This window comes from Monodelphis domestica, chromosome 2 (assembly GCF_027887165.1).
Source record: "Monodelphis domestica isolate mMonDom1 chromosome 2, mMonDom1.pri, whole genome shotgun sequence".
Classification (NCBI taxonomy): Eukaryota; Metazoa; Chordata; class Mammalia; order Didelphimorphia; family Didelphidae; genus Monodelphis; species Monodelphis domestica.
The window spans coordinates 372,530,031-372,674,209 of record NC_077228.1 but is presented as its reverse complement, the minus strand read 5'-3'; the positions used below and the strand labels follow the sequence as shown (position 1 = coordinate 372,674,209).

Below are 144,179 nucleotides of genomic sequence, written 5' to 3'. Positions count from 1 at the left end.
TTGCTTTATTTTTTTGCCCTTGTCTACAAAGAAATTGGGTGAACCATCAGGTTTCTGTGAGACCATTAAGGTATCTATGACTTCTACTATTTATGCAATACTTTACTGGAATCTGGTTAAAAGTACACTCATCAGCGTTTGCTTCTTGTATCAATGATCTCTGACAGTTTACCTTGCTTGACTTTATATTTAATTTATATTAAATTTATTTAGTAATTTCATTATTAATTAATTAATTGAATTGAATTGAATTAATTTATTGTTATTCATTAATTAAATTTATTTATTAATTTATATTAAATTTATATTTAATATATATGAAGTCCTTTCTTGTTAGAATAAGTATTTGACTAATATCTGTATTTGTTGCTTTTCAAAATAATAATTTCACATCCTTTTCCTCTGCTTCCATTTCGCACTTCTCTCTTTTTTACTCTATTCCTCTTTTTAAAGATGATGAAACTAGGACAGGTAGCAATAGAAGCTTGATTTGACTCCAAGTCCTCTACTAGCTAAGTCAGTATTCTTTCTACACTACCTGCATGATGTATGTGCCACTTAACCTCTGAACTTCATTTTCTTCAAAGTAAAGTGAGGTTAGGCTAGATGATCTCTGAAGTCCCTTGTAGGCTTAAATCTATGTTTCTACTCTTAAGAAATCCAATGTTAGTTTTAAGAATTAAAATTAAAAGTAGATAAAAAATATTTATCTTATTGATTATCTTCCCTTAAGAACTAATAGAAATTATTTTCCTTTCAGAGTATATGAATTATATATTATAATATATGTTACATATATTACATATGTAATGAAAATAAGTTATCAAAAAGTGTTTTCTTATGCTTGACTTGGGAAAATATGTAGAAATGATACATTTTTCCCTTTAAAGCAGCCATTTTAGTGATTCCAGATTCCTTCTCTAGCTCATTGTTCCTCATCTGAAGTACTCTAATAATAATTCCCATCAGCCTAACGATTAATTCTGCTGAATATGTATCATCATCAAGCTCTCCACCTCTGGATATCATTAGACTACATTGAAAATACTGACTTCAAGAGAATTTTCATATTCCTTCACCTTTCTAAATTCTGTTTTTTAACAAAAATGGACTTTTTTTTAGGGTATGTGAGTTGGGGGACCAGTCCTATTTCTTTTAAGATTTTATTTAAAAAATGAAAACATTTAAGTAATGGATGGACAGGCTAAGGCTTATTGTCTTCCAATTTACTACATGGAATATATTAAATGCATTACTTACATCATGTTTTTCAAAACCACTCACATTCTTGAGGCCTTTAGTACATTTTCTCTCATGCTCATAACCAGCTCACTTAGTCCAAACCTTCTCATTTTTAAGATGAGGAAGGCCTAAGGAAACTGTGATTTACCTAAGCAGCACAGCAGGGGATAAAACACATTTTTTGACTCCATCCATTTAACAATCAAATTCAGTTGCTCAAGCTTCAGTGAACCCAATGATATACAACACTTGAGGATGGATTTCCTATTTTACAAAAACTGGGAAAATTGGAAAAGTTTGGAAAAATAGGCTTAAATAAACTTTTTGCATCATATATTCTCTAGAATGAATGAATATAAAAGCAATAATTAAAGACCTTACAATGTGGAATTAGATAAGCAATACAGTCCCTATTCAAAAGGTGCTCACATTCTCATGGTGAAGACAGAACATTAAGAAGTTTGAGCTTCAAGTCAGATTAAAAGCTATACTAGTTCTTAGGATTCATTAGCAAAGGAGAGGGCAATGGATTTCCCTTGATGTCATTTTCATTGATAAAGCCTTATCCTATTCTGATGTTGAACAACTCAACTCTATGAAGGACTTAGCTTATAAGAACATCTTGTTTGTGTCTCCCAAAGCTGTGACTTCTAAGAAAGCAGAGGCTGTAGGAACTATAGAAGCAATAATCAGGCTGTACCTCTATATGCATTGCTTCCAAATAAATGCCAAAATAAAATACAATCCTCATGTAAAAATGGAAGAAAATGGCTGGAGGTCCTTTTCTAAATTGTGACTAAATAGAGATATATTAGCCAAATAATAGTGAGAGTAAATAATTAAAAATAGGTTGAGACCCATCAATTGTAAAATAAGTAAAGAAACTGTGGTCCTTGAATATAGTGGATAATTATTGAACTATTATGGTGTCCAATATTCCAAGGATTCCTACATCTCATGCATTGCTATCCATAGCCTCATACTAGGCAGCACTTCATTGCTTCATCCTGTTTACTACTTGTACTTCACTTTTTTCCCCAAGAATTAGAAACTATTTCAGAAAAAAAGAGAGGAAATTCACCCCTCTCCTTTCACTGCAGAGGTTGGGGACAAATAGGTATGGAATATTCTTTATACTGCTTTGTTTGAGTATTGTTGTTTTTTTCTTTTGACATGAGGAGGTTTTTTTTTCTTTTGACATGAGGAGGACTGATATATGTATACAATCATATATTTGGGAAGAATTTTTAAGAACTGTGGAAGACCGGAATTGGGAAGCATGCAAAAGGCAGAAGTGGAGGCTGATGACCTGTCAATCAAACGAAGGTTCCATTTGGAAGGTTACTGGGAGAAGCAGTTGAAAGAAGGAACTGACCAACTGGAGGATTATGTCTTTTAACCTTGAAAGACAGAAAGAAGAGGTGGTTCTCTTGATCTTGGAGATTGAAAAAGGAAGGACAATAGTCCAGAGACATCTCTTTGACTTGCTCTGTTTATGATAGTGACTGAACTGACAGACCTATCAATCATTCCTCTCAATTTGAACTCTATCCCAATATCTTCTAACCTAAGGCTTACTGTAGTGTTAGGGAAATCCCCAACCCTCTTACCTCCATTCTCTATCTTTTCCTGTCTTACCCAAATAAACCCCTTGCTTAAGATAAATAAGAGAAAAGTATTTTCATTTGAAGCATCATAGCTCACCCTGAGTGATTGAGAAAGAAGAAAAAGGAAGGGGGAGGGCAGCTGAAGAGGCTGAAGAAGAGGGAGGCTGGAAACAGGAGGAAAAGTGAGGAAAAAGGAGGTAGGCAAAAAATAAGATAACTGCCTGATCTGTTAGTTATCAATTACCCACCAAATATACCCCCTTATTATCATCTATTATAGAACATGAAGAAAAGCTCCTGAAGAATAAATCAACCAAAAGGCATTGGTCTAAAGCTATTAATTAGCTAGTTGAAGTTCCTTAATGGTTTTGTCAAGGACACAGGTCATAAGACATCTCAGCAAGGAGTGAGCATGAGACTTTAGAATATGGAGGTATTCATCTTTTGGCTATATCAAAAAAATAATCAAAAGTGAAAAATCTTGAGGAAAGCTAGTTAGCTCAGTGGATTGAGATGGCAGGTCCTGGGTTCAAACCTGGCCTCAGACACTTCCTAGCTGTGTGACCTTGGGCAAGACACTTTATCCCCATAGCCTCACCCTCACAACTCTTCCACTTCATAACTAATACACAGTATTGATTCTAATACAGAAGTTACAGGGAAATCTTTCTTAAGGGTCAGTAGCAGCTACAATAAATTTATAAGGAACTATGCCATTATTTCTATTTGGCAAAACAAGAAAAGAAGGAGTGCTACCAAATTCTTTTTTATGACACAAACAAGATGCTGGAACTTAAGACAGGAAGACCACACAGAGAGAGAGAGAGAGAGAGAGACAGACAGACAGACAGACAGACAGAGAGAGAGACGGACAGACAGAGAGAGACAGAGACAGAGACAGAGACAGAGACAGAGAGAGCCAGAGAGACAAAGAGAGACAGAGAGACAGAGAGACACAGAGAGAGACGGAGACAAAGAGAGAGAGAGAGAGAGAGAGAGAGAGAGAGAGAGAGAGAGAGAGAGAGAGAGAGAGAGAGAGAGAGAGAGAGAGAGAGAGAAAGAAAATTACAGACTGTGGAAGATGGAAATGACAAAAATGAATGAAAAAGACTGGATTTTGAAAAGCTATCTCAGAAAAAGATGAGATGGAACTCTGCTGCCATTGGGGGATGGGAATGGAACATTTCCAGCCAAGTTAAAAGGTGGAACAGTTGGAGAACTGCTGAGTTCTTCTCTCTTTAGCTTGAAGAGGGAAAGAACAAATTCCTTACTGAGAAGACAAAATATATACACTAAATCCTTTGCTGAGAAATAGAAGATCCAGATCATTCATCTGTTATATTATTAGGATACAGACTTCCCTTAGGGGAAGGCAATAGTCTATCCTGCAGAAGATTCACAAAACCATATATCTCTGAGAGAAGTACCAACATCTTGAGCTCACAAAGACATTAAAATAGTCTGGGACTTAGTTCCTGACTTGTGCTTCAAACCTCCTGAAACCAACTATAGGAGGGAAATAGTTAGGGATTTCCTGTTTCCTCTATCCTCATTTATACCTCAACCCTTTCCCCCAATAAATAGTTATTTTTGCTGTACTGAAGACTCAATCATCTTCAATGTACTAGAAGGGGAATTACAAAATACATCAACTAAAGAAGAAAAAGACTGAAGGGGATTCCCTTTTACCTTTCATCTCTAGTCAGATCTGACTCCGTTATCAACCAGCTCTACTTGGGGGGAGGGAGAAGTGGTGCTATCTTTTATCTGTTCCCTCTCTCTCTATCTCAAGTATCTGGCAACACTTTGGTTCCTTCTTGATATCCTCACTAGTACAATTTTGGCACCCAGTTTTAAAGACAGAATCCATCTTAGAGAACTGAAAGGGGGTTGACAGTTGGAATCCCTGAATAAGGGTAGCCATTTGGGGGGTTCAAGGATAGAGGAAAATTGAATAGGGAGACAAGATGTGGCAAATAATAATGTGGGCTTCTGTTATCATGATGCTTGGGATATACTGGATCTATTGCATTATTTACAATGCAGTGACATCAGTAATGATGGACATGATTGAATTGATCACTAATATGACCTCATTTGTAACAATTATACCATTTACTAACTCTGTGGTGTGGCAAGCAGTGATTCAGATTTATGTGATCCTCATGGCTACCATTCAGACTTTGACACACGTGAAATCTGTGTTAAGAATGATTTTGCCCCGAAAACAAGCACAAATCTTAATACTTGATAATAAGCTTGAAGACCTAGTAAAAAAGATTTGCATTGAATACCTAGCCAGCAAGAAAAATAATAAAGTTAGTGAGATGGGGACTGATAACACAAAACAGGAAGAAGTTAATAACAAAGATAAACCTGGCAATAATAATGATAAGGTTAAAGACACAAGGATTGTAGACAAGGTATCTGGCAGTTCTAAGACAGTTAGCAAACAAGACAAAACAATATCAGATGTCACAGGGGCTCACAAAATTATGCCTCTTCATGGCATGGCAAGGCTAACTGATGGGTTTGGAGTTTTACACATGAAGGTTCACGAATCTTTTACCACACAAGACCTGGGGTCTCTGAAGAAGAGATTTCCAAATTTCGTCTCTGAACCACACAAATGTGTAAAAGAGCTAAAAAGAGTGTTCAAGGATTATGAACCCGATTTTGAGGATGTGGAATTGATAATGAGGGAGGTATTTAGTCCTCATGAGCAGTGATTGTTTGTGGATAAGACCAGACAGGATGATAGTTTGACGGACTGGCCTAGGGCACATGAATGTGAAGACTTTGATTTTGCTAGACTGGCTAATTTCTCTTATCTAAAAAAGTTGCAAGGAAGACCTCCTACAAGCCATAATATTGTTCTGTGATAGACCTAACACACTGAGTAAGTTTGACAGGATGGTTCAGAACCAAAATGAACACCTGGCTAGTTTCATAGACAGACTGACAGAGAATATTGAATCCATACTGGGAATTAGCCAAGATTCACAAGAGTCTATTGCCCATGTCCATAGGCAGTTCCTTAAGGGATGTAACCATCAGATGAGAAATTTCTTTAGAAAATTTTTCCCCAAATATGATTCTATTACTATTTCTGAACTGAGAGACACTGACACACACCTTTGTGAAAATTTAAAAAAAAAAACAGGAAAAGGAGAAGGATGAATTAAAGCAGAAACTGCAAGAAACCACAGAGACATTAAAAAAGAAAGAAAGAAATTGAAGAAGTAAAGAATTTAAATACCATCAGGACATACTCTAGACCAAATTACCAAACTCAGCAAAGGGGTCAGAGAGAAACTAGAAAATGTTTCTTGTGCAATAAGATCAGGTACATAGTAAAGAATTGTTATATGAAACAAAGATATGAGCAGGGACACAACAGGAATACAAAATATCAGACAAACATACAAAGCAAAGGTTATTATAAGAGTTATGAAAAAAGTAACAAGAGCTGTTGTGACCATTGTAGATTGAGAGAATCAGAAATGCCAGATTTGAAATCGATGCAATCTGCAATCCAAAAAGGGGAAAACCCACACTATTCAGATGTTGTGGCTAAGGGGAGGTATACAGCATGAAGCCAGGACCCAGCATTATTTAAACAAGAGGCTGTGTATAGGGGAAAATGAATGGACTATATTTAAAAGGAAGAGACAAAAGGGATTGAAAATAAGATATAAAAAAGGGTGATGGTGTTATAAGGGTGGTACCTACAAATGAAATTATAGGTTCAATAAGAATTTTACCAGAAGGATTAGAACAAATCATTAGTAAAAAGCAGAAAGAAATTATGGAGATGGAAACAGAGATTCATGAGTTTATAGCAGAGATAAAAAAAGATATAGATGATTAAAGACCAATTTTCTTAATATTGATGCAAAAATCTTAATTAAAATACTAGCAAAGAGGGGGCAACTGGGTAGCTCAGTGGATTGAGAGCCAGGCCTAGAGATAGGAGGTCCTAGGTTCAAATCTGGCCTCAGACACTTCTCAGCTGCGTGACCCTGGGCAAGTCACTTCACCCCCATTGCCTAGCCCTTACCACTCTTCTGCCTTGGAGCCAATACACAGTATTGATTCCAAGACGGAAGGTAAGGGTTTAAAAAAAATACTAGCAAAGAGCCTGTAGCAAAATATCACAAGGATTATTCACTATGACCAAGTGGAATTTATACCAGGAATGCAAGGCTGGCTTAATATTAGGTAAACTATCAGCATAAGTGACCATATTGACAAACAAACTAACAGAAATCACATGATTATCTCAATAGATACAGAAAAAACACAACCCCCATTCCTGTTAAAAACCCTAGAAAGCATAAGAATAAAAGGGTTTTCCTTAAAATAATAAGTAGAATCTATCTGCAATCATCATCAGGTGTCATCTGACATAGGGATAAGTTAGAAGTCTTCCCAATAATATCAAGAGAGAAGCAAGGATGTCCATCATCACCCGTATAGTTTAATATTACACTAGAAATGTTAGCTTTAGCAATAAGAGAAGAAAAAGAAATTGAAGAAATTAAAATAGGTAATGAGAAACTAAATTATCATTCTTTGTGGATGATATGATGATATACTTAGAAAATCAACTAAAAAACTAGTGGAAATAATTAACAACTTTAACAAAGTTTCAGGATACAAAATAAATCCAAATACATCATTAGCATTTCTATGTTTCCACCAAAGTCCAGCAAAAAAGTTAGATAGAGAAATTCCATTTAAACTCATTCTAGACTATATAAAATACTTGAGAATCTATTTGTGAAGGCACACACACATAGGAATTATATGAACAAAATAACAAAACAATTTGTACACAAATAAATTTAGATCTAAACAATTAGAAAAAACATTAATTGCTCATGGGTAGAATGATTTAATATAATAAAAATGACAATCAGGGGCAGCTGGGTGGCTCAGTCGATTGAGATCCAGGTTTAGAGATGGGAGGTCCTGGATTAAAATCTGGCCTCAGACACTTCCTAGCTGTGTGACCCTGGGCAAGACACTTTATCCCCTATGGCCTAGCCCTTGCTGCTCTTCTGCCTTGGAACCAATACACAGTATTGATTCTAAGATGGGATGGAAGGGTTTAAAAAATGACAATCCTACCTAAATTAGTTTACTTATTCAGTGCCACACCAATCAAACTATCAAAAAACTATTTTATAGAACTAGAAAAAATAATAACAAAATTCATCTTGAAGAACAAAAGATCAAGAATATCAAGGGAACTAATGCAAAAAAAATGAAGTAGTAACCATTAAAACAATCTGGTATTGTTTAAGGAATAGAATGATGGATCAGTGGAATAGATTTGGGGTAAATGACCTCCTCAATCTAATGTTTAATAAACCCAAAGATCCCAGCTTTTGGGATAAGAACTCACTATGTGACAAAAATTGCTGGGAAAACTGGAAAACAGTATGGCAAAAATTAGGTATAGATCAACATTACACACCCTATATCAAGATAAGGTCAAAATGGGTATATGATTTAGACATAAAGGGTGATATAAGTAAATTAGGGGAACATAGAATAGTTTCCCTGTTAAATCTATGGATAAAGGAAGACTTTATAACTAAACAGAGAACATTATAAGATGTAAAATGAATAATTTTGATTATATGAAGTTCAAAAGCTTTTGTACAGGCTGCGCTCTTTGTGGTGGCCAAAAATTGGAAAATGAGGGGATGCCCTTCAATTGGGGAATGGCTGAACAAATTGTGGTATATGTTGGTGATGGAATACTATTGTGCTCAAAGGAATAATGAACTGGAGGAATTCCTTGGGAACTAGAATGACCTCTAGGAATTGATTCAGAGTGAGAGGAGCAGAACCAGGAGAATGCTATACACAGAGACTGATACACTGTGGTACAATAGAATATAATGGACTTCTCCATTAGTGGCAATGCAGTGATGCTGAACAACTTGGAGAGATCTATGAGGAAGAACACATCCAGAGGAAAAACTGTGGGAGCAGAAACATCAAAGAAAAAGCTTTTGAACAAACAAAACCAATGCAACCTGTGAATTTTAGATTTACTCCATCCTGCTTAGTCTTAAGATTTTTAGCATGGCAAAGTAGGGACATTAATTCATTGCTGGTGGAGTTGTGAACTGATCCAACCATTCTGGAGGGCAATTTGGAACTATGCCCAAAGGGCGATAAAAAAATGTCTACCCTTTGATCCAGCCATAGCACTGCTGGGTCTGGACCCCAAAGAGATAATGGACAAAAAGACTTGTACAAAAATATTCATAGCTGCACTCTTTGTGGTGGCCAAAAATTGGAAAACGAGGGGATGCCCATCAATTGGGGAATGGCTGAACAAATTGTGGTATATGTTGGTGATGGAATACTATTGTGCAAAAAGGAATAATAAAGTGGAGGAATTCCATGGAGACTGGAACGACCTCCAGGAAGTGATGCAGAGCAAAAGGAGCAGAACCAGGAGAACATTGTACACAGAGACTGATACACTGTGGTATAATCGAACGTAATGGACTTCTCCATTAGTGGCGGTGTAATGTCCCTGAACAATCTGCAGGGATCTAGGAGAAAAACACTATCCATAAGCAGAGGACAAACTGTGGGAGTAGAAACACCGAGGAAAAGCAACTGCCTGACCACAGCGGTTGAGGGGACATGTCAGAGGAGAGACTCTAAACGAACACTCTAATGCAAATACTAACAACATGGCAATGGGTTTGAATCAAGAACACATGTGATACCCAGTGGAATCACGTGTCGGCCATGGGGGGAAGGAAAAGAAAATGATCTTTGTCTCTAATGAATAATGCTTGGAAATGATCAAATAAAATATTATTTAAAAAAAAAAGATTTTTTGCAACCAGGAATGTATACACCCCCACTTAAGGATTAAGTGTGGGGGAGGATGGTCTGTGACGCATGTGTGCTAGCAAGTGACAAATCAAAAACAACTGACTGACCCCCTTGGCTGGCCTTAATCAAGTTTAAGCCACCATTGGTACATGTGAGACACAGAAGTGATGTAAAGAACTGCCTTTATATTTCACGTCATTTCCTGTGAGAGGAACTTTGGAAGCTTTTTGCGGTGGTTCTTGACTTGGAGGACTGGAGTGTGGAGACCTGAGACTGTGTCCTTTAGGCAACCACATGGTGAGTGTTAAGGCTGACTCCTCCTTCCCTTGACCCTTCTGAAGGTTCCAGCCTCCAAGGAAGCCCCTTATCTTGGAGGAGGCCTTCTAGCTGGAAGCCGAGCTATATTGAATCTCCTGGAAAGGCCCCTTGGCTAAGAGGCCTCTGAACTGGCCAGGCCGGAGTGAATCTTTACCCCTTTACCTATTTCTCCTTCTTCTTAATTTCTTCCTTCTATTGTAAATAAACCAGCATAAAATTCCATTCTGACTTGAGTATTTCATTGGGATTTATAATTTAAATCCCTGGTGACCACTAAATAATATATTCAGTCTCAACCCAAAATTTTACCCTCAACAAACCAAAATTAGAAGAGAAATAACAAAATGGTGCAAGTGTGCATCAGTTAGTCTAGATCTGGTTGGAGATTTCCGAGTTTTCATTCTGGAAAAAGTCTGTTCACAGACATAAGTGTTGCCAAAGATGGTTGTCATTTTGAGTGCATGGTTCCTGAGTTTTGAATATGTCTCAGTGGGGAGAGATGCATAGAAATTAGGCAAGCTGCTTGACTTGAATGTGTCTTTCAGAGAGTCACAAGTCTGTAGTTCAGCTAGTTCCATTTGGTAAATTATATCCACATTTTCAATGTCAATAGAAAATGGGTTACAGAAAAGCTGTATGTCCTGTTCATGGAGATGAAGCTCTTTAAATCTGAATTGGAACTCCTTTTGCAACTTTTCAGTGAATCCACACATGTTTCTTTTGGGAATGCAATCTCAAGGGTTTTTCCCCTAATAGATTTTGAGTTAAGGGGAGTGTGAATTTTAAAACTATTCCACCCTAATCAGACCATTCTTTAGAATATCTGATTTAGTTATTTCCTGATTAATATCAATAGAGATACTTGGAATAACAGAATCAGGTCTTGGAAACTCCACATTCTCCATCCTACTCAGTTTAACAAGATTTTGAAAGGTCTGCATTAAACTCAAGATTTAATTATCTGAGGAGATGGCCTTCAACAGACATGTGCAAAAAAAGGACAGACCTCTGGGCTGTCCTCAGTCAAGCTTGAGCCACCATTGGCACATGTGAGATGCAGGAAGTAAGGTAGAGAACAGCCTCTGGAGTTCTCGTGACTTCCTGTGGAGAGGGCTGGAGTTCAGTTCAATCCTGGAGCTTGAGCTTGGAGGAGTCAGTCCCACAGACAGCTTTCCTTCAGACCAGTCACATGAGTGATAAGGACTGACCCCTTTCTCTGCCTTGGCTCTCTAGGGCCTTAAACTCCCACTTTGGCTCAGCCTGAGCCAGAGTGATTTTTGAGTTAAACTCCTTTCCCTCTCTCTCTCTTCCTCTAATATTTTCTTCCTCCTATTGTAATTAAATCACCATAAAATTTGGCAGCTGACTTGGGTATTTTATTATTTGGGATTTCCCTTGGCAACCACTTAAATTTTGATTTTTTTCAGTCTCAACCATAATTTCACCCTTTACTGGAGATGGCAGAAATTTTTCTCCTTCAGTTGTTTGATAAGGAGGCTTAATTTTACTTCAAATGCTTTCACATGTGATTGCATATCACAGATGAGCTTCCCTTTTCCTTGAAGTCGCACATTAAAACTGTTGAGTAGCTCTGTTACATCTATCAGAAAGGCGAGGTGCCATTTCCATTCTGCATCATTGAGCTCTGGTACTTCTTTGGTTTTTGAAAGCATAAAAGCTGTAATCTGTGGAAGTAAGTCATAGAAATGTCGCAAAACTCTCCCTTGACTCAGCCAATGGACTTCTGTGTGGTACAGAACATTTTCATGGGCAACATTTAGCTCAGACAGAAATTCCTGAAATTGTCTGTGGTTTAGTGCATTAGCTCTAATGAAGTGAACACAAGATACCACAATTTTCATAACAGAGTCCCAGATTGACTACATAGTGCTTGTTGGTGGATGAGGCAGTGTATGGCTATTGGATGAGAATGGTTACATTTGTTCATCTCTTGGTTAATGTAAGCAATTAATCCTTTCTTAGACCCCACCATGCTAGGAGCACCATCAGTTGTCACACTGGCTAGTTTGGCCCAGTGCAGCTCCAAATCCTTCACAGTTTGGGAAATCTTTTCATAGATATCCTCTCCTATAATTGTTCCTTTGATGCTTTGCAGTGCAGCAAGCTCTTCTGTGACTTCAAAATTGTCATTTGTCCCATGAATAAAAATTAGAAGTTGTGCAGAATCATGAACATCATTGCTCTTGTCGAATGCCAAGTGTAGAATATCAGCTATATTAGCATCTTGAAAGTATGATTGGTGTATTGATATTGTATCTTATGTGTTCATATACCAGACTCATGGTCATGTTACTTATTGATTATTGCATTTCCAAATCTTCAGTCCAAAGGACAAAAAGAATTCCTGAGCAGGACATTATTTGCCACAGGGTCCTAGCTCACACTTTGTTAGACCACATTCCTTTCCAAGTCACATGTTTGATTAACCTCCTTCTCTTTTGATTACATGATTTGTCAATTGAGCCAATGTTAAAGCCTATGCCATATCACATGTTCATTAGTTACCTCTCACTCCACATTCCTAAACTCTCCAATAAAAGTTTGAGGGCACATGTGGATCACCCTCTAAATTCCATCAGAGGAGCATGGCAACATGTAGCCCATATTTTTTAACTCCTAGTCTCTGAATCTTTATTTCTATGTCTCTCTCTTTCTTTCCTCTATACATATTCCCTCAGTTTTCAATCTCCTTTTCAGGTGTCCACCCATGAGAATGTTAAGATGTAACTACAGGAGGTTACACCAAGGAAAAATAGGAAAGTTTTCTTGTGGAGTTTTGCAAATGCTGATGCAAATTGTCTCCCATTTCTTCAATCCTTTGTGTAATTGTAGATCTCAAAAGACTAACTGTACTATATAAGTCTGCCTTTTCTGGACACATTTCTTTGGCAACAGAAAGAAGGCACTCCTTAACAAATTCTCCCTCCATGAATGGTCTGCCAATGCAAGCTATTAGCTTGGCAACTTGAAAACTTGCTTGCAGGGATGAAATATTTAGCTGCTTCTGCTTCACAAAAGTATTTTGTTGAGTTGTCAATGTATTTTTCAGTTTTAATATTTTATCTTTTCTCACATTTCCAACCAAACAATCATATTTATCTTTATGTTGCGTTTGATAGTGTCGATGCAAATTGTAGTCTTTGAACACAGACACTATATTTTGGCATATCAAACACACAGCTCTTTCCTTGTACTGCATGAAAAAGTAATCATAAGTCCACTGTTCTTTGAATATCCTACACTCCGAGTCAATTTTTCTCTTTCTTAATGTCATTGTTTCCTAGGAATTCCAAATTGCTATTAGTAAAATACCTATATATATATATATATATATATATATGTATATGCATATACATATATATATATGTATGTATGCACACACACATACAGCCCTACAAAAACAATATACCAACAATAATTTTGCCCACACAGAGGCATACAGACTGTACTGCCCATCAATGCAATCTGATCTGTGCCCATCAATACAGCCTTCCCAGTCCACATCATTTCAGCCTCACCAGTGGCCATATTGGTAGAAGTCCATTTTTACTTCATGCTCACACTGGTGCAGTGCGGGAACCAGAATAATTACAGAGCTGGTTCCTCCACCACCTTTCCAGTTCACACTACCCTGTGTGAAGCACACTGCAATTTGTGAACTCACACAGGAAAAAAGAAGGCAGGACACTAGTGTGTGTCCTCTTGCAGTCTGTATTTATGGATCTGTAATTATAGACCATAATACAAAAAACACATGCCTCATTTCCCCCACGTAATGCAATGGCAACCATACTCCCCCAGATGCACAATGTAATGACCCCTATAACCTCCCTTTGCTCAAAAGTCTCTCCCCACATTACTACACAGTACAATGGCCCCCCATACTCCCCTAGATGCACAACATAATGGCCCCTATTATAGGGGCTACTTATTTTTCTACTGTTTCCCAAAAAATAAGACACTGTCTTATTTGACCCCCCAAAACAGGGGTTGTCTTATAAAACACCCAGTGGCAGTGATGGGCTTCTCACAGTAGAGGCCCACCGCTGATGTCACAGGCCAGATCATCGCTATCTGATGTCGGTATACAGTACTGGAGGCGGTGCCTGTGATACTGTATATTGCTGTCTGGGATAGTGGAGGCTGCAGCACTGGCTGTGATGGTCCTGTCACCCCTTGCACAGGCCCATCACTGCCACCACTCTATCGGGCAGCAGTATACACAGTGCGGAATCCCCACCTCCATATTGCTGCTCACCATGCTGATGTCTTCCATTGTGCAGCCACATGATCCTTTGCGCGGCACCTCATTCTCAGAACAAGGTGCTATGCAAAGGGTTATGTCACCGGAAGTAGTACTGTACATGAGAGACGCTGCACTTTGCAGTGTCGCCACATACAAAGATCCTCAGAGGTGCCCCTTCAGGAAGTGAGGTGGAGGCTGGATAAATGGCCTCAGGGGACTGCATGTGGCCCGTGGGCCATAGTTTGGGGACCCCTGGCTTAGAAGCATTTTTATACTGGAATAGTAATGAGCACCAGAATCTAGAACCAAAGCTAGGACAATAGGACTAGGATTTTATTTCAAGGTGACAACATTTGGGGAATGGGGACCTACTTCTCATGCTTTGCTATCCATAGCCTCATATTCTCCAGCTCTGTCCCTTGTGGATGCTGGATTTCTTTTAGGCTTTGTCTTTTTCCATTGATTCATCCTGTACTTCACCTCCTTCTAGCAATTAGAGGTTGGGTGTTCATCTTTCATAGTCTGGATCTGAACTCTCTAGGAGATGGGTCACTCCTCTTTCAACATGACTACATCTGACTAAACTACCTTTCCCCTGACCTCCCACCCCTGCTCATCTGAATTTGACTTGGAGGCCCAAATTTCCTAGTTATTCCACTAGAATTCCATAATATTTGCAATAGAGAATTCACTGATAGCACAATCTGTATGTAGACCTTTCTATGGACTGGTGTTCTTGACATTAAAATGGACTTTTAAATAATAAGTGGACTTTAAAGTAGGCTATTATTATTTTACAGGCCAAGATCATAGGCATGGAGCACATTTCCAAGAGAGGTAATATGCTCACATATTCTGATCAACTCTACATTGTATACTAATAGCCAGAGATATGTAGTGATGTTATGTATGTTAGCCATGATAATATTCAAAGAGGAAATGAAGTAGTGTTATGATAGAAAGGGAACTGGGAGGCTCATATAAGAAAGTGCAGCTGAAAGTCTAGGACTTTGGGGAACATACCATTGGTGGAAGTAAATTTTGAAGCATTGAACCAATCCTCTTTGCCCCCATTATGTTTATGTGTTTTGTAGCAAAAAGTAGCTACATGATAAAGCTCTATAAGAACTTGTTTTAAAATGTTTTATCTTACAAAGTTGGAGACAGATTATTAACTTTGAAAGGTCAGGAGATTTGAGTTATGGGAGTCCATAAGTTGAATTCATGTTAGATTTTGTAGCTGGTCTCACATGAAATGTCCAGAGAGAAACCATCTCCCAGATTCAACCTAGCAAAATGTTCAGAGAAGACTTATTCGGGAGCAGTCGTCCATTTGGGCATGTGAATTTGTTCAACTTGTATAGCCCTTCATAATCAAGCCTCTTTCTACCTTTTCAGTTTTCTCACGTCTTTTTCTAATATCTTCCAGTATTTGTATACCTTCTCATCCTCTTACTTCTTATTCTCTTCTACCACTTATTTCTGAAATTCAGTGATACTGACTTCCTTGCTGTTCCTCTAATGAGACACTCCTCTGCACATTTTCACTGGCTGATTGCCATGCCCGCAATGATTTTTTCCTTGTCTCTTGCTCCTGGTTTCCCTAACTTCCTTCAGTTTCCAGCTAAGATCCTACCTTCTGTAAGAAGCCTTTCCCAACCCCCCTCAATATCTTCTTTCTATTGATCATCTCCAATTTACATTGTCCACACTTTGTTCATATATAGTTTGCATGTTGTCTCCCCCATTAGATTGTGAATTCTTTGAGAAGAGGAACTATTTTTTGCCTTTCTTTGTATTCCCTGGTAAATTAAAAAAAATTCCACACCTTCTGTCTTAGAATCAAAACTTTGTATTGGTGCCAAGGCAGAAGAACAAGGTCTAGGCAATGGGTGTTTAGTGACTTGCCCAGGGTCACACAGTTCAGGACCTCCCATCTCTAGACCTGGTTCTCAATCCACTGAGCCACCTAGCTACACCCCCCCCCCCATCCCCTGTAAATGTTTAACAACCAAGTTTCTGAAAATGCAGGACTAAATTAAACTTTTAAGTTTAATCTATATTGTTACTATTTTCACTATCATTTTCTTAAATTCAAAGAATCTATAAATCAATAGATCAAGTACTGATTTGTATCATTTGCTGATTTCCAAGGTATAAATGCTCCTGATGAAAATTTAACAACTGATTCTCAGAGATGGCTATTACAAACCCAAGAGTGATAGAATGCACTTCATAGATGCTTGTTGACTTGAACTGACATATCTAGGAGAATGGAATGCATGGGAAATATTACCTTTTCTTCTAGTGACATGGAAACCTATGGAACTTTGTGCCTTTATGTGAATGGGGAGATTTCTCATGTTTTTCTGTCCTAATTAAAATCTTTGTTTTATATTCTCTGATACCCTCAATTGTTACTATTTTCTCTACATAAATCACTTCATGTTCTCTTTCCTAGGAATATATTCTTTTCTCCTAGTAGATGTAAGATCTTTCAGGGCAGGGAATGTTTTTGTTCTTGACTTTGTATTTCAGGACCTAGAACAGCAATGAGAAACTTTTTGGAGACTGGAGTGCCAAACTGCAGCACCCTCACTCTGCATATAAGCCCCCCCCAACACACACACACACATACCCTTAGCCCAGACAGGGGAGGAAGGAAGCACTACCACTGGGTTGCTAGGCAGAGGGGTGGGTGATATGAGAAATGTCCTCAGGAATAAATGGAGGGGTGGAGGGAGCATCCCCTTCTGGTATTCATGCCATAGGTTTGCCTGCATGGACCTAGAACAATTCTGGGCACCTAGGAAACATTTAATATATAGTTGTTGTTTTTGATACTTTTTTTACTACTATAATTTTTTTAAAGCTTTGTTATTTAACTTATGGTTTTTGATTTGGTGGAGAGTGTAGTTGAGGAACTCAAACTATATTTGCATAACTATGCTTAACAAAAACAACATACTGAGCCTTTTATGAAATCATTTTAATATATGAATTAATAGTAAGGTAATACATGCATTTGCAGTACAAGTTTTATGACATTCAATAATTCAATACGTTTTTATTAAGCATCTATTATGTTTAAAGCACTGAGCTACTTGTTGAGGATATAAAGATGAAAATGATACAATCCCTGCTCTTAAGGAACTTACCTTCTCCTGGGAGGATACCACATACATGCAAAGCAACTATATCAGCTAAGCTTTGAAGTAGGCTAGGGTTTGCAAGACATGTGAGAAGGGAAAGCATTCCATGCATGAAGTTTCCTGGAAATAAGCTTGGAGTTAAAAAAATAGATTATAAATGAAGAATAGCATGTAGGATAGTTTGGTTGGAATTAGTATATTCATTTGCTATTATAAAATAGCCAACTAATTAGTAAGTATTTAATAAAAGTGCCTACTATGTGCTAGGCATTGTGCTAGGTATTAGAATGCAAAGACAAAAATGAACCAATAATACTACCCATTGGTCCTTAATCTCTTTTTGGGAATGGATCCCTGACCCATCCCAGAAAAAAAGGAGTCTAGTAAATGAGGGGGATCTGAGTTACTTCTCCACGATATATGAAACCATCTGAGGGGACAAGGAACTTGAGACCAAAGCAAGTCTTTTCTGGGGAAGGTATAAAGAGAAGGGTATAAAGGAATAAAGAGAGGATCAGCTAGGATAATGTCCAAAACCAGTCAGTTTTCATCAGGTAAGTTGCTGGATGCTGGATCGAAAAAGCTCTTAGATAAGATAGCACTTCCCTTTTTTGGGTAACAATAGCAACAGAATTTTTCACAGACATGGCTTCTAGGAATTTGGACATCTGATATGGGTAGTCAGAAACATAATGATGCAGCTGTTGAATGATCGGGGCAAATCTGTTGCTCTAATATGGGAAAGTACAATTTTGTCAGTTGGAGGCAGATTGAGGACCTCGTGTTAGGAATATCATATGGTTCTGTACCCAGCAAAGTGTGGTTGATCAGCCTCCAAAATATATATTGACATTGAATCCACTTCCTTCTGTTATTCTTATAACAGCTTCAACTTGGTTGTTTAAAATATAATGCCTCATAGGTGTTGACTTGTCCCATAAGCAAGTACATACAGGGGAAGATATCAGCAAAATCCTTCATTGAGTTTGACCCCAAAGAAGAGAGCCTTTGATTATCTAGTTCTGATCTCTTTAGTCCCCAGGCTCCTTCATCAGACTCATGGCCATTGCCCAGAAACTAGTTTAGTTAAAGATCTTTCCTGCCTTATCCTTGAAGGCTCTCTCACAAGCCAGCCATGCAGCCCAAACCTCAGCCAACTGGAAGACTTGCCAGTACCCATACTCCCTAAGTTATCTACTGAATTCCAGTTGTGTATACCTCTCTTGTAGCAGATGGGACGATCCATCAATCAGGCAAAATGACATCAATACCAAAGCCAAGAGCTCAATCTCTAGTTGCTATACCAGTCCAATTTATTTTCAGTATTATGATGCTGGTAGTCCAAGTCATGCAGAACAGTCAACAACATATAGGGAGTGTTGACTTTGGCTTTTCTTTACCCTCTGGAACAGCCTCCTTCAGGTCCTTATAGGTAGGATTCCACTGTAGGGGGAAGAATTCTCGGGTATCGACTGGAGGCTCTAGTCTCTGGAATAGAAACCATGAAAGTGTGAAGGGACTAAAACCAGTGAGATCCAGGCAAGCATGATTTCTAATGTACAATTTCCACTTAGCAATGGAATCCTCTTGTGCCCTATTCTTCTGGTAAGAGGAATCATCTTGTATTACTCAATTCATAAGAAGCAATTCTGGACAAAGAGTGATTATATGATTAATCCTGTATCATCTATTAAATGGTAACTACTTTTCCCCCATAATTACATATAAGAACAATTTTTAACATTAAAATTTTTTTTATTTCAAATTCTCTCCCTTCCCCCCCCCACCTACCACTCCACTGAGATGATAAGCAATCTGATATAGATTTTACATGTACAATCATGTAAAACATTTTCCCACATTCATCCTTTTGTGGAAAGAAACTCAAACAAAATTAAGAAAGTGAAGAGTTTTCATTGGTCTAGATTCAGATTCCATCAGTTCTTTCTCTGGAAGCAGATGTTATTTTTTATCATGAGTCCTTAGGGACTGTTTTGGATCATTATATTGCTATGAATTTCTAGGCTATTTACATTTTTTATTGTACAATATCACTCCCAATGTTCTGGTTTTACTTATTTTACTCTGCATCAGTTCATGGAAATCTTTCCAGTCTTTTCTGAGCTCTTCCTGCTTATCATATTTTATAGCACAATAGTATTCTGTTATAATCACATACAATAGCTTAGTCATTCTCCAGTGCTGGATACCTTCTCACTTTCCAATTCTTTGCCATCATCAAAAGAACTGCTTTAACTATTTTGATACACTTATGTCTTTTTCCTTTTTATCTCATTGGGATACAAACCAAGTAACAGTATTGTTGGGATAAAGGGCATGCACTCTTTTATAGCCTTCTGGGCATAGATCCAAATTGCTTTCCAGAATGGTTATATCAGTTCACAACTCCCCCAACAGTGTAATAGTGTTTCAGTTTTCCACTCCACTCCACATCCACTCCAAGTTTTGTCATTTTCATTTTCTTATCATAATAATAAGTCTGATAGGTATGGGCTGTTACTTTAGAATTGTTTTAATTTAGATTTTTCTAGTTAATAGTGATTTAGAGAATTTTTTCACATGACTATAGATAGCTTTAATTATTTTTCTGAGAACTATCTGTTCATATCTTTGACCATGTATCAACTGGGGAATGACTTGTATTCTTATATATTTATCTCATTTCACTATATATTTGGGAAATGAGAATTGCATAGAGAGATATAATTCTTTTCACCATTATGATTACTATCTATTAATCTTCATCTTATTTCTCCCCTTCTCCGTTATTCTTTTCTCTTTCCTTTCATGGTCCATTATCAAGTCTTTAGCTTTTTACCACTGAATCCTGTAATTTGTTCTATTTTTCTATCAGTCCCTCTTCCCCATTATCCCTTTCTCCTATTTCCCTGCAGAGTAAGATAGATTTATATACTCAATTGATTGTGTTTGTTCTCCCAATTTGAGCCAATTGTGATGAGAGTAAAGTTCAAGCACTCTTCTTCCAACATCCCTACCCTGTCTTCCCCTCCATTGTCAGATCTCTTTCATGTCACTTTTTATGAGATACTTTACCACATTCTATTTCTCCCGTCCCCTTTCTCCCAAAATATTCTTTCTTTCTCACTCCTTTATTTTATTTTTTTTAGACTTTATCCCATAATATCCACCTCACACTCTTGCTCTTTGTCCTTTCATACTTCTAACTGCCCTAAAAATTATAAAGTTCTTATGGGTTACTAAAATTACCTTCCCATGTAGGGAGGTAAACAGTTTAATCTTATTGAATATCTTTTGACCAATATATTTCACCATTTACCAAAAATAAAATCAAAATGGATAAATGAGCTAGATATAAAAGGAGATATAAACAAATTAGAAGAACAGGGGGCATATTACCTATCAGATTATGGACAGGGGAAGAATTTATGAATAAACAAGAGACATAAAACATTGTGAAATGTAAAATGAATAATTTTGAATACATTAAATTGAAAAGATTTTGTACAAATAAAACTAATATAGCCAATATTAAAAGGAAAGCAATAAGTTGGGGAAAATTTATAGACAGTTTCTCAGATAGAGGGCTCACATTTAATATGTAGAAATAATTTTTTCAAATACATGAGAATATGAACTATTCCCCAATTGACAAATGTTAAAAGATATAAATAGAAAGTTTTTGGATGAAGAAATCGAAGCTATATATAAGTATATGAAAAATGCTCTAAATCATTATTGATTAGAGAAATGCAAATCAAAATAACTCTGAGATATTATCTCACATCTATCAGATTGACTGAAATGATAGAAGGGCAAAATAGCAAATGTTGGAGTGGATATGAAAAAATAGGGACACATCATTGGTGGAACTATGAATTAATCCAACCATTTTGAAGGACAATCCAGAATTATACTCAAAGAGTTATAAAACCATATATGCCTTTTGACTCAGTAATGCCATTATTAGATTTATTTCTTAAAGTGATCAAGGAAAAGGAAAAGAAAATGCATGTTGTAAAATATTTATAGCAGCTTTTTTTATGAGGTGTTAATGAACTGGAAACTGAAGGGATGCCCATCAACTGGGGAATGACTGAACAAGTTGTGATATATGCTTGTAATAGAATACTATTGTGCCATGAGAAATGACAAACACAATGATCACAATAAAATCTGGACTTATATGAGTGATGTAAAATAAGCAGAACCAGGAGAACAGTGGACACAGCAACAACAAAAATATGTGATTTTCTATTGTGAATGACAACTATTTCCATTAAGTCAAGGATTCAAGACATCTCTGAAGGACTCATGGTGAAAAAGGATAGCCACTGTCATAGAATGAACAGATTGAATCAATGTAGATTGGAACATACCATTCTTCACTTTATTTCCTCCATGAAATTTACTCTGGTGTAAATAATATGTTTTGTTTCACAACATGATAAACATGGAAATATGTATTATATGATAATGGATGTACTATCTATATCTTCTTATCTGCCTTCTTTATGAGGGGGAAGGATTGGAGGGTGCAAGAAAAAAATGAGACAGATTTTTAGACATAGCTATTGTGAAAATTTATTTCTCTTGGATAAACATACTTACAATTTATTACATATTTATAACAAATAATATGTATTAATTATTATGTTATGGATTCTATTATATATAAAAATAAAAATAAATGGTAACTAGAAAACAGAGAACTGAAATATTTGTCACTTGTGGCTATTGGCTATTAGTATATGGGGTGCTCAGGGAGGAGTAATATCTTTGGTGTGGAGGGCTTGTCGTGCCCTCCTAGGTCAGCTCTCCAGCCTCTGACTCTCACCTGACACCCAGCTCTCACTTGTGGCTCCTAGTAGCTGCTAGCATGTGGCAGCGGCCACACCCCGGGCAACAGCTTTGACAAGTCGCTAAACCTTGTGAAGGTAGCCATCCGGTCGTCGTAGACCCCTGGTGAACTAGGGCTTTGCTCATCCAGCATGTGAAGACTGCTTCAGCTGAACAGGCGGAAGAAACCAACAAGAAGGTTCAACGGCTGAGATGGCAATGCAGCAAGGCACTGTGGAGTGCTTAGGGCGTGTTGGAGCACAGAAGGCAACACAGCCATCCAATGCAGCTGAGGAAGTCTCCAGGTGTAACGACTTTTCGTGCCACTGGACCCAGGCTTCTAATGCCGAGAGAGTGGGACTGTCTCTGTGCATTGTCTTTTCCACTTAAATCTTCATGCACAAGTGTCTTTGTGCACAAAAACGCTCAAAGACAATTGTCATCCTCGGTTACCGAGAGACTACTACTATATTGGAGAACATGCTGTGAAGGGGGCTTTAGCATATAATATTAGTAAAAGATACTTCATCATCTAAGAGATACTACTAGAACAATGAGGGCGTAGTGTAGCTGGCCTTAATTAGGGAGAATAAGGTCAGAGCATACTGTAAAGATTAAAATTTAGGGGAGACTGAGGCAGGTAGAAATTAGTTTCTCTCTACAAGGAGTATTATATCCTTTAGAGGTTTATTAAAGGTTAAGGATTAAAGAAAATACAAGAAAAAAAAAAACACATGCCTATGCCAGAGGCCTAGACAAGATAACCTCGCATCATGGAAGAGACGCCTCTGCTCCAAAACGGAAGTCCAAAAGAGAGACCAAAAGCCTTTGCAATCAGCTTAAATTCTTCCTCGATCTCAGCCCACCTCAGAATTGCATGAGATTACAAAGCATTTTGGGGAAGTGGAGCAAGGGCTTGTGGGGATTGAAGTCCAGAGTTCTAGTCTATTTTTTACAATACTTGGTCTCCCTGTGTGAGGTCAGCTACATCTCCCCTTCATGTACTTGTCATTCTATTATAAGTGTATATGTAGGAGGGTATATGCATATATTTATGTGTAGGTGTATATGCTGTGTGATTTAAAATGGTTGAGGTCTTAAACTGTAGTGATAAAAATAGTGGAAGATATAAATTGTGATAGATATAAGAGAGGGTGAGTAAATTTGACCGCAGAAATATGTTTCACTACAGTGTCTTGGGTTTTAAAATCAAATATAAGGTGGTCGCCAGGGAAATATTCCCAATTATTCAATTACCCAAGTCAATTGGGTTTTATAGAGATTTTAATTAACAATACAATGAGTAATCAAAGAAAGAGAGAGAGAGTAAGAAAGGAATAAGTATGAAGGGCCTCAAGCCAATATGGCCTAGACCTGAGCCTTAAGAGAGAAATCAGTCAGTTTTTTAACACTCACCACAAGGTCTGACTAAACAAGGATTTTAGTGACACCAGGCCAGCATCCTTCCTCAAAGAGTTTTCCAGCCAGAGATTGCTTCAAAGGGCCTCTCTCAAGAGCCTCCAGAGCTCCTACCCCAGAGGGACAGAGTCCCTCAGAGGAGCTCCTCAAGGAACTCTCCTTCAGAATGAGAGTCAGAAATCCAGCTCTCCTCCTCTTCTCTGAGCTCTTATTTTTAAGGGCAAAATTTCCTCTGTCACCTCCCCTAAGTCCTTACATCTACCAATCACTGTAGATGTTTCTAAAGGACCGCCCATTCTTAGTCCACACCTAAGAAGGTGTGGATTTTTGAGTAATTCACACCAGGAAAGCTCTGAGTAAGTTTTCCTGTTCTTTGTTCCATGTAAATTCACAAGTTGCTTGACCTTTATAGGTACTTAGCTTAAGAAAAGTATGGGTTTAAGTACTTTTCATTGTTCAGAAAAGAGTTTACAACTTTATCTTCCCCTAGGGCAGACCCAAGTAGGTAAAGTAGAATTCTCACATTCCTGCTTTAAGTAGAGTTCACTGCCCAAATGGGGAATGGTCTTAATCCAATCTTATAAAGTAGGGTCTGGGAAATTTTAAGGTTTACAATACACATAGGTACATATGCTGTCACTCTATATTATAGAGTTGTACATAATATTTACATTATATATTATATAAATTTTATAATATGACAGAATTTAATCACTGGAGGAAAAGGGAATCTCAGAGGTCTCCCTGACCAACAACCCCTTCTATAACATGGAGGAACAATGGTGTTTTTACCCTTGCTTAAATATACCATCAATACAACCCCTCTCCTTTGTAAGGAGTCCATTTCAACTTTGGATACTTGTAATTATTAGGAGGAGCTAGATGACTCAGTGCATATAGTGCTGGACCTGGAGTCAGGAGGACCTGAATTCAAATCGGAACCTCACACACTAGCTGTATGATCTTAGGCAAGCCACTTAACTCTGTTTGCCTCAGCTTCTTCTTCTACAAAATGAACTGGGAAATGAAAACCACTTCAGCATTTTTTCCAAGAAAATCCCAAATGGAGAGTCTGAGTAACAACATAATTATTAGGATGTTTTTCCTGACATGACATTTAAATTAGATTCTCTGTAGCTTCTGTGTACTACCTTAAATTTTCCTCACTGAGAATAAGAACAAATCTGATCCATTGTCTACATAATAGTCATTCATACACTTGAAGATGGCTACTGGGTCTTGGGATGCAGCATGGAATACCAGATATTGAATTCTATTTATGGATATATATGGTTATCTATAGGTAAATTACTTAACTTTTCAGATTCATTTTTCCCATCTATGAAGCAGGGATAAACATTCTTATACTACTTTAATAAGGCTGTTGCAAGAGAAATATTTGATAAACCTTAAAGTACCTTATAAATGTAGATTATAATGATGTTATTTCCCTCCTTCCAACTCCTCCAATCTTTTCTGTTTAAGGGTGATAATTCCTAGTTCCTTTTGTGAAGATTGGATTTAGCTATCTCCTGATTTGTAACAATGAAGATGCTTAGTCTAACAAAATCAGGGATGTTTTAGGAAGTTTGTATTATTCCATCCTTCTTTGTCTAACAAAATCGGAAATGTCTTTAACCATGCTTGAAGATTGAGTATTTAGGAGGATGGCCTTTGATAGAGAAATTGACAAATCAGAAACAGCTGACAGAACCCTGGGCTGTCCTAAGTCAAGCTTAGACTACGATTGGTGCAGAGGAGAAGCAGGAAAGGGAGGTAGAATTGTCTAGGTTTTTTTTTGCAGGGCTTCCTCTCATCTGTCTTTTTTTCCCCAGCTAATTGGCTGGCAGCTAATTGTCTGGGTTTTGGCGGTGAGTTTGCCCTTGAGATAATTCAGGTTCAGGCATCTTGGCTGGGCCTTCTTGGAGTTCAGGCTGATTCCTTCCTCCTTTATTCTCCAAAACCTTATCTTCCTAAAGCCTCTAATCTTTCCCCTGGCACAAGCCAGGCAAGAGAAATCCTACAACCTTTCCTTCTCCCTTCTTCTTAATTTCTTTCCACTATATTAGTTAAATCACCATAAATTTCCAGCTGTCTTAGGTATTTTATTTGGGATATCCCATGGCGACAAATAACTAATACAGTTTAGGTCATAACGTTAAATTTATGCATTACACTTTAACAGATATTACTATAACATATTCTCTAGTTCTCTATTCTATTCACCCTCTTATAATTGATTCTTAGGTTATCTATGCTTTTTAAAAAATGTGATGCCTAGAAATGAACATAATTATTTTGATAAGCCTGACTAGGACAGAATAAAATGCAAATTTTATCTCTTTTGCTCTGAAAATAATGCTTAAATTAGAATTAGTTTTTTTTTTTGGCTGCCAAATACTACTATTAACTCATATTGATCTTGCAGTCTGATAAAACTTCCAGGTATTTTTAAAAGAAAAATAACTCATGTTAAACCATGTTTTCCCTATTCTTGTAAAGTTGAGTTTTTGAATCCAATATACAAATTTACATTTGTCTTTATTATATCTTATTTAATATAGGCTATTGTTGTAGCTGGTTGATATTCTTATAGATTCCATCTCTGACATCCAAAATATTACCTTTTCTTCTAAGGTTCTCCACCTGCAAATATGACAAGCATTCTAACTATTCCATCTTTGAAGCGATTGAAAAAAATGGTAAACAAGGCTAAAGAAAGATCCTTGGGGCCATTCATTAGAAGAGACCTCCTTCTAAGTTGACATTGAGTCTTTAATGACTAATTTGGGATTGGTCATACAACCAGTCCCAAATCTACTATGTTAAAATTAAATTGTGGTTGGACTTTGAAATATTAATTAGGTGGTTGCCAGGGATTTAATTTCTAGATCCCAAAATGAATTACTAATGAAAATGGAATTTATGGTAGCTTATTTACAATATTTACAATAGAAGGAAGATATTAAGGAATGAGAGAGATGAGAGAGAGAGAGAGAGAGAGAGAGAGAGAGAGAGAGAGAGAGAGAGAGAGAGAGAGAGAGAGAGAGAGAGAGAGAGAGGGAGAATGAACTCTGGCTTCTTATACCAGTTAGAATTTCAAAGTCCCAATCAGGGGAAGAGAGTCTCAAGAAGTTGGGCCTTTCCTGGAGGCTTCATGCCTCCAGAAAGGCGGGGTCAGTAAGTCTGCTTTTCACTCACCAACAGTAACAGTCTAAAAGAAGTCTGGGTGTCTGTATTCTGGTCACTTCTCCAAGTCAGTGCCCGAATGTCCAAACAAATCTCTGAATCTCCAAATGTCCATCTTCCCTTCAGCTCCAAGTGACTGATCCTTCCCTCCAAGCCTGGGTGACTGACTGTGTCCGAACTCATCCGAATGTCTGAATCCGAATGATTCTTCAGTCTTTTTTTCCTCTATTTAAAAACCTTTTTCTCTTGTGTCACCTCCTCTAAATTTTCACGTCTACCAATCATAGGAGACGCTTTTCTCCAGGACTGTCCATTCTTTAGTTCTCACCTTCTTTGGTTAGATTATATCTTTTTTGGGTTACTTAACACCTCTTTGTAGTTCACCTTTTGTAGTTACTTAACACCTTTTTGTGGTTAATTCAATTTTTGTAGTTAAGATCTAAAAATGGATTGTAGCTTAAAATTCTAGCTTCATTATAAAGTAAGAGCTAAGTACCTTCATTGTTACAATCAGGAGATAGCTAAATCCAATCTTCACACTACCTAATCTTTCTACCATCTAGCTTATATCTCTCCATATTGTCTATGAAGATAGCAGGACTGATTTTTTCAAATGCTTTGCTTAAATCTAAGAATACTATTTTGACAGCATTTTGCAGAATTATTCTAATTATTCCATCAAAAAAAATGAAATGAGTTAGTCTGGCACAACTTGTTCTTGAAGTCATTCTGGATTTTAGTGGCTACTGCTTCTCTTTTACTCATAAACTACTCTTTTTTAATACTGTTTCCAAATTTTTCCAGGAATAAAAGTCAAGTTAACTCATATACATCACATTTTTCTTTAAAACTAAGGCAATATTTTCTCTTTTCCAGCTTTATAAGGAACTCTCCTGCTTCCCACTACTTTTGAAAAATCACCAACAATGACTCTTATCAGTCAATAAACATTTATAAAGAATCTACTGTGTGTCGGGGTGTATGGGGTGTTCAGGGAGGGGTAGTGTCTCTGGTATGGAGGGCTTGCCGTGCCCTTCTAGGGCAGCTCTCCAGCCTCTGACCCCCACCTAACACCCAGCTCTCACTTGTGGCTCCTAGTAGCTGCTAGTATGTGGCAGTGGCCACACCCCGGGCAACAGCTTCGACAGGCCGACTAAACCTTGTGAGAATAGCCATTGGGTCGTAGACCCCTGGTGAACCAGGGCCTTGCTCACCCAGCATGTGAAGACTGCTTCGGCTGAACCGACGAAAGAAACCAATAAGAAGGTTCAATGGCTGAGATGGCAACGCAGCAAAGCACTGTGGAGTGCTTAGGGTGTGTTGGAGCACAAAAGACAACAAGGCCATCTAATGCAGCTGAGGAAGTCTCCAGGTGTAATGACTTTTCGTGCCAATGGACCCAGGCTTCCAATGCTGAGAGAGTGGGACTGTCTCTGTGCATCGACTTTTCCACTTAAATCTCCTTCACGCACAAGTGTCTTTGTGCACACATCTATCATAGATGAAAACGCACAAAGACAATTGTCATCCTCGGTTACCGAGAGACTACTACCACTGTGTGTCACTATGCTAACAGTTTCTAGTTTTTTAAGTACGGTAGGATGGTTGACTTGACCTCGTTGAAAGTAGTTTGATGCTTTTTCTTCTTGAGGCTTTCTCACCATCTCTTCACTTATCTTGAATTTCTATAATAATTTTTATTTATGCTTCTCAGTCAAAGAATTAAGCTGTTCAACCTTCTCATTATTGTTGATTTTTAATTTTTATTATTATCATATCATATACTCCAAATAGAAGTCGCATTCTTTTTGATCTTCTTTTTTCCCTCAGTGTAGTTTAGTGGAAAAGGTGCTGGTCTTGAAATTAGTAGAGACTTGGGTCCAATTTTCCACTCACATTTACTAGCCAGGGGCAAGTCATTTTACCCTTATTGGCCTTGGCTTCCTCATCTGTAAAATGGGGATAGTGATGTCTATAGTACCTGCCTAATGGGCTGTTTTGAGGATGAAATTATATAATGTGTAGAAAAAAGCTGTGAAATTTAAAATGCTTTGTAGATGTCATTTATTATTATAAATGCTCAGAGAATTTTGTTGTTATCTTTCTTCACTAGCCTTCCCTCATTCTGGATTTTGCAAAGGATCAAGTTAGTCTTCAATATCTGTCCATTCTCAATTACTTGCTCTTGTTTCCACCCTTCCATTTAGCTCTTTAAAAAAATCAGAAGTGATTGAGGTAATAATAATAATAATTTTAAAATATCTTGGCCTCTTTATGTAGCTCATTTTTTCTACCTCCTTGACAGAATAATTTCTGTTTGTCTTCAGAATTTTTCAGAACTTCTCATCCCTCTTGGGCTAACTTCTGCAAAATACTCTGGTTTGATTTGATTTGAACTTTGGCAAATGAATCATTAGCTTCAAATTTTGGTTCAGTTTGGTTTCTAGGCACTGATATGCCTCACTAATAAAGAGATCCCTGTAGTAAGAGAAAAAGGCTTAAAGGAAGTATTTAATGTCAGTGATTTATATTGCTCCATGATTATAAAGAAGTATTATTTTTAAGGCAAGTCTGATAACAACCTATATAAACTGATCACTCATGATGACTGATTTTAACCCATTAAAAGTTACTTATGGTAGATTAAAACCCAACTGAGACTCCACAAATGACCTGATAAATTTAACTGGAAACAGAAAGCATTTCAAGGAAACTGCTCATATCAGTTCAGCTAAGAAGATGATTACTTTGGGTATGGAGCAAGGCAGGATATTCATTATGATTGGTATTGAAAAATCACAAGCACTATATTTACTCACACAGTCTCCTATTTCCCTCTGATTTATTTCTTTCAAAATGGATGGTGAGGGAATTATATTAGCTCAGACCTTCAAGAAGCAAGTTTGAATCAGAAAAAAAAATTTGGGAAAATTATACAGAGGAAAAAATTTTCTTAATTTTCCTCTCAGAGTAGGTGTATAGGACATACAAAAGAAGAGAGGTGATAAAAGTAAATATGGTCTGCAATAAAGAAAACCTTGGTTGATAATAAATGGAAAAAATATTATGACTACCGGCAAAATGGCATAAAAACTGGCAAAGCTATTCACCATCCAGTGACATCCAGAGATAGAAGATCCTGGGTTCAAATGTGACCCCAGATACTTCCTACCTGTGTGACCCTGGACAAGACACAACCCCAATTACCAAGCACTTACTGTTCTTCTGCCTTGGAACTAATACTTTAATACAGAAGGTAAAGGTTAAAAAAAAAAGAGGGTTAAGTCTTCTACATCAAATGGATGCTTAATAAACAACTTCTTTGTACTGGGTGACTGATTTAATGAATACAAATCCGATGCTAAAGAAACAAATAAATAAGTATCTAATGGTGGTAGAGTTGCTAGAACAACTATGAAAGTAGAAATAAAACAAACAACAAGGTAGCACTAGTGGATAGGAGTGCTGGACCTGTTATCAGGAGACTCAGGTTTGAACTCTGCCTCAGTCACTTACAAACTACATGATACATGGAATAATTGTACTCCCTTTCTCCCAGAGTGGCCCTGAGGAAAAAGTCTTTGTAAACCCTGAAGTGCTATAAAAAAGAAGAGTTGTTCTTTTGTTGCTTTCACAAGTTGGAATAGTTTCACAAAAAACCAGTTGGACACCTTATAGATCCAGCCATCTATTATGTTAAGATTACAATAAAGAAAAAGGAACAAGGAAATTTTACTCTCTCAACAAAGCAGTGTGTGTGTAAGCTATGTAGTCAACAAGCTTCTATGTCTAAAATTTGTTTACATCTATTCTAATTTCAAATGATAAATAATACCTTAGTTTTAATATACTTTTTACTTTTTTAAAGCAGGTTTCATATTTATTTCATTTGATCCTGCCAACCACCTTGTGACATATGCTGAACAGCTATAATTTCCATTTAAATAATTACATTAAAATCCAGAGGACATTTCTCACAACAGTCCTTTTTCAAGTCCTATTGCAAGTCTAATTCTTTTTTCTTTTTATAGATGAGGAAAGAATAACTTGTCCTGAATTATTTAATTAATTAAGCATCAGAGTCAGAACTTACTATCTCATTTGATCTAAGCTTACAACAATCCTAGGAGATAATATTAATACCAATACTAATAAAAATAACTACCATTTACATAGTGTTTACTAGATCCTGGCACTGTGCCAAGCTCTTTACCTCATCTTATTTAATCCTCTCAACAACTTTGGGAGATAGATGCTATCACCCCCGTTTTGAAGATAGGGAAACTGAGGCAGACAGAAATGAAATTACTTGCCCAAGGTCACCCAGTTAGGAAGCATCTCAAGATGGATTTGAATTCCAGTCTTCATGACTCCAGTCCACAGCTCTATACAAATTTCCGCATAGGATAGTTGTGAAGAATACACTTTTAAAACTTTTAAACATGTTTTATGTGAACTTTTAAAAAAGTTATAAATGTCTTACTCATAAGTCTATCCTAGTATCCCTCTAATTTAATGGATGAGGAAACAGAAATTGTGAGGAAAACCCGGAACGCACTACAGAAATATGTCGGTACTTTTATGCTTAGATCTGTAAGGGGTTAATGAGAAGGACTGCAGTGACTCACAGGAGCCCGAGGTGGGCACGGGCTTCTGAGGACAGAAGAAATGCAAAAGCCAGAGGAAGAGTACGTGAACAGTTTGCAGAGTCTATATGATCCCTTAGGAGAAAATGTCCAGGGACAGAGGTCCTTCGCTCCTTCCGCTCTCGGGGGCGGGGTTTGAGGTGAGGGGTGGTGCCTCGAGAGGAAGTCATGGTGGGCGGGGCATAGCGTGTATTGGGCGGTGACCTCGTGGGGTTCCACCCCAGACCGGAGCGCTCGGCTGCGCACGCCACGTCTGCCTAGCTTCTAGTGTGCGGGAGAGAGGCGAAGGAAGTGAGAAGGGGGGAGGGAAAAAAATATCCTCTCGCGAGAGCTGGAGACAGCGACGGCGGCGTGTCCGTGAGTGTAGCGTGGGGGGCGGCGGCGGTGGCGGCGGCGGCGGAGCAGCCCTAGCTGCGCCACACGAAGCCTGGGGGGCTGGGACCGAGACCGCAGCCGGGGCCGCGACCGCGCAGCGGGGTCGTGGCGGCGAGAAAGGGAAGGAGAAGAAGAAGGAGGAGGAGGAGGAGGGGGTCGTCATGGCCGGGCAGCAGTTCCAGTACGATGACAGCGGGAACACCTTCTTCTACTTCCTCACCTCCTTCGTCGGGCTCATCGTGATCCCGGCCACTTACTATCTCTGGCCCCGGGACCAGAACGCCGGTGAGTCCTGCCCCAGCTCAGTCTGGCTCTGCCTGGGACGACCCCAGGACGACCCCGACTGTTGCTGCACCTGGGCCCCGTCGTTCCTGCTCATGTCCGACCCGACCCCCCGCCCCCTCTTGGGCCCTGTGACACCCACTCACCTCACCCACCCACTCTGGCGGGCAGGTCTCGGCCCTGCCCGCCCGGGCCGAGCTCTAGGCCTCCGGCTCTCCTGCGGGTTTGTTTCTTCTGGGTCTCCCCCCACCCCCAACTCCCTTATCATTGTGTTTCCCGAGGAATTTCGCTTTTCTTCCCTTATTGTTCCAGGCACTCGTGGAGCCTTCTCTTTGTTCTCTCTCTCTCTCTCCGTTCTCTTGTTTTTTCTCTCTACTTTTGGATGATTTATTAGTCAGGTTTGGGTTTGGAGGCAGAGTGGGATGTAAATAGAAAAGGTAAGGAAAGAGTTTCTGAGGAAGGAAACCAAAGGCATAATTACAGCTTTCTCCCCCCCCCCCCCCACATACCTAGACATCCCCCCAATATATCTGGTGCAGCTGTTCCAGATGTTTTTTGAATCTTCTGAGTTGGATGACATGTTTAACAGCTCTAACTGCTGCCTTCCCTTTACTGACCTTCCCCAACCCCCACTTCAAAATGGATTTTTTTTCAATTTCATGCCTGCATCTTATGTGCTTGAGCATTTGGGAGTTAGAAACTATGCCATTATTCTTTTTCTAAGACCAAGGCTTAGAACCCTATTTATATGGAAAGAGTGAAAGCACGAAGTGGTTTCTTTTAAATACTGACCTTTTAAATACTCTTTTAAATACTGAACTCTTTTAAATACTGACCTTATTAATGGTTGTGAGAGAGCTAGTCTGTTAATAAGTCTAAGCCTTTCAAGGTAGATAACATGATTTAGGCACTTTTGGCTCGATGGTTTAAAATTTTGGGGGGATAATGGTTGAATTTCATTTGTGAATAGACACATGGCAAGTGAAGTAATCCTTTAGAGGCTGCTAAATAACAAAATATTCTGGGCCCAGTCAATTGTTTATGGCCTAGATTGCAGGAAAAATTAGTGACTAGATTTTGTGCATTAAGAACAGTGAGGAAAAGCTTTTTCGACCAATAACTATGTTCACTTGTTTAAACCCAGTTCTTTTGGGTCAGAGGGTGTTGGAAAAGTAAAATACTTTCTTATCTAGATTACACTCATATACTTTGGGAAAGTTGATAGTGGACTTTTAATTCACCTCGGGGTTTGTATGGGTTTGACAAGCTGGTTTGAACCATGTAGAATTTTGCATTACTTAATGGAACCAAATACAAATTAATGTGCCTCTTTTGTGTTCACTGATTTTAATAACATTAGAAATGTATCCATTAAATAGAAAAACCTGCTTGAAGTTACTAGTCTTAATGGTTTTCTGATGCAGTGGTTAATTTAGGAAAAATGGATTTGGGATCTTTGTGATTTTTTTTTTTTGGTATTGTATGCCTTCATACCCACATTCTTCAGATAGAATTTTAATTGTATGTGTTAAGTTTTGATGATAGTATTTCTTCTATGCATAAAGTTAGATCCATTGCAACTAAAGTATTCTCAATGTATATTTCCTTTTATCACAGTTTTAAATATTGTTGCATTTATTTTTGAATATGTAATTTTTTTTTAAAATTTTGACCATTATTATCTGTTTTGGTTGGGATCATGCACTGATTCCAGAGGTCAGAAATCAGTCACCATTTAGGTTTTTGTGGTTTCTGTAACATCCAGAAATTTGATATTTGTCTGAAAGATTTATACAGTGGTTTTGGTCACAAAGTTTGACCTCCATATCAAGTGTACCCAGACTTGATCCACTCTTCTGTCTCTTTTACGTAAAGTGGTATTGAAAGGAGAGCCCAAACTTCTTTTTAGAGTAGATTGGGGTGTCTTTAACTTCACACTGAATATTCTCTTCCCACCCTACATTTAAGTTCTTTACTCATTCTCCACTTGTAGGGAGTACCTTTGACCATTATTCCAACACGAGACATGTCTTTTGGCCTGTTTCATTATGGTGCAAATGAAGAAAGACAATTTCAAATTTTATTTTAATAGGTATAGGATCGGCATTTGTACTTTCTTTAATAACTTTCTTATAGCTCAAACTGCCTGTTAAAAGAGGTTGGTATGAAAAAGATGCTTCTTTGAATTGATAATATTTTGAAGTTGGAGCATTGTGATATCTTGAAGCATACGGTTTTCAAATTTCACATGAAATTGCCATATGTAATTTAAATGCAGGCTTTGACTAAACTAATTTTGATTTTTAGAATGAATACATTTGTCTAAAAAGGAACAAAATTGCTTAAGAAATATTAATTGAAATGAATTTTAAAGGGGTTCAGCTGGAAATGTCTTCCTATTTTCTGTGACCATCATCTGTGGCAAAAAGTCTATTCTTAGGAAGTTATATCCTTAAAGTGAATATTATTAAATCTTCAAAAAAATTGGTTTTCCTTGTTATAGTTTTATATATGTGTGTGTGCAGCTCTAACTCTTGAGGATGCCATTTTTTTATTGTTTGGCCTATTTGATATTTTGAAATCATGACTGGAGTGTATAAAACCCCTTAAGTACTACTTTTCAGTTGACATATCTGAAGTTTGGAGACACTAAGTGACTATCAGTACAGATCTGGCATGATCATTTAAGCCATCTAGACTCCAAAAAGTTAATAATGGACATCTATCTAATCACAGAGGTTCTTAACCTGGGGTTCAACCACTTTAAAAGAAATGTTTTCATAACCATATTTTTATGTAATTGGTTTTCTTTGTAATCCTATATATTTTGGTTTATTCTTTTAAAAATATCCTGAGAAAGATCCCATAAAGCTTTTGTAAGATAAACAGACTGCCAAAGACAATCTAGGTTATCTAAAAAGTTTAAAAATACTTTTTTACAATTAAAAAAAAAGTTTTATATACTAAATGCAGTTGTAGTGAATACACATTTGTGGTGAAAGAAAATTCTTATTTTATCTTTCTCATAGTTTTTGGCAAATTTGTTAAAATGACTAGAGGTTCAGCAGAGTGAAACCTAAAGAAATGGTATGATCTGTGTGATGATATAGGAGAGTGAAAAATTCATCAGGGTAACTTTAATTACCAATGTTTATTTGTTAAAATTTGAGATGAAAGATATCTTCCTTAAAGTACAAAAATTCTAGTAAAATTAGTGTTTTGGAATTGTCCTTCAGTTAGGCTGCTAAATGTGGAATACAGCTGTGACATTCTTACATGTGTTCATAAATTCTTTTCAGAATTGAATTTAATCTGAGCTTTATCAATGAGTATGTAAAATTGTACTATTCTAGGATCATGGTCTGTCTGAAATTTCCATGAAAACTTTTTAGTGTCACTTTAATTCTGCATCTGACATTCTCCAAACTTATGCTTTGGTTTTTTTAGACCCTGGTAATGTAATTTAATATTGCCTTCATAAATGGTTAAAATTTTTTTCTTATTGCCTTTAAAACAATGTGTTTTTTTAATATATGCTATTTGAATTTGATTATCATACATATTTGCATTCTAACTTGGAGTTACAGTTAAGAAAGGGTATAGCATTCCAAATATTGCTTACTTTTATTATTTGAATAGAATAAAATGTAAAATAACTGGGCATGGTTTTCATAACAGATTTCAAGGCTGTATTTTTGTGTTCTTCCCCTAGGTTAAAGGTTGCAAACATTTGGAATACAGACAAACTACACCTTACCTGTTTCAAAATTGTTAAGACCCTATGGAGCATGTTATTTTCCCCCTACTACTTTCTTCTAGTTAAATAAGCATCCATTCTATATAAAATTTCATTATATTTTCTTCTCCTTTATATGAAAATTGTTAACATTTGACTTATAATTTAATTTCTTTCTCACTTCCTCTTCTCAGCCATGTGAATGAGCACTAGTTTGTTGACCTTGGGTTTTGAGTGAATTCTTCTTATCATAAAATCAGCTCTTGAGGCTGTTGTAGTTTTGATGATCTTATACCCTTTGTCTTTCTTTTGGAAAATGCTTACAGCATGTGTGTCATTTATAGACTCCATGGTGGAATAGAAGGAATTAGAATGCTCTGATTTCTCTAACTAGCTGTGTAACCTTGGGCAAGTCACTTTTTGGTTTTCTCATTTTTAATACTTGCATTACCTACCTCACAGGGTTGTTGTGAGGAAAACGCTTTTAAATTGTAAAATGCTATAAATGTGGATTATTATTATATTACCAGGGTATGGACCAGAGAGGGAAAAGAAGATGAAATTCACCACAACAGATTGTTGGAAGGGAGAGCTGAAGCAAGCTATTGACTATAATGAAGTCTTAGTCTTATCTGTGGGTTTTGCTATTTCTGATCAAGAATGGACTATATTAATCCCTTATTGAGGCAGGTATATGTTTAATTTTTCTTTTATTAGTAAACTTGTTTGTGGAGTTTTACATGTCATAAAAAGTAGCTGGTATAAGAATTTGTGTAAAAAAGCACATCTTTGGACTACGATATTATAGTATTGTGGAATTTGTTTCTGGAAAGGACTCTAGAAATCATCTAGTACAACCCTCTATTTTACAGATGAGGAAACTGGAGCCTATATGGGGTAGAGTTCCCCAGATGATTCATTGGTTTAGAATTAGAAGGAACCATAAAAGTTACTTCATTCATTACCTTCAAATGAATAAACTGAGGCCTAGGAAAGTTAATTGTCTTGCCTAAGGTCACTAAAGATAGTAAACAATAGGGATGAGATTGGAACAGTGTTTTGAAATATATAAAAAAACAATTGCAATCTTAAGTTTCATGAATAGAAGCATAAGGGAAGCAATAGTGTGCTATACTGACCTTTGTCAGACTACATTTAGGGGATTACTTAGTTCATTTTGAGGTGCTGTGATTCACTAAGGCCATTATAGATTGACAGGAAAAGGATGGTCCAGGATGTTGGGTCTTTAAGCTATGCTATAGTAATGTTGAATTTGGAGAATGGGAGGTTTAAGGATAATGTGCTAGCTATCCTCTCTTTGAGTAGTTAGAGGGCCTTTCATGTAGAAAGGCATAGAATTATATTGCCTTGCTCAAAATGCTGTTCTAAGAGCAATGGATCAAAGTTTCTGAGGCATATTTCAGCTTGTAAGGGAAAAATAACCAAACTTCCTCACATCTAGAGTTGTTCACAAGTTGAGTAGGTTGCACTCCCTATAGGTTTTGAGGAGGCCACTTGATGACCAAATGTTGTAAAAGAGATTCCTACTTCCTTCTTACTTATCCATGGGCTGTCCTCAGGTGACTCCTTAAATCCCTTGCAATTCTGATCTCGTGATTCCATGAGAGGTTAAGTGAATTGCTTAAGTGTAGTGTAGTAAGTGGCATAGTTGTCTTTTGATGTTATATCATGTGATTTTCCTGTCATACATTTAGGGTGTCTTTTCTCTCTTTTTGTTCTTTATTTTGGGGATCTCATCAACTTTAATGATTAATGATGATCTCTATGCCAATGATCCAATGAATTTAATGATGATCTCTATGCCAATGATTCCTAGCTCTTTATTTTTAGATTTAGTTTTTTTCTGACTACTAGGTTCACATAAACTATCTGCATATTGGATATTTTGAACTGGATGCCCTGTAGAAATCTAGAACTCAGCATATTCAGATTAGTACCCATTATATTTCACCCTAAACTTACTCCTCTTCTGAACTTTACTGGTTCAGTTGAGGGGACCAAGCTCTGTCCAGGAAACGCTGTGCCATTCTTGAGTCTTCATAATGATTCACCCTATATCCAGTCACTTACCATATCTTGTTTTTCTATAACCTCTTGGATTTCCCCCTTTCTTCCCTCACAGCCTTGCCCCTGTTTCTGACCTGCACCATTATATCACCTCCTAATTATTATAGTCTTTCTGTCTTAGTATCTCCCTTCCATCTGCAAAGTTGCCAAGAGGATTTTCCTAAAGTTCAAGTTGGACCATGTTATTTTTCTACTTAATAAGTTCGAATACCTCTCTTACCTCTAGAATAAAATTTAAAACCTTTCACAATATGTCCCAACTATTAAAATTTTATTGTGCATTATTCCCCTTCACACAGTATGATCCAGACAAATTGACCTTTGTTTTTATACTTGACACTCCATTTCTAGTCACTGTGCCATTGCTATGGCTGTTTCCCTTTCCTGGAATGCACTACCTTTCTTACCTTGGCTCTCAGAATCTCTAGTTTCCTTCATGGCTCACTTACGTGCTTTCTTCTTAATGAATTCTATCCTCATCCCATAGTGCCTTTCCTCCCAAATCACCTTGTTATTATCTTGTATATCCTTAATACAAAGCTTCTCAAGGGCAAGGTCTGTTTCTACTTGTGTCCCCAGCACCTAACAGTACTTAGCACAGAGAAGGTGCTTAATATTTGTTGGTCTATTTTAGAGTTGGAAAGAACTTCAAAGATCAGTGTTTTTTAAAAAAATAGTTCTCTAATTAACAAAGAATTCTATAGTTTCTCATTTGATCCTCTCAACAACTATGCAAGGGGAGTAGTACAAGTATTTCCATTTTGCAAACAAAGCACTGTTATCATTTGCCTTGTGTCATAAGATGAAAAGTGGCAAATTGATTAAACTCAGGTCTTATGATTTAAAGTAAATTAATTAGTTTTCTTTCCACTATACCATTCTAACTCTATATGAAAGATTTCAGAGATGTACTGAGCACTACCAACAAAAATATTTGTGTTAAGTGAGGCCATCATCAGTTCTTTCAAAATTAAGTGCCATTCCAAACAGTACTTTACATTGCATTCTTGCATTAAGTAACATGCTAATTTGTATAGTAAGACTAGGAAGATTTGGTGAAAAAACAAGATATTTTCTTGAGCTCAGGACATCCTACAGTGCAAAGATCAGTCTTACTTTACTGTAGGTATTTATGGCTTCCAACTTACTCATATTAAAAAAAAAAACTTTGACATTTTGCATTTGTTTCATTTTGAGAATAAGACTTCTGTATACCACATTTCAGGAATAATATTGCACCATTTCACTAACTGCCAGCAGCAAAATGACCCAGTTCACTTCGTTAAATATTTCTTTCCTATATTGCTTTGGGTACAGGAATAAAAATTGAATTTTCTAACTTTGAAACTAGTTTTCCATTCTCCCAGTACAACAGTACCTTCCTGGTAAGGATTTTGGGGTTTAAAAACTCCAGGTTCCCTTTTCCTAAAATGTTTTATCTCTCCTCTATCCATCTTTGACAGTCTGAAAGAGTAACTTGGATGTTTTCTTGTATTTTAGATTTTGTGATAAAATAGGTTTCTTGATCATATTAGGAGGTGGATTTATTTATTTTTATATGTAGTAATGTAGATTATATTAACTATAACCAGAAAAATATAATCCAAACCTTTTCTGCTTAGATTTTTGCCCACTCCCCAGAATTAAAATTTTTTATTTTCCTTATCTTTTCAGCTGATGTGCCTTTATTTTTTTCCTATGATCTCTAGCCTCTTTGTTCTGCTCCCCTCTTGTTTGGGCCTTTTGAAGAAGGCCTCTTTTTATTTGATCAAAGATTGATATTTCACAAAAGAGAGAAGAGAAATGATTGGGCAGAGAGGAACCATGCTTTACTGATAGTTTGGTAATGGTTCTGGAAGAGCATGATTTGATGAGATATCCAGCTTTCTTCTTCAGTATTGTCTTAGAATTTCCTCCCTGTATTCCCCCTTTTCCTTCCTAAAATAGTTCTAGTAATTTCTTTTTGTTTGCCTAATCTCACCCTGAATGTATAACAGATGGCTCATAAACATTTCTGGATCTTACAGGATGGGTATTTGCAGTTCTTCTGAACCATATCCTATACTTTACAGGCATTCTCTATAGACCTAGAAGGCCAGTTTATCTGTGATATAGCTTGCCTATAATCTTTGTTTCTTTTGACCTTTTATTAGGAGCAATTATTTTTAGTTTTCCTATCATCATTAAATTACTTGACTTAAATGTCATTATATTAGTTTTCTTTTTAATAATAAAGGCTATGAGGTGACTCCATGAAATATGCTTAGGCTTTGTGTGCATGTACATCTGCACATATTTAATCCTGTGGTTTTATGATCAGTGTAGGTAGCCATACTGGAAAATCTATTCCATATAACTGTAATTTACAGGGGACAGCTGGGTTACTCAGTGGCTTGAGAGCCAGGCCTAGAGATGGGAGGTCCTGGGTTCAGATCTGGATTTAGACACTAGCTGTGTGACCTTGGGAAAGTCACTTGACCCCCATTGCTTAGCCCTTAATGCCCTTCTGCCTTAGAACCAATACACAGTATTGATTTTAAGATGGAAGGTAAGGATTTAAAAAAAAAACAACTAATTTATATTGAAGAAATATAATTTCAGGATAGAAGGTAGCTTATAGGTTATCTCCTTCAATTATAAGGAGAGCTAACCTGGGACAGTAGGTACAGTGCCAGACCTGGGGTTAGGAAGACCTTATATCTTCCTGAGTTCAAAAATCTAACCTCAGATACTGACTAGCAATGTGACCCGGGACAAGTCATTTAACCCTGTTTGCCTCAGTTTACTTATCTATAAAATGAACTGGAGAAGGACATAACCCAAACCATTCTAATATCTTTGACAAGAAAACCCCTAATGGGGTCATGAAGAATTAGACATGACTGAAACAACTGAACAATAACAAAAACAAAAGTTGAACTATTGCTTCTTACACATAAGAGAACTAAGGGACAGAGAAGGTATGTGACTTGCTTTAAGGGCACTAGAAGTGAATGTTAGCATTTGAACCCATATCTTCTGACTTTTTTCCCTCACTGTATCTTGATCTGTTTTGGGATGTAGAGGTAAGATTATATATTTTTGTAGTTCTTTTAGCCATTTTAGCTTTTGAAGGAAAAGCTGTGATTGTTTTAAGCTTGAATACTACATTGGAAATAGAAAATATGCTACCAAATTTTCTTTTACTCTTGGACAAGGCATTTTACATCTGAGATTTTTCTTATTTAAAACTGAATAATTCTTAGTGTAAAAAATTTATTATTTAATGACTTTGACATAGTATCCTTTACAAATGGATTTCTTAACCAGGATCCGTTGTTTGGAGAGGTGTAAAAACTGACTGAAAGGAGCAGAGTAAGAATCAATTATAGTAGCTATTTTTAACTTAAACTAATTTATATATATTTATAATAAAACTATTCTGATGCTGAGAAGCAGCAGGGTATAGTGGATAGAGAGCTGGCCTTGGAACTAGGAAAGTTCAAATCCTATCTCTGTCACATTCTGGTTGTGTGATGATGGGCCAATCACATTTCTCAGTTGCCCCATGTGACTCTTTTTGCTATCTTGATGAAACTGCATATCTGGACTCAAAAGAGAAAAAAAAATCTACCATAAATATCCTTGTTTTGCGAATGGCAGAGCTTTAAATGCAAAATTAATTTAAAATTTGTCTTTGGTTTCTATGCGGATCCACAGAGTGCTATATAAAGATTGTGTTAATATTTTTTGTGTACTTCATTTTTAGTTCTGGGTTGGAACAGTAGGACACTTATACGTTGAACTGACAGTTCAAGCTTGAAAGTCAGGTGTGATTTGCACAGGGATTTGGCTAATTGGATGGGGGACTGACTGTCATTGTTCTGAACAGATCAAGAAATCTGCTGAGTGTCATCAGGAAATGTTACAAAAATGTTATAAAAAATGTTACAAAATAGTTGTTTGTATGTCATTCATAAGTATGATAATAATTCACACTTGGATAATTAATTTGCATACTACTCCCAGTTGAGTAATATAAGGTACTCTTGGGCAGGGGTTATCTTGCTTTTGTCTTTGTTTTCCTGGTTCTTATCACAAATTCTTGCACATAGTTGGTCATTAATAAGTATTTGTTGACTCAAATTACTGTGTGGTTAGAAGGAGGTATATCATTTGATTCTCAAAAGAGCCTTGTTATGGATGTGCCTCCAATATTATGCCCATTTTTCAGTTAAGGTACTGACTCAGAGTAGTGATGTGACTTGCCAAGGTTCTTAATAAAGCTTATGGCAATCAGGACTTGATCTTAGGCCTTCTAACTCTAGATCCAATCTGTGTTCTTTCTAACACATCAGAATGGGTATAATATTTCAGAAACGTGTTTACATGGATTCTTGATAAGGTAAAAATCATAAAACATCACATTTAAAAAAAAATAAATACAGATTAAAAGTGTATTATAATGGAAAGAATACTGGACAGAGTAAGGAGACCCAGGTTGTTTCCTAAATATACCTCTTATAAGCTGTTTTACAATGGTAAATCACAGTTCTTAATCTTTAGTTTATTCATCTGTAAAGTTAAGGCATTTGGTCTAGTGGCTCTAAAACCCCTTTAAAATATAAAGAAAATGACATGCCACTTTAGGGTTCTTGTTATAGTTTGTTGGACTGTTACTGTTTTAGATACTTTTCGGGCATTTAAAAATATTGAGATCTTTTAAGTTAGTCATATAATGTTATAGCGACAATGGACCTGAGATCATCTAGTCCATGGATTTTTAGCTTTTTTAATATCTTGAATCTCTTTGTAACTCTGGTAAAGCTAACGAGACCCCTTCTCAGAATAATGTTTCTAAATAAAAGATACATAAGTTTACAAAGAAACCGGTTATATTAAATTAAGAGTTATAATCACACTCATAGATCCGAGGTTAAGAACTCCTGATTTAGTCCAAATATTTCTCCAACCTTAAAAAGCAATTTTACAGTAGAAGAAACTCTGAGGTAGGCAGATTGCGCCTTGTCCAAGGTCATGCCAGTCAGGTAGCATTTACTACATGCAATACAGCCAGAACTTGATATCCTGATGTCATAATAGTCCAATGTGCTTTCTATTATACTATGCTTAAGATCTTGTGTGAGCATAAAAGTTTAATTTTATGAAACTAATAGAAATATTTAAGTGGTAATTCTAGTTAAGGAAAGAACAGTTTTTACCTATTCATATTTTAATTGTTAGTATTATCATCTCAGGTCTAATCTTTCACTTAAGAGAACTTAAACGTAATGGAACTAGAATGCTGACTTAGAAATAAACTACAAGCAAGGTCATATATGACCTTGCTTGTGTGTATATATATATATATATTTGCACCTGTAGTTGCTCACATATTTTATAGGTTGTATCTTTAAATCCTCATGCTGTTAACAAAGTATTTGAACTGACTGGATTAAAGATTTGTGCTGACTTAAGGTTTTATTGTTTAAATGAGAGCTAAGGAGATAATGGGAAAGGGTCTATACTTAAAGACATAACCACTTGGAGTCTTATTTTAGATTACTTCCCTTCACATACTCTAATGTTCCAGCCAACTGTACTACTTGTTTTTCTCTGATTTTTTTCCCCTCCCCCTGTTTCTCCTACCTTCATAGATTTCAATGAAGGCTGTTTTCAATGCTGGACATGTACTCTCTGGAAGTATATAAAGACAGTCTTCTCTTTTTGTAAGACTCATCTAAGATTTCTTTTGAAACACTAATACTCCTAGCAGAAAATGTTTTCTACTTTTATCAAATTATCCTGGATCATTAGTTGTATCATATGTTATCTACTTTCTCTTATACTTAGGTATACATTTTATCCATCTTGTCATTTATCACAGAGACTATCAACTTTTAAACATTTTTTTAAAATAAACCCTTACCTTCTATCTTGGAATCAAGGCAGAAGAGTGGTAAGGGCTAGTCAATGGGGGTTAAGTGACTTGCCCAGGGTCACACAGCTGGGAAGTGTCTGAGTCTTTATGATTAGCCAGCAAGATAGGTGAGTAGTATCATAAGAATAGAAAGGATTTGAAAAATAGTAGTGGACAGGAGAAATGGAGTATGTGTGTACGTGTATATGTGACAGAAAAGGAGAACATGAATTTTCATTTCATGTTTTAAGTGTGCTTAAGGTAATCTAGCAGCATTTATTATCATAAATTTGTATTTAATTGGATAATAGAATACTTTTGTAATTCTCGGTCTAAAATAATAAAAATAGCTTATTTGTAGCTGTTTATTGTTCTTATTTTGGTAGGCCACCACAAGCCAAAGACAATTGTTATAATGTTAAAGCAAAATTTTTGGGAGGGGAAATAGAGAATTAAATGTTAAGTAGGAGCACCAGTTTCTTATTGTGGGAGTATTGTAATAACTAGAGGTTCTTAACTGTGTGTTACCTGAAGCTGATATGAAGAGTTTGTCAAGGGATATTGGTAATATTTGGAATATGAAATCCTTTTCTTGTTGAAGTAGAAAAAAAATCAGCAAAAATGATCCAGTAAAATATGAGCTAATTTATTTCTAGTCATTAAAGTTACAAAAATTTTGGCATACTTTTGGAGAAACATTTTTTCTTATTAAATATTCTCATAGTTTTAATTCTGTTCATAATAACTTCTGTGAATCAAGTTCCCTGTCCTGTTACTGTGATTCAAAGCAATAAGCAAACTAGAAACTAAACATATCATGCTATTTCTTTGCAACATTATACCAAGAATTAGTTGACAAGGAACAAAATCAAAGATTATGCTAATTTATTTAACTATGTTCTAATAAGCATTTAATAACTTTGTGATACTGAAAATGTTAAATATTGAATAGTTTTCTTTTTCACAAATTAATCTCTTATTTCTTATTACATATATGTGGTAAAATTAGCATTTTTTTCTTTCATATTGAATTGAGGGTATGGGAAGGTATACTGTAAGCTGTAAAAATTAAAATTAATGTGTAATAATAAAAATAATATATTTTAGTAGATTTAATAATGATCATTAGAAATAAGGAATAAAGAGGATATAAAATAAAGACCATGGGCCCATGGCTGATCAGCCAGTTCAGAAGCCCTCCTTACCACCACCAAGCTCACCGTCTTCAAGCCAAAGAGGGCGGGACCCTTCACGTCCCTGCCTAATATCCTCTATCTACAGGAAGTACGGAACAACAGGAAGTCAGTGGGCTCCTGGGAAATGTAGTTCTTTTTTTAGGGTAATAGATTGTTCAGTTATACATCCCCTTCCCCCCCAGATCCGTGGAAGACTGGTTCTCTCCATTGATCTTATAAACATGACCAACCTTTAAATTACAGTAATTTGGGGATAAAGGAAAAGAGAACAAAACCAATGATTTCTAGGCACATTGACAAAAAGCCAGTTAGGGGGCAATCCCCTTCGGCATAAAAGTGTACATACAAAACAAATGCATTCAACCCCACACAGTTCAGATCACTGCATCCCAAAGTTCACTCTGGATCTTCTGGTGCAGTGTGTGGTTTGTCGAGGCATCTTCATGGTGCCTCATATGGATTAGTATGTTTCTTATCCTAAAATTACTCTCAAAAAGAATTTAAACTTTGCATTTTAGAATAATAATACATACCCCCTTGAAGAGGGTGCTGAGAAAAACAAGGATCACTAGGGATGCATGGCTGAGTTATGAGGTATATGAATCAATTGGCAAGGGAAACCAAAAACATCAAAAAAATCCAAATAAAAGAGAAAAGATAACTTCTGGATGAAATATAGAGTATCAAAGTCTTATGTGTAAAATTTTAAAGTAAAGAAAATAAACCTACAACAATAGGTTTTTGAATCAGGGTCCAATTAAAGTGATTTCTGTCCCACAAGTTTGTAGGACAAAATGCAGTAATATTTCACTTACCCATTTGCAGCCAAGACTATAGGAAGTTGCCATAGTATAAGAGAGAAAAAAGGAGTAGATTTTTGTGTGATAGGGAAGTGTTATTCCCTGGCTTGATTTTACCTTCACTCTCAGGGATAGGGGAAGCCAGGAAGATAGTCAAACTTCGGTACTTGTCTATTAGTATTTCACGAAGAGTGTGGATACAAGGCGTCCTGTGTCTTAACATATGTTGAGCACTACAACCTCCAATCTCATACTAGGTACAAGTTCTTTCATATTGGTTTAGAAGTTCATTAATCCTACCTGGATTGGTTTGGTCCTTTTTGATCTTGTGCTTCTTGGCAGTGTATAATGACTCTTTTGTTCCCTTCTCCTGGAAATCAGACAGAATCATTAAGTCCCATAATTTTTTATCAATAAATGCCAGGTTTCCATAGTCTAAATTTAGCTTTTGGGTATGTATTAATATTATAGCAAATATATATTTTAACTTATATAGCTGCAAAGTCAAAAAAGTTAAAGAAAAATCTCAATACTGGTGACGTGTTTCAAATACAAAAAGGAGAGAGAAAAACTGAAATAGTATATTTCAAATGCAAGCAAAAATAATAATGAAAGAGCTTTAAAAATAAAAAAAAAATTAGCTTACAATCATTGACACAGTGTTAGCTAAGGAAAGGTAGAATACGAAGATTTCTCCCCCCTCCCCCAAAATGACATCCATTTTCCTCTTCAAACTTAGCCATGATCCACTCTGTGTGAGTGCATATAATTTTCACAAAGTAAGTTTGTTATAAAAAACAGCAGTACAACGGGTAATGCACATTCAAAAAGTATCAAAATCCCCAAAGTTAAAATAGCCCATTTAATGACAATAGCAAACAAAGCCACTATCATTAGGATTCACATGAGTCTGCTGTGTGACATTTAAAAATAATGGGTACTTGTCACAAGTTTTTCCAGGAGTAGCAATGTTTCAACCTTGACTGAGATATTAAAAAAAAGAAATCTATTATTGCCATCATTATAAAAATGGGGCAGAGGAGTCTAGAAAAAACCAAACCTCTGTTCTGTTGATGTTGGGTCTAAAAATGTCACCAAGAATCTAGATCATTCTGTTGGAAGGGTAGTGTGAGCTGAAGAGTCACAAATGAGAGATGCTCCCTCTTGGGAGCCATCCAGGGATACCATGCCCTAGGATCAACTTCCCAGCTCCTTTGGTATGAGACTGTTGTGTTCCATCCATTCACATTTTTACAAATGTGGGAGGTGGGGATTATAATACTGCTTCACTTCAGCTACTAAAATGGACTCTTTACCTCTTGTTACAAATAGCTCAGAGGCAGGCAAAATGATCAGTTATTGAAAAAAAATTTTTTTTAAATCATGTCTAAAGATCCCTTAAAATCAATTGAAATATTTAGCTCATTAAATTCTCTAAAGGTTGTTCAAAAGGCCATTATCACCTATTTGACAATTTAACAAAGCCAAAATGGAAGAAAAGGCTGGTTATGGGCTTTTACAATATTTCATAATATTTTGTTCATTAATTATAGGGGGAAAGTAACAGAATATATCTAATAGTTAAAACATAGTAGATTAAACTGATTTAGTATAATAGAATAATATTGAATACATTAATATATAAACTTAAAACAACAAAATTAAATCTTAAAGCAGAAAATCAGCAAAATACAGTAAAATGCAGAGAATTTCATAAAACGATGGAGTCTGAAAAGGCTTAAAATTTTCACCTCCAGTCTCTTCAAAGTTCCTTTCTCTATCCGTTCAGATTCCTTTTTTCAGAACTGTGGAATTTCCCATAGTGAGGGAGAACATGGCATTGAGGAATCTCAAACTGGATGAATCTTGGAGAGTGGGCAGGCCCAAATGGCAAAGGATTGTAGGGAGATGGATTTCTCCCCTGAATCTCAGCCAAGATAATTGAAAGGACCAGTACACTCATGAATGGTAGAAACAAAAAAAATCCTAAAACTGGAAGCTGTTTGAAATAGGCATAGTACTGCTCTTTCATAGAATGTGCCGTGCTTGCAATTTACTTCCTGTTTGAAGAGTAACTTCCTCCTTCCTTTCCCCATCACCCCTGAGGTAAAATGCTAGGGAGCAGTTTGTTTCCCCAGCCACGGGGAGAGGGAGTTAGGAGGCTAATTGTTGTCTAAGGAAAATACACCCTGGTTTTTACCATTGTTTGGAGAGCAGCTCCAAGTTTGTAAGTTCCAAAGACACAGCAGCAGCTACCAGCAGTCTGGGACTCGGGGCTGGGGCCAGATGAGTGATTGGGGTCGGGGGCTGCAGATCAGGAGGAAGAAGTATCAGCAGTGTCAGAGGCAGCAGTGAGGAACTGAGGAACATGGGCTCAAGCAGATAGGTGAGAGAAGTGACTTATCTCCTCTTTGCCAAGAGTCCTCTGGCTAAAAATAGCCCAGCCGGTGGGAGAGAGATGGGGCAAAAAGTAGGGAAAGAAAAAGGCAGCAGCTCCAAAGAGAGTTCGGAGTTTGTGAGGGTTGTGTGAAAACCTTGGTAGGAGAAACACAGCTTAAAAAATTTATCTAGGCTATCTTAAAAAGATTGAGAATTCCTTCTCCAAGTGGTTGCCATCGAATGTAAAAATTAAAATTGGATCTCAATAATAAAAACACTATATTTTAAGGGATTTATTAATGATCATTAGAAATAAAGGCATAAGAGGGATACAAAATAAAGACCACATACTCATGGCTAATCAGCCTGTTGAAAATCCCACTCAGCACCATGGAGCCAAGACAACGCCAAGCCAAAGAGGGAGGGACCCTCCACGTCTCTGCCTAATATCCCCTATCTACAGGAAGTACGTAATGACAGGAAGTCAGTGGACTCCTGGGAAATGTAGTTCTTTTTTTAGGGAAATAGATTTTTCAACTATACAAAGCCAAAGGATATGGAGACCAACTAGAAGGTTGGGAACCCCTATTGTAGATTAAAGCTTGTATTCTTTATAGTAAAAAACTAAAACAAGACAATAGTGACTTATGTTCTTGGGATCACTTTAGCAATGATTTCTTATGCTTACATATTCTTTCTTAGAGAAACACATGGAGTTCTTGTTTGCACTTAAAGAAATATGATTTTAGAACTAGATAGTATTGTACTTCCAAATGAACTTAGTTATGGTTTTTTCTAATTCAGTAAAGAAGTTTTTTGGTAGTTCAATGGGTATGTCACTAAATAAGTAAATTAATTTGGGTAGGATTGTCATTTTTTATTATGTTAGCTCATCCCACCCATGAGCAATAAATGTTTTTCCAATTGTTTAGATCTAGTTTTAACTGTGTGGAAAGTGTTTTGTAGTTGTGTTCATATTGTTCCTGTGTTTGTCTCAGCAGATAGATTCCTAAGTATTTTATATTGTCTAGGGTGATTTTAAATGGTATTTCTCTTTCTAATTCTTGCTACTGAAATGGGTTAGAGATATATAGAAATGCTGATGACTTATGCGGGTTTATTTTATATCCTGCAACTTTGCTAAAGTTGTTGATTATTTCGAGTAACTTTTTGGTTGATTCTCTAGGATTCCTTAAGTAAACCATCATATCTGCAAAGAGTGATAGTTTGGTCTCCTCATTGCCAATTTTAATACCTTCAATTTCTTTTTCTTCTTTAATTGCTACTGCTAGTGTTTCTAGTACAATGTTAAATAATAGAGGTGATAATGGGCATCCTTGCTTTACTCCTGGTCTTATTGGGAAGGCTTCTAGTTTATCCCCATTGCAGATGATGTTTGCTGATGGTTTTAGATATGTACTGTTTATTATTTTTAGGAAAGGCCCTTCTATTCCTATACTTTCTAGTGTTTTCAATAGGAATGGGTGTTGTATTTTATCAAAGGCTTTTTCTGCATCTATGAGATAATCATGTGATTTTTGTCAATTTGCTTGTTAATATGGTCAATTATGTGGATGGTTTTTAGATAGTATTGTAGTTAATGGTCTAGTCCAATCTTTTCTTTCTATTGATTAAAAAACTGAAACCCAGAAAACTTAATCAATTTTCTCAAGTGCATAAAACTAGTTAGTAGCAGATATTTTTTGATAGTTTTAGTCTAGTACTTTTTTCTATTACACTGTATTATCTTAAAAAAAAATTCTCCATAGCTCTCTGCCATGGGAGAATAATAACTATCTTTTTACTGACAAATCTGCAAATTTGAAGTCTTTGAAGAGGAAAAAGAAATGAACAAAAATTTAAATATACCATATGAAATTTACTGCCAAATTAAGTATTTGGCTCTTGTCTTACTACTGGGTGTTATAAACAATGAAGGTTTATTTCCCCTCAATCATGACTTTTTTCTTTTCTTTTAAAAAAATCCAATGTTGTTTTTGGGTTTATGTCTTACCTAAGTATCGATTCTAAGGCAGAAGAGTGGTAAGGGCTAGACACTTGGGGTTAAATAAGACTTTCCCAGGGTCACATAGCTAGGACATGTCTGAGGCCATATATGAATTCAGGTCCTCTTAACTCTAGGCCTAGCACTGTATCCACTGTACTACCTAGTAGCATCAATCATAGCTTTGTCAAAAAGAAAACTTTTGCCCCCATTTCCTCCCATCTGTTCTTTCAAACCTGGTACTGGGCCAATGATTTTGTAGAAATAAGTTCACTTATTTGCAGTTCTTTTAGGAACTTACTTAGATAGAAGGAGAAGTATTCTTAAAGTGAGAGAAGTGCTTAGAACAAAAGAAAATACAGAACAGAAAATAAAACAATTGGTTCCACCATAGCATCATAAAAAATAATTATATTAATTGCTGCTTCTAAACCTTTTTCTTCTTCCAGTCTATAAAGTTGGTTTATCCCAATTACTCCATCATCAAATTTCTTCACTATTACTCCTGGGCTACTTGAGTATCCTTGAAGAAAGTTTCAAAGTAGAGCTGTTTTCATTCATAGGAAATTTATGATGTGTTCTAATCTTACTGAATTTTTATTTCATTGCCCAGAGCAACTGTCCAGTACCTTTTCCTTTTTCATCAGTTTTGCCTGCCTGCCTTTCTAATTGATGATGACTTGTCCTGTGTCTTCTCAGTGGTATTGAAGGCTTTTTCTGCTTCCTCCTTCAAAACTTCTGTTATGAGTTCTTCCTTCTTTCTTGTTGCAGAGCAAGAGCTATCCCTGCTCAATGCTAAGTGCTTTTCATCTTTTTTCTTTTTAGATAGTTGTAACAGTAATCAACGTCATTCTCTAATACCTCTTCAGTTTCTTTCCTTTTACTCCACATCTACCCACAAATATGAGTATATTTACAAATGCTAAAAAGGTCTTCAGCCAATTACATTCATGGCCAGTGTCCTCCTTATTTTTTTATTCAGTATAATCTTTCTTGATTTTAACCAAATTTCCTTCACTGACAAATTTGACCATCTCTGCTATCTAAATATTTCTTCTTCCTTTAACTTTTAAGAGCTATCACAATCTTATTAATTCTCTGATTTTCCTTTCTCATCTCTTGCAGTTGTGCCTTGAGAATTTGCCTTCATTTGTTCTCTTTCTTTTTGCAAGCTCATATTACCCCAGGACCTTAAGTAACTTCTCTAATCAGAGGACTTTCAAATGTGCATATCCAGTATTAATCTTTCCTGATTTATATTTTCACCTAAACTGTATGTTTGATAGGACATTTACCTAATTTGGGAGATAAGAGTATTGTGTATGAGGAACAAAAAGTAGGCTGGATCATAGAGTGGAAGAAGACTAGAAAGGTAGGAAGAAGTCTTGTTGTGAGAGTTTTAAATGACAAGTAGCATTTTATATTTGATCCTGGAAGAAATAGAGAGTTACTGGAGTTTGTGGTGGGAGAGGATTGGTAGTGACTTAAAGCTGTTTAGGAAAATTACTTTGGCAGATGAGTGGAGGATTAATAAGAGTGAGGAGAGACCTGAGGTAGGGAACCCATTGTAATAATCTAATTCAAGTTAATGAGATCCTTTAATAAGTCATCTTCATGTGGCCTTTGTGTGTAGAGAGAAGACACATATTGTGAAGGTAGAGATGACAAGACTTGATGATAGATTAGCTAGCTATGTGAGCTTAATGCAAGTGAGAATAAAAGATGACATGGAATTTTTGAATCTGGGCAACTGGGAAGTTGTTCCCTTGAGTATTTGAAAAGCTGGTATAGGGGGAGGTTTTGCAGGAAAAAAACAGATTCTGTTTTGGACATTTCGAGTTTGAGAGGACTATCCTCTCAAAAGGGACAGCCGTTTTATAGCACTGACTTAAAAGGCAGTTGGTGAATGCTGTAGAACTAGTTTAGGAGAGAGATTATGACATATACACATGAATCTGGGAATTGAGCCTGTGGGAGCTGATAAAATGGCTGGAGTATTACAGGGAGAAAATAACGGTCCAGAATTAGTGACATCCCTTGGATGAAGATTCAGGGAAGGAGACATCAGAAAAGACTAGGCATTATCAATGTTTTGAAAAACTAGAGAGGAGAGAGTATATATGAGGAGCAGGTGATTAACAGTATTAGAACAAAAAAGATGAGACTTGAGAAAAAAAGTTTTGGGTAATGAGGGAAATAAGTTCCCTAGATAAGATGGCTTGGAGTTAAGGTGGCAACATTTTTTTTTTAAACCCATACCTTCCATCTTGGAATCAATACTGTGTATTGGTTCCAAGGCAGAAGAGTGGTAAGGACTAGGCAATGGGGGTTAAGGGGTTAAGTGACTTGCCCAGGGTCACACAGCTGGGAAGTGTCTGAGTCCAGATTTGAACCTAGGACCTCCCATCTTTAGGCCTGAATCTCAATCCACTGAGCTGCCCCCAGGATGGCGACACTTTTGGATCCATACTTTGACTAATTAAGGAAGGAAGGAAGGACAATATCTTGAGAGTTAACTTATAACACCAGTATCTAGATTCTATCTATCTATCTATCTATCTATCTATCTATCTATCTATCTATCTATCTATCTATCTCTATATCTATATCTATATCATAAATGTGAATAGCATTAACCTCAAGAGAGGAGAGGCTGACAAGAAAAAGTGGTAGAAGGGGAATTTGTAAGTAACTATATATGGGAGCAAGAAGTTATTCCATTAATTCCTGGTATGAGTGAAAGTTTAGCCAGTACTAGAAAGGTTTAGGATAAAAGGAAGTACTTAAGGTAATGTTCCACACATGGTAAATGTTTAACAAAAATTTTTTGGGTAATGATAGTTTTTTTTTATAAATGTATCAATGGTTTAGTTGATATTTTTTTTATATTTTATCTTTTTTTTTTTAAATATATTTTATTTGATCATTTCCAAGCATTATTCGTTAAAGACATAGATCATTTTCTTTTCCTCCCCCCCACCCCCCATAGCCGACGCGTAAGTCCACTGGGCATTAGATGTTTTCTTGATTTGAACCCATTGCTTTGTTGATAGTATTTGCATTAGAGTGTTCATTTAAAGTCTATCCTCTGTCATGTCCCCTCAACCTCTGTATTCAGGCAGTTGCTTTTTCTCGGTGTTTCCACTCCCATAGTTTATCCTTTGCTTATGAATGGTGTTTTTTTTCTCCTGGATCCCTGAAAGTTGTTCAGGGACATTACACCGCCCCTAATGGAGAAGTCCATTACGTTCGATTATACCACAGTGTATTAGTCTCTGTGTACAATGTTCTCCTGGTTCTGCTCCTCTCGCTCTGCATCACTTCCTGGAGGTTGTTCCAGTCTCCATGGAACTTCTCCACTTTATTATTCCTTTGAGCACAATAGTATTCCATCATCAATGGTTTAGTTGAAAGTAATTTGGTAAGAAAACCATGGCTAAAGTAATTTGGTTAGAAAATCATGATAAGAAAGGTGGTTAGATAATGCTGATACATATAGTAGTGATGGCCCAGTGAGTAAAGTGGAATTCCTACCCTGGTATACCGAATCTCCCACGCTGGTATACCAAATCTTTTAATCACAACCTTACTTGTCATAGGTGCTTTATAAGGTTCTCAGAATTGTTGTTGGAAATTATAAATCTCCTTTTTTGTTCAATTGAATAGCTCAGTTTTTTTCTTTCCTGTAGGAATGTCTTCGTTTTCTTTGGGGTAGAGTCTTAACTTTTACTTAATATTTCTCATTTTATGCTTCAGTTATTGAACTAGAGGCAGTGTATATATAATTAAAGAAACTGTTGCTATTTTCCATATGTTGCTTGTGAAGACAGTATTATATTTAAAATATGTTATGAAATTTAGGTTTGAAAATTGGTAGGGATTTTATTTGGATTCTATTAGCAAAAGGAGTGTGTTCAATAGAATAGGGCAAGAAGCTAGTTGGCATTTTAGAATTTCCCAGGAATAGGAAGTGTTATATATTTAAACAGAGCGAAAAGAGTGGGACAATAAAAAGAAAGTTACCTACTGTTCACCTAGGGCTGTAAGAATAATGGCACTTTATATTTTATTAAGAATAGTTATGTACCTGGGACTGTACTAGTTTATGTCAATTTAAAGAAAAAATGAGCCAATTTCTGACTTTACGGTTTATCATGTACATTTATAAAATACATGTAGAGTATAAAATACTTACAGAAAATAAATTTATAGAAAAACCAAAAGAATACAAACCATGTAGTTTTAGGGGGAGAACTAACCAGCTGGGCTTAGGAAAGACTTTATATAGAGAGGTATCCACACTCAAGCATAGTCTTTAAGGAAATGGGATTTCAAAAGTTGTTGATGAAGAGAGAGAACAGTGTAGGCACATGGGGATAGCCAGTACAAAAGCACTGAGATGGAAAGGTAGATGGACCCCCAGAGGGGAGTAATTTGTAACAAACATGGAGAGCTGAAAGGGGGCTAGGCTTGAAATATTTTGAGGAATAAATTCTAGGAATAAGAATTTTTATTTGATTCTAGAAGTAGTAAGGAGGCACTGAGATTTATTGAGGGAATGAGGTCGGAGGAATAAGGGGAGAGGTATGTGCACATGTGCCATAATTAGACCTATGCTTTAAAAAATTCATTTTGGTGTAGAATAAATTGGCCTGGAGAGAGACTTTAGATAGGGAAACCAAATAGGAGGCTGTTGAAGTAGTACCTGTGAAAGGCAACGAAGGCTTGAATTAGAGTGACAACAGTGTGAGTGGAGAGTTTATATATACATCATAAGGATTTTATAAGATAGATTGAATGAGTGTTCTTATTCTTATTTTACAGTTAAGGAAATTGATATTGATTGGAAGTGACTTGCCCAGGGTCATACAGATATATATATAAGAAAGAGCTGGAATTCAAACTTGAGTCCACCAATGAGTTCATTGTCTTTTCAGTATACCAGTCTGCTTCTTTTTTGTTTAAATAAGTATACAATAGGTGCCCCCCCCCCCACCTCCCTTTTACCCTTACCCTTCTTTCTTCTACTTTGTGGAAGCAAAATATTAGGCTTTCTAATTTATAGATAAAATAAAGTAATGATTATGGCTTAACCAGAAATTTACTAGGTCTATACTAGGTCTAACTACTTAGTTGGTAATCATAACAAAGAAGCCTCTGTACAAATTCCAGCATATACTTCCAAATATTTCTCAATAAACTTCTCTGAAGTTTAGAGCCATCTTAAAATCCATTGATTCCCTGTTATCTCTAGTATGAAACATAAATTCCCCTGTTGGTATTTAAAACTCTTCACAATTTACCTTTCCAGCCTTGTTTTATATTACTCCCTTTTATACATTCTGCAGTCCATCCAAACTGGACTTCTTAATTTCCACTTACATAGCAATCTTCAGTTTCTGTACATTTGTACTGGCTATTCCCCATGTTTTGAATGCATATGTTTCTCATCTCTGTCTCTTAAAATTCTTAGTTTAGTTCAACACTGCCTTCTACTTTTTGTATCTCTCCTGCTTCAGGTGTGCCCCCTGCCCTCATTTACCCTGTATATATTTTATCTGTGGATGTATAGAGAGATACACCCTCATTTTCTGTGATAGAATTTAAGTTCCTTGAGAATACAAATACCCAGTGCCTAGCAAAGTACCTGACACATAGTAGGCATGTAATAAATGCTTGTTGCTTGCTTAATCAATATGGTGTGGTCCCCACTTCTTTAACCTTTTTTTACACTCTGCTACTCTTTTGTACACTTATTCTATCCAGACTTTTCTAACTACTGTTCCTTTTGTAGCTGTCTTATGGTTTGGGTGAAGTTTTAACTATCAAATGAAATCTTTGCTCATCCCAGTGAATATTAAATAATCTGAACCACTTTATACTTAACTGTTTATATTGCTCATTTGATACTATAGTACAAGTTAGTATAGATTGTCTTTTATGTTTGTATTCTGAGGGTATACATTGTCCAATTCACAGTGGGTTCTTAATATTTATTCATAATGTTGATGTATTTGAGCTAAGTACAGATAATATTTCTGAGGTACAGAAAATTTAAATTACATAATTAATAGTACAAACAAAATGAGGTTGGACCATATGACTTCCATCCTTCTCTAAGCCTCAGCCTTTGTTTCTTTGTCAACTTCCAGTGGCATCAGCATTATCTTAATTTATAGCCCATTTTTCTTTCATTTGCTACCCAACTCTGAAGTATTTAAAAATATAATAAGAGTTATATTTGACTTCACGGGCCTTTAAACTTGAGATGTGGACGCTTTTAATAATGGCTAATTGCTGTTCTACTAGCTTAAGGCGGATTGTCCAGTTCATACAGGTATTGATGGAAAAGATTGTTTTATTTTGAGATAGGAAATCTTAGTGCAATGACTTTAGGATGACTTGAACATAAGGCCATAGTGCTTTGGAGTGATCTGTTTCCTTTGGAGTCTTTGAAAATTTGGAGTGCTCTGTTTCCTTTGGAGTCTTTGAAAATTACTCTGAACCCTGGATTCAAAGTCAGAAGACCTAAGGTTTTGAATCATAGTTCTCCCACTTACTACCTGTATGTCTGTGAGGAAGTTATAGTCTTTGTGGACGCTAGTTTCCTCATTTATAAAATAAGAGGGTCAGACTAGGCTACCCTGGATTCTTAGAACATGGAGTTTGTGAAATTGTTTAAAAAAATACTTTGATAACTATATTTCAGCCTAATTGGTTTCCTTTATAATATTATGTATTTATATATATATATATAAAATATTATTCAGTAGAATGTGAAAGGAGTCTGTGAGAAGATTCCTTTGGCTTAAATTCCATGATCCTAGTAAATATTTTTTTAGGATAATAGTGCAGAGCCAGCATTTGAACTCTGGAGTCTCATGAATCTAACTTCAGCATACTATTGTAGATTTTAAAAATATGTACTTTTTGTAATAAGCACACACAACTTATTATTTGCAAAGTGTTTTCCTTCCAACAACTTTGTAAGGTATTAGAAATATTGAGCGGGGAAAAGGGGACATACAGCTAGGAAATATCTGAGACAAATTGAATCCAGGTTTCCTTATTTCAAATTCTTTTCTCTTTCCACTAGCTATGCTGCCTTTTACAATATTTAAGCTAACTAATATATGATGTTTCTACTTTAGTCAAATTCTATATTAAGAATAAAATTGTGTTTTTTTTTTCCAAATTTTCTCATATCTGTTAAAGTTCTTATCTTAAATTAAAGACTTATTTTTGGTTTGGCAGGTGGTAGATGTCTTTAGGTTTACATGTGTGTGTATGCACACATACAAACATGTCATTATATAATTGAAATATGTAGATGTGTAATAGAAATATGTAGATTTATATATGTAAATATAAAGCATGTAGTTTTGTGAATCTTAATTAGATTTAACCTTACTTTTGCTTCCTTTAAAATTTCAAAATAGCTCTAAATACATGTATACATTGGAAAAATTGATCAATGTGTTTTGAGAATGTTTAAGTTCAGGAGAAGGCCTGATAAACCTTTTTTTTTTCATTTTTTTACTTTTGAAGACTTATCAGTTCATCAGATTTATTAGTGATAATATCAATAATAGCTAACATTTGTATACTACAAGGTTTATAGAATGTTTTACAAATATCTCATTTTATATTTACAACAATCCTGGGAGGTAGGTGCTATTATTAGCCCCATTTTACAAATGAAGAAATTGAGGCAGGCAGAAATTAAGAAGTTTGTCTAGGGTTACACATCTAGTTAGTGTTTAATGACTGAATTTGAACTCCAGGTCTTCTTAACTCTAAAGGCATTACTGCCACTTAGCTGCCTTTACCAAATCTCTTGTTGAATCTTAATTTTGCTTTGATATATTTCATACCTTTTATTATCTCACAATTAAAAAGAAGATAGGAAATTATTCTTTTGGAAATAATTGGCCTTACAACTATAAACAATAAGTATAGATGATTTTTCATGTTATTCAAACCTTTAATCTACAAAACATCCTTTATTGTGATTGAAGTAGTTGAAATCTTAAATTATACCCAGATCTTTTAAAAAAGTAATTTAAATCACAAAATTTGCAAGTCCCAACATAGTATAAAGATTAACATAATTAACTACTTTTACCTTTGCTATGAAATAAGAGATTAACTGTCTCATCTCTTTTTTTTTTCCTTTTGGCAGAGCAAACACGATTAAAAAATATCAGAAAAGTATATGGAAGATGTTTATGGTATCGTTTACGGTTATTAAAACCCCAGCCAAATGTAATTCCCACAATAAAGTAAGTATTGATTCTTATTCAGAAAGTGTCGAGTGCCTAATAAATGCAAGGCATTGTGCTAAGAAAAAATTGAGTTCCTGCTCTTGGAAGATTAAACATTTTTGTATGCAAATATTTAAAAAGGCAAAAAGTTGCAAGGGCTATAAAGTTGTGAAAGTTTAGAGAAAGATTAGCTTGTTTCTGTGTTGGGTGGGTGGGATCAAGAAAGTCTTCCTGGGAGATGGGATTGAGCAATATCTTGAAGGAAAGATGTAGGATTTCATCCAAGTATGAATTGGGAGGAAGACATTCTAGACAAAATAAATGGTATGAACAAAGGATAAGACACTGGAAATATAGAATATATTGGGGGAAAGTCTAGTAGTACAGTTAGGCTAGAATAGAGGGAGGTGGATTTGGAAAAATAGATTGGGATCAGACCTTTTAAAGTGCCTTTACTACTTTGCTAAGAATTTGAACTTTATTCAGTAATAGTAAATAAATCAATCAATAAGCATTCATCAAATACCTACTATATGTGAGGTACTATGTATATTACTGGGAATATAAAGATGAAGTACTCTTTGCTACCAAGAAATTTTGTTGGGAGAGACAACATATAAGGAGCTACAAAATTTGCAGGATAATTTTGCTAACAGTTGAGAACAGGGAAGCTTGTTGAAAGTTGCATTTGAATTGAACTTTGAAAGAAAGGAATTTTTTTAAGAGTGAAGAGGGAGTGAATTCCAGTCATTGAGGGGAACCTAGGCAAAGGCACAGATATGGGAAATGCAGTGTTGTATATAAAGAATGACATTTTTTCTGGACTATGAAGAGGAGTGGTATATATCACTCCTCTTCATAGTATGTATATATATACACACTATATATATATAAAGGTAAGTTGGAGAACAGGCTATGAAGGGCTTTGACTACCTAGTAGAATTTGCATTGATCCTTCAGGCAAAAATGGGGAACCACTGGATTTTTGTGGAGCAGGTTAGATCTGAATATTACTTTGGAAACTGGAGGGTAATTCAGAGAGGGGAGAGATGGAAGATTTTATGGAAAACTATTGGGACAGTGATGCATAGGGTGGACTAGAACACATGCTTCATGTAGGGAAACCAATTGAAAGTGTTTTGTCATAGCCCTTGAAAGAAGTTACAGGTGTTTAATCTAGTATGATGGTGGTGAGAATGGATTGACAAAGCTTGATGGCTAGAATGAAGGTTTAAAGGAGAGAGAGGAGTTCACAATAAATGACATTTTGACCCTGAGTGCTTGGGAGGCTGGTGCTACTAATAGAAATAGAATCATTAGGAGAAGCCCCCTTCTGTATCATTGCTTTTTGTTTATGAGGCTTCCTGTGCCCTTTTCTTCAGCCTTCTTAGTTGATTTCCTTTTCATCCTTTAAAACTCAGCTCATATTCCTCCAATATTAAATATTCCTGATCCTCGTCAGTAACAAACCTTCCTTGGATTTTCACAGTTGTTTTTTTTGCAACCTAAATGTGTTTGCCATTTAATGATATATATTATAATATTATAGATATTGCCTTTTTTTGTCCTCCAACCCCCATTAAAATATAAGCTCCATGAGGGGAAGGACTGTTTCATATGTAAGCTTGGTATCTCCATTGCCTAGCACAGGATTCTTTACAAAAGTAGGTGCTTAATAATGCCTGACATAGTACTTTAAATTTTGCAAAATACTTTACATATAGTATCTCATTTGAGCATCAAAACAACACCATGATGCAGTTAGCGTAGATAAGATAATCCTGATTATACAAATTAGAGAGCTGAAATTCTGAAAGTTTGGTGAGTGGTATTTTGAGGAAAAGAGTATGATGAGTTATGTGACAGGGAAATTGAGGTAGAGCTGTCTAGAAAGCAGTTAGAAATGTCAGACTGAAGATTAGAAGAAAAGTTTTGATTAGAAATATATGCATAGAGTCTTAACCTGGAGTATATGCTGCAAGTTAGGAAGCAAAGAGAATTGAGACTAGAAATTGAGAATATTGTGAAATTGAGAAAACAACTGTGGAAAATCCCATAATTATGAGTAAAAGGAAGAGAAGCCAGTGAGGGGGACATAATCAAATTCGTCCTCATCTTTATGCTGTTATTGATGCATTTAAGTAAGCCTTTTAAAACAAATTTCTAATACTCTTACTGTAGCAATAATACTTTTCAAAAAAGTAATGTTATAAAGATAATCATATCCTGGGGCAGCATTACAGCTCGAGAACTAAGAGTTTTTTTTAAACTAAATATATGTTTAATGAAAACATTTTGATTTTAGTATCTTTAGGTATTTTAATTTGGATAGATTTGGATAAATTTTCATTTTCTTTAAATATATGAAAAGATAAGAGGAATGTCTTCCTTCTCATTTGTGTGGTGCCTTCCCCAGTTTGCCAGTCTTGTGTTAACAGTAACAACTACAACAAAAATCAAACCTCAAAAAATTCATAGTGGTTTTTCTTACAATTTGTAAAGGATTAACTTTGTCTATTTTAGTCCTCAAATATATTTATAGTTAAGGTAAAATGTAGAATTAATCATTTGTTATGAGTAGTTTAAAAATTGTTGTTTATAGCATTTTGCTGACTATATTTTAAATTTAAACTTTAAAATCTATGGTTTAATAAAGATTATGATGAGACAATTTACACAAATCATTTTTATTCCTCTTTTCTGCCACCTGTTGGTATTTAAATTGATACTTGATGAAATTTAGTCTTAAATTAGTCTAGTTATTTTCTCTATAATTTCTTTTACTGAGAACACTTAAGAATGTCTGATTCACTTTAAAAGCTTAAAGGTTATTTAGCTTTGGTGAAAAGGTAGATGAGGATACTAGCTTAAACAGTTAAAAAAACTATCATGAATCTTAAAGTTTCTTCAGTCCTAGAATAGGTATTAAAAATTAAAAATTAGTTATTGTAGTTCCTAGTTGTCTTTTTTCCCCCATCCTTAATGCAGGGATCAAGTGTGGGAAATCTTTAAGAAATATTTTGTGAACTATGTTTTAGGAAAGACCCTGCTGCTTTCTGTTTGTCTCACTACCCAGTGCAGAACTATTCTGTTAAATTTTCTAAGTTTCCAATGTAAGCTAACACACCTAATTATGCACTTTACTTTTATTTTCAATAAAAGATGCAGTAATTAGTAAATGGATTAGTCCAAAAACTTTAAGAGATTGTGTACCCAAATTGTACCTTCAAACTGTCTGTGAACAGGGGTCCCCAAGCTATGGCCCATGGGCCACATGTGGCCCCCTGAGACTATTTATTTGGTCCCCACCGCACTTCCGGAAGGGGCACCTCTTTCATTAGTGGCCATCCTTTGCTCCCGTACTCACGTACGGTACTACTTCTGATGACATAATCCTTTGCATGGTGCCTTGTTCTGAGAGTAACGGAACAAGAGCGAGGCTCCACACAAAGGATTATGTGGCTGCACAATGGAAGATGTCAGCATGGTGAGTGGTGATCTGGGGGAGGGGACTCTGCACTGTGTATACTGCTGCCCAGTATAGTGGTGGCAGTGATGGGCTTGTGCAAGGTGTGACAGGCCCATCACCGTCGGCGCTGCAGCCTCCACTATCCCAGATAGCGACATACAGATTTTTTCATAGTTTTTTTTTAATAGTCTGGCCTGGCCCCTTGTGTAAAAAGTTTGGGAACCCCTGCTCTAGACAGTGGAAGGAGGAAGTGCAGAGAGGCGGAGCATATGAAAAATGTCCTCGGGCACTGTGGAGAAGGGCAACATTGCAATCCCCTGTGGCATGCCAGGGGCATGCATGCCACTTAGCCAACATGGGATGTCTATTAGATTTTGTATGTTGTGGTAAATGTTATGGCATAATTTTGTTAAATTGTGAATTAAATTTTGCATTTGTTGTTTTGATCATCTTGCTTTTTTTTTCTGGCAGTTTTCAAACAAATCAAAGTATACAAATCTGTTTATGTAATACTCATTTTTTCCCCCCAAACAGGAAAATAATTCTGCTTGCAGGGTGGGCATTGTTTTTATTCCTTGCATACAAAGTTTCCAAAACAGACAGAGAGTATCAAGAATACAACCCTTATGAAGTCTTAAATTTGGATCCTGTAAGTAGTGTTTTTTGTGTAATGCACATTAATTTAATGAACCCATGAAGATTAGTGTAGACCCAGAGCCTAACAGAAATCAGATAGTCAACAAATGAGAGTTCAGAAATGCAACTCATGGTTCTGGTATTATTTTTTTCAGGGTATTTTTTTTTAACTATTTGTTTAGCCATTCTGTTGCTGAGAATTTGGTGAGCTGGTAAAATACTTAAGTAATCAAAAGTTTTTTTCCCTAACAAATACCTGTGAAGCTGATTAAATGATCAGATTTGAAGAATCTGAGATGCAGACATGTCCAACATCCAATCATAGATTCAAAACTGGAAAAGACATAAACCTAAAGCGAACACAATAGATTAGATTAGTCAGTATTTATTAAGCACCTATTATGATCTTAGTTTTGGGAATACAAGAATGAAACTGTTTCTGCTGTCAGGAAGCTTATGTTCTATTGGGGGAGAAAATGTACATGTATAAATATATATTCAACTTACATAAAAATAACAAGTTAACTTTTTTGAGAGAGAAGAAGGCACTAGCAACTAGAGGAATCAGGAAAGGCTTCATTTAGAAAGTGGTGCTGGTAGCTGAGTTTTGTTGGAAACTAGGAATTCCAAGAGGAGGAGATGGAGGGAGGGCATTCATCCCTGGTAAGATGATCTTATGACTAGAACCATGATTGAGTGACATTATATAAAATAACTAGAGAAATCCAAAGTTACATAAGGCTATTATTGCTTAGAATTTGTGGTAGAAGATACAGGGGAGAACTTAAAATTCATTTATAACATTCTTCTACACCTTCATTCCCATGCAAGGTGCTAGTTCATATTGGTGAATAACTAGGAATTTTCTTTTCAAGTGTGCATAATATTTTACAATGGAAAAGGACTTTAAGTGGGGTCTAGTTTGACTGCTTTATTTTACAAATAATGAAAACAAGCCCTGCTTCAAATTGAGGTTTGTCCAAGATCTTCTGGGGAGGTGGCACAGACAAGGCTTGATTTCTTCTCTTTACAGTCTCTTCCACTTTCCCCATCCATCAAAAGAATTAAACAGATAAGTGGGATAGGTTGAGCCTGCAAAACATATTCATATAATAATGTATTTGGATTGCATGCTATAAAGTGTAGTTTCTGCTATTATATAGAAGAAATTTTCATTTACTAATTTTTATTTACTGAACTATAAATAATTGAAAAATTATAAGACATTAAGTTAATCAAAGAAATATTGGCAAACAAATGGAACTGAGTAATTTTAATCTTGACTCTTTTAGCTAAAAGTTTTAATTTACTCTAAAATCCTTCCATGATTCTAAAATTGAGAGTAGGATTTTACTTTATGGAATGTCACCTGGATTGTATATCTGTTGTAGTCTCACAGACTTTATATTTTTTTTTCTTTTAGGGGGCAACAGTAACAGAGATTAAGAAACAATATCGTTTACTGTCACTTAAATACCATCCAGATAAAGGAGGAGATGAAGTGATGTTCATGAGAATAGCAAAGGCCTATGCTGCGTAAGTATTTTGTTCACATTCTTTAGTATGTATTAAATATTTTAATATACTGGTAAAAATAGTTCACTTTTTTACTTAAAGCAAAAAAAGAAAAGTGCTGCTTTGGTTATTATCTTTCTTATTAAATGTTGAGTTCTCACGTTAGTGTAATTAAGACTTGATTTCAAGTAACTTTAGTTTACATGTTGACAAAGTAGTTTTTTCATAGAAATGATCAGGTAAAGAAAATGACATGTTAATTAAACTTTTTTTTTGAAGTGTTGGGCCCTTCCCTCTCTCCTTTTTCTTCCCTTTTACCCTGTAGGTTCAGTGTCTTCTTTCTTAACAGTCGTCTTAATGCTTTATCTGTGTACATGGTTGTGTGTGTGTGTGGGGGGGCATAAATAAAAACATTTCCTTTTTTTTCTTCCCTTTTAGAGGTTCTATCTGATTTGCTCTTGAAGCTTCTATCTTTAGTTTCATACTTTGTTATATTTACTATGGCAACTTACCTCCCTTCTTGTTTCATAATGGATATTTAGGGTTTTCTTTTGTATTCTTTCCAGTTTTTCTTTAAAGAATGCTTTTAAAACTTCTAATTTGTTTTTCCCACATTGCCTAAACTAAAACAGTTTAGTATAAGTGTTGTATATATGTTCACATTTTCTGCCATATTATTAGGTTGTATTTGTTGCCATACGATTTCTACAGACCATTTTAGTTGTAGAAATTCTTTTTTTGTGTGTCATGGACCCCTTTGGCAGACTGCTAAAGCTTATTCCTTCTCAGAATAATGCATTTGAAAACAAAATATACAATACCTAGGATTATAAAAGGAACCAATTATATTGAAATACATTTGTCAAAATTTTTTTAAAAGCTAAAAGATCTAGGTTACGATACTTTTGTCCTATTGTGAACTCTTTCTGTCATCTGTCCCCCTTTGAAAAAGATTCCATCAGTAATAATAGTTAAAATAACAGTGGTAGGAATTAGTAAGTAGTCTTTTTACTGTGATATTCATTTTTCCCATTCTTCCCAAACTTTTTTCTGATTTTCTTTGTTACTAAAATGAAATCAATGCTTGATAGGAAATGTTAGGACGTAGGGAACATAATAACATTGCCAGAAGTTCTTCCTTCCTTCCTTCCTTCCTTCCTTCCTTCCTTCCTTCCTTCCTTCCTTCCTTCCTTCCTTCCTTCCTTCCTTCCTTCCTTCCTTCCTTCCTTCCTTCCTTCCTTCCTTCCTTCCTTCCTTCCTTCCTTCCTTCCTTCCTTCCTTCCTTCCTCCCTTCCTCCCTTCCTCCCTTCCTCCCTTCCTCCCTTCCTCCCTTCCTCCCTTCCTCCCTTCCTCCCTTCCTCCCTTCCTTCCTTCCTTCCTTCCTCCCTTCCTCCCTCCCTCCCTCCCTCCCTCCCTCCCTCCCTCCCTCCCTCCCTCCCCTGCCCTCCCCTGCCCTGCCCTGCCCTGCCCTGCCCTGCCCTGCCCTGCCCTCCCTTCCCTCCTTTCCCTTCCTTCCCTTCCTTCCCTTCCTTTCTTTCCCTTACCTTCTGTCTTGGAGTCAATACTGTGTATTGGCTCCAAGGCAGAAGAGTGGTAAGGGCTAGGCAATGGGGGTCAAATGACTTGCCCAGGGTCACACAGCTGGGAAGTGTCTGAGGCCAGATTTGAACCTAGGACCTTCCATCTCTAGGCCTGACTCTCAATCCACTGAGCTACCCAGCTGTCCCCTCATCTTTCTTATTCCTGTCCATATTCTCTCATCTGTTAAATGGTTATGGCCTGGAGAAAAGAAGAGTTTTATTTTGAGGAGAGTTTGATTCATGCATATTGAATCCTGGCTGTTCCTGCCCCAGGAAGTAGGATCAATGTTGCTGTGATAGAAATAATTGAATATATGAATCTTTGCAGAATCCTTGCTATACTGTAAATGCCATCACTCGGAAAAAGGGACAATTTGCCCTAAATTCTGAGGGCTACCAGTGGTACTGTTAGAGGTCACTGTATCTTTAACCTTTAAGTAATTTTTTAAAAAATGCTTGCAAAATGGTGTTTTCCTCTTCTTCCTCCTGACTCCTAAAAAACAATATAAAAATTTCCTATGTCCTAATTCTTTCTTCCCCCATTATATCCTTTAAACCCCAAATAACTGTTCCTGGTAAAAGATCTATAGAGCAGTAATTTACTTGAAAACAGAAGTTAGATGCTGAACTAATAACTAACATCACATTTCACAAACTTTGTCTGATTTTAAGTACTTTGTACCAAATCAAGATGATAGTATAATCCTATAATCCTTTGCTAATTACTGCTACAGTAGTTCAGAGTCATCTATAATGTTCAGAGATGGTATAGAAAATATGACAACTCTATTCCTAATCTCTTCTAGCTTTTTTTTTTTTATGATGAACTCCAGAGAATAGAGAGATATCTCGGTCAGAGTCCTTTGGAGATTTTCTAGGGTGTTGAATATATGATTCTTGTATATGATTACAAAAGTGCTGTATACATAGAATCTGCTGTTAAGCCAGTTTTTCCCTTTGCTGTAGAAGTCCAGAAGCATACATACCCAAACAAAGGTTAGGGTACAAGGTAGAGTTATAAAAATTTTTAACATAAATGTATAGGTTGATTTAAAAAACTTTATAAATTATGATTTTAATAGTTTTGTAATTTTGATGTTTTTCTTCATCATCAGCAAGACACTTGTAGATTTTATTTCCAAGGAAATCTTATCAAAACATTGCTAACTTATGTTTTCATTCAGTGAATATTAAGGAATCATTTTATTTTACATAAATCCTTCAAACAATTCTTTTAGCTCATATTTATGTTCTTCTTTGAGATTTATAAAACCTTTTCACTTTTAAAATAAATTTTATTGCTCTTTTTGGGGAGCCTATGCCTGATGGTTCACTTGAATCTGGAAGTTTTCAGCTTCAGTAAACTAAGCTGAATGTATGTCTTCATTAAATGTCACCAATATAGTAAGCCCCCAAGAAGAAGATGCTGCTTAAGGATGGGTAAACCAGCTCAGGTTTGAAGTGGAGCAGCTCAGAGTTACTATGCTGATTGGTACAGGCCTCTGGATGGTATTTGTCTGAGCAAGATGGAGAGATCCAGACACCTGTCTACCTGCCTGTCCCCCTTACTCTCCAGTGTATCCTGAAAGATATAAGTATTTAGTACAGTTCCTGGCTCAGAGTATATGCTTAATAAATGTTTTTTAACTACTCTTTTTATATTTTTTGCATCATAGTCTTTATTTTTCCAGTCATCTATCCATTTTGAGTTTAGTATGAAATAAGGGGTAAGATGTTGAACCAAGCCAAGTTTTTGCCAGGCTGTTCTCCATTTCCCCCAGGATTTCTTAGCAAACAAAGAGTTCTTTCCCAAGTAATTTATGTCTTTGGATAATTGAGTTCCATTATTTTTATTTTCCCTACACACCACTCTTTATATATCAATCATATGAGGTAGAAGGTACAAATATTCAAGCATTGTGACAGAATTGGGTTTAAAACAAATGAGTTATATTTAAATTCAGAGAATAGGAAAGCTATGTTAACAAGGTACTTCTTCTAATGTACCACAAATGTTCCCTTTTCAGTTACATAGTGGTCATTAGAATGAGGCTTCTGATGATAATTTTAACATTGACTAATAGTACTTATGTTGATTTTCTTATGTAATTAAAAGGAGTTTCTATTTAGGAGAATTTTGAAATCCATATTGTACTTAAGTTTCTATTATTATCTTTTCATCTCTTCTTATAGTTGGTAATTGTCATCTTAAAACAATGTCTTCTGAAATTTCAACTTGTTAATTTACTATTTATTCTATACTAGACTGAAGTATATTTTGGATGATTCAGTTTTCCAGATGCTGAAATTTATCTCCTGTAAAGATTAAAATTTAGGGGAGACGGGGAGACTGAGGCAGAAAAGAAAGGTAGAAATTAGTTTCTCTCTGCAAGGAGTATTATATTTTTTTAGAGGTTTATTGAAGATTAAGGATTAAAGAAAATACAGGATAAGAGACACGTGTCCAGGCCATAGAGTGGCCTAGACACAACTTCACCTACATTATGAAAAAAGCCAGGCCTGCCCCAAAATGGAAGTAAGTCCAAGAGTCAAGAGACACCCTCAAAAGCCTTTGAATCAGCTTAAATACCTTCTCGATCTCGGCCCAGGTGAGATTACAAGGCATTCTGGGGAAGTGGAGCAAAGGCTCGTGGGGATTGTAGTCCTGTATTCGAGTCTATTTTTTACATTTCACCATGTGATCATTTTTGGAAAAATTAATTTTTCCCCAAAAGGATCATAAAAACATAATAAACTTAAAAGATTACAATAATGTGAGGATAAGAGAAAAAAGAATAAAACCAATAATTGCTGAACGCATTGAGAAAAAGCCGTTAGGGGGCAGTCCCCTTTGGCATAAAAGTATACATACAAATAAATGTTCAATCAAACACACCCAAAGTTCAATTTGATCTTGTGCAGCTTGTGGTCTGGAGGCTTCTTCATGGTGGCTTCTCCAACAGTTCAGTTTCTGGATTCAGAGAAGTAGCATCTTCTTTACCTAAAATTCTTCTCAAAAGGAATTTAAACTTTGCAATTTACAATAATATTTTTTTACATTTCCCCGTGTTGTGGGTGATTGAAAGATACAGAATCACTTAGGGATGCATGGCTGAGGTATGAGGTATATGAATCCATTGGCAAGAGATATTAAAAAGACATCAGAAAAATCCAAAAGAAAAGAAAAAATTTCTGGATGAAAATATAGACTATCAATGTTTTATGTGTAAAAATTCCAAGTAAAAAGAAAAATAAATCTATAACAGGTCCTTCTATCAGGGCCCAATTAAAATGATCTAAGCAATGATGCATTTACCCAGTCAGTAGCCAGGACTACAGAAAGGTACCACACTATGAAAGGCAGAAAAGGGGACCAGATTATAGGAGCCAAGGTTTGGGGATACTCGTCTGTGAGTATCTTCAGAGTGAGTGTGGACACAAGGAAAGCCTATGTCTTAACACATGTTAAACATAGTAACCTCGAGTCTTCACACTAGGTTCAAGACCTTTGTATTGGCCTAGAAGTGCGTCAATCCATTCCTGGATTGGCCTTTCTTTGGCTCTGTGCAATGGCTCTTCTGTGTATATCTTGTCCTGGAATCAGACAGAATCATTAAGCAAAGTCCCATAATTTTTAAATAATTAGTGGCATTGTTTTTATAGTCACAAGCTTTTTGGGCATGCTCTGGCAAATGTATCTTACACTTGTACTGAAAAATCAAAAGGTTAAAGAAAATCTTAATGCTGGTGACATGTGCTTCAAATATAAAAAGGAGAGAAAAATAATAAAAAAACTGGAAAAGTATATTGCACATGCAAGAAAAATATAATAATAAAAGAGCTTTTAAAAAATTCAAAAATATAGCTTATAATCATTGACACTCTGTATCAGCTAAGAAAATATAAAATGCAAGGCTTTCTCACCAAAAATGAGATCCATTTCCTCTTAATATCTGGCCATGATCACTGTGAGTAGAAGGCAAATGACTTGAACAAGGTTAACAATTTTTTCATCTTTAAAAATACAGTAGTACAAATATGTAGATATCAAAATCCCCAAAATTCTCAATAGCCCAATTAATTACAATAGCAAACAAAAACACTTTAATATTTCACATAAGTTGCTGTATGACATTTTTAAAACCTATGAATTGATGGACATTTGTCACAATTTTTACAAACATAGCAATCTTTCAACCTTGGTAATAAGCATATATATTTTTTTTAAACAAAGTAAAACTCATCTAGGGTTAAGAACATAATCAAGAAATCTATATATCATTCTGGTGCAAGTAAAGTAGTGAGCTGAAGAGTATAAATAAAGGGGTGCTCCTTTTGGAGGCTTTTTAAGGGTACAAATGCCCTGAAATTAACTGCCCAACTTCCATTCACATGTGGGAAGGTTGGGGTTTATAAAATGTATTTCACTTAAGCTAATGGGCCTTACCTCATGATAGGGGCAGGCAAAAATAACCAGATTGTTAAAAAAAAATTCCAAAAATCATATTTAAAAAACCCTTAAAATCAAATCATTTGAGGTATTTAGCACATTAAAATTCCAAAGGTTGTTAATACAATTATAACCAGTTCTGAAGTCCATCTATCCTCAGCAAAATAGAAAAAAGCTGTTTTTTCATATATGGGCTTATTCAACATAGTTATAGGGGAAAAACAACAGAATTTCAAAACTCAGTACATTCAAAATAAATTCAATCAACCTTCAGTTCAAGCAGAATAATATTGAATCCAGTAATATATGAACTTAAAATCACAAAGTTAAACCTTAAACAAAAAATGCAATAGAATACAGAGATTTTTATAAACCATTGGAGTCTGAAATGCCTTAGAATATAGCCTTTAGTCTCTTCAAAGTTCCTTGGGTTCTTATCCATTTAAATGTCTATTGTCCGAAGGCAGAGTAGTAAGGGCTAGGCAATGGGTTTCAAGGGACCCGTCCAGGGCCCCATAGCTGGGAAGTATCTGAGGCCAGATTTTAACCCAGGACCATGCTCTCAGTGCCCTGAGCCACCCATTTGCAAATTCAAAGTTGAATCTTTGGGCTGAATGTTTCTTCTGGCACGCAAGTGAAATCAATGAAATTACCAGAACAGTCAAAAATCCTGTTAAACAGCCCATTGCTTTTTAAGTTTTGTTTGAAAAAATCTGTTTCTTCTCCTCTCCCTTTTCTCTCTCCCCTGCTCTGATCCCCCTGTGGTCAATACCCCCATCCACATGGAGGCTGGGTAATTTTCCCTTAGGCTAAGCCTCTAGGGAGACGGGGAGACTGAGGCAGAAAAGAAAGGTAGAAATTAGTTTCTCTGCAAGGAGTATTATATTTTTTTAGAGGTTTATTGAAGATTAAGGATTAAAGAAAATACATGATAAGAGACACGTGTCCAGGCCATAGAGTGGCCTAGACACAACCTCACCTACATTATGAAAAAAGCCAGGCCTGCCCCAAAACGGAAGTCCAAGAGTCAAGAGACACCCTCAAAAGCCTTTGAATCAGCTTAAATACCTTCTCGATCTCGGCCCAGGTGAGATTACAAGGCATTCTGGGGAAGTGGAGCAAAGGCTCGTGGGAATTGTAGTCCTGTATTCGAGTCTATTTTTTACACTCCTTAAGTCCTAAAATTTTATTTGAACAATTTTTCACCAGAATATTCCCAAAATATGTTACAGATAATATCGTATTTTAACTTTTTCTTTATGACTTAAGGTTTTCTTTGTGAACATAAATAGCAGAATGTAGGGAAAAGAAGAGAGGATCTGTTAGAGAATTTTAGTTGAATCCTAGCTCTGCTGTTGAGATTTCATCTATGACCTTGAGCAAGTCCCAATTTTTCTGGGTTTCCTTCATTGTAAAATGAATTGGATTATATGCTCTCCAGCGCCCATTCTAACCCTGGTGCTCATATATAATATTCCCTTCAAGGATTATTGGGTGTTGCATCTTTTTACCTGTCTGAATGATTTCAGTGCTTTTCTGTTTAGCAATTTTTTTTCTTTCCTTGATGTCATACTCTATATGTTTTTTTTTTAGCTGAATTTTCTGGTTAAACTGCAAATATATAATATATGTAATAACAGTATTTCTTTTTAATGTAAACCTATTCATTATCAAGCTCTGAGAAAAACGAGTGATTATCTAAAGGGGAGAGGGGTAAGTAAAGAGAAACTAATGCCAAAGGGAAAAAGAAGGATGAGAAAGGCAGATTTATATTAATACCCCTACCAGCATTAAAAAAGGACAGAGGGAGATATAAATACACATAAGGAAGGAATATGGCCAGAAGGCCAAAAAATGGAAATAAACAGAATACTTACTGAACTCAGAGAATCCTTATATAATGCTGTCCTACTATTTTTTCATCATGGGAAATGTTACTTGGCTAAAATTAACAAGGCTGATAATCCCTGAGCATAGATTTAGGAGCCAATCTATTCTTTTATATTGGTATTATATTGATTAACCCAAAGAGCAGAAAATGTATTTGATGATTATTAAAGATGCCAGAGATATTTATGCTTACTAATTTCTAAGTTCACAAGAAGTTTAATATTTTCAAAGTATTCGTAGCAGATTTCTTTTTTTGTCATTGTAGTAAAATTCATATTTTTCCATGATCTTAAAGTGTTTCCTCTCCCTTAGTTTTTTTTTGGGAGGAAGGTAGATTGGGTAAAGGGGAGGAGAGACATGGATTTTTGTTAATTGAAAAAATTTTAAGAAGTTAATCTAATAGATCTTTAAAATTTTTAAGTTTGGGAAATAGAGATTCAATTTAGCCTTGAAAATCAGAGTTGACTATCAATCTGGGTACTTCATAGCCCATGCTTCATTTGTAAAATGAAGAGATTGGACTCTAAATCTGTTATGTTATATATCACTAGCATCTCTCCTAGACTATAAACTTCTTGACTGTAGAGACTCATACTTTCTGTGACACACAGTGTCATACATAGTAGGTATTGGGTATTTGCTGATTGAATAGAAGTGAACTAAAGGAAGATTATGAAGGTAGTGTAATCAGTGAATATGTGGAGATACTCTATGAGTTCATGTGAAAAGACTGTTATTAATAGAGTTACTTAATAGGATGTTGTGGTTAGATGTTTAAAAATTGTCAGAGTTGTGACTATATCATACCCTCCTAGTAGTTCTGAAGGCCTGATCTAAGCAAATCCATTCACCTAGCTTTCACTATATGGTATATATACCATGGATATTAAGGTATATGTGCACTTTATTTTTTTTAAAGAATATTTGTGATATCCTTCAAAATTTCATATTTTGTATAGGTTGTAGTAGATTTTTCCTTGCAGTTAAAGACCTGTGAGCCAATTTGGAAAACCATTAGGACTCAGAACAGAGAGTAGAATTTCAGACTTTTTTTTTCTGATGTCAGGAAGCCTTTGGTTTATTGAAGTTAATACTTTGTTCTCATCAAAATGAGAATTTATCTCCTCTACTAGTGTATACTGTACCCTGTCTGTGGTTTCTCAAACTGAGTAATTTTTGTTCATGCCTTTTTATAAATCTTCCATTAAGGATTTGTTTAATGTACTACAGACTTATGTCTTGATATATTAATATTTTGTGGCAACTCCTATGTCCATTGGGCCAAAATGTTTACTACAGGATCAATTCCATCTCCTTTTCTAGTCATTTTTGTCCTCGATGTATTTTATATGTAAGTAGTCACTGGTAATATGCTATAGTTTTGCACCCATGATCTGTTGTTTACATTTTTAAGTAATTTACAGTTTTGTTTTTTAGGGTGTGATTTACCTTTATTTGTAGCCTTTAAACATTACTGAAACAGCAGGAAGATTTTAAGGCTGGATTTTGGGAAGGAAATGGCTCAGATTTCTTTTAAAAATGAATTTTTTGAGTATTTTAATTTTTAGTTGGAAAGACATGGTATATTAGAACATTTTGTCTAAGAGTCAGAATTCCTGGTTATGTTACATAATTTTTATGGACCACAGTTTTCCCATCTCCAACATAAGAATCATAATAACTACCTCAAGGGTTGTTGTAAAGATCATGCTGGGCAAAGTATGTGAAAACACTTTGAACATTGTACGTCTTGGAGATACTTTGCAGCATTAACTTTACTTGTTAATATAAGCATAGCTTTCTGATTTTTGAATTTTTATTGTTTTAATGATAGTTTAACTGATGAAGAGTCTCGGAAAAATTGGGAAGAATATGGAAATCCAGATGGGCCACAAGGTAATGATCTTAAAATTTCCAGTGTTGTAGGGGTGGATATTACAAAATTATAATTAGATTAGGAAGCCTATTTTTACTATTTTAGAAGGTAAGATACTAAGTATGAATATTTCAGAAGTTTGAGTGAAACATGTTCTGTGTAAAGTGTCATTTAAGTACCTTTTCCCCCCTTTTCCAAGAAACTAGCTTGAAGTGTTAGGCCTACATAATTTCTAGGGAAAAAAATACAATCAATAAATAAATATAACCAGTAAAATTGTTAAAGCACTTCAACCTAGCTTATAAAAGATGCTTGAAAATTCTATTTTTTTTATTGTTTTCTTTAAATAATTGCAAAAAATTAGGCCCCAAAGTAGGGGAAAAAATTCTTTTTGGAGTTATTCGGCAAGAAGTTATTTGAGTACTAAGTTCTCCATTAAAAATTGGAAATTATTGCCTTGTAAATTTGAGAATTATGAATTTAGTATAATCTGGTACTTTTATTTTTTTTTATCTTATGTAAAGCATTATATAATAAGTTAAAATTTCTTTTAGAAACTTGGATGTTTTTGTCCTTTTAGCCACAAGTTTTGGAATTGCTTTGCCAGCTTGGATTGTGGATCAGAAGAACTCAATTTTGGTAAGTTTTCTTAGTTTCAAAGCTATAGAAGTAGGATGGGATATATATGTATATGAGTATATATGAATATATATATATATATATCTATATTTAGACATTACTCTATTCTTGTTATGTGTTGCGTGTAACACTTAAGATAATGAGGGAGGGAGCTGGTCCATTTTGCTGTTGGGGAGGGAGAGTGACCTATGGTAGCAGAAATTCTAAAAGTAATCACAAAATAGGTGGCAGTTCTTTCTTTTGAAAAGTTTAAGAATGACTTCTAACCCATTGATTGGTGACCTTTCTTATATGTTTGTTCCCACTTTGTGGAATTTAAGTTATCTGAATTAAGTGTGGCACTTTTAGGGAAGAAATAGTGTTATAATTGTAATGTTTGTTACAACTTCAAAAAAAAAGACTTGGGATTCACTTATTTGTTGAACAGATACAGGAGATGAAAGGCAGAATATTTAAATGGATAGCAGTGGATTTGGAAATAGAGCACATGGTTTTGAATCCCATCTGTGCCAATTAACGATCTTTGTGCAGCCTTCTGCAAATCATTTGACCTTTTCATCTTCATTTTCTTCATCTGTAAAATAAGGGGTTTGGATTAGATTATCCAAAAGATCCAAATTCTAATCTTATGTTATGACCTACTTGCCATTTTTACTTATTGGTCTGCTTTGATTCATGTAAAGTATTTAAAAAATATTTTTATTTTAAAATGTCTGCAATGATTAATTATTATTTTATTTTATGGTAAAATGACTGATTTATGAGAATCATTGTGACTGGCCACTGCAATCTTATCAATTTTCCATAGGGATGTTATGCTTTGGCATGAGTTGTGATAGTGCTTGCCAGGTCCCATCTTGAGAATTATTAAAAGTAAAGGGAAGCAGTAGGTCAGGAATCTAGATTGACACAAGACATAGTTGTAAAAGTCAGAGCCTTGATAATAGGTTAGGAATCTAGGTAGATAAAACAAGGCATAGAAAGACCAAACCCAGGAATCCAGGATCTAGCTTGTGGGAGTCCAACCATCAGGATACCAGGCATGTTTGATATTGAGATATTATAGCTTATATAAGGGATTTGTCTATACTTGTAAATAAGTTAGCAGGTAATGGTAGATCCTGACAACATCTCTTATTGTAAAATATCTCTCTTTCCTAATCTTGTCTACAGAACGTCTCATAACAATTCTTGTATTCCTCATGATGTAGGTAACTCTTTTTTTCCCTTTTTCCCATCTCAGGTTTTGCTTGTATATGGGTTGGCATTTATGGTTATCCTTCCAGTTGTAGTGGTAAGAATTTTAAATGGGAATTTATTATGTTTTTTAGAATTAGACCTAGGATGGAATAATTGTAAATAAAAAAAAAATTTGAGCCTAAAAGTTGGAAACCTTAAAAATAGTTTTGTATGATATTTTATCTAATCACTTGATTAATATTGAATTAACATATTGAACATATTATTGCTCTATTTGGCCTAGAATTTTATTTAGGTCACTGTTATCTTAAGTTCTTTTCTTAAAACAAATTCTAGCTGAAACTTAAACATTTATGATATATGCTAATGTCTTGATTAAATACAGAAGGGATTTAGGTTTAACTGTCTAATATAAGCATCAACTTTTGCTGATGATTTGGAATAAACTGGTATTTATACCAAATTTCAATTTTTTATGTCTTAGGGCTCTTGGTGGTATAGATCAATACGCTATAGTGGAGACCAGATCTTAATTCGCACAACTCAAATCTATACATACTTTGTGTATAAAACCCGAAACATGGATATGAAACGTAAGTAAAGTAAATGTGATGTTCTAGTATTAGTTTTATACTTTTAGTTGCATCCTTCTCTGTACTTAAACTGTAAATCCTAGAGAATTTTATATTTAGTTAATGAAATTTTATATTTATTAACTGTTAGAAAAATGCCTGTACTGGAGAGATTCTAATTTCTTACATCAACTTTTAAATATTTTATTTCATTACTAAAACTACAAAAGGATACTAACATACTTCACATTTCTCATTGTTTGTATTTGCATTATTTATTTATATGGTTATTTTTCACCTGAAATTTTATGCTAAAACTAGATATACAATTTTATACTAATAAATAGAAGCAAATCTTTGGTATTTAGCATGTTGGAAGAAAGCTGCTAAGCTGTATTTGGGCTTAAGAAGATAACTTGACCCTGTTTCCTTTTGCTCATGGATTCTTTAATAAAGCTACATTTTTGTGCTACAAAACTACTTTTTTAATATTTTATTTTTCTCCTATTAAATGTAAAACCAATTTTTAACATTATTAAACAAATTATTTTTGAACTCTGAAACTACCTTTTATTAAAATAAATTTTATCCGTAACTTTTGTAGCATCCTAGAACCATTGAGTTTTAGAGTTTGAAAAAGCCCTCAGAGGTTTTTTAGTCTAACTCTTACACTGAAGCATGAATTCCCTCTATAATCTTTCACTAATTTGGTGCCCCACCCACCCATTCCCCAGTGATAAGGAACTCATTCTGTCCTAAGGCACTATATCTCCTGTTATATTTCTGGACAACTCTAAGAAGTTTATATCTTTCCTATGTTTTGCCCTCATTTTTATGTGTTTCTTTTTTCAGAATGAGGAACTTGTTCCTTAAGAGAACCATAAAAATATTTCAGATTCGCAACATTTACATATATATTCTATTTTGTTTATGTGTATCTTTACACAAAAAATGCTGAAACAGATTTTTGGACCCGTCTTGTACTTAACAATAGTTAGGTTCTTGGTTCTTACATCATTTTCCTTGAATCTCAGCACATATGACTGAGATATAAACAGATCTCAAATTCACGAGGAATGAATGATTATATTTCTCTATTCTTAAATCATATAATATCTTGGATAGTGTTAAGTATGAATACAGGTTTTTTACTTTTTTTAAAGTATTGCATGTTTATGATATAATATGATTTAACATTTCTGGTTGTTCTAAGAGCCTGACATTTTATTGTTGTGTTAAACATTTCAGTAGCATATGTTTTAGTAACTTCAAAATTGATGATACTTTAGTGCTACAAAAAAGGAACTTCCTCTTCAACCAGACAATGTGTGATGAATCCATGGTACCATATTGGAGAAGTTGATATGGGTTAAAATTTTGGATAGGTGTGGCTTTTGCCTCCAGGAATCTTTTTATTTTGCAATAGGTAAAGAGATGACTGCATCTCAGTTTTAGTTTAGGGACCCCTGGGCACAACTTTTTTGAATACGATTTCTTTAATTTGAACAGATCCTATTCCTTTTGGAGTATGAAGTTCAATAATGTATGTTTTTGCCAATTTGTAGCAATATGTTAGTTTTCACAGTGAGGCACGTTTGTCCCTCATAATAATACCCTAGCAATTGTCTTAAAAAAGATAAAATAGGGGAATGTTTTTGTACCCCAATAGGGAGTTTGGGTTTTTGGTATGGAGAGAGGGATAGGAGAACTCCCTTTTCCACAAAGTGGGGGACAAGGGAGACAGCAGCTGTAATGGGTTGGCTTAGAGAGAGGAGAGGGGGTTTGAAGATTTCCCCCCTTCTGCCTTCCCTCCTTAGCTAAAGCTGCTCTCCCCAATACACTTTTGTCCCTCGTGTCCTCACTCCACTACTCAAGACCCAAAGGTCTCCCCTTGATTCCATTCACTCACACTCAGCTTGGGGAACAGATAACTTTTAATGTTAATCCAATCAGATAATACAAAAGGAAAAACAGGCAGGGAAGAATGGGAAAAGGAAAGTGGGAAAAGGGGGTTCCTATCTCTATCTAAACCCTTTTCCTCCCTCCTTGAGTTTGGGGGAAAACTCCGGCCTTGGCAGCCTGAGCCCCCTGAGAGAAAGTCAGGTTGACTCACCCCTAGGCCACAGGAGCTGAGGTAAAGTCTGCTCAGGTTTCTCTTCAGAAAGTCCCTTCAATTGGGAAGTGTTGGGGGGAAGGATTTCCAGTCACCAGCAGGAAAAGTGGGTAACCCTTGGGAGAAAGTCTTTTTCCATCTTGTCTCTTTGATGTCTCCAGCCAGAGAGACCCTCACTCACTGCTCTCCCAGCCAGAGTCTTCTCTCCTCAGGAGTCAATTTCATATACTCTTCAGTTTGGCACTTTTTCTCTAGTGCCAGCCTCCATCACAGAATACATAGTAAAGAATTCAAGTTTGTTTCTGCCATTGTTGAAGTTTCAGTGATCATATTGTCATATATGATACAAAGTGGTATTTATTGCTTTAGTGTTAAGTTGTATAGGGAAATTTAGTAGATATGTAAATTTTTTTTTTCTAATTTTTATTATTTTGCCAGGTCTCATAATGGTTTTAGCTGGGGCCTCTGAATTTGATCCTCAGTATAATAAAGATGCCACAAGCAGACCAGCTGATAATATTCAGATACCACAGGTTAGTACATTTCCAAAAGTACTTTGACCGATGTTTAGATAGCAAGACCAGTGCTGCTCCATGTATATGTGTATGAATTTATGTGTGTGTGTGTATATATCTATATATATGTGTGTGTTAAGTATTTATCTCATTTACCTAGCTAATCAGAGAAATTGGCAGTATTAATTTAAAGAAGAATGAGCCTCCACTTACTTGCCCGTACAGCTTGAAGGCCAGAGTTCTTTTACTATCTCATCTTGCTAGGATGAAAATTCCTGAAACACTTGAAGAAGGTAATTATGATTCTAACATCTAAAAGGCTTTGATGGAACCAAAGCATCAGATTTAATTAGACCTCATGCTATAGTGTTTATATAGTTATTCAGTTTTGCTCAATCAAATAATTGCTCAAGGACCCTTTAAAAAAGAAATCTATATGCTGTGTAATTACTTTACAACTAACCTAATATGTCAGATATGTGTTAAAATTTTGTGTTTTGTTCCAAGGTGACAATTCTCATTTGGGGAAGGTTACTTTCAAGTTACGTGTAGCTTTTCTTAAAAGAAAAAATAAAAATTCTTCCTCTTAAGAGCTTTAAGATAATAGTGGCTCTAGGAGGCAGCTGGGTAGCTCAGTGGATTGAGAGCCAGACTTTGAGATGGGCGGTCCTAGGTTCAAATTTGACCTCAGATACTTCCCAGCTGTGTGACCCTGGGCAAGTCACTTGACCCACTGTTGCCTAGCCCTTACCACTCTTCTGCCTTGGAGCCAATACACAGAATTGATTCCAAGATGGAAAGTAAGGGTTTATTAAAAATAATAATAATAATAATAAATTAAGAAAAAAAAGATAATAGTGACTCAACCCCCACCACACCCCCACCCCCATATTTTATGGATTGAAGGTAGTGGTTGGGGTAGGGGAAGGGATGATGTGTATGATTCCATGAATTTTATTATGCTCTAGTCATAAAAATTAGAAAGTTTTTCTGAGATCTTTGATGACTTTATCAATACTTTTTATAGTTTTAGACCTATGGTCAGTACTGAAGCTTCTCTGCTTAGTTTCTATTGAAACCTTCAAAGGTCCAGAACACTGTTTAAAAATAAAGCCATGGATTGAAGCGTTTTTAGAAGCATCAGTAGTGATTCTGGGAATGTTATTTTAAGACCTTTTTAAATTGAAATTTTACCAAAAAAGTATTTATAAATTTTTTTTTTATCCACTGAAGAAATCTGAACAGATGTTTCTGAAAAGTAGGCAGTTAAATACTGATTAATTGAATGACACAGCAATTCTTATTACTGACATAAGTCAAGAATAAGTTCTAATTTTTGTGTTGGCTGCTGAGATCTTTATAAAATTTGTATCTTTTCATCAATTTTAAATATTGACTTGCGCACATCTTTTTTTTCTTAATCTGTTTTGAATAGATTAAAAACATGATGGATTCAGGGATCATATTTTCTATATTTAGTACAGTCAGGATCAATAGTGAAATAGTGCTCTGAATATTACTCTTTTAAAAAAATGTACTTCTTTGTTTGACTTAGTTAATTTGTTATTTATTCTTAGTTTTGTGCCCATCAGTAATTATAGTTAACACTTTGGAAATAAAGCAAAATTAAGTCTGCTGCAGGAAAAAAGTAGAGAAGTAAATTCCTAAGCTTAAGGTTTATGTTAAAAATCCTTTCTAATTAGGGTTGTCTAATTTCAATATGAAGTTTAGGACTTTTTAAGGTAACCTTATAAAACTATAATCAAAGCACATATTTAAGTTTTTCTTGCATGTGGAAGAAGGTTTATATAATTTTGTTGATACAGTTGATCTAGTCATAAAATCCAGAATGATTTCCCTGAGATCTTTGATTATTTTATAGATCAACAATTTGTCCTGAAAAAATGCCCTGCCTTACTTCAAGAAATGGTTAATGTAATCTGTCAACTAATAATAATGGCTCGGAGCCGTGAAGGTGAGGAAAAAACATAATTATCTTGTCCTCTTTCTTGCAACATGTAGATTACAATTCACAATATTTACAGATGTACTGATACTTAAGTGAATACTGACCATTAATGTTTGTAGTTTTGTTTTCCCCCCCTTTTTTTGTTTTATATAAGTACAATTACTTATAATAAAAATAAAAATGAATTAATTCACTATTAAAAGAACCTCACATATAATATAAATAGTTTTTAAAAATGAAAGAGAGGACATATAAGTATGAGGGTATGTTGTGTCATTTCTAAACCCAATTCTTTTAGCTATCTTTTTCAGGTCTTTCCACTTCTTTGTCCTTTGTCTCAGCCAATAAGTTAATAAATCCCAAAATTTGTTGTTTTTTAAAAAAGTTTCGTTGATGACTAAAGTGTATTTTCCATTACTAGTTCTGCTCCTTGTAACAAAGCAAAACCAATATTTGACAAAGGGAGTGTATTCTGTCGACACACTATTATATCCATAGATTCTAGCCTTTCTGATGAAAGGAGGGAGTTCCATAATACGTTCTCTGGGATCAAAATTGGTCCTTATAATTAATAAGCATTTGACTGCCTTTCAGCTTAATTTTTATGTTATGGTAATCTCTGTGTATATTTTCCTCATTCTTCACTCCACATTAGGTCTTTGGAGTCTTCCCATCTTTCTTGGAATTCCTTGTATGTGTTTCTTAGGGCACAAGAATAATTTCATCATGGTCATATAATATAGTTTGTTTAGCCATTGCAGAATTGATAGATGTTTACTCTGTTTCCAGTCAGTCAGCCAACAGGTATTTATTAAGAACTTATTATATGCCAGACTCTGTGTTTAGCACAGGTGATAACAAAGAAAGGCAAAAACAACAATTTATGGCATCTGTACCAGGAAAGACCTCCTAAATGAGGTGGAAATTGAGCTGAATCTTGAAGGAAGCAAGTAGAAGTGAGGAAGGACAGCATTTCAGGAATGTCCCCCCCCACCCCCCCAATAGAGGACAACACAAACAGTTAGGTATGAAGTGTCATGTGTAAGGACCATCATATAGCCCAGTGTAGCTGGATCATAGGGTACATGGAGAGAAATAAAGTATAAGAATACTAGATAAATAGGGAAAGGACCATGTCAGGAAGAACTTTAAATGCCACAGGAGGTATTAAAGAGCTACTAGAGTTATTGAGTAATAGGACAACATGGTCTCAGCACTGTGACTTGGGAAAATCACTTTGCAACCAAATGAAGAATGGATGGAGTGAATAGAGACTTAAGGCAGGGAAATGGGTTAGAGGGTTTTGGGCCTACACTTGGGTGGTGCCTATGTGAGTCAAAGGAAATGAATGTATAAAAGATGTAGGAGGTCTAAAGTGACAAGCTTTTGACAACATATTAAATACTTTGGGAGCATGAGAGTGTGTCTAGAATTACACTAAACTTGGGAGCCTAAGTGACTGAAAGGATACCCTATTTCAAAAGAAAATGGAAAGCTGAAGTAGAGACAGGGTGGGGAAGATTGTAGGGAAGAGATACAGAGATTTGTTTTGGACCTATTGAGATGTCTATAGGATATCTGGTCTTAGGTATCCACAAGATAGTTGGGAATGCAGGTGGGATTGGAATTCCAGAAAGTGATTAAAGCTAGATATATACATTCTGGGTATCATATACATAGAGATGGTACATGAACATTTTGGGGAATTTTTTTCCTAGTACTAGAGCCTTTGGATTTGGGAGGATTGTCAGAGCTGCTTTGGTTTTTGCTGCTACTAAACCACCGTCTTGGCTCTACTCCCTATTAAAGCCTTTGGAAAGAAAGCATTTTGTTTCAGTGTTACTACCAAGTTTGATTTCTGAAGATTTTAATTCTTTTCCCTGCCTCTTTTCTTTCCTTTTGAATCTTTTGGTGTTGGGTAATTCTCCATTATAAAAGTAACATTAGAGTCATACTTCATTGTTATTTTTTAACTTTTGGACTTACAAGGTGTGGAGTCCATTGGTAGTAATGCAATCACATCCTTTGAAGAAGATGTGAGGATTCAGTAGTAGGAAGGAAGGATTTAAAAAAAATAACAAAATTGTAGAACCACCATTAGTTTTATAAGAGAAGTTCATTTTCTTAGTGAAATTGACATTATGCCAGACGTTCCCACTTAGTGGAATATTTTTTTTTTAAAGATATTGACTTAAAAAAAGACATTGATTTAATTATTTATCTTATTCAGTTTTATTAGCTTCAAAATTGCCATAGGAGGAAGACTGAGAAGAAAGGCACACCTAAGTTTCAGATAAATTTTACCTTTAGCTACTCTTTAGATGAATTTATATCCTTCCATCAACATTAAAGAGTTGCTTACAAAACACAGGGAAAAAAACCTAATCTACTTACATTCTTCCCTATACTGTTAGCTTGTTCTTGCTGTTAACAAAGGGTACGTTATTTAGCTTATGACTGCCAGTAGAAGTGGTTATCAAACTAGTGGTTATGGCAAGAATGTTTTTTGAACCTTTGAAAAAAAGAATTTATTTTTCATAGTACTGTTCCTTTCTTGTTTATTTCTTGGAAAGGTAAACATTTTTTTTGTGTGTGGTTTGCTGGATTTAAAATAATGTTATTTCTTTTTTAGTGTATAAATATGTTGAATTAAATTCTCCCACTTACTTTTGTTGGTTATGTTAGTATATTGTAAAGCATGTGAAAAGTGCAGCCTTGTTTTTTTTAATTCTTTCTAAGAAAGGGAGTTTCGTGCTCCAACTTTGGGATCCCTGGAAAACTGTATGAAGCTTTCCCAGATGTCTGTTCAAGGGCTTCAGCAATTTAAATCTCCCCTTCTTCAGCTCCCTCATATTGAAGAGGACAATCTTAGAAGGGTTTCTAATCATAAAAAGGTATGTAGCTGACTGGGTTTTGGTTCTTTAAAATAAATGGAATTTAAATTTAAAGAGTTCTTTGAAATAAGTGTTTGTGTTAGTCCTGGTTTCATTGAATACCCCAAGATAATGATTCTTGTTTCTATATGAAGTAGAAAGAGACCCAGGTGTTGTTTTTGTAGTGGTTATAGATACTGTTGATATAATTGTATGGTGACCTTTTTAAAAAAATGAAATAAGCTAACTATATGGCAATACATAATAATCAAATTGATTGTGGCATTTTAATATTCAGTTAATTTTTTTCTCCCCAAAGTGTTAATGCTTTCAAACAATTTAGTTGTATTTGAGAAAAAGATAAAACAAAATGTTAAATTTGTTGTTTTTAAATTCTAAATATACAATACTTTGAAAAGCATAAAATATAAAATCTTTAACTTCATCTTTTTTCAGGTCATTGAAGTTCTAACCACAATGCTCATTTTCTTCTATTAATAGGCTTATTTAGCTTATTTTTCTTGTCTTTTTTTAAAGTTTAAAATCAAAACTATCCAGGATTTAGTGAGTTTAAAAGAATCTGATCGCCGCAACTTACTACACTTCCTAGAAGATGAAAAATATGAAGAAGTTATGGCTGTCCTTGGGAGTTTTCCATTTGTGACAATGGACATAAAATCACAGGGTAAGAAAGAGAGTTTTGTCACCGAACACTGCTGCCACTTTTGAAATACTAGTGCTCTTTTATTAGTTGGTTGCTTAAGAAATAAAAAAATAAAACCTTCCCTTCTCCACTATCACTTATAACCCAACAGTGATTGCTATATTAGGCTCACCAGGAAAATTTAGTTTATTTTAAAAAATAACAATGCACATAATTTTAAACTATATCTTATACCTCTCTCCCCCTATTTCAAAGTCCAGTAACACTAGCCTCCTTGCTGTTTTTAAACAAAATTCTCTATCTCCTGACTCTGTACACTTTCACTGACTATCCCTTTGTGTCAGGAATATTCTGTCTCCTTATTTCTCCTTCTGGCTTTCTTCAAATCCAAACAAATACATTTTTACAGAACGTCTTTCTAGGTTCCCCTTAATTCTAGTGACTTCCTTTTGTTGGTTATTTCCATTTTATCCTGCATGTAGCTTGTTTGTTTGTTGTTTCCTCCATTGGATGTGAGCTCCTTGATAACTGGGACTCTCTGCCTTGAATTGCTTAGTACTGGCCTGGTTACAGAAGCACTTTACTAATTTTTATTGACTGACTATGATTATATGTATAAGACTTTGACTTGGGAGAGCAGTTTGTTTTACTGAGCATTTGCAAAAAACAAACAAACTAAAAAACCCAAACAAACTGTTTTCTCCCCCCCAAAGCAGAGATGATACAAGTGCTACTCTCAGACACAATGAAAGTATTCAGTCTAGAATGTTAGATAACATACAACTAAATGGATTAATTTGTATGAATTGATTTGAAGCAGGTAGACTTGTAATGCCATGTGGTCAGGGAAAATTCAAGTGATGATCAGAACTTGGTAAAGTCTAGGGAACATCTTTGAAGGCTTCAACCAGGCGTGACCTGTGGCCTTTGTTATTAAGCCATTCAGCTTATTTGGACCTTTGCCTCATCTTTCTCTTGTGTTTTAACCTGTACATTTACCTCTTCCTCCATGTGGCTCTCATGGGAGAGTGGGAATAGTCAATATGGCATTAAGATCCTTTTCTTAACTTTCCAAAAAATGACATAGATTTATGTAGTAACAAAGGATTTTTCATTTTCAAAGTTTGGAAATACTGTCTTTGTGAGATAAAAGAAAGATATTTTTCATTTGATAAACTAAGACAGCAACATTTTACATTGTTTTATTATGTTTTTGTGTTTTAATCTAATTATATTTGATCCTTAGTCTCAATTTTGAGAAAAATGAAATATTTTCTTCAGTTTCTACCATTGTCAATAGGTTGGAAGCAAATTTCTCTCTCCATTGTGTTGCTTTTTTTAATGACATCTCGGTGACTTGGAGGTCAAATACCACTGAGTAAATTCAGCCCTCAGAGAAAGGAAGTTAAAGAACCAAAAAAACCAAAGAGACAGGAAACTGATTTCAGTGACACTGCTCAGCTGCTGCTGCTGCCCCTGACCCCCTCCCCCTAAGAAATTGTGATTGGTTCCTGAGATGTGATGTGTGAGAGTGGGTGGAGAAAAGAGCTTATAAGGTCAGACCAAGAGCTAGTCTTGGTCTTTTTTGGCATGAGTGTGGAGAACAGAATGAACCCTTGTTGGAGTTTTAGCTAAAGGCCCAAATGGTGTCTTCAGATTAGAAAGCTAAGTATTTCTACCTCTCTCCTACCTTTCCCTCTCTTTACTAGTACTACTTTGATTTAATAAAGTTATTAAGCTGCTATCATCCTCATAATTTTAGATATTACAAATATTAACAGCTATGTAGAAGATAACATTTTAGAGCTAGAGGGGTCAGATTTTATTTTTTAACCATAATATCAGCATATCTCACTTTCATGTATTCTAAATTCCAGTCAAACTGAACTACTTAATTTTATGCTTTTGATGCCATTCCCTAGCTTTAGCCCTTTTTATTCTCTTCTTCCTTACCTCCATTTGAATTCCTCCTGAGCCTTCAATGCAAACTCAAATTCCCCCAACTCAGGAAGGTTTTCTTGATCTCTTAATTCATACACATATTCATCTAACCCAGGGAAAAAAGGACTAAGCAATTTGAATTGGGACATGTGCCCTGGTTAAGATTGCTTAGCTATTAAGTGTGATGGATGTTGATAATACAATTAGGTAGATTTATAGTTATTTGAATGATGGAATCTTAATAATATTAAATAAATCAATGGAATGAATTCCACTTAAAAGGTTAGAGAGTATTGGAGAGGAATTAAAACCTAAAATGTCAGTGTTTTGTAACAGTGGAGTCACTGAAAGGTTTTTAAAAAGGGAGCTGAAATGTGATGTTAATAATGTTTAAGGGAAGTTAATCTAGCAGTAAAGTGTAGGACTTATTAAAGAGGTGAAAGGTTAGTGAGGTAGAGGCAGTGGATAAATCATTGTATGCTTTAGTAACTCATTGGAGGAGATAGTGGGAGAGGAAGAGGTGAAACCAAGAATGGCTTCCAATTTTCAAGTGAAGGTTATTGAGACACAAAACTAGAGAAATTAAGAGGTAGAGCTGATTTTGGGAAATGCAGTTGAATTTGATGGGAAGGCAGAATATCTAGCTACACAGGTCCTCCCAAACCTGATTTTTTTTTTTTAAACCCTTACCTTACATCTTGGAATCAATACTTTGTATTGGTTCCAAGGCAGAAGAGTGGTAAGGGCTAGGCAATGGGGTTTAAGTGACTTGCCCGGGGTGACACAGCTGGGAGGTATCTGAGTCCAGATTTGAACCTAGGACCTCCTGTCCCTAGGCCTGACTCTCAATCCACTGAGCTACCCAGCTCCCCCTCCCCAACCTGATTTTGAATGGCCTATGAACTTAGAATAATTTTTATATTTTTAAATATAATAAGATTTTATTTAGAAATGTAAAAACTATCAATAGCTTTGGAGTTTGCTCCCAAAAAAAGGGTAGAAAATCATTAATGATTAAAGTTCAGTAGAGAAATCAAGGTGAGCATTGTAGTATTATAGGTGATAATTTAAGCAAGGAGAGTAGGTAAGATCTCTGAATAGAGGGAGTGTAGAGAGTAAACAGAGTTGAGGACTTGGGCCATAGCTCATGCCCATATTTTTGGAGGAGAATAAATAGGAGAACAACCAGGGCACTACTATAATATTACAGAAGACAAAGTAGGTTAGTTATAATTCTACCCTATCAGTTTAACTCCTTAGAAATATAGTAATGCCAGATTAATAAAATATTTAGTAGAATTTTCAGATTATTACAAAATTACAATTTCATATTAACTAATGTTTAAAAATACAATTTATTTCATGATCACCAAAGTATGAAATTCATAGGGGGCTTTTTTTGCTCTAAGCTGGTTTTGATGAAATTTCACTGTTCATTTTTTAACCCATTTATTCCTTTTGTCTTACAGTATTAGATGATGAAGATAGCAATAATATCACAGTAGGATCTCTTGTCACAGTATTGGTCAAATTGACAAGGCAGACAATGGCAGTGAGTAATTCTTTGTTGATTTGCTTAAAGAATCTAAAAATGTGGATGGGGTTGACTCCCATATTTTCTTTTTTTTTTTTTGGTTGAACTTATTTAGTGGTACTTTTACCTTAACGTCTCTGGGATTTCATTGGTATGAATACTTCTTTCATAGGTGCAAATTGTAGTCCTCCCCCAAGAATTTTATAACTTGCTATGGCCAGATGTTATCTGGTGACTAGCCTGATGTCAGAATTAAGGCTGGGCCCTTATTCCAGATCTTTCTACTTTGTTAGGATCTACCACCATTTGTGTTCATTTGGTGTGTAGTCTTTTAAGAACCCAAGTTTACCTTTAACTCCATAGATTTTTAAATAAGGAATTTTCAGTAGTCAAAACTGTTTTCTTTAAGAATGATATACCTATTTTCATCCATTTTTGAGATGAGGTCCCCCCATTTTACCCAGGCTTGAAGTGCAGCATTTACTCACAGGCCCAAACCTAATAGTGGTTGATAGAAGAGCTTTTGCCATGATCCATTTTCAACCTGATTTGGTTCACTCTTCCCAAGGAAGCTATTGAAGAAATCACCATATAGCAAAAAACTAAGTTATTCCAAAAAATATTTTGGTGCAAACATCTTTGAAAATTAAATAAAATATTCTCTTGTGTCTTGTATTTGAATGCCAGATTTTCTTATCAGCTCTGGTCTCTTCATAAGAAATACTTGAATCTTGAATCTCCTTTATTCCTTTACACATGCGCACGCGCGCGCGCGCGCACACACACACACACACACACACACACACACACACACACACACACACAAGATTATATTAAATTTTTGCTGGGCAGATTATTTTTGGTTATAATCCTAGCTCTTTTGCCTTCACATTACAAGCCCTCCACTACATTATAGTGGTAGCTGCTAAATCCTGTGTAATCCCGACTATGGCTCCTTAGTATTGGAATTAATTCATTTTGGCTGCTTACAGTATTTTCTTTTTGACCTGAGAGCTTAGAATTTGACTATTCCTAGGAATTTTTATTTTGAAATTTCTTTCAGGAAGTGATTGATGGATTCTTTCAGTTTCTACTTTGCACTCTGGTTCTAAGATATCTGGGCAAAATTTCCTTTGTAATTTCTTGAAATAGAATGGCTAGGTTCTTTTTCTTTTTCTTTTTTTTTTGATCATTGCTTTCAGGCAATTCAATAATTCTTAAATGATCTCTTCTTGATCTGTTTTTCACTTGGCTCTTCTGATGAGATATTTTATAATATCTTCAATTTCAAACTTTTTACTTTGTTCTTTGTTTCTTGATTTCTCATGGAGTCATTAGTTTCCTCTTACTTGATCCTAATTTTTATAAGGAATTCTTCAGTGATGTTTTGTTCTTCATTTTACCAGTTGGCTAATTCTAATTTTTTATACTCTTTACTGAGCTGTCAACTAATTTTTAAAACATTTTTTGCTCCTTTTTAATTGGATTCTTCCTGAATACTTATTGGACTTGTGTCCAATCTTTAATTATTTTTTTGAGGCTTTGCCAGTTGATGTTTCTAAGTCATTATCTTCTGTGTTTCTTGAGCTTCCCTGTCACCATAATAGATTTTTTTGATTTAGTTCTTTTTTTGTTGTTTACTCATCCTTGTAACCTTTTTTGAATTTCATATTGTATTAGGCTGTGCTCAACTCTATGGGTTGGTGGAGGGTATCTAGCCTGGGCTTTTGGTAGAAGAGAGCCTCTAAGTTTTTGATACTTTGCAAGTGATATAATCTAGAAAGATACCTGTTCACTGCCCTTCTTGTTTTGGATATGCAAATTCCTGACCTGCTTTGGGTCTCTTGGCCTGTGTATTTTTGAGTTTCTGTAAATAGATGCTGGATTCAGTCATTAGCTAGCCAACTGAGAAATTCTACAATTTCAGAATGGCTATCTCTCCTTTGGTTTTGATTTCCTGACCTAACCTAAAGGTTAGAACTGAGGTCCCCTAATACTCTTGGGCTCAGAGTTGCATAACTATAGTTCTGAAACTCATTCTTTATTTCATATACAAGTAGGTCCCCTGTTCCCTAGTGACTATAGCTATTTCCCTCTGTCCTGAAACTGTGACATGGAACTGAGTAATGGACTATATAGCTTTCAGATGGCATTTATTCCTGTGCTAGTACTAGAATGGGGGTCCCTTAAGATATCTTTTTGCCTAGGTATTTCCATCCTTGGGCATTCACTTATGCTGCTGCTGCCACCACCATAGCTTGCTGTTGTTTCCATCTCTTGTAGCACTACTGTGCTATGCTCCCTGCCAGCCACACCCCACTCCAGTGTCAGCATGTTTCTCTTTTCTTAAACTGCCCTGGAAAAAGAATTCATTATGACTTTCTTAGTTTTCTTGATTAGGATTTAGTTTGACACATTTTCTAGGTTGCTGTAGAGGGAATGTATTGGGAGAGCTAGACAAATATGCGGGCTCTCATTCTGCCATCGTGACTGCTATTACTAACTAATAGAGAAATGTGTGTTGGAGGAAGAGAGAAGTGTTATAATAGCCAGTAGTAGAGATAGGTAAGGAGAGGACTTAATGCTTCTTGAATGGTTATCTTTGTTCTGGGCATGAAAATGGCCTATCAGTTCCCTAGTACTTGACATTTCTGGTCTGGACAAACTTGTGGTGCTGTATGTACTCTGTGTTTTTCTTCAACTGAATACTGCTGTGGAAAATTGAGGTCTATATTATTAGGCTATTAATTTACCTGCCATAATAAATCAGTTATATAAAAGAAAATAGCTTTATGTCCATTTTAGGGGGGGAAGAAAAATGTTCCTAATCGTTTTGTTTCCAGTTGCAAGGGAACCCTTGATATTTTGGCACATAGTAGAAATTTAATATATGTTTTTATATTGATTAAATGATAAGTAGTACTATTTTACTTCTAGCTATTAGATAAATTAGTAAATTTGGTTATGCTATTTAATGATCCCTTGGCATATATTGTAATAAATTCCTTTAATGTTCAGATTGCTAGGTCTCAGGTCTTACATCAATATGTTAGGAATACTTATTTACCTTAACAGAAAATTATTAGGTTATCTGACATAACTACTGTCTCTTATTTGAACCTAAAAAGATTATTAAATATAAAAACACTTTGGATTCCTTAATGAAGGAGAAAAGCAAACAAATAAAGGCTAGAGTTATCACAAAGAAAAAACTGCTAATTTCAATTACACAAAATTGAAAAGCTTTTATGTGAAACAAATAAATGCAACTCGATTCAAGGAAGCTTTTAATTAGGAAAAAATTTTGCATCAGATATCTTTGATACATAATTAATTAACACAAATTTGAGAGACAGTGAGTCATTGTCTAATAAACGAGTGGTCAAAGGATACAAACATACTTCTTAAAAGAAAAATTACACACTGTTAATAGCTATATGAAGGATTGTTCCCAGTCACTACTAAGAAAAATGAAAATCAAAGCAACTCTTTGGTGGCACCTTATATCCAGTAAATTGGCAAAGATAATAAAAGATGGGAAATAATTAATCTTTTGGTGGCTGCAGAAAACCAGGCATATTAATTTACTTTTGCTGGGGCTTTAATTGATCCAAACGTTTTGTAAAACTAAAAATAAAAGAACCTTGGAAAGTATTACCTGCCCCCCACCCCTAGGATTACTGAGGAAATAAGTGGGAAATATAATAAATACTTCATAATTGAAAAAAATTTTAATTAAAATCAAAATTAGTCTGATATAAAGAGATCAATAAAAATTTTGAAAATGTAAAAAAAAGCTTTATGTAGTTTTTGCTTTAAACAAATTTACATTGTACAAATTCAACTTTACAGAAATAATTCTGAAAGAAATCTGCATTCCAAAAAACCAATTGTGTTAATTCTATTGTACAGTATTGCTTTCTCCTTTCTTGCTCTTTGGTTAGAGCTCTTTGGCTTCTTACCCACTGACCAGGAAAAACCCAACAAAAAACCACTTCAATTGAAAGTGCAAGAACTTTCTGAGAAAATCCTAGTCAATATGTGAGATAGCCAGGACTTATTAATTCCATTTATTCCTGACTCCAAAGGCTGACTTTGCATACAATCTCAAGTTTTAATTGGAATAGAAAATTTCATGTTTTAACTCTTGGGAATTGTTAAAATTTAAAATGGAATATTTTGTATGTTCAATTAAATACATATTAAGTATTGTAATGTATTACAATGAATGAACTATTTGTTGTTACATTCTGCTTTTCATTCAAGAAACTTATTGGTGCTTTGCATTTAAAAACTTGTAAGATTGATGAGATGGATTTTAAGATGAAAATATAGGTGAAATTTTGCACCTAATGGAATTGATACTGTTTTGTTGTAAAAATGCTTTATATTCTGGCAGTAAATTTGCTAATTGACTTAATTTTTTTTTCTCCCCTCAGGAAGTATTTGAAAAGGAACAGTCCATCTGTGCTGCAGAAGAGCAGCCAGCAGAAGATGGGGCAAGTTAATTAAGAATTTGGGCTATTGTAGACACCTGCAATAATTGATTTTAGAAATATTTTATTTGGGGAACTGATTGGCTCATTTGTACACTTTTTTAGGAAGTTAAACCATTTATTATAGTTGTTTTTATATAATTTACTTATCTTCTGAAATATACTCATTACTACAGTTTTTAGTTGTATGTGTTTTGTTAAGGTAATTGCATGCAAAATTAAATTTGACATAATTGGATTTTTAAAAAAAATGTGCTGCACTTAACTTTTTCTTGTTATATTATAGCAAGGTGATGCAAACAAAAATAAGAGTAAAGGATGGCAGCAGAAGAGTAAAGGACCTAAGAAAACTGCTAAATCAAAAAAAAAGAAACCTTTGAAAAAAAAGACAGCATCTGTGCCATTGCCTCAGACAAAGCAGCAGAAGCAAAAGCAGGCAAATGGGATTGTTGGGAGTGTAAGTGTTCTGTATGCAGTCAAAATATCTTCTTTATTATAGTTTATTAATTAAGTAAATAAGGAAAAGATTCCAGAGTTATAGCTTATGAGTGAGTTAATATATTTTATACTGCTATTTTCCTCATCCTTCTACCTTTCGACCAGAATTGCATTTGGGAAAGGGATGACTAAGCATTTTGTCACTTGTTACTCAAACATGTATGTGTAATGGATTCGTTTTGTCATTACTTTAGAATATTTTTGAAAAGGTTTTAGGTTAGAGCCAAGATGGCAGAGGAAAGGGAGGGTGTATTCTAGATGAATTCTTTTAACAGTCCCTTCTAAACAACTCTAGAAAATACATCAAATCAAACTGTAAAGTGGCATAACTAACAAAAGATTGGAATGAGACTTTTTTCTTTCTTAGAACAACTCAGTAGGGCAGGAGAGGTCTTTGGCACTGAGGTAGCCAGGAGTGCAATTAAACAGTGATACCAGCTGTGGGCCTTAGAGGCTATAGCGATAGCAACAGTAGCATTAGAACCAGAAGCTTAATGCCCAGGTAAGGTAATAGTATTAAACATGTGATCAAAAAGTCCAGAGGAACCCTTTGCTAGTATTGTAATAGAATCAGGCACCATTTGGCAACTTCATTGTCTATTACCTAGTTCTAGGTTGTAGTTCTAGGATAGAGAAGTATGCTTATGGTTACAAGGGAGGAGGGACTTTATGTTGGTAAGGACCAGAATGCAGACCAAGTCATCAATGATCACACCTCTCTCCCTGGATTGTACTATCTTGGAAAGCACTGAAAATTTATTCCACAGAACGAGCTGTGAAAACAACTCTGAAAAAACCTGAAGTTTGGGATAGTGACTCCCCTCCATCTTCTCTCCTACTTTTAAGTGAGCAGAGTCCATCTCTAACTTAAAGTTCAAACATAAGAAATAGGCTGCAAAAATGAGGTACCTTACCTCTACTCCCCCAAAAAGAATCTGACCATAAAAAATCAAATAAACTATGGTGACAGGGAAGCTCAAGATATAAACTTGGATTGAACATAAGTCCAACAAGAATTCTTAGAAGAAGGAAAGAGATTAAAAATGAGCAAAAAGGTTTTAAAAATCAAATGAGTAGTTAATGATAAATTGGGAAAGGAAATGATAACTGTTGAAGAACATTATAAAAAGAAAATACCTCAGTATAAAGAAAAACAAAAAAATTCTAAAGAAAATACTATCTTAAAAATCAGCATTGGCTAGTTGGTGAGAGAAGTACAAAACCTCACTGAAGAAAATAATTTCTTAAAAATTACAGTTGGAGAAATGGAATCTAATGAGACATTGAGAACAATAAAGTAAAAAATAATTTTTAAGAAATAAGAAAATTTGAAATATTTCATTGGAAAAATCATGACCTAGAAAATAGGAGAGAATTTAAGAATTATTGGAATATAAGAACAGTTAGGTGGCTCAGTTAATAAAGAGCCATTCCAGGAGACGGGCAGTCTTGGCTTCAAATCTTGCCTTAAATACTTCCTAGCTGTGTGACCCTGGCCAAATCACTTAACCCCCATTGCCTAGCCCTTACTGCTCTTCTGCCTTGGAACTGATACTTAGTATTGATGCTAAAACAAAATTATTGACACTTGAAAAACAATTTAAAAAAAGAACCTAGACATCATATTTCCAAAAATTACAAAGGAAAACTATCTAGATATTTTAGAACCTGAGATCAAAATTGAAATTGAATGAATCCACCAGTTACCTGAAAGAAATCCTCAAATATATTATAGCCAAATTCCAGAATGCTTAGGTTAAGGAGAAAATACTGCAAACAGATAGAAACAACTAATTAAAATACTGTGGAGCTATAGTCAGAATAACACTGAATTCAGCATATATATATATTATAAAGGAGTGATGCTATAAAGAATATTGGTATTCCAGAAAGCAAAGGACCTAGGATTATGATCAAGAATAATCTGTCTAGCAATATTGAATATAATCCAAATAAGAAAAAATGGATATTTAATGAGCCAATGAGCTAATGAGAAGGGCTTTGGATATGGCTTTAGTGACAAGTATATATTTACCATCAGGAACTAGCCTTATTACTTGCAGACAGTCTGTGTATAGGATGGTAAATTTTTTGGGCCATCTGCAGATCACAGAATGATTGTCATCTCTGTGAAATAAGTGAATACCCACATTGACAAAATGGTAGATTCTTGAAGTAATGACTTTGAAATATGGATAACACAAAACTGCAGAAGTGTACAATATTTAATCTTGTGAAGGATCTGTTGGATCTTAAAACTTTAAGTAAAAATATTGTTAGCATTTCATTTTGAAGTAGATTTTAGAAAGCCTTTTCATTTAAATTCTCAGACTATATTATCTCACCTAACCAGCTAGCTACCTGAACCTGATATTTTCATATTTTAGTTCACTAAAACTTTTTTTAGTGTCTGTTTTATTGTACTTGGCTGTGGGTATACAAAGATAAAAAAAATAACTAACCTCTATCTTCAAGGAGCTTGCATTCTACCTGGGGGAGTTAAGCATGGGTTACTTAGGTGATTTTTTTCTCCTGAACCTTTCTGGTCCCAGGTAATTACATGTTTTCTGCGACTTAATTTTTTTTTCCTAGGAAGCTGCCATAAAAGAAGATGAAGATGACATATCTGACAAAGGCAGTGACTCTGAGGAAGAAGAAACAAATAAGGACTCCCAAAGTGAAAAAGATGATGGAAGTGACCGAGACTCTGACAGAGAACAAGATGAAAAACAAAACAAAGATGATGAAGCAGTAAGCCTTCCATTATTATTAGATTTCTGAACTGCTCCTCTATTTAACCTTTGTTTTTTTTTGACATTTAAAAAAAATATATCTTTTTAATAGTATTAGCATATTATTTGGACCTTTACTTTATAATGAAGAGTTTTTGGTAAGGGTTACAAAGCAGGTTGGGCCAAGGCTACTAATAGATCTCTTTTATTTGTCACTCCCAAATCCCTTCTTTAACCACTCAACTAGTGTTTACCCAAAATGGTCTTAGTTCTAAAGTGTTTCTTTGGTAGGTGTTTTCTCTGCCAGCATCAATTCCTGGAATTCAAGGACAGACTAGTGAAATTTCCCAGGTGATTAGCAGTAAGCTTTGAACTAGCAGTCTTATCCTTCCCCCACCCCCACACCCCCCCACACCCTTACTTTCCTTCTTAGAATCAATACTATGTATTGGTTCCAAGGCAGAAGAGCAGTAAGGACTGGGCAATGGGTGTTAAATGATTTGCCCAGGGTCACAAAGCTAGGAAGTCTCTGAGTTCAGATTTGAACCTAGGACCTCCCATCTCTAGAACCTGGCTCTCAATCCACTGAGCCACCCAGCTGTCCCCTAGAAAGTTTTATTCTTTGGAATTTTCTTAATCTATCACCTAATCTTAGTCAAAGAGTAAGGAAAACATTGATACTACTTCTGAAAAGAATAAAGGGCATTGAAAGGATGGCAAAGAATACAATTATGGGTCTGTATTCAGCACACCACTATTGATTCAACATTAACAGTTCGGTTCAAATAGACATTAAGTGTGCTTAACACTGTGCAGAACACTGTGCAAAGAAATGGGAGGGATAGAGACCTTAGATACATAGAAATATACATTTAGTTGGGTTAGGTGACACAACTATAATGTAAAATCATATATAATAATTATAAGAATAGTGGAGAATAGGTTTAAGGAATTCAACCCTTAATTCATAACTGAATAAAGTGATTAGATTTTGAGTTGAATTTCAAAGATATTTGACAAATGGGCAAAGCAGAACATTTTTGGTATAGCCAATAACATAAACAAATGCATCTATCTAAGTAAAGTATGTCATGAAAAAGGATGGCAAATAGTAAACTTTAGCTTTTATAATTAATTGCATAAAGAGAATATCAGAAATGTGTATATATACATACACACACACACACATATAATGAATCAGAACTTTAGATGGTAGGCATTTGAAGGCTCCAATTTAGGTTTTGAACCCAAAGTACCTCGTTGCTATATATTTCATCATAAGATTATTGATGAACAGATCAGAAGAGAGAAACTGGAGACAGAAATATATATATTTCTGAGTTAGGAAGGTTTTGCAATAATTTAAGAAAGTGGTTAGGTAATAGGAGTAATAGAAGAGTACTAGATTTGCAATCAGGAAGAGATGAGGGCTAATCCTAATCTATGACTTTTGTCTGGGATTATAGAAGAGCCACTTAACCCTCAGTTTCCTCATCTGTAAAATGGGGATGGTAACTATTATAGCTTCCTCTGATTAATAGTTTAAGCTTATAAAGCTTTAAACTACATGAATATTTTTGACATACCTTGTATATATAAAGCATGTTACAAACTTTATAGAGCTAGATAAATGTTAGCTATTATCAAGGACTCTGCTAGAGCAGTGGTAATGGGTGTAGGGATGGAGGGCATTGAATCAATCTTTACCTGTATTGGCAAAGACATGGCATGGAGGCCAGAATGTGCTAGAGGGGACTGCTCCATTCCCCCTCTCCACTGTGTCCAAGGACATTTTTTGCATGCTCTTTCTATCCAGCTGCCACTTCCTCCCTTGTAAAAGCCAGCCTTACATATAGCTCGTGGGTCATTGAACTGAGATGAGAAAAATTATTCTGGGATCACAGGGGGGTCGAACTGACAGAACAGACACGCAGACATCCTTCTTGCTGATATAAAAATAAAATGGCAAGTGCAAAAACTAATAAAGCAATGGATTTGATTATTATTTGTAAACTATTTCTTGATACTTTGCTTGCTTCACTTACAAAGTATCTTCAGTTTATATCAGTGAAGTGAAACTCATAAGTGAACTTCTTTTCAGGGCCAGGCGCAAGGATGCTAAAGAGACTCTTGTTATAAAAAAATATAATATTTATTGAAATATAAGGATAAAAAGGATTTCTAACTCTTAAAGGATTCTAACTCCAGTCAAATAAATCTCTCTGGTTCCACAAGGAACCTCTTCTCCTGTTTTCTACAGGCTACACTAATCCTTCCTAATCTGACTAACCCAAATTTTCCCTATTCTACAATAAACTATACTATTATCTTTATAATTCTTAACTTTGCCTCCAAGTTATAAAAATAACAAAGGCCAACTGGTTGAGTCTCAACAAGAATTAAGTTAGGACTCTGAGCCTCAGCAAACTCAGTTCAAACCAAAGACCAGGTCTTTCTTTGGTCTTCTCAGAGTTAAACAATCTATAGAGACAGTAATAGTTAGTCAGTAGTGTTTCCCAAGTTGGAAAAAAAAAACCCCAAAACACTTAACTTCTTCAGGTCCTTACCTCAGACAGTGAGAGAGAGAGTGAGAGAGGCAAAGATATTATCTCCTCAAAGCCCTCAGAGCAAGAGTTTCTGTGTGTGACTGACAATTGCCAGAAACCAACTGACACCGTCTTAGCTCTGTTTGACACTCCCAGTTCTTTCTCAAGCCAGCTTCTCTACTTCTTACCTCTAAACTAATAAAACAATACTTATTTTCTGATAACATCCTTATATTGGGCAGTGACAGTTTAATGAGTTGGGGTACATAATTTATAGGGAAAATGACAGGCTAAGGGATTAGGTAAGCCTTTTGCAGAGACAGTGGTTAGTAATGAATGATTTATAAGGTGCAGACAATGGATTTAGATTACCTCAGTGGTTCTGAACAGTTTTCTATAGGATAATAAATCACAATTAACATGTCAATTCAACATATCAATGTGTGATCCAGTTTTGTATAGAATACTGTATGCTCTTCTCACTGAATTCTTGCATCAGTAATTTTCTTGGCAGGATATAACAGTATTTGTGAAGGGATTGGATTAAGCTACATGTCTTAACTAGCTAGCTGATGACTCTGATTTTATTGGGGCCTACTCTCACTTCTGAGGGCTACATTCCCCCTGCTGTCTGAGGTAAAGTGGGGGGCTCATAGGCAGCTTGAAGTTGCGGTTTGGGCACATAATCTCGAAAATGTTTATCAGTGCTGGGCCATACTGTGGAGATGAACTCATTAGGGCTTGTTAACTGATTGGAGGAGTAGAAATAAGAAGCTAACAAGATTTCATGCATGGGGAGATTGGATAAATCGTAGTACTGTTGACAATTTAAGAAGGTGATTGAATTAGGGCTTCTTGGGAAAGATGTATAGAGTGAGAAATCAAAACTTTGTGAGACAAATTGAAGCCATAACAGGGAAGGTGACTAGAAAATTAGGAAAAGATCAAGGGCCAGGTAAGGGCAAGTTTAATGTGGTGGAGAAATAGGATAGATGGGAAAATAAGGGGTTATAGTTGATGAGTAGAATTTGAATATAATAGAAAATTGGAGCTATTAAAATTTCATGGGATATTGTAGTCTTAGGTATGCTGGGAGAAAGGTGATTGTTGAGATTGAAGAATGTTGTGGTCAGGAATTAGAGGGGTTGTCTGTGTGAATGTTGAAGTTAGTTGGATGTGAGAGAAAGAGAAAGACCATGAATAATTAGGTGAGTGACCTGGAAATCAGCAAAGGATAATAATGAAAATGGTGAGAAAATTGTTTGTTGCATACTCTTTGAAAAGGAGTTGGAAGCAAGGAGTATAGTAACTACACAATACACAACTGATATGTGGATACATAAAAGCACGAATTTATTTTTTTCTAGAATTTGCAATGTGGAGTTGTCACTTTAATTTATAGGAAAAGGTAAAGTATGTTATGTAGGCCTCCAGTAGGATGACTTAAGAGTATATAGCATTTTAACCTTATTGCCTGATTTAAAAGTAAAACAATCTGTTACTTTAATTATTCAATAGGAGTGGCAAGAATTGCAACAAAGTATACAGCGGAAGGAAAGAGCTCTGCTAGAAACCAAATCAAAGATAACACACCCGGTTTACAGTCTTTACTTTCCTGAGGTGAGTTGTATTCAGGGTAGTCTTTTTCAAGGTTAACATTTTTTTCCCCCTTTCAGCATTTCACAATTGTTTGTATGTTTTCTGTGCTATAAGTGTAGTCCTGATGTAGGTGGTACTAGTGATTTGCTTAAAAAGGTTCACTTGGATATCACAAGTGACATCTTTCATCTTTCAAGTAACAATTCCTCTTTGGGGCTGAGTATTTGATTATATAGGAAGAACCTCCACTCATCTCTTTGAGACACACTTTTTTTTTTTTCAAATGTGTTTTGATTTGGGAACAATTTTTGACAGTTGTTTTTTGACATTTTAGAATTTAGGTTTTCTACCTCCCCTCCACCTTGCTCAGATAGTGAATAGTCTGATATGGGTTATACCCTTCCTTTTATGTAATACATATTTCCATATTGCTCAAGTCATTATAGAAGGCAAATATCACACATAAAATAGAAATCTCATGAAGGCAGTATCGTGGAAAAATGGCATGCTTTGATCTGTATTCAGACTGCAGCGTTCCTTTTTTGGGTACAGATGGCATTTTCATCATGAGTCCCTTATGGTTATCTTAGAGACTAGCATTCCTGATGATGATTTAGTCCTTAATACTTGATCATATAATATTTCTCTTACTATACACATTGTTTTCCTGATTCTGCCCACTTAATTTGCATTAGTTCATAGAAATCTTTCCAGGTTTTTCTGAACTCTTCCTCTTGATTGTTCTTTATGACTCAATAGTATTCCATTACAACCATTTATCCTCACAACTTGTTCATCTATTTTCCAAGTGATGGACAACCCCCCAGTTTCTCATTTTTTTGCCACTACAAAAAAGAGGTGCTAAAAATATTTGGTACAGGTAAGGTCTGATCTCTTTGGGATATAGATCCAGTAGTAATATTGCTGAATGAAAACATATGTATAATTTTGGCCCTTTAAACCTGGTTCTATACTGCTCTCTGGAATGGTTGTATTGGTTCACAATTCTAATAGCAATTATATTGGTGTCCTAGTTTTCCCATATACCCTCCAACATTTATTTTTTTCCTTTTTGATCCTGTTAGCCATTCTGATAGGTACGATATGGTTTCTCTGAGTTGTTTTAATTTGCATTTCTCTACTCAGTAGTGATTTGGAACATTTTTTTCATACTGGATAGTTTTAATTTTTTCCTCTGAGAACTACCAGGTCACATTCTTTGACCATTTTTCTTTTCTTTCTTTTTTTTGACCATTTTTCTATTGGACAGTGCTTTGTATTCTTATAAATTTGACTCCATTCTCTATATTTGAGAAATGAGGTTTTTGTCAGAGACATTTGCTATATTCCCCCCAAAATTATTGTTTACCTTCAAATCTTGGTTGTGTTGGTTTTATTTGTAGAAAACCTTTTTAATTGAATGTAATCAAAACTATTTCATTTTTCGTAGTGTTCTTTATATCAGAAATTCTTCTCTTTTCCATAAGTCTAACAGGTAAACTTTTCCATGTTCTCCTAAATTCTTTGTGGCATCACCCTTTATTTATATGTTAAGTTATTTATTTTGATTTTATCCTGATGTATGGTGTGAGATGATGGTCCATGCCTAGTCTGACATACTGGTAAGCTTTCTAGTTTTCCTACTGGTTTTTGTCAAATAGTGAGTTCTTTCCCTAAAACTTTGGATATTTGGGCTTATTGAATATTAAATTGTTTTGGACGCTAATTGCCTTGTATTGATTACCAAATCTATTTCATTGATCTACCACTATTTCTTAGCCAGTACCAGATCATTTTGATGATTACTGCTTTAGTGTAGTTTAAGATCTAGTATGGCCAGGCCTCCTTTCATGCTTTTTTTTTTTCATTACTTCTCTTGATATTCTTGGCCTTTTGTTTTTCCAGATGAACTTTTTTGTTATTTTTTTTCTCGTTCTATGGAATAATTTTTGGATGTTTTGATTGATAGGGCACCTAATAGATAAATTAATTTAGGTAAAATTGTCATTTTTACTATACTGTTTCAGCCTATCCATGAGCAATTAATATTTCTCCAGTTGTTTAGATCTGATTTTATTTGTGTGAAGAATGTTTTGTAATTGTGTTCATATAGTTGATGGATTTATTTTGGTAGGTATACCCCCAGACATTTTATATTAACTAGTTATTTTGAACCGAATTTCCTTTTCTATCTCTTGCTATTGGATTTTGTTGATGGTACATAGAAATGCTGATGATTTATGTGGGTTTATTTTGTATTCTGAGATTTTACTAAAGTTGCTAATTATTTCTGGGTTTGTTTGTTTGTTTGTTTGTTTTTGGTGTCTTTGCTGCTATTAAATTCATGAGCTACTACCTTAGATCTAAATAAAGCTTGATAGGGAGGTATTTCTCTGTAAGATTTCTCAAATAAAATTCTGTACTTATTTTTGACTTGAGGGATTCAGATTCTTCACATGCCTTGGCCAAAATATAAGGCTGGTCATTTCCCAGGTGAAATTCACCTGAGAGGTATGGAAAATTTAAGAGCTAAATATTCTAAGTTTTGCTACATGAATCTTGTTTTGAAGCTGGTATATAGTCAAAATCTATTTTTATTTAACAGCAGATCAACAGTACATAGGATCAGACTCTATTTAAAAAGTTAAATATTTACTTGCTTATGGAATAGCTCAGTGTATTTATGGAAACACTGACCTTGATAAATGGGCCCTCCTAAATAGAATTCCTTTAAATGAAGTTATCCTGTATGATAGAGACATGAAGAGAGAGAGGTTTTGCAGGACTTGTGGACCAAGATGCAAGAGCCAGGATTCCAATAGAATGTTCCCAGGAGGGGCAGTTGGGGGCTTTTGCTGACCACACTGAGAGGAGAAATTGGGCTTTTGGTCTCTGTGTCTCTGACTGGAGGTCACTCTCTCGCTCCCTGGAAGTTTGAGGTTGGCTGAAAGACCTTTTGTGAGGCTGACTTGGTTTTTTGAGATTTCTCTGGCCCTGAGCAGTTGAAGTTGACACTGAGAAGAGAAACTTGGCTTTTGGGGACTGGGTCTCTGTCTCTGGTTCTGAGCAGTGGAAGCTGACCAGGGGAGAAGCTTTTGAGTTGATCTATTTGAGAGTTGAGCTGGCCAGGAGAAAAGGAGAGATTTTGAACTTTGTTTCTTTTTGGGGTTAAGCTGAGAGACCTGGCTGATTTGTGAAGAAGAAAGAAGATTTTGAACTGCTGTTGTCCTCCATCTCCCTAACTGTCTCAGAGTCATAGTTTGTGACTGGAATACTCCCACAAACCTTTCTAAAATTATTTCCGTACTTTAGGGGAAAATCCTCATCCCTCTTACCTCCGTTTCCCATCCTGTTATCCCAATCCCTTGACCGAGAAAGCAACTAGAGTATCTTTATAGTTCACTCAGGAGGGAGGGAAAAAGCAAAGGCTTCAAGAAGATTTGGGAGGTGAGGGAGGCAAAAGGGAGAGGTTGGTTAAGGGAGGGAGTGAGGGAGGAAGGAGGTTAGAAAATAGATTGAAGAATCAGCCATCAGTAGGAATCAGCAGGCAAACCCCAGAGTAAGTCCCAGAGCAGTTCTCAGTGTACCAGCATCCCTGTGTGGCAGAATCCCATAGCTTTTCTCATTTCTATATCCATTACAAATAAGCAGGTTTGGGTTCCTGTAGCAACTCTTAAGTCAAAGCTAGAGAACAACAGTCATTGTTGAAGAAACAGTTTCCAGTTCAGTTTACATTCACCATTTCAATCAGTGATAGTTTCCAGTCAGTTTACTTCTTTTATTTCACCTGGGAAAGAAGTCTTCTTGAGGTTGTTGTGAAGGGAGCAGATTTTTCAGATCTTTAAAAGAGAGTTGGACTCTACATCTTGAAAAATGCTTCTTATTTTAGCTCTTTCTCTAGAAAAAATCGGACATTGGAATATATTCACTGAAAAATTAACATATTAAGTTAATTTTATGTTCTTGCTCATTCAAGTGAAGTACAAAACAAAAAGTTTGTTCTGTTTTGTGGTTACCATTGAGGATTCTGTTCATAACAGCATTTAGACATTTTTTTCTTGGTGATTTTCAGTTTTTATATAGTCATAAGGATAATGTACTTAAATTTTTTTTAACCCTTTACTTTCTGTATTAGAATCAATATTATATAGGTAGTGGTGGTTAGGTGACTTGCTCAAGGTCACACAGCTAGGTAGTGTGTGCAGCCAGATTTGAATTTCTGACCTCCCATTTTTAGGCCTTTCTCTCAATCTACTGAGCCACTTGGCCATCCCCTAGTATACTTAATTATTACAAAAAATAGTTACCTTAGTTTATCTTATCATAGGTTTTAATCATGGAATTTTAATACAAAATGTATCAAAATGGAGGCATCTTAAGATGATTTTTCTTTTGAAGTTAGGTTAATTATTTTAAAAGACTTCAGTTTCAACTGGTTGTGGCTTTTGCATAATAAAACTGCAATATGGTGATAATCCTTGTGGTCATTTAAAATCATAAATTTTAAATTTTCCCTAGGAAAAGTTAGGTTCATTGTTTAGCAAACATTTATTGAGTACCACTACATTTAAAGCACTGAGTTCCTGCCTTCAGGGAACTACCAGGAACAAAATTGTCTGTTTCACAAAAAAGGAATGGGAGATGTTCTGTTGGAATTGAGAGATGACAGATATATGCTTCCAGTTTGGGAGGAAGGATCAAGAATACTCAATTAAAGATAGTTTCTTTTTTTGCTGAGCTCTGAAGGATGGGAGGGAGGGGAAACTGAAATTTCAGCAGTTACAGGTGGTGGGAGTGAGAATATAAAAGGTACTTAGATCTGTAAGGGTGAAAAGGGGGTTAATTTTATAAAAGGGTTGGACTGGATTATTTAAGAATAGGGTTGCCAGGAATTTAATTTATTCCAAAGAGATTTATTTATAATTTACCAAATATAAAAAGTGAACTAAGAAAATCAGAGAGATGATATGGGAAGATATCTAGCCTAAGGACTAAGTAATTTACTCCCAGCCCCTGGCTCAACCCAGGCAGGGAGAGTTAGTCCTTAGCTGGAGAGGCCTCGGCAAAGCCGAAGACCTGGGGATGACTCTTTTCAAGAGGTAGGTCTCTCCTGAGGCTAGTCTCTTCAGAAAATCCAGGAAAGGAGTCAGCTTTTTGACTTACCACATGTCAATCCAAAGGAAGAGATTCAAGGACAGTCTCACCAGGAACAGGGTCTCAGGTCTAGTCAGCAGATTTTTCTTCAGACTCCACTCCAAAGAATGAAGAACTCTCTCTCACAGGAAGTTGAACTCCAAGTAGAACTGCACTCAGGAAGTTGTAACTCCCTTTTAAAGGCACTTTCTTTTGCATCACTTCTGTGCCTTCCCCCAATTTTTCATCTACCAGTCGTAGTAGAAGCTTTGCTTTTAGGACTGCCCAGGAGGCAGTCATTTTGATTCTGATTCTTCACCCACGATTGCACATATGGGTCACAGATAGTCCCCCACTCAACTTTAAGTAGGGTGTTTATACATTTTGTGATTAAATCTAAAAATGGGCAGGGGAGTTAATTTCATTTTCACAATCAGGGGAGAGTTAAATTTAATCTTTACAGATCATTCTGGATAGCTAAAGATTTGTACCATTAAATAGAAGATTAAAAAAAAAGAACACCTTTAATTTTAGAGAGAAATTCTAAAATTTATTGACTTTGTTCCTTACCTTTTTAAATAGAGGATGCTGAACATCAAACTTTTCTTGATGTTTAAATTTTAAGTATAAACATTAGTGATTGAACTATTTTATAACATTGATTCTCTTTGAACACGTTGAGCTTTATACCAGCTATTTACTACTATTATAAAAGACTCTTGATGGCAGCACTTTTTGAGCTCTTTTGTTTACTTATCCCAACCTACTGTTAGCTGGGACTTCTTTCCATCTCTGCGCCTGCCTATAACAACTGCCTTTTCCTTTGCTTTGGGTTAAAAAACTAGGCAGTTAAAAATTAGATCAGAATAAGGTGCAAATACATTGACTGTGAGTGGATTCTCCTATGAAGGTTCTCCCTTCTATCTTGAAGTTCAAGTGGTTTCCCTTCATCTTGTTTTCTCTAGTCTTTTGCCTGCTTTTGTTTATGATGACTCTCTTCCCTATAATAGATATCTGTCACTTCCCCACTCCAACTTTTGAAATACCCTAGTACTACTTTCCTTGACCCTCTTTCTCCCCCTCCCCGCCCCCCCATCTGAAAGTAGTTTGTCCTTCTATTTGGATTTTAAAGCAAGTATGGGGTGGACTAAATGACCACTGAGGCCTCTTACAACTCTCAAGTTCAGAACTATGATTTTCATTAGCACTTTTCCATGACCAATCCTCTGAACTTCTTTTGTATTATAGTTACATGTGTATGACTTTCCCACCCCTCATTAGATCTTTCTCCTTCTTTCTTTCCCAGCTGCTAAATCTTTTCACTCTGAGATTACCTCCTGTCTATTTTGCATGTATCTATTTTTTATATGCCCAGTAATTTATGCTTTGCTGTCCCTACTATATTGTGAGTTCCTTGAAAGCAGAAATTGTATTTACCCTTCTTTGTATTCCCATAGCAATGTGCCTAGAACACAGTACTTAATAAATGCTTTTTAAATTGACTACTTATCTTGATTTCTTTTGGTTTACTTTTTGATTCTTATTTCTTTGATAGATGAGCATTGCAGATAACAGAATTTTATCTTTTGTATTATTTGTTCATTTTTAGGTTATGATGTATTTCTACTATTAGACAGTTGTCCTAAATTCATCATTAAGTTGGTTTTAAATGTTTTATTGATGCTTTTTGTTTTTTATACAGTGTTCCCTTTCTGATATACCGTCCTTCCCAACTTTTTCCTTGCTTCCATAGGACCCTCCCATTTAATGCAAAATTTTTTGTTTTGTTTTTGTTTTTTTTATGATGATTTACAGGACTTTTCTTTTCCTCCCCAGGAAAAACAAGAGTGGTGGTGGCTTTATATTGCTGATAGAAAGGAACAAACATTGATCTCTATGCCATATCACGTGTGCACATTAAAAGATATGGAAGAGGTAATTAATTACATAACACTATTTTGGTATTTGTGACATTTACATATATTAAATAGAATTATTCTTTTTCTTTCTAATCTTAAAATTTTTTATTTCCCTTGCACAGTCCACAAAATCATTTTTTTCCTAGAACATCTTTTAGTTTTTCCATGGAAGCAAAATCTTTTGCTTTGAGTTAAGATTTGTGTATGAAGGATATCAGAGTAGTTAGACTGTCTTTTTCAAACTCTTTTTAACACTTATTTTCAACATTTTTAAAGTTTTGATATTTTTATGCTAAAGAAAATATCATAATATTTCTCCTTTTAGGAATTGTATCATCTGTACATTTTACCTTTATTTTTGCACTGGCCTGTTGCTCATTATTTAAGCATTCTATTTATAAAATAAATGTTTTTCTCTTCTGTGAATTACTTAAGAATGGAGTATGAAGGAATGATCAAGAATTTCTTTTGTAATGACTTTGTTTCACATGATAACATTTACTTTGGTTAATGGATAATTATGTTAAAATTTTACCCGTGGTTATTTAGGGATATAATTGCTATGTACTTTCTCCTCCTATTAAACTCCTAGGAAAGATGTTCTTAGTTTGCTTTTTGTATAGAGGACATGAAAGATGAGCAAAGCCTAGGAGTGCTTTTGTTACTTCTGTAATGCTAGTTTTTTTAATTGAAAAACACCTTTCTCTCATTTTTTAACTGAGTAGCAAGATACTTAAAATGTTTCATTGCTGTTTTCTTTAATGCTCAAAATAACATGTCAGTTCTTTGGCTATCCCTTGACTAGTTTAAAACTTTAATTTGGGAAAGGGTGTGTGTGTTTGTCTAGAATAAGGCTTAAAGAATTAAAATTAGTCATTCTTTGGGCAGCATAAGATGTCCTATTTCTATCTGCTCTGACCTTAGTAATGACATCTAAAGTGTATATAGCACTTTGTAGGTGCCAGGCACTTTAAATACTTTTATAATTATTATATCATTTGATCTTCATAACTACTTCGGGGAGAAGGTGCTGCTATTCTTCCCATTTTATAGATGAGGAAACTTAAGTCAAACAGAGACATACCTGCCTAAAAATTTTTTTAAAGTGACTTAACCAGGGTCACACAACTAAGTAAGTGTGTAATTCTGGATTTGAACTCAGATCTTTTTGGCATCTAGTTCCCAGCATTCATCATCTAGTAGCCTACACTCCTCATGAAGTAGACCTAAGTTAGATATAAAAAATTTGATTCATTGGACTCTCATTGACTGGGGTTATAGGTCAGAGCTAGAAGGGACCTCCTAAAGGACTAAAGAACTTAGTCTAAGTTCTCTCTTCCATTCCCGTACTCCCCCCACTCCAATACCCCCCGCCCCCCAATTATTCTTCTTTCCTACTTTCCAAATAAAACTATCTTAATTACTTTTTTGATGGGAGATGGTGGGGCGGCGTATTTTAAACCCTTACCTTCCATTTTATAATCAATACTGTGTATTGATTTTAAGACAGAAGAGCAATAAGGGCTAGGCAGTGAGGATTAAGTGACTTGCCCAGGATCAAACAGCAAGTAACTATCAAATTTGGTCCCAGGAGCTCACATCTCTGGTCCTAGCTCTCTATCCACTGAGCACTTACCTGCCCTCTATGTCTCAATTACTTTTAGAGAGTTTTAAGTGTATTGGCTGACCAGAACCTGCTTTGTATTGATGGTGGGAAAGGCCCTTTTGTCTTTATTTTGGTATAGTGCTTTGGATGATATGTCCTTTACCTTGTTCCTATTATGGAGGCATTTCTAAGGGTGGGTTCTTCCTAAGGCTTTAATTTGAATGAAATGTAATTGTGATGTTTGTTGCCCAAAGCAAACCAGTTATGAAAGACTTTTAACATCCATTACCTCTTCTGAAATAATTAGAAGTAGTGAATAGCAAATCTTATTGTATCTTAACCAATACAAACATTGATATACTATTATTTTATTATTAAGAATGCCATTAATAGCATGGCAGTAAAAAAAAAAATCACTTTCTTGGATTTGTTAGTCTTCCCATTCTCAGTATCCTCATGGAATTTGTTCCAATTGTGTCCTTTTGTTTTTTCTCATACCAGTGAATATCTACCATCAAAGAGATGTGATTTTTGAGTTGGTCTACTATTAATTCCAATCTTCCCCACTATATAAGTATTTTCAAAGTGTCATTGACTTATGTAAACAGTAAGAACATACCAAGGCTGTCTTCTTTTCTATGCTGAAACTGCCTACTTGTTCCACAGAAACTGTTGTACCCTTTTGGTGAAGAATAGCATAAAGGGCCAAATCAAGGGTGCATAAGCATATCATCTCAAAGAATGAGGCTTTAAAACAATCACAACATCTTTTTCATTGTCATGGATGAATAGCAGGTAGGGTTGTATTGGGGTCAACTGTAGCTTGTTTGCTGTTGCCAGGTAGCTTAGGTCATTATAGTGATGAGAGGTTTTCAAGGCTTTGGGTTTATGTTAATTAATTTCCAGTTAAATCCTACTTTTATTAGTTTTATATTCCTCCTCTAATATGATAATTTATCATTCTACATTGCCTTTTCCCTTTCTTTTCCAGGTTATCAGTGATCTCCTTTCCTTTTTGAACCACCCAGCCCTTCCTTGTTTTGTTATGATAGATCTCTCCTAAACAACATATTTAGTATGTCATCAAATTCCATGTTAAAATGGCACAATTTATAACCAGTTTCAGCAGTCACAGAAAAAAAACCCACTGATTTTTTAAAAAATCTACCATATAAATAAGAATAAATTAAGTAATAGTGGGAAATTAGTCTTTCCTGTCCCTTTATTTTTTATTCCATGTATTCTTCATCATTTCTGGGTTAAAAAGTATGATTCCATTGGAGATTCGTGTAAGTTCTTTAAACCACAGATTGCATGTTACTTCTAAGGATGATGTTCTATAGTCACAAGTACTCTGATTTCTGTTTAAGTTGATTTCTAATCAGCAGTGGCAGAGTTCTATATTTTAAAATCTAAACCAGTTATTTCACATTCCCAATAAACATAGTTAACATACATTCACCAGATACCCATATTTTTCACATGAATAAGATCTTCATGCCCACTTCAATTTCATTTATTTATTTATTTATTTATTTGTTTGTTTATTCATTCATTCATTCATTTTTTTTTTAGAGCCCTTACTTTCCATCTTGGAGTCAATACTGTGTACTGGCTCCAAGGCAGAAGAATGGTAAGGGCTAGGCAATGAGGGTCAAGTGACTTGCCCAGGGTCACACAGCTGGGAAGTGTCTGAGGCCAGATTTGAACCCGGGATCTCCCATCTCTAGGCCTGGCTCTCAATCCACTGAGCTACCCAGCTGCCCCCCACTTCAATTTTAAATTACATAGTAATTGCACCTAAAAACACCACGAAGAATAATTTCAAATATATGTCACCAAATGAATTCCAAAACCGTATATTTTCAAAGTTAGATTTATTAAAACTTAATTTAAGATAGCCTTTTAAAAAAGCCCCAAATGCCTTTTATAAAAATGCCTTTTATAATATACCGATGAGGAATTCAGATTGATTAGAAAGGAGAAGCAAAATTCATTGACAAAATAAAAATTTAGAAATTATGGTGGCATTTATCAAATGCTCTCTTTGATATATTGGGCCATATTTTGTGTTATAGTCACAAACCTGAATTTTCATTAATGATCTATGCAAATAATTTGTTAGCCCAACTATCTTTATCTTCCTTATAGCTATTGGAATTGAACATTATATTAGTTACTGTGTAGAAAAATAGAGGTGACATGAAATTTTGTTTTACTACAATATAATCAGTTTAATGATAAGAAATGTCCAATTCAAAAGTATCTTTGTTTTTGTTCCAAATGAGCTTCAAACTTTGCTTATTCTGTTATTGTTTTCATGTCCATCAAGGCCTTAACTTTTGTTTTAAAATTTTAAATTAAGAAAGCAGTTTAATTCCATCTTTACCCCAGTACACTTTTAAATTTCATAGACCAAATTCACCTGGATGATATATTGATGGACATTTAAATGGTAGACATATATTGCCAAAATGGATTAAAAGGCAAGCTCTCTCATATCCTCATCCTAATTTTTTAAAAATGAAAAGATCTTTTAAAAGCATTTTTTTGTGAGATAAAATGCCAAAAGGTGAAAATATTTGCAGATAAAAGTTCTTTTTTTTTTTTGCCTTGGCAAAGATTTTAAAGCTGTTCTATAACTTGAACAGAATGATCATCTAAGGATTAAATCCAGGAACGATCTTCCTTTAGAATCATAATAATATAGTTATTTTAGGAGGCTATGGAAAGCTAGTTTCTCTTATGTCATGACAGGACTATTTCTCTGAATTGCTACAATGATATATAGTAGAATAGTATGTATAGTAGAAGATCACTATTTTCAAGCTCTAAAAAGCAGTAAAAAGGCAGAGATTTACCTAAACCAATGTTTATGTAAGGGAATCATTGGCCCTTTTCTATGATTTCCCTTACCCACAAACTTTCTGGCTTACGACTTCCTTACCCTTACCCTGCATATTTCTAAATTGTTTGTGTGGTAACAGTGTGCATTATCCCTGTGTGTATCCATTACCTAGGTAGAATAGCTATTTTCTTGGTTTCCAGAAAATTCCCTACCTAGCTTTGACCATGAATTATTTAGAAATGAGAAAAGGATGCTGAAAGTGTCTCCATTTCTCTTCATCCATTTAGCCAATATTGTGATTAATTTTCACGCACTGTTGTGATTAACAACGCATCTCATTTCTGAAAATCCTATATACATTATGCCAAATAATCTTGGTTTCATCTTCAAAATCTGCAAACCACCTAAACTCCAAAATGAAAGCTGAAAATTCCAACATATAACTTGGATCCTTTGTACTGCATTAAGAATCATGGAAATACAAAGGAATGATCTCTGCCTCCTCTGGGTTAGTTTCTTTTTTGGTTTATGTATTATTTTATATTGAGGCAGTGTGATATGGAAGGGAGCATTGGACTCAATCAGGAAAGTCTTCTCTTCAGATGCTGCCTCCATCATTTACTTGACTGTGTGTCAATGGGCAAGTCATTTAATCTCTGTGTGTATTTCCTCAACTGTAAAATTGGGTTTAATGATACCTGTTGTACCTACCTTAGAGAGTTGTTATAAAACTCAGAAGAGATAATGCAATTAAGTATTTTATAAACTTTAAAGCACTAGAGAAATTTAGTTGTTGGTTTTCATTTGAGACTGAAAAGCCAAAGACCATTGCTCTGAAGTTAACTAGTACATATCTTTATCTTTCAGGTAGAACTGAAATTCCCTGCTCCAGGAAAACCTGGAAATTATCAGTATACAGTGTATCTAAGATCAGATTCCTATATGGGTTTGGACCAGATTAAACCATTGAAGGTAAGAATTAAAGTCCATTCATTAAATGTATTTCCTGTTTCTCCATTTGAATAATTACTTGATTAGATATCTTTATAGAAGTAAATAATGTGGTAGGTAATATTCATCAAATATTTTCATGTGCAAAATTATATGGTATCAGCTAGTGTGTTTTTAAGAGTAAAATGCTACTCTTGAACTAACAGATTTTTTTTAAACCAACTGAAAACCCTCCAAGATAGCAGCATGAAAGAACTTTCAGAAAAATTGATGAAAACTTTGTTGTATTAATAGATGTATGATGACTAGTATAATAGTATTGCACTTAGCACTAATCTGACCACTTCTGATATAATGTTTATTTCTGAGTGCCATGTTTGCATGGCAATAGTGTCAAGTTGGAGTTTCCAAGAGTTAGGTTTGGTAATGACAGCTGCTTAACTATCTTCAGATATTTGAAGGGCTGTCATATAAAAGATTATGTAGTCTTATTCTGCTCAAGAGAATAAAAAAACTAGGACCAGTGAGTTAAAATTACAAGGAGGTAGATTTTGTTTTAATCTTTAAAAAAAGTTTCTAAGTTTTCCAGAAGTAGAAAAGGATATAACATAGTTCTTTGCAGGGGTTCAAGTAGAGGTTGAATGGTTATACCTAATCATAGAATACCTGCTGGAGTAGGAGATTGGACTTGAGGACCTCTAACAGTACATCAAATTAATTATACATTTAGGAAAGTACATTCTTTGCTCCTGACCACTTCCGTACCCCATTACAATTTTTTACATTAGGAATTACTAAGACTTTTGCTTACCCCAATCTCCAATAAAAATAACAGACTTTTGACATTCTGAAGTTTCCTTTCTCTAATGAGGAATAGAGCAACCCACTCATCTGAAGCACATGCCTACAAAGATTCAGGCTATTGCTGGAGCTGCATATTTGCTGCAGAAGTCATTGTAATTTATAATACAAGTGGTGATATCTAAACTGTTAGAAGGCATAGGGGCTTCTTTTCAAGGGCAAAGGGGAATAGACATTAAAGAGGATCTTACTCTGCCTCCCATTTGTGTGGGCAGCAGGGTGTGTCTTTTTTATCCTTAGAGCATTCAGCTTTGAATTTTCAGTTTTCCCTTATATCTTAGCCATGATTGAAATTTGGATATTTATCGTAAGACTAAAGAATACTTTATGCCCTTTTCCCAGGATACACACATTGATAGTATTTATTCTTCAGTATCTTTTGAATACATTTTTATAAAGTTGCCCCCAAAGTCTGTAAAATCCAAATATAAGATACATTAAATATCCTACTTTATTTCTGGGGTTAAAAAATTTGTTAAAAGAGTATGGTTTAAAAAAAAATTATAACTCTACATGTCTAAATGTAATTTTCCCAAAAGCATGAAATCAGAAAAGAAATAAATGTGTGTTTTCCCAATTATTATCACTGATCTTTGTTTTTTCCCCCCCTTCATTTTGAGGCAGTTGTAAGTTGGAGGAATACTGAATGTAAATTCAGAAGACCTGATTTCAGTACCTACCTCTTCTATTTAATAACTTCTATTTTTGATGAACAAGTCATTTAAACTCCCCAAGCCTCATTTCCCACAGGTTCTTTTTTTAAAAATAAGTTTTTATTGGCTGTCTCTTGGGCTATTGGTGAAATCATAAACTGTTAGCGCTGTGAGAAACCTTAGAGTCCATGAGTCACATTTGACAGTTGACACCACTGCTTCCACTTCCAGACTTCTTAGGGACAGAGACCTTATCTCCCTAAAGTCTGGCATATAGGAATCTCTTGTTTAATTGAATTGAAGCCCGGCGAGGAAAAAATGACATAGGCTTATAGTCACATTTCTAAAATATATTAGAGCTAGACTTGTAACCCAGGTCCCATGACTTCTTATCTATGCTCTGTGTGGTATATCAAGTGCATAGTAAGCTATAAAGAACTCTTTGCAAACATAAGCTATCATTATTAATAAAAATGATAATTTCAACACTCAAAATTTCCTTTGCAGTTGGAAGTTCATGAAGCTAAGCCAGTGCCAGAAAATCATCCACAGTGGGATACAGCAATAGAGGGAGATGAAGACCAGGAAGATAGTGAAGGCTTTGAAGATAGTTTTGAAGAAGAAGAGGAGGAAGAAGATGATGATGACTAAACAATACTCTGAACTGACTACACTCTTTGCACACATTTGCAAACTTCTTGCTCTTATGCTGGAACTGTACAGTAAACCAGAAACACAGTGCAAAAAGTGTTGTTGAGGAAAGTTGTTTAGTTTTTTTTGCCTAGTACGAGTGCATTATGTAACTTGCCAGTGGAAGTCTAGCAATATTTTGCCATGGGTACAACCTGGAAGATTCTTGTGGCTTATTTAAGCCTCTTAAATTGTGGGATGGTGCATTTATTTCAACAAAAGAAAAAAACATGGTAATAAATCTTTTTTTATTATAACTGTCCAAAAGTGTGGGCTATGTATCGTCTGATCAGTCTGTGGTCCTAATAAAAGAAAAAGTACTAAGGTGGAAAAAGAAAACAAATCTATCTCAATGAGCAACTTTATGCAGTCAACTTCATTTTTTAGAAAAGTGAACATCTTTTAGGTACCATCTGCACAAATTTTAATCTTGATAAATTCTGTTACTCATTTTCTCAGTATTTTTCACTGATATGAGAATGTTATAAACAGCTTCATTAATAGCTTTAAACCTCTTGTTTTTATCTGTTCTGGTCATCACTTGGCTCATCCTGTCCTTAGGAAGCACATTCCATATAGCATAGAAGGCTACGTTTTGGGATTTGCCTTTTCTTAATTGCCCAAGATAGTCATTCAAATTATAAAAATTTATTGACTATGTCATAAAATGCTCTTAATGGCTTAAAACATTTTTAAGCCTCTTTCAGCAGATCAATGAAAGATCTAATTCTTTTGATAAGTTGTATGTCTAAAAATGACTGTGGGACCATGTTATCTGATGTTGGTGGCTTATATATTATTATTATTATTATTATACCTTTTGTCAAAGGTACAGTATAAAAGCTGAAAGACATTCTAAGCTTTTAATCTACCTGACTCTGTCAGAAACCTTTTAAGGAGAAAACACAACATGCAAAGGAGAGCATCTTTTGTATTCATTTTGAACTCCTATCAATAAATAAGAAGTTTGAATCAGTTTGCATTTGTAATGGTGTTTATCTTTTTTACCCCTAGACACCTAGGTTTATACATATGGGGAGAACATGCTTTTATTTTTCCACTTAAATATTTATTTATAACTGTACAAAAACGCTGAAGTTACAAGGATTTCTGTACAGTATTTATTAAAAAAAGCTACCATGGGTAAGTGTTAACCTTTATCCATCTCTGGTCTCCAGGCACAAATACTATCTGAAAAGATGATGGTTTTTAATAGTTATAAAACATAGAGACTAATACAAATCAGTCACAGAGGTAAGATAAATATTTTTAGTAATAGATATTGAAGAATCATAAATTTGCAACACTAGAGTTGACTGACATTTTGTTATGTAGGGAAATTATAATCGTATCTTAACAAAAATATAGGACAGAATACAGTATTTCTTATCTTTACTACAGGAGGTTACCACTTTAAATGCATAATTGCATTGGTATTTTATTTGTTATTATAGTAGTTGGAAATAAAATTTGTCATCTAAATATGAATTGGGGTGTTTTTTGGTTTTAAATTCAAACTTTAACATTTGGTACCAAATTGGTCAAAAAAAAAGCTTTTAAAAAATATAATTTTTTAAATTTTATCATTAACACTGAAAATAATTTCTTGGCAAATGACAAGTTGTGTCGCTCTCATTTTACTTTGTACTTAATTCTCTTAAGTAAAAGGTGTACATAATTTTAGAGCTAGTTTTTTTCTACACTCAGTATGCCATAAGCAATTGATATTCAGGCTTACTTGGGGAAAAAGTTGGCCACAGGTTATGAAATTTTTTAGTTAGTGTCATACAGTCAGAATAATATATGAGATTTTATTTTGAAGTAGACAAAATTAAACAGGTTGTTTTTAGAAAACCTGAGATATTACTAATTATTTTATTTTTAAAATTGCTTTTACAAATCCATACCTTCTGTCTTAGAAGTAATATCATGTGTTGGTTCCAAGGTAGAAGAGTAGCAAGGACTAGGCAATGGGGGTTAAGTGACTTGCCCAGAGTCACACCGCTAGGAAGTGTCTGAGGCCAAATTTGAACCTATGATCTCCTGTCTCCAGGCCTGGCTTTTAATCCTCTGAGCCTCCCAGCTGCTTCCACAGTAACTTTTTAGAAGACACTTTTCAATCTATTTCTCAAAAAAAATAACAACCAAGTATAATACATTTCTAGAGAGAATGCTTTAAGAAAGATGTATTATATTTTAGAGGTCTTTCTCCTTTTCCTCCATCTTTCCATATAAAAGGGTTTTTAAAATTCAATCTCAATAATTTACTCAATATAGTTTACTTTTTTTACGCTAGAAACAGTATTTTGTAGTTTCATAGATGATTCTCGACTTATTTAATACTTGAATAATTTTTCAATGATGACCATTAAATATAGATACTTAGGAATGTAAGTGATTTTATGAGGTCATTTAGTTACATTCCCTAGCCAAGTCACATCCAGATTATCCCAAACAAGTAGGTATTTCTTTTGTTTTGGAATATGTCTTCATAGAATAATTTAAGTCAAAACTTGTCTTAACCATTTTGAATGAGTTCTTAATCTTAACGATGTGGGCAGTCCCTCTATGCCATCCATACATTAACTTTTCTGATTTTTGTCTTTTCATAATGTCTCCTTATGTCTAGCATGCTGGAGGACTTCCTCTAGGTCTTCTAATATTTCATGGATGCCAGTACAAAACTTAGATGGTCTGGTTCTTTACTTATTCCTGGATCTCCTTTTTTGAGTCATAGATATCTTTGCCCTCTTATGCCATTTAGAGTGGCCATGTGTGGTAGTCCACTTAAATCCACATATTTTTTTTTTCCTACAGTTCTTTGAAAATTGTGTTCATAATTCATTGGGAGAATATTGGTCTCTTTTAAAGAGACCTTTGTGTTAGGGACCTATTTGAGTATTGAAAATACTGGACAAGGGAGCAGCTAGGAAGCACAGTCTGGCCTGGAGTCAGGAGGACCTGGGCTCAAATGTGGCCTCAGACACTTATTAGCTATGTGACCTTGGGCAAGTCACAACCCCAGTTGCCTACCTCTTGCTGCTCTTCTGTCTTAGGACTGATTCTAAGGCAGAAAGAAAGGGTTTAAAAACAGAAAGAATATACTGGACAATTTTCTAGATGCCATCCAACATGCTCCTGTCCCTTTTTCAACTTGACTTCCTTCATTATTTATCTGTAATGTTTGAATTAGCAGTTATAATAATAATACCTGGCATCACAATTATACTTACACTGATAGAATTCAATTTGGTGCTCTTTAAAATATATATGTCACAATCTGGAATGTGCCTTCATCCACTTAGTTTTTCCTGTGTGAATTGCTTGAACCATTTTTTTTGAAAACACAGTTATCAGGAAATTTTTCCTTTTAGTAACCTGGATTTAATTAATCCTTTGGTGTAGTATAACCACTATTTAAAAAGATGCTTTTTCTTCCAGTGCAAGTAATAGTGATCAATGAATAATTCACATTGCTTCTTCCCACATTGTAGTTTGGTGTTTAGAAAATCTGCAGTCTTGAGATTTTAATGATATTTCCAGCAAGTCATTGAACCAACATACTTAATTCTCTCCCATCAACCCAATCTACAAATGGAGTTCATGTTTTTTCTCACATTTGTCTTTATGTGAATAACATGCAGGGTGTGACTATAATTTCTTGTGACTGATTTTTTGTGAGATTACATTGATTGTGCAAGAGTTCCCTTAACTCTGCTTTCTATCTTTTCATATTTTCTTGAAATTCCAAAGTGCCTACTCTATAAAAGATCTAAAATGAAGTTACAGAAAGTTGCCATTCAGGAATTGTAGAAAGTGTAATATTGTCATCTCCTTACCTAGAAGGCTCAATACATCCTATTTCCTTAAGCATAAAAATATGATTGTGTTTAGAATTGAAAGCCCTGCTTAGTCTGGCCCCAACCTGTCTTTCTGGACTGACTTCACATTACTCTCATGCAATCAACATTCCAGCAAACTAGGCTACTCTGTGCTTCCTGCAATGACATTGCTTCTAGATTCTGTGCCTTTTTAAGGAAGATCATACCTTCAAATGCTTTTCCTTTTCACCTCCCTTTTTGAAATCCCTATTTCCCCTCAAGCCTCAGCTTAAGTACCACCTCCTACAAGTGGTCTTTTGTGATTCTTCCAATTATTCATGCTTCCACCACAAATTACTTTGTATATATTTTTGTATAATTTGCTATTTGCTTATCTATGAACATGCTGTTTCTCCCAGTAGAATGTAAGCTCCTTGTGGGCAGGGATAATTTCCTTTTTGTCTTTGTAGTTCAACCTCTACAAAGTGCCTAGCACATAGTAGCTGCTTAATAAATGCTTGTTGAATTAAAGTTGAAATACTAGCATTGTATATTATTCTGTTAGCAAAATGAATCTACTAGGTGTTTATTGCATTCACAGAAATTTCAAAATTATTGGTTTTAAAGCTTATTTTATGGAGCAGCTCAGGTGGCTCACTGGTTTGAAAGCCAGACCTACAAATGGGAGGTCCTGGGTTCAAATTTGACCTCGGACACTGCCTAGCTGTGTGACCCTGGGGAAATCACTTAACTCCCATTGCCAACCAAAAAAACCCAATATTTTAAAACTTAATTTTCTTCCTGACTGCTTAAAGATTGTTATGCAAAAAAAATTAAGTGCATGTTTTCAAGGATAATCCTGATTTCCCATGACCTACACATTCTTCTATTACACAGAGAAATCTCATGTCCTTATGAAGATGATGGAGGGATGAGATGTAGATCAAATTATAATGTTGGGAAGTATTTGCAACTGCAATTATAGTATGTAAAGAGAGTAGAATTTGGAGGTGCAAGACCAGAGTTTTGAGTCCTGATTCTCCTGTCTGTGGGAGATTGGGTATAACATTTTTAGATCTCAGTTTCCTCAACTTTAAAGTTATAGATAGTCCTTAAGGTACTAAGTCAGGTGTCCTTTAAAGAGAACTATCAAATCATTATGAGAGACTAGAGAATTCTTTAGTGTTCTTCCTCTGAGGAAAAGGGGGGCATGATGCAGTCTGGTCTTTTTACCATTCTGTTGACAATTTTATTACTTAGAAAAAGATTTGTAGGTCCTACAACAGGAAGGACCTAAAAGATCTCTTACCAAATGTTGGGATTGGTCTGTGGAAATAACCACAGGCCCCTGGAAATTGCAGTGAGCAATTTATTTTTTAAAATGAGATATTTCCGATTTATTTTAACATTGATGCTACCTACCAATGACCACTATTTGAAACTAAGATTTGTTAAATAAACCAACAGATTGACCACATATGACAGCATGTGCCTTGTTCTATATCTCCATTCTGCCATCCCTTTGCCAAAAGGAAAGTATGTTGTTAGGTAACTTGTTTGGAGTCAGAATTGGTTATTGCAGCAATCATAGTTCTAATGTGTTTTGATGCGATTTTTTGCATTATTGTGATGATTGTGTAAATAATTTTCTATTTGCAATATATGAGTTAATACAAATCTTCCTATTATTTAAAGTTCTTCATATTCATTATTTTAAAATCTTAATTGATTTTTAAAATCACCTATATTTCCCAGTATTTCTCTCCCTCTTTCCTCTTCTTCCCAGAGAGTAATCCCTTATTACAAAGAATGAAAAAGGGTAAAGTAGTTTAGCAAAAATAACCAGCACATTAAAGATTTCTGATATGTTGCAATGTTCTATACTTATAGTTCCCAACCTCTATAACAGAGGAAGTTGAAGGATACTTTCTTGTATCTCTTCTTTGGTCATGACTTTCAGGTAGTCCAATAATTCTTCACTTGTCTCTCTTGGATCTATTTTCCATGTCAGTTGTTTTTCCAATGAGGTATTTAATATTTTCTTCTATTTTTTTCATACTTTTGATTTTATTTTATTGTTTCTTGGTATCTTGTGAAGACATTAGCTTCTATTTGCCAGTTCTAATTTTTAAAGACTGCATTTCTTCCATGACATTTTAATCCTCCTTTTCCATTTGGTCCATTCTACTTTTCATAGAAAAATTTTTTTCATTGGATTTCTTTGCCTCTTTTTCCAGTAGGTCAGTTCTGTTTTTTTTTCTTCATTGGATTTTTGTGCCTCATTTTCCAGTTGACCAATTTTACTTTTTAAGCTGTTATTTTCTCTATGCATTACTTTAAATTTCTTTTTCCCATTTTTCTTCAACCTGTTGTATTTGATTTTTTGAATCCTTTTTTTTTTTTAAACCAATTCCCATAGTGTTTTTTTCTTCAAGTTTTGCATGTGGTTGTTCGGATCTCACCATCACCTGTCGGTTCTGTTCTTTGTTCTTTGTCCCCAAATAAATTTTCAAGGGCTTATGTATGTCTGTGTATTTTTTTGCTGTTTGTTCATTTTCCCAGCCTTTTTTTTTTTTGCCTGTGGACTGGGAATTCTGAAAACTGATTCTGCTTCCTCTGCTGCTAGCTTTCAGGGATCAATACTGAGCTATTTTGCCTTGGGGTTACTGCAGCATAGCAGGCTTGAAAAGGGCCCAGCACTCTGGACTTTAAGGCCTCACTGTGGGTTGGTGCCAGGGGTCTGGAACTTCAAGGGAAGGGTCTGAGGTGCTGTTTTTTTGATGTGGCTCTTGTCCCAGGATCCTGAAGTTAACTTACACCCAATTGCTGAACCTGGTGCAGTTGGTAAGCAGGTGGTTGGCCAGGACTACTCTGTGTTCAATTTTGCTTCTGGTGCTCTCTTACCCTGTGAAAATCAACTCTTGTCTACCTTTCAAGTTGTGTTCAGTGAAAGAAGCCCCTCACTCTGTCTTGCTGTTGGTTCTTGATTCTTGTCATTTTGAGTCATTTCAAAAATATTGGTTTGGAAGGATAGTCAGAGTGGTTTTGGCTTTTACTGCTACTAAGCCGCCATCTTGGCTCCACCCCCGTATTTCTTCTTTGGAACCAGTGTTGGTCATAATTTCATAGCATTGTGTGTGTGTGTATGCATATACATACATACATATATATACACATATACATATTTATAGTTAGTGTATATTTTCCTGATTCTGTTTATTGTTTCAGTTCATACTAAATCTATACTTCTCTGTATTCAATGTATTCACATAGTTTCTTATAACACAATAATATTCCATTACCTTCATATCCCTCAGCTTGTTTAGCTGCTTCCCTATCAATGGGCATTTTCTTTGTTTCAGGTTACTAGCTACCACAAAAAAAAGAAATGCAGCTAAAAGTAATTTTGATGTAGAGTTGTTACAATCATGTTCAAGTTTTTGTGACCCCATTTGGGGGTTTTCTTGGCAAAAGTACTGGAGTGGTTTGCTATTCTTTCCCCAGCTCATTTTGCAGATGAGGAAACTGAGGCAGATAGGATTAAGTAACTTGTTTAGGGTCACACAACTAGTCTGAGGCCAGATTTGAACTCCGGAATATATCTTCCTGATTCCAAGTCCTGTGCTCTATCCACTGAACCACTTTACCCCAATTTTGGTGTATTGGGGGCCCTTTTAATCTGATGTCCTTGGGGTATGAGTTTTTTGGTAGGAGAACCTCTGAGGCAAAGGGGATGGACATTTCAATTATTTTATTAACATAATTTCAAATTGGATCCTGAATTGTTGGGCTGGTTCACTTGCCCCCAACAATAGTACATTAAGTTGTCTCTCCAGAACCTCTGCAATCTTAACCATACCCATCTTTTTTCATTTTTGTCAATCTGCTAGGTATAAGGTAAAACCTTAGAGTTGTTTTGATTTGCATTTCTAGTGATTTGGAGCATTCTTTCATATGCTTGTGGACAGCTTGCAGTTTTTTTGAGGATTGTCCACTTCCTTTGACTACTTACCTACTGAGGAATGGTTTACTGTTACTTTGGAGAGCAAAGTGTATGGGGTGCCTTAGGAAGGCTAACCCCTCTGATATGAGGGCTTGCCAAGCTCTTTTTAGGACTGCTCATTTGCCTCTAGTGTCCACCTTTCATCCCACTCTTGCTTGTGATCCTAAGAAGCTGTAATTTGCTCAATGGCGACACTTTGGTAAAACCATATTGTTGATTGGCTAAACCAGGTTGAGGGTAACCTACAGACCTCAAATCTTTCAGTGAGTTAAGGGAATGTCTTTGGCAAGCATGTGAAGATTTTGTTTGAGGGAATGAGCAGATAGATGGAAACATTTAGTTCCAGTGGCCATGAAGGTGGCTGAAGTAGGTTCTGTAGAGTAAGTACCTAAAGCCATCCACTACATCCCAGGCCATTACCAGTCATCTTGACTTTTGTCTTGCCACTGGACTTGATGACTGGAAGAGAGTGAGGCTGATGAATGTGCAACTCTGCCTCATTGAAATCCAATTCATGAGTAAGCCAATAAATACATCACCCTTTGATATAATTGGTCCTATTTGAAAATGAAGGATAAACAAAAGCCAACAACCACCACGATAGAGATGACCTTTAGAAATATGATACAAAGATCTGTGCCCTCCCACCACCTCTCCTGGTCCTAGTTGCATTAATCTTGATTATGCAAAAACTGCCCAGTTTCATCTAGTTGAAATTATCTATGACTTTCTCTTCTGTCTTAAGATTTCACCGTCTAGTCATAAATATGAAAGAACCTGAAATCACACCCAAACCAGTTGTTAATTCATTTCACCAACAGTTGTTGTGTATGTTCCCTTCTCTCCTCTGACATTGCCACTGCTTTGGTGTGGGTCATCATCACTTCATTCTTGGACTACTGCAGTAGCCTATTAGTTGGTCTTTTACCTCAAATGTTTGCCCATGCCAGTCCCTCCTTCACTCAGCTTAAAGTTGATCTTCCTTAAATCCAAATCTGACCATATAATTGCCATATTCAATCAACTCTAATGACTCCCTACTACCTTCAGCTTAAAATATGAAATAATCCATTTGGTTTTTGAAGTCATCTATAACGTGGTCCCTTCCTATTTTCTAGGCTTTTTACACCATTCTGGCTACTCTCCCCTTCTCTCTCTCTCTTCTGTGCCTCTGCAATACAGTGACACCAACTTCCTTGCTATCCCTCATACAAGACAATTCATATCCCAACACCGAGCTTTTCTCCTGGTTGTCCCTCAAACCTACAATGCCCAGAGTCAGATTTGGAGTGGCTTATTTAAGAAACAGTAAGTGTTTTCACTGATTGTCTTTCCTGCCTGAAATGCTTTCCTACCCCATCACCACTTGTTTCCTTCAAGTCTCAGCTAAAGCCTCTCCTGCAAGAAGTCTTTCCCATTCCTTCTTATTCTCGGAACTTTCCTTCTAAGACTATTCCCAATTTTTATATATAGAATGGTCTCCCCAAGATATGGAGATCTCTCTCTCCTTCCCTTCTCATTCTCATCACCCCTTTCCCCATAAGGGTTAAAATAGGGGTTTTAACAAAATAAGAGAGCAGCTTTTAATAATTTAAGTTTTAATGAGAATATAGTAGAGTTGTAAATTAATATTATCCCTTGAAGCCAAAGAAAAGAAAACTTCTAGAAGCTTTTAACAATTAACAATTTAGTGTATAGATAGCAAAAGAATATAGAAAGATAGAAAAGAGAGATGACTTAATTACTTTTTATTACTTAATTACTAATTAATTACTTAATCTATACCCTATAAATATACCTAAAATTCCCAATTATCCAAAATTCCTATTAACTACCTCTAACTGTCTTCTGAGGACAGCTTCTTGCCTGGCAAACACCAGGCTTATCTAACCTACCCTATCGAAATGATTCACTAACTATTTAACTCCCTAAAATAATGAATAGCTACCACTCACTCCCTCCTTCAATCAGTTTTCTATAGCAGGCAAACTTTCAGTAGCCAACTGACAGCAGATCCTTGCCTAGGAGACAGACTTCCTGCTCTCTACAGGTTCCAGAGGCAAAAATCCCTTTAAAGGCTAAAGCCAAAAGCCCTCTCCATAAGCTCTGGCCTGCCTTTATATTCCAGCAGCTAAACACCAACCCACAGTACCAGCAACCAACCCCCAATGACCAACTTCCCCACAACTGCCAGCCCTGTCAGCAACTGACAGATTGTAACATGCTCACTCAACAGTGGGCTCACTGGTTCCTACTTCCTGTCACTGTGGACTGGTTAATCCCTTCACATCTCTATGGTAAGAGGACCTCCAGGTCCCTCATTAAGTTAAAGAAATTAAAGTATTCCTTTTTATATCCTGTTATCTATCCTCTCTCTGTCTCTTTGTCTCTGTCTCTCTCATCTTGTTTGTACATAGTTGTTTATATGTTGTCTCCCTAATCAGATTGTGAGATCCTTTAATGCAGGGATTTTCCCAAGCTTTCTTTGAATCCCTGGCACTTGGCACAGTTCCTGACATATAGTATATATGATATATGCTAACTGACTATTTTCTTATTAAGAGAAATGTATTTCTGTCCCCAACTATATGTATGTATATTTTTGTACTCTTTTGATAGTTCAGTTAGTTAAGAGTGACATTTGTAAGGTTTAATTATTTAATTAGCTGCATTAAGAACAGGTCCTAATTAGAAGCAAGAGTTTCAACCCAGAGAAAGGGTTTATCACTTTTAAATCTGTTCCCTTAAGGCAGAGCCAGAGGAAAGGGTAATGTAGACCCCTTAAGAAAATATCCCAGAACCCTCAGAGAGAAGAGTTAGTTGGGGCTCTCTTGAACTGGTCTTCAAGAGAGTAGGTTGGCTGGTTAGTTTTGTCTGAGAGTGATTTTTAGAGACAACTATGAGACCTTGAAAAAGCCATCTGGAAAAGCCACAAGAATGTGATGTGAGTGAAAGCTTTTCTGAGAACAAGAGAAGCAGCTACCTAGAGGGGGCCCTCTTTCCCTCTAGCTAGTACAGTGAGTGCTTCAGACATCCTGCTGAGAAGTCTGACAGTTTAAGGATTTCTAGCTGCCATATTTGACAGGCTGAAGCTTGTTGATTTTGCAAATATTTTAAGGATGTTAATTATATTTAAATTTGTATATTAGAATAAGGTTAGAAAGATAGATTTGGGGTTTAGATAGACAGTGATAGAATAAATTTTAAGAAGGTTTGCTTTTGGTAAACAAGAAGAAATCCCTTGCGGGATAGTTGGGGTTTGGGAAGTTAGAAACATTCGTTTAGATTTAAGATATCCTTTATATCTCTACCTCCTTATTCTTTCCCTACCTCTCCTGATAATAATAAATAGTTGTTGGATTACACTGTGTCTAGCAGCTTCATATATCATCTATCACCAAGTGACTTTAACAGTTAGCTGATCAATATTGCCTGGCCATATCATTAATAACAAGTACCAAGATCAATATCATCTATAACACATTATAGTATCACCTCCTCCTACCCCTTACAGCTTGTTGGTATAGATTTCTACTTGTACACCACAGTTATGTGAGACAATTTTCCCCATTCTTCTCTTTCCCCTTTTCCCCATGTACTCTTCTTTTTCTCTTTTCCTGTTCTTTTAAGATCATAATTCATGACAAGATCATAACATAAGACCAATTCATAGCAACCTCTTTCAATCCCTGTATCCTATTAAACTTCTTCTAGACCCCTGATAATGATAGATTTCTCTTTGATCTAATTTCCAGGTCAATTGTTTTTGCTATGAGATTTCATTTTCTGCTATTTTATTTTTTTTTTACAAATGTTTGACTTTGTGTTAATATTTCTTGTCTTATGAAGTCTTTAGCTTCTATTTGATCAGTTCTCATTTTGGGGAAATTTAGCTAAGATTTTATACCTCTTTTTCTGAGTTGTTGATTCTCTTTACAATCCTTTCTTATTTAATTAGGAGGGTTTAGTAAAGGATAAATAAGGGTTCAAAACTAAATAGATATATAAAAATTAACAGGCTTATTTATCTAAAGGGTAAAGAGAAAAAGGGAATTAGGGAATAACTAATTCTTAACCCAAATAGAAATTAGCACCCTTATAACTTATATAATTTTTCTAACTTTAAATCTGCATTCAGTGCCCACAAATGACAAGCTGATACTACTGGGAGACTTCAACGCCTGCGTTGGCCATGACCATGAAAGATGGAAAGGAGTGCTCAGCAAACACGGCGTGGGCAAAATGAACAACAACTACTGCTACTCAGCAAATGCTCAGAGCTTGAACTCACCATCATGAACACTGTGTTCAGAATGGCGAACAAATATAATACAATGTGGATGCACCCACGATCAAAACAGTGGCATCTCATTGACTACATCATTGTATGCCGGCAAGACATCCAGGATGTACAGATCACCAGAGCCATGAGAGGAGCTGAATGCTGGACAGACCACCGATTGGTTAGAGCGACTCTTCAAATGTGCATTGCGCCTCGTCATCCAAAACGTGCCCAGACAGTTCGCGCATTTTACAATGTGAGTCGTCTTAGAGATCCATCTTATTTGCAAACATTCCAGTCCTGCCTGGACGACAAGCTGTCTGCCAAGGGACCACTCCCTGGAAGCTCAACCGAGAAATGGAACCAGTTCAGAGACGCAGTGAAGGAAACATCAAAGGCAGTCCTAGGCCCCAAACAATGCAACCACCAGGACTGGTTCCACGAGAACAACACTGCTATTGAAGACCTATTGAGCAAAAAGAACAAAGCCTTTATGGAGTGGCAAAATAACCCAAACTCTGCTCCTAAAAAGGACAGATTCAGGCGCAGTGTGAGATCAGGAAGATGCAAGACCGAAGGTGGGGAAAAAAAGGCAGAAGAAATCCAGTGCTTTGCTGATACAAAAAACTACAAACAATTTTTCAGTGCCCTCAAGATTGTCTATGGGCCATTAAAACCCACCACCACTCCCTTGCTATCCTCTGACGGTGACACTCTCATAAAAGATAAAAAAGGCATTAGCAACAGGTGGAAAGAACACTTCAGTCAGCTTCTCAACCGACCCTTTTCAGTTGACCAAAGCACCCTTGACCAGATCCCCCAAAACTGCACCATTGAACAATTTGGCGTCCCTCCTTCAATAGAGGAAGTCCAAAAAGCCATTAAACAAATGAGTGCAAGAAAGGCACCTGGTAAGACGGGATCCCAACCGAGGTGTACAAGGCCTTAAATGGAAAGGTGCTCCAGGCATTCCACATAGTACTGACCAGCATATGGGAAGAGGAAGACATGCCCCCAGAAATCAGAGATGCCTCCATCGTAGCCCTATACAAGAACAAAAGCGCACGAGCAGCCTGTGACAACTACAGAGGCATCTCACTACTCTTCACTGCTGGAAAGATCCTTGCCTGTGTTATACTCAATAGACTCCTGTCATCTGTTTCAGAGCAGAACCTGCTTGAATCACAATGTGGCTTCCAACCAGATTGCAGCACCATCGACATGGTCTTCACAGTGAGGCAAATGGAGGAAAAATGCCTTGAGCAGAACCTGAGTCTCTACATTGTCTTCATAGACCTGACAAAGGCGTTCGACACAGTGAACAGGGACACATTGTGGGTGATCCTTAGCAAGCTCGGTTGCCCAGCAAAATTCATCAAACTGATCCAGCTCTTTCATGTCGACATGACAGGGGAAGTCCTATCTGGTGGAGAGACTTCTGATCGCTTCAATATCTCCAATGGCGTGAAACAAGGCTGTGTCCTCGCTCCGGTACTATTCAACCTATTTTTCACCCAAGTATTACGACATGCTGTGATGGATCTAGACCTGGGCGTCTACATCAAATACCGACTGGATGGCTCACTATTTGACCTTCGCCGCCTGACTGCAAAAACAAAGACAACAGAGAGACTCATCCTGGAAGCTCTCTTCGCAGATGACTGTGCTCTCATGGCCCACCAAGAAAATCATTTCCAATCCCTTGTGGACAGGTTCTCCACTGCAACAAAACTGTTTGGCCTGACTATCAGCCTCAGCAAAACAGAGGTGCTGTTCCAACCTGCACCAGAGAGGCCAACGAACCAGCTGTGCATAACTATCGACGGCATGCAGCTTTCTAATGTCAACACTTTCAAGTACCTGGGCAGCACCATTGCCAACGGCGGGTCCCTAGACCACGAGATCAATGCCAGGATCCAAAAGGCCAGCCAGGCACTCGGGGGGCTGCACTGCAAAGTCCTCCAACACAGAGGTATAAGCACTGCGATGAAGCTCAAAGTGTACAACGCAGTGGTCCTCAGCTTGCACCTGTACGGTTGCGAGACATGGACACTGTACCGGAAGCACATGAAACAGCTGGAGCAATTCCACCAATGCTCTCTCCGGTCAATCATGAGGATCCAATGGCAGGACCGAATCACCAACCAGGAAGTCCTCGACAGAGCCAACTCCACCAGCATCGAAGTCCTGGTCCTCAAAAGCCAGCTACGATGGTCTGGACACGTCATCCGCATGGACCCACAGCGAATACCAAGACAGGTATTCTATGGTGAACTGTCAGCTGGACTCAGGAAACAAGGACGACCAAAGAAAAGATTCAAGGATCAGCTAAAGTCAAACTTGAAGTGGGCTGGCATTACCCCAAAGCAACTAGAACTCGCTGCCTCTGTCAGAAGCAGCTGGCAAACCCACATTAACCATGCTGCCACCACCTTTGAAGATGAGCGACGTCGACGTCTTGCCGCTGCGCGTGAACGCTGACACCAGGCCACAACCGCACCTCCCGTAACAACTGGCGTCCCATGCCCCATGTGCCACAAACTGTGCACCTCAGCCTTTGGACTCCAAATCCATATGAGGGTACACCGTAGATGAAACTGCACAAAGACAATAGTCATTCTCGGTCACCGAGAGACTACCACTAGACTAGACTAGACTAATTTTTCTAACTAAATTCTTAAAGTAGTGATTAAGGTTAGGGGTTTTGGTAGGAACAGGGCCAGGACCAAAAGCACAACACAGGAGTCCTCTTTGATTCAAGCAGTAATCCCAGAAGTAAGTCAACAGCATTGTTGAAATCCACTTCTCTGTAGCATCAGCATGCAGGAACAGGCAGAATATCAAGAAAGCCAAAGAAGAGGGAATCACTGGCTCTCTGGGTCCACCCCAGAAATACCAACCAGAAATCTTCTGGGCTTTCCTGACTGCTAGAGGAAAACAGCAGACTCTCCCTCTTTCCAGAGTTCACCAACCATGTCCAGCAACTGCCTGTGTGTTTACTTCCTCAGCTCTTTTGAGAGTTTTGTGTAGAAGGTTAGTTTGCTGGATCTCTTGCTGTCAGCTTGTAAAATCCCTTACTACACTTCCATAGATCTCATTTCTTTTCCAATTCCTCTCCCCTGAGTTTTTGTTTCATTTATAAAATTTCAACAACAATAACAACAAAAAACCACATAAAAAACCCCACAACTCCTGATTCTTTTTTTTTTTTAAGAATTTTAGTTGAATTGGTGTCCAAGTTCTGTTTTCTTTGATGCTTTTGTAGATGTTTTGGAGTTGTTTCTTCTTCTGAGTCTGTGTCTTGAGTTTCCCTCTCATAATAATACATTTTTAGAATGAGATACTTTTTTCTTTACTCATTCTTCCAGTTGACATCAGACTTTATGTTAGGGAAGGTCTCTGCACATTTCTGAAAGGAATATCTGGGATGATTCTGCTGCAGAATTCTTGAGATTTTGCATATTGTATTGTTCCAAGATCTTAGAAAACAGCTCAGGCTAGTCTCCTTCAAGCATTCAGTGCTCCCAAAGTAATGTGATCCAGGGTAAAGTCTGATTGTCACCTTTCTGGTCTGAATGCTGCAAGTTCCTGACTTGGATTTGAACCTGAGCAATATCAGTAAAATTTGATTTTGCATCAGTTGGAGTTCCAGTAGATTATTGCTGGAATCAGCCATTATGAACCATCTAGAAAGCTCTACAGGTTCAGTGTGACAAAATTGTAGTTTACCCTTTGGTCTGGGATGCTGGTCCTGGTTATTTCATAGCAAGTTTCAAACTAGGCTAAAAGCTGAAACTGAGATCCTGCTTTGATTCTGGGATCAGAATCCCATAGTTGTTTGTTTTAAACTTGCTTCTTTCTGGGTTGGCTTCCCCTTAATCTGTGACCTCGGACTAGATAGTGAGCAATAGAGCTGTCAGTATCGCAGAAACTTGCACAGATTCAGTCCCCTCTGTAATGGACTTGTGAGTTCCTCCTTCTCTGGTGTACAGCTTTTGCCTGCACTGAAATATTCTGAATGGCCATTGCTGGATAGACCCTATCCCCATTGTTTACTAACCTCTATATTGGTTTCCCTGTGCCTTGTTGGGCTGGCAAATGACTATAATTTTTTTTTCTTGGCTTTTATGATATGAACTCCATGTAGTATATTTTCTAGATCTTATGGGGAGAGTTGTGGGGTAGAGTTCAGCTGTACTTCTCTTACAATTCCATGACCTTGGTTCTACCTTTTTAACTTCCTCCTTTTTTGCCTTCTGCAACTTTTATTCTGCCTTGGTTGTCCTTCTACCTCTCTGTTCCTTTCTAGTCCCATTAGCCTTACCCATTGAGGTGCTCCTCTAGGCTTTGTTCTGACTCTTTTTTTTTCTCTATACATACTCCTCATGATGATCTCATCAGCTTGCATGGTAGAAATTATAATCTCTACCCTGGTGCTACTCAAATCTATATATAATCTATCTGCTGAACCCCAGTTATATATCTCTAACTGCACCCAGAATGTCTCTACTTGAATGCTCCCTTGGCATTTTATGATCTGAATATGTCCTAAATGGACCTCTCTTCTCTAGTGAACTATTTCTAACCATCCTTATTTCTGTTAAGGGCATCATTGTCCTTCAATTTCTCTCAACCTCAACATTGAATAATTTTCCAGATCTTACAGATTCTCCCTCTGTAACATATCTCATAATTATTCCCTTTCCACTCATGTGGCCCCTTTCCTGTTTTAGTCACTTATTACAGCTCACATGATCTATTATGATAGTCTCCTCTTTGGAACTTCCTACTTGGTTTTCCAGTTTTAGTTCATCTCATCTCCAAACCATCATCCACACCCAAACTGGTAATCCTAACGTGCAGTTCTAATAATCTCACTTCCACCCCCTCTAAAACATATTCAAACTATCTAGAAAGTCCTTTTAAATTTTAAAGCCTACACATATGCTGAATTACTTTTGTTTTTAATCTACTTTCTCCCCTAAAATTAGCAACCATCAAAAGTTGGTGTGGCAGAAACTGTCAGTTGAATATTGGCCTTATCAGCCATCTCTCAGGAAACTCTTAGGCAATAGATTTAGGATGTGGGAAATTAAAAGAATAGAGCACTCAGTAGAAATACAACAGGACTTATTTGCAAATGGAATTGTTTAGCTCTTGAAATTGGAAACATAAAGCTTAGATTTTACAATCAGGATGATGGCAGCAGTCATTGACTAATATTAGCACAATCTCTGAAGGAAGAGAGGAATTTTCCTCTTCATTCCAGCAGAGGGAGACCAGATTACAATTTTCTTCAAGGAAAAGAAGAGATTGTTTGAGTGTACATACATATAATACCTGCATTTGGCTCCTGTGGTATTTATAATTGATCATGGCTTTTTATAAATTAGACACTACAATCATCAGGCCTGTAATTTGTTTTCACTATGACCCTCAGGATAACCTGTTGCCCCTTTTATTCTTTTCCTTCCTTCTCTCTTTCTCTTCCTCCCTCCTTCCCTGTCTCTGTCTGTCTTTCTCCTTGTCTCTCTTCCTCTCTCTTACTAGCTGTGAGACTTGAGGTGAGTCACAACCTCTCTAGTACTTAATTTCTTCCATAATATAAAAGAGTTGGATTAGATGATAAATGAATCAAGTACAATTTATGAAATGTCTTTGGCATGCTAGATACTGGGAATAGGAAGATAAAAATGAAAGCCCCACCCAGGATGATCCTTTAAGGCCCTTTCTAGGTGGACATTTGAGGATCATTTTTACCTATTTGGCTTTGTTTTAGGGTGAACTTGTTCCCAGCTTTTCAGGTTGAAAGTATGTCACATTCTGTTAAAACACAGGATGAGAATAGAATCTGGACTTAAATTTCTTTGCTATGGAGACTTCCTAGATTCCCAGTATTTCAGATTGATCCCTTTCCTTCAATGTAAAGTCTAGGAGAGCTCCTGAGAAGAGGAAAGGTTGGAGAATTTGTCTAGGGTCACAGAAGCAGGATGCCCAGGCTAAAGACCAATTCAGGTATTCCTGGCTTCCAGGCTATTCTCTCCATATTTTTTTGTCATATTGCAATTGCCTTATATCTGGGAGCATTGTAAATGAGTAGGCAATTAGATAGGGTCTGGAAATCCCTTTGTCCTACCAATTTCCCCTTTTTCCTGGTGTGTATCATGTCATCTGACCTAGTGAGTCTTGTTTCTAAAGAGTTGCTTCTCAGAATGAAGTCTTATTTTGTTGCAGCTGGATTTATTGAGTCCATTTACCCTCCCAGATTTTTTGAAATAGAAAAATAGTTCACTTTGGTAACAGTTTTAAAATTGTTTAAAGCATTTTATTGCTATAAAAAGCTATCTTAAATATAAATACCTCAGTATATATATAGGATATCAAAGGTTGATGCATAGAATCATGTGAAATCATGGAGTTTAAATTGCCAAATCAGATATCGATTTTTAACAATGAATAAATGCTACCAAGAAAGATGATGAGTAAGTTTTCTCTCTTATGAAAATTCTTTTTTTTAAAACCCTTACGTTTCATCTTAAAATCAATACTGGGTATTGGTTCTTAGGCAGAAGAGTGATAAAGGCTAGGCAATGGGTGTTAAGTGACTTGCCCAGGGACATACAGCTAGGAAGTGTCACATTTGAACCCAGGACCTCCCATCTCTAGGCCTGGCTCCCAATCCATTGATCAACCCAGCTGCCCCCATTATGAAAAATTCTTGTAGGTAGGTGCAGCCTTAAAGAAGCAAATTTCATTTGATTGGACCATTCCTGCTACCTATATTTCTCTTCTGTTTCTTGCTAAACTCCTTGAAAAAGCTATCTATCCTAGATGCCTCTCTTTCCTTTTCTCTTTCTTCCAAACTATCTTCCATCTGGCTATTTACTTCGTCTCTCAGATGAAACTGTTTTCTCCAAAGTTACCATTGATCTATTAAATCCAATTTAAAGGTCTTTTCTCAGTCCTCCTTCTTCTTGATCTCTCACACCATTTGACACTATTTCATCATCTCCTAAATAATCTCTTTTAGATTTTTGTGACATTGCTCACTCTTGTTTCTTCTTCTACTTGTCTAACTTCTTCCTCTGTCTCCTTTGGTGGATCTTCATCCAGGTCACACCCACAATACCTTCTCTTCTTTCTTTATGATATCTTGCTGGAGGTCCCATGGGTACAATGATATATCTCTATACACGATTCTCCAGAATTCTATATCCACCCTTACCAACTGCCTTTTGGATATCTCAAATTAGATGTTCCTTAAGAATATGAAACCCAGGGGGCAGCTGGGTAGCTCAGTGGATTGAGAGCCAGGCCTAGAGATGGGAGGTCCTAGGTTCAAATCTGGCCTCAGACACTTCCCAGCTGTGTTACCCTGGGCAAGTCACTTGAGCCCCATTGCCTAGCCCTTATCACCTTCCGCCATGGAGCCAATACACAATATTGATTCCAAGACAGAAGGTAAGTGTTTAAAAAAAAAGAATCTGAAACCCAACAGTTCTTATCAACCTTTCCCTTACACTCTCTCATCTTCCCAACTTTTCTATTATTCTTATTTTTATTGGACATCCTTCTAGTCACCTGAGTTCAAAATCTGAGTTTCCTCTTTGACTCTTCACTCTCACTCACCTCCAGCACCCAATCTGTTGTTAAGGCATGCTCTTTCTGTCTTCAGATTTCCCAGCTACATCCCCGTCTCTCCGTTTATTTAATCATTTCCCTGGAGCAGGCTCATATCACCACTTTCCTGGACCATTGCAACAGCCTCTTGCTTGATTTTCTTACTTAAATGTCTTTTCATTCAAATGCTGAAGGGATTTTCCTAAAGCACATGTATGACTGTATCTCCCTTTTACTTCCCACATAAGTGCTTTCTTTTGCATCAAAAGCTCTTCATAATGTGACTTCTTTCTGCCTTCACAAACTTCCTTAAAATCTTACTATAACCTCAAGCATCCCCAACTCCCCCCCCCCCCACATACTCTATGATCTAGAAATACTGATCTTTTTTTTAAAACCCTTACTCTGTTTTAGAATCAATAGTAAGTATAGATTCCAAGGCTGAAGGGCAGTAAGGACTAGGCAATTGGGGTTAAATGACATGCCCAGGGTCACACAGCTAAGTGAGTCACCCACCGAGTCACCTAGCTGCTCCAGCACTGACCTTCTTTGCTGTTATTGGACACGGAACCTTTCTACTTACTGTCTCTCATGCCTAGAGTGCTATTTTCATCTCAAGCCCTACTTTCCTGGCTTCCTTTATTTTTTATTTTATTTTTTTAAACTCTTACCTTCCATCTTAGAATCAATACTGTGTATTGGTTCTAAGGCAGAAGAGTGGTAAAAAAGTGCCAAATATTTTTGTGCTCTTCTTTCCCTTGAATGTCATGACATGCTTGAATGTCAAGGGAGTAACTGGCAGGTGAATCATATTGCCCCTTTTTAGTCATCTTATGTCTATGTTGCAGAAAATATTCAGGGAAAATATGAATAATAATACACTGTATTATTAGTACAGATATTATTTGAGGGTATCTTCCTGAGGATACTGAAATCTTTGCTGATTTTGCTCTGAAAGGAACCTTTTTCTAAATCAAGGATGTGCCATCCTGATAAGAAGAATAAGTTAGGTGAGGGAGATGCCCCTGAGTTCAAATCCTATCTCTGACACATACATACTAGCTGCATGAACATCATCTTCTCAGTGTCCCAGGTCATTTTCTAGGATGATAATCACAGGGGAGTTGCCAATCAGCACTGATGAAGGGAATTTCTATTCTCACAAGGAATGGACCAAAAGAGAAAAGAAAGGAAAAAATGAAAAGAAAGGAAATAAGATAAAAAAGAAGAAAGATGAGGAAAGGTGCTATTATCAATATCCCCATTTAACAGATAAAGAAAAAAACAAAAACAAAAGAGTAGAAACGACTTGTTCAGGATGACAGAACTAATAGGTATCTAATGAAAAATTCAGCCCTGGTCTTTCTGACTCAGGGTCCCATGGTCTATTCAGTCATCCATGCTGCCTTGCCAACTATACTCTGTAAGGGGTAGCTAGGTAACACAGTGGATAGAGTGTCCAGCTTACAGTTGGGAGGACCTGAGTTCAAATTTGACCTCTGAGCCTTCCTACCTAAGTGTCCCTGGGCAAGTCACTTAACCCCCATTGCCTAGCCCTTACCGCTCTTCTGCCTTAGAGATGATACTAACACAGCTGTTGACACTAAGAGAAAATATAAGGGTTAAAAAATAAATGTGCCCTGGTTGGGGAGGGGGGGTGGGGGAGCCGATCTTTATTCTTGGAGGATATTTGTTTTAAAACAGGCCAGCAGCACTTGGAACTGCATACAGGTGCCACTTCTCTGTGTCTTAAAAAGTGACTGAAAGGATTTACAGCTACATCCTTGGAATAAGAGTAGAACTTCCAGCACTAGCTACAGTAGCGGACATTACATAAGATTTAAGGATTGCAATGTGTTTGACCTACATTGTCTCATTTGAGCCTCGCAACAAATGGGTAAGGTGGATGCCATTGTTATTTGTATTTTACAGATGAGAAAACTAATGTGTGATTCTGCATTATACATTCAGAGCTATAAGGTATCTCAGAGGTCATTTTTTTTGTTTATTTGTTTTTAAATCCATGTCTTCTCCCTTAGTATCAGAAGGGGTTAAGGGACTTGCTCAGGGTCACTTAGCCAAAACTACCCAAAGCTATTTTTCTATTTGACTTGGCTCTTTTTCAAACTTTGGGCATCAGTGGAGATTTTCACTTAAAAAAAAGTATCTGAGGCTAAATTTGAACCCAGATCTTCCCTGGCACTCTATTCCCCATGCTACCTTGATGCTCTTAGACACAATCTATAATAATTACTTTTTAATAAGGGAAACTGAGGCCCAGGAGATGAAATTATTTGCCTGTAGTTAAAAAATCCAGGATCTCTTAACTCCAAAACAAATCCTCCTCCTGCACCAGAATAAATTCTGACATGTTTTAAAACATCTAAACCTCAGCACCTAATAGTCCTACTGCTTTCAATAGTATAGACTAAAGCTGAACTTTTAAAACTTTTCCATTCTTTAAATTTCTGCTCACTAACCCTGCTCTTCCTCAAAAGTCTATGGTTGATTGTGTCACAAGTTCCTTATAACACACACACACACACACACACACACACACACACGCCTACAGTTCATCATCTTCTCTGGGTAGCAACAGATGTTGAAGGGATGGGGAGGAAGCAGAACAAAAAGTTACAGGATTTGGACAAGGACAACCATTCACATAGCCTGGAGTTTGCTATGATTGCCAATTGGTGGTAGCTAGTTTGGAGCTCTGCAGTGGTTCTCTTTCCCACGACCCCCTCAGGCCTCCCTTGCAACCCTCCTGGGGATCCTGACCCCCTGCTTGAGAAACCTTGATCTGGACCCATTGTCATGGAAATTATGAGGATTAATGCGATTATCTGTAAAGTGCTTTTGAGATTTGGGGGATGAAAGGTAGTGTTATGATCCCCTGCATTTGGGCTTTGTGTAGGAGAAAAACCAAGAATTTCTGATCTGCTGACTTAATGATAGGGGATTACACTAAATGTCAGGAGGGATGCTGCAGGAGTGTCTTGTTTCAGTAGAGTAAGAGTCAGTTCAGATTTCCTTTGGAGGTGCCAAAGCTAACTTTCTATTCGACTTGTCTCTTTTTCAAACTTTGGGCATCAGTGGAGACTCACTTAAAAAAAAGTTGGGCAAAACTCTTACAATAAAACTTTTGAAAAATGGTTTTTGGAAATGTCTACTTTGATTAGTATCAAATAAAATGACTCCTTAAGAATAAAAACAAAAATCTTGCTCTATTTCCTAAACCGACAATATTACAGACAAATTTAGGATATGATTGATATCAACATTTTAAATTAAATTGACTTGTTTCCAAATTCTCTGGAAAAAATGAATGAATTTAGTTTTTAAAAACAATACATTTGGGAACTTACTTTGAAAGATTCTTCATAATAATTTTCATTTTCTCCTTTCCTTATACTTACTTGGAAGATCGTTTCAGTGTTATCCTTTTACTCAAAACCTTTTGGGGAGATTTAAAATTCATAGTTTTGTTTGTAATTTGAACTTTTTTAAAGATTGGGTCATTTAATACAGTTTGAATTTCCTGCTTTTTACCTAATTACCCACCATCAGGGTTGGTATAGAAATATTTATGGTTTTTTTTAAATGACAAAAACTGTAAAAGGACACTAGTTATTCTCTTACAACCCATTCTGCCAAGACAGATCAACCAACCAACCAAAAACAGATTGCTGGCCATATATAATTGGCTCCATTTAATGACCGATGGAATCTAGAGCAATAAGAAGCCAGTCTTTCATATTCATGATCAATTTTAGTCTAAAAGCTGGCTTTTCTTGAAGTGATGAAGAAGCCCCCTTTTAGACTCCATCATTGATTTCAGTTCATCTTTAATGGTTTCTATACTGATTGAACAGATACATACATTGTGCACAACCAACAGAGTTAGGCAAAGAGGCAGGGCGCCTCTGGTAGAAGGGCTGGCTGAGCCCTTGGTAGGACTGATCATCCACTTTTGGTGTCCACCTTTCGCCCAACTCTCACCTGTGACTCCAAGAAGCTGTAACAAGTCAGGTGGCCACATCCTAGTAAAAGTTTCTTGGCAGACAGGCTAAACTAGATTGAGAGTGACCAACAGATCTCAGTCCTGTCAGTAAGTTGGGGAATATCTGTCCTAAGCATGCAAAGACTTTCCCTGGTGGAATGGGTAGATGAGAAAAATTTGTTCCCATGGCCATGAAGGTGACTAAAGTAGGCGTTGTGGAGGGCTTAGGGCTTGTAAGACACTGAAGATGCCAGGGCCATCCGATGCATCCCAGGCCATCATCAGTCATCCTGACTTTCATCACTTTTGTCAGGATGACTCTGGAAGAGAGAATGAGGCTGATGACTTTTCATAACTCTGCCTCACTTAAATCCAGTTCAGGGTCAAGTCAAGACATCACCCTAGGATGTCATCAATCCTCTTTAAAAATTAAGAATGAAATACTCTAATCTAAATAAATTAATTAAATAATTTTTTTCCAAATTAAAAAGAAAATAAAGAAGCAATAGAACACACAATAAATAAAATAAAATAAATTAAGGATGAACAAACAACAGTCCTTCATGATGACTTTCATTTTTCTGGAATCTCTTGAAGGGCTTTGCAGAACCAGAGTGCAAGAAATACTATTACAGATATTTCTTCAGCTTCAAAAGATACTCTATATTTTTAAAAGAATTCTTACACTCTAAAATATTTTCATTCTGAATTTCATTCATTTGGTATTGGACGATTTCCGGTAAATCATTTCTTTATTTTATCCATAGTCCAAGGAGGAACTCCCCTACCACACACACACACACACACACACACACACACACACACTTTCAGATATTCTGGCCAGCATGGGCATGGCTTGGGCTATCTCAAGTCTTTCTATTGAAACATTTTCCTGGAAGGGGTCATTTTTAGCTCTGAGAAGCAGTGTCATTGCAGCAAATACTTTGCTGGACAGCAGACACCGACTAAGAACTCAAGAAATCTCAGGCTCATGAAGAAGTTGCCAGGGTTGAAAAGATCCACCTTTTAGGATTGCTTTTGGTCATCTGTGCCCAGACACAGAATAGGTCTATGAGGACTTGAGGTTAAGCTTTTGGCTCCCGTAAACTAGAACATGTTTGTGTCATTGTGACATGGGCACCGTACCCCAGAAACCCAGGCCAACTATTATCAGGGAAACTCCCTTGCCTTTGCATCCTTGTGACTCTTAACCTAGAAACACCCAATGACCCCACCCAGGGTCCTGAGATGTTTACCCTCTTTTGTCCTCTAGATATAAGGTGGACAAGGAGATGAATCTTTATGCCTCCAGGCAGACCCCAGTCAGGTGACCACCTCACCCCACCAAATGCCTGAGGGACTAACACTCTATAGGTCAAGTCCACACCAGGACATAGCATCTAAAGAGTATATAAACCCCAGAACTGATGTCGTCTGGGGGACAGCCTCTCTATCCATGCTGTCCCCATGGAGGAACAATCTTTCCTTTCATGCTGTCCTCCCAGGGAACTGCTCCCCACCTTGCTGTTCTACCTTGCTATCCTTTTGGCCACTCTCAACTTTACTTCCTAAATTAATAAATCTCTTTTTGTTTTTAAGCTAAGTTTTGGAGTCATTGCATGCTTGCAAAAGGTATCCTCCCCAAACCCCAAAGGGTATCCTTCCATGCCCATAACAATTGTGGGCTATCATTCTCCCAGCTTTGGGAGAGAAATCTCCTAGATGAAGTCCAGAGCTTGTATTGGCTGTTTCCCAACAGAGTGTGTTACTTGAAAGAGAATAGTAGCCATTTCTTCTTATTTTAAATAGCCCAGAGAATAGGCAATTCTTAACTCAGTTCTGAATCTTCTTGATTTTATATTTTTAAATATATATTTTTACATGTAATATATCTTGTTTTAATGTATTATACATTAGAAATATAGATTTTGTTTTACATATTATATATTGTTTATAATATAATTTATTGATATAATTTTACTTTTTAAAAATTATTCTTTTAATTTAAGAAACTTTTAAAGAAAAATAAAACAAATTTAAAACAAATCTTACTGTTCCTTTTTTAAAAACTCTTACTTCCCGTATTTATTCTTTTTTTTAATTTAATTTTATATTTTATTTGATCATTTCCAAGCATTATTCATTAAAGACATAGATCATTTTCTTTTCCTCCCCCCCACCCCCCATAGCCGATGCGGAAATCCACCGGGCATTACATGTTTTCTTGATTTGAACCCATTGCTTTGTTGATTATATTTGCATTAGAGTGTTCATTTAGAGTCTCTCCTCTGTCATGTCCCCTCAACCACTGTATTTAGGCAGTTGCTTTTCCTCAGTGTTTCTACTCCCATAGTTTATCCTTTGCTTATGAATAGTGTTTTTTTCTCCTAGATCCCTGCAAATTGTTCAGGGACATTACACCGCCACTAATGGAGAAGTCCATTATGTTCTATTATACCACAGTGTATTAGTTTCTGTGTACAATGTTCTCCTGGTTCTGCTCCTCTTGCTCTGCATCACTTCCTGGAGGTTGTTCCAGTCTCCATGGAATTCCTCCACTTTATTATTCCTTTTAGCACAATAGTATTCCATCACCAACATATACCACAATTTGCTCCATATTTATTCTAAGGCAGAAGAATGCTAAAGGCTAGCCAATTGGGATTAAATGACTTGCTTAGGGTCACACATTTAGGAAATATCAAAGGCCATATTTGAACTCAGATTCTCCTGACTGTGAAGTGCCTGGTTATGATCCTAAGTATGAAACCAGACCAACAATGTAACACACAAGAGGGATTTTATTACAAACTACAGTTTGGACTCAGCTAGAAATGGCTGGCCCCTGAGTCTGGGGCTTGCAGGCTTTTTATACACTTTTGTGGTAGAGTGAGTACAGAGGAATTCCTGGGGTGAGGGGAGTGAACCGGAACTCCTGGGGCTGGGGTCCTTATCAGTTAGGTTCCTTATCAGTTCCTGGAGGGTGTGTGTGTGATAAGTATTCCTGGGCTGGGGTCTTTATCAGTTCCTAGCATATGTCAGGAGGGACAGGGACTCCTGGGGTTAGGGGTCAGGGAGGGGAAAGAAGAGGTTTGGGAGCTGGCTCTTCAACTGGTGCTTTAACCATTTTGCTATGTAGCTGTCCCACCTTTTCTTTTTTAATATAACTTCTAATCACCATGAACCAAAAAGGTATTACTTCCCCATTTGAAAATGCAAGTTGTTTAGCACTGAGCCAGTTACATCACCCCTGTTGCACTTATGTAGGAAACTTTGGAGCTCCAGGTACCTGTGGTATATAGGGCTCAAAAGTCCTAGTTAAGTATGAATATTTTTTTCAGCTGACAACAGAACTGGACTTAGACTCATTGCTACAATTAAATAGCCATTTGTAGAAATTTTATGCTTATACAGCCATAGAACTAGAAAACTCCCAACACACATACACATATTTCATCAGCTTCAGTGACTACTCTTCTGCCTTTCCCCAGAATGGGGAAGGGAAGTGCCTGTTGTGTTGTTTGCTTGCTATGTTGTCTTGGGAACAGAAAAAAAAAGTGGTATTGTTAGTCAAATGAATACCTTCTAGTGTTTTAGCATCTCCCAATTTTTTCCAGTATAACAAGAATAATTGATTTCTTTAGTGCTTTAAGGTTGGCAAAGGGCTTTACATACATTATCTCATTTAAGCAAATCACAATCATTTCCTTGTGGTCACCCTGCCACAGACTATTTATCATTTAAGCTAAGATGGGAAAGAAAAGATGGATGCTCTAATTCTTTTTTTTTTTTGGTGTACTTTAACTGTGTTCTCCCTCCCTATAGCTCACCATGCCAAATTGATGAGCATGCCCAGAAGTGCCTCTTCTTTCTTTCTTCACCTTCCCCACACCAATAGTTCAAAGTACCATGCAGATGGAGGGAATTGGGTGATCAAGACCTTGGCATTCCATTCTTTTTTATTTCTCCACAAGCCCATTAAGACTAAACAAAGGAGTGGGATCAATGTCCCTGGATGTGAGTTATGGTTCTCTTTAAGACTACACCCACCTCCAGAATTCTGGATGGTATTGTAACTGGTGATGTTCTTCCCAAGAACATCTCAAGGGAGGCTAGAAGATGAGATGGAAGATAATTCAAAATAGAAGAAAGGATAGGGAAGAGAAATAAGAGGAGGCTCTGGTCTTTGTCTCCTTCTGCCAGTGTTGTAAAACACTGAAATATTCGACTTCTCTCCCTTTTCCCCTATGCACTCAATAACTCATGCCAGGAATCAGTAGCTATAGAATCCTGAGGACTCAACAGTCTAATTTTAGAGGCAATATGATTCCAGTCACTGAGGTGTAGCACTAGGCTCATCTGATAGGTAATTTCTACATTTTTCTACTCTGATCTCCTAGATTTGAAGTTCTAATTTTTTTTTGCTAATGACACAGTATTATTCTTTGCCAGGAAGAATAATGATACATTATGGCAGGAAATTCAAGAATGTGCATGCAATTTAACTATAAATCCCATGCAATTTGACACAAACTTTACTAAAATTTGAGGCATATCAATGGGTACACATTCTTTGAGAACAAATGATTTAGCAACAGAAGGAAGTAATGACCCAGATTCACAACTTTTCATCCTAGATGGTCCCCATTCCCACCCTTTCATTTGAGAGATGAGGAAAGAGAACCTGATTGGGGAATTGATTTACCCAAAGTGCCTATTTTTTTAATCAACCAGGACAAGGATTCAGGACTTTTGATTCCCATTCTGGTGTTCTTTTCATTGATCTACTCTGACTCAGTCTTCCAACTCCTTTATTTCATCACCCTGTGTAATTAGAATCTGGTACCCCCAAAAAACTATAATTCCCAGCAAAACTATGATTCCCAGCACCCTACTATCTTCCTGTAGTTAAGTGCTGACATAGACAGGATATATAAAGTCTGTGGAGTTATGTCTCTCGCTCTCTTGTCTTCTTGTCATGGCTTTGGTAGAGTGGGCTTTTTGAGCAGGTAGAAAAATATAGTCTAATGGTACTATTTTGTTAGATAATAAACTTTATGAAATATAATACTTGAAGTATTGGACATAAATTTAATTCTTATATTTATGGCAACCACAAAGGAATACAGTCGATCAGTTTCATAGAAGGTACTCTCTTTACATGTGAGCAATTTAATTCTTACAACTCTATTTTGGAGGCCAAGAAGTTTTTTTTTCCCTTAAATCTTCCTACTCCCCAGAAAATGAAATGTACAAAAAAGTTCATCCCCTTACTTTTTCTAATATTCTTATAAATTTATTTTTGTTTGCCTGTTGCTTTCATTTCATTTTATTTGTTTGAACCTGCTTTGTTTCCTTAGACTTGTGATGGTAAACCTATAGCATGTGTACCAGAGGGAGCACTCAGAGCCCTCTCTGGGGCACATGTGCTATCACCCTTGCCCTCGCACAGAGTTTGCCAGAGTTCCTTATGAGAAAGCCAGTGGGGCTGGGCTGCTCCCCTCCCCCTCTCCATGGGTACCTGAGGACATTTCTAACTTTCTAACTTCACCCACCCCTCTCCACAGCACCCCAATGAAAGCTCTTCCTCCCTACCCTGTCTGGGGTAAGATGTGGGTTCCTACTGCTTCATTTTATAAACCTGTCTGCCAGTCAATAAAACATTTACTAAGTACCTACTTATGTCCTAAGTGTTGTGCTAAATGCTGAGAATAAAAAGGAAGTCAAAAGAGAGTCTTTCCTCTCAAAGGAACTCATGGTCTAATGAGAAAGATGATATATAAACAAGGTATATGTAGGATACAATATTCTCCTGGTTCTGCTCACTTCACTTTGTATTAGGAGTATTTCTGTCTTTCAGGTGAGTTTTTCTTTATTATTTGCCCCAAACTACATGTTGATACAATTTT

The 144,179-nt window shown here is 36.0% G+C and overlaps 1 protein-coding gene across 3 annotated transcripts; it reads left to right on the top strand.

Annotated features, from left to right (window-relative positions):
- The first annotated feature begins 31,776 nt into the window (after window positions 1-31,776).
- Window positions 31,777-116,029, top strand: SEC63 (SEC63 homolog, protein translocation regulator). 3 transcript variants are annotated; one of them, XR_008916637.1, is made up of 22 exons: window positions 31,777-32,209; window positions 58,492-58,591; window positions 62,577-62,691; window positions 64,102-64,214; window positions 73,948-74,009; window positions 74,570-74,628; window positions 75,872-75,922; window positions 76,313-76,421; window positions 78,952-79,046; window positions 79,189-79,321; window positions 80,911-81,003; window positions 83,737-83,891; window positions 84,408-84,555; window positions 87,945-88,027; window positions 92,449-92,508; window positions 92,792-92,962; window positions 95,596-95,754; window positions 99,800-99,901; window positions 106,850-106,948; window positions 109,205-109,333; window positions 112,254-112,358; window positions 114,359-114,472. XR_008916637.1 is itself a non-coding variant. In XM_001368312.5 (21 exons), the coding sequence occupies exons 1-21, from the start codon at window positions 32,086-32,088 to the stop codon at window positions 114,500-114,502; spliced, it is 2,280 nt and encodes a 759-aa protein (XP_001368349.1). In that variant the 5' UTR covers window positions 31,777-32,085; the 3' UTR covers window positions 114,503-116,029. The 3 variants fall into 3 exon arrangements, 2 of the variants coding, with proteins under 2 accessions (XP_001368349.1, XP_056674616.1); XM_001368312.5 differs by lacking the exon at window positions 109,205-109,333 and having other exon boundaries at window positions 114,359-116,029; XM_056818638.1 differs by lacking the exons at window positions 31,777-32,209; window positions 109,205-109,333 and adding an exon at window positions 36,502-36,632 and having other exon boundaries at window positions 114,359-116,029.
- The last annotated feature ends 28,150 nt before the right edge of the window (window positions 116,030-144,179 follow it).

Bases quoted from the DNA above. Each gene is read 5' to 3' on its own strand.
- SEC63 (XM_001368312.5), top strand. From the start codon at position 32,086: ATGGCCGGGCAGCAGTTCCAGTACGATGACAGCGGGAACACCTTCTTC. The intron at 62,692-64,101 runs GTAAGTAGTGTT...TTTTTCTTTTAG, and splicing joins AAGTCTTAAATTTGGATCCT to GGGGCAACAGTAACAGAGAT. The intron at 106,949-112,253 runs GTAATTAATTAC...TTTATCTTTCAG, and splicing joins CATTAAAAGATATGGAAGAG to GTAGAACTGAAATTCCCTGC.